Here is a 140,318-nt window from a genome sequence, read left to right on the forward strand (position 1 = left end):
AGAGTCACTGCAAAGCTTCTCCTGCTGCCAGAATCCCTTCTCAGCTCTTACGCCACAGGCAGTGCAGGGATCTGTGTCCCGGCTCTCCCTGATCCTGCCCTTGCACCCAGGATACAGTGGGACCTTGACTTGGTATTGTTCCACAGGTGCGCTGGCTCCAGTAATCCTGTCTCCCCCAGCTTTGGCTCTGCAGGCAGCAACCCCACGATGGTGGCAGGGTTTGACCCATAGCAAACGCAGCCAGGACTCTAGTCCTGATGGCTCTGGGCTCTTTCCCTGCGGTTAAGCAATGGGCAGAGCAGGCCACTGCTCCTCGCCGCTTATCAAACCTAACCCACGGCGCAGCGACAACGTTTTCGCTTGTGCTGGGCAGAAGCAAAGCCCAGCCGGGGCTAGTGCAACCGTTTCCAGCCCAAGGTGGGGTATGTCCCAGGGGGACTCCCCAGAGAGCAGGCGCCAGCATCCTCCATGCCAACCCCTTGGATCTTGCTGCTGGGCTTGGGGTTTTGATCTACACAGGTGCTGCATGGCGCGGCCTGTGGGGGTCCGGCTGCAGAGCAAGCTGGTGAGCAGTTCACCTAAGGGCGCCGTTCTCGCTGATAAGGAGAGACAGCAGCTGGCACCCTGGAAAAAGGCAGTCAGCAAGCGTGGCTGGATGGGGAGCCGCGGCAACGGGTCCCTCACGTGGACTGGGTGGCAGAATGTGTCGGAGAGACACAGTTAGGTGGATGCCACTCAGGCTCTGTTAGTGGCGTGGGGGGATAGGGAAATCCACCCCCCACTGGGCAGGCTCGCTGTGGGGCCACAGTACCTATGGCCCCCAGTATGTGGCACCAGTGCCCACGTGACCCCTGATCACCCAGGCTGACCCTGAGGCGCCTCTGTACCCCCTCCCCTGGGAGGCCAGTAGGACAGTTCCCTCCTCCCCCAACTGCAAGAGCCTCTGAGATCAGTCCCTTCCTAGGAGAAACTGGGATTCTTTCTAGTGTCCAGAAAGAAATCTGCTAAGGTACTGCCCAGGTTACAGCTGATTACCTGGTCACCCGCCCCCTTTAACTCCCAGCCCTCTGGAGGCCTAAAGGCGTCTGGGGGATTGGGGTCTGATTCGCTAATAGGCCGCATGGTTTTTTCTCATGGCGTTACTCCCAGCCCCCCCATATCTCCTCTCCATTCCCCAAAATTCATTCAGCTCTCCAACAGCCCACAGGTCCATAAGCTGCTTACTTTTAGGGCTTACGAAGATTAAAGTAATTTATAGTCAAAGCCACGGGAGCGACGCTTTATATGTTTAAAATGCAAAATATTCAACAGCCGCTTCACCCTGTGGATAAAAATAAGATCATATTTTCCCTTTTCCTCTCCTTGTGTGTCTGTCTCTCTCTCAAAATATTTTTACATCTGCCTCTCTCCTTGTTAATCAGCTCATTTAGCGGAGGTAACAGGAAGATATTTCAGCTGGGAGAGAACGCGTCACAGATTTAAGGACAAATATAAATCCTCTGCATTTAGCTAGCGCCAGTCTCCCTCCCCTGCTGCCCCACCTTGAAAAGTGGGCGCACATGAAGTCGCGTGGCTCCCCGCAACAGCTCTCAGGCCTTCTAGCACCTGATTCCAAGTTACCAGTGTCCTTGGCCTTGGTCTGCTCTGACCTACCTCTGGACCTCCGTCTCCTACTGCAGTACTTCAACGCAATCTCTCCTCGCAGTCTAACCTCTGTCGAGCAAAAGCCTTCTCCGCTGCAGCCCCATGCTGTGTGCATCTGTCTGCTCCAGCAACACTCCCTTCTTGTGCAGAGCAGCCTCTGTCCAGCTCTCGTCCTTTTCGAGGCTCTCTCCCTTGGCTGCTCTGTTACAGCCTCCCTGGTGAACCTCCCTGGGCCTTTTGGATGGTTCTCCACCTCCCAGTGGAACCCAGCAGGGGCCTCCTCAATAGAAATAAAAGGAGAGGCAATCTCTCCACTGAGGGTGGAAGAAGGGAAAAGAAGCAGCTTCACAATAGGCACGGGCTTGAGCCAACGCCCACTGAATGTAGGGTTATGTCTACACTGCAGTCAACGTGCCGCTGGCCCAGGCACCGCGGGCCCAGGTCAGCCGATTCAGGCTCAGGCTAAAAATGGCAGTGTAGACGTTCAGGCTCAGGCTGGAGCCTGTGTTCTCAAATCCCCTAAGGGCTGGATCTCAGAGCCCAGGCTCCCACCCAAGCCTGCGTATCTACACTGCTACATTCAGCCCCTGCAGACCCAGCCCAAGACAATCGACCCGGGCTCTGAGACACGGCGTTGTGGGTTTTTTCTTGCAGTGTAGATGTGGACCCCTAGAACTCCAGGCGAGGTCAGGCCCCGTTGTGCCAGGTACTGAATACACATAGTCCCTGCACCAAAGGGCTTACAATCGAAGATCATGTCTACATTTACCGGTGTTTGCTGGCGTAGCTGTCGGTTACATTCCCTATCTGATACAGGTGTACCGACAACAGCCCTAATATAGATGCATCTCAGTTCATTCAGGGAACTGTTATAAGCTATACTGGTTAAACTGGATCTCTGCTTCTGGTACACACTGTGTCCTCACTTGGGGATTGCCAATTTAGCTCTATCGGAATGGCTCTACCAGCAAACCCATTCTAGTGTAGACAGGGTCTGAGTCCCCACCATTCCTTTGTCTTTCCTAATGGCACTGACTCTTTAAGGGGTTCTGCTCAACAGCCAGAGGGTTCTGCTGCACAACTATCAAGCCGCGCCCAAGGTCACAGGCAGAGCTATGCACAAATTTGTTGACCAAAACGTCTTTTGGTGCCACTGAAATGTTTTGCAAATTCACGTCAGTTCCACCTCGTTCTTCGGTTAGGAACAGCAAGAAGAAGAACAAAAAACGGAAGAAAACAAAATGTTTTTTGGGGGGAGGAGGGAGGTTGGTTCAAAATTGCCTTTACTTGTAGTTTCAAAATTCAAAAATGTTTCAAAATGATCACATTCAAAATCAACCTTCGCCCTGCAGCCATTTTTTTTCCTTTGAAAGTTTTCGTTCCAAAGCAAAATATTTTTTAAAATTATTCTGCAAACTTGCCAGTGAACTGAAAAATCAGTTATTTGTCCAGCCTGAATCATAGAATACCATCACCTCCTCTACCAGGTGCATACGTTGTTGTTATTATCATTATATGATTTGTTTATGGCTGGTGACGGGGGGCGTGTTTTACTGAGTGTTAACTAATGGGGCTTTCACTCAAAAAGGTTGGGAACCGACCTAGACCATCCCTGTTCTTAAACCTCCGATGATGGGGATTCCACAACCTCCCTTGGCAGTCTGGTCCAGAACGTAACTGCCCTTAAAGTGAGGACGTTTCTCCTAACGTCTAACCTGCATCAGCACATTCTGCACATTATTTCCTGTCCTACCTGGAGTGGACATGGAGAACAATTGATCCCCGTCCTCTTTATAACAACCCGTCATCTATTTGAAAACTATCAGGCCCCACCTCAGGCTTCTTTTCTCAAGGCTAAACATGCCCAGGTCCTTAACCTTCCCTCCCAGGTTGGGTTTTCTCAACCTTTTATCCTGTTTGTTGCTGTCCTCTGGACGCTCTCCAGTTTGTCCAGCTGTCCTGGTTGATGGAAACCACAGTCACAGTAGGGTCCAGCAACAGCGTTGCAACTGCTCTTGGCTCCTGGCTTGGCAGCCCAGCAGAAGAAAGGCTTTCAAGGCAGCAAGGGTAAATTAATCCCCAGCTGTGCACCTTGGCATCGGGCAGAGAGTTGGTGTATCTAAGATGCTGACATTTGATCTGAAAAGTTTTCGTTTCCCTGCTGGGCGCAGCTCCAGGGCTTGGCCTATGGTTTGGAAACAGCCCTTTAATATGAAGACAGCCTTTTATCCTGGCTCATCCAGCCACCTGCATTTAAAAGGCACCCATCACTGCAAGATCCAGCTGCCCTATTGGACGCAAAGGTCACAGTCACCCGTCTGAAGATTGAACCTGCGCTCTCCTCCCTTTTCGAAGCTGCTTTCTCGAGTGGGATTTGTCTCAGCGGTGGCTTTTCCATAAGAAATGCTTTCACAGCTTCAGCGATGTTAAGGTGAGTCGGGACCACCTCTCTTCTGACCCCCTGCATCACACAGGCCAGGAAACCTCACCCCGTAATTTCTGGGCCTGCTGCTCCATTACTGGAGAAAGCCCCTGTTTAAAGGATGAGGCTTGAAAATGGCAACACTCCCGTTCACACAGCTCTCTGGCCGCTTTGCAATGCACAGCTGAGGGCAGGCCCTATTAGCCTCCTTGCCGTGCCGGGGGGGGGGGGCGCCAGGATCTGGAGATGATTACACCAAGGCAACACCAGTTCTCACTCAAGGCTAGGCGTGACGTTGAACCGGCTGACTGCGTTTCACATACACTCACTCAGCGCGCACCTCCATACATTTTAGTGTGTGACTTTGAGGGCTACCACGGGAGCAGTGATCATTGGGAAAGGAAGTGTATTTTAGCCTCTACACGCATGGCAAGACCGGCGGGGAGCCATGTGGCTTCCAAAGGGCCGGAAGGCAGAGGGTGCAGTAGCCAATGCAGAAGATGAGGGACAAATGTGCTGGCTACATTTTGAATCTCCCTCGCCTCGTCCTTCTCAGCATTTCTCAAGGGCCAGCACCATTGAATCTAGGGCCTGAGAATCATGATGAGTCTGTTTAAAGGAGGGCCAGACACCTCCGCCCTTCCCTTCTTCTAGGCATAAGCTGTTCTCTGTACAAAGGGGCTTCTGGGCTTCGCTTCAGCTCTGTCACTGGGGGAGCCCTACATGACAGGGTGACGTCTGCATCAGCTCTTTGAACGATAGTGGGCCTGATTCTCATTTGCACCCCGGCCCCTTGACACCCTTCTGACAGCATCCAGGAGCCTTCACGGGGGAGGAAATTACACTGACACTCACTTGAAGGCCCCCATCACACGGCCAGAGAGGTGTAAAGGGGCCCACAAAAAAATGATTATTCTGTCTGGCAGGGAGATCCCTGGGTTGTATAAGACCTTCCATTTGCTTGGCCTCAGGCTCTGTCAGCCGTAGTACAGCTACCACAGCACGGCATGGAGAGAAGGGGTAATACCTGCTCCAGCATGGGCCTGGCCCGTTAAGGTCTCCATAGGGGAGGACCATCTGGATGGGAAGCCAGTGGAGGCTGTGGGTCTCTAGTGTAAATGTACTCCTGGAACTAGCTGCCCCTGCCTATGACCTCTGCCTTCAGTCCCAGCTAGTGAGGGACAGCGTAGATGAAAAGTCAAGGCGATTCCAAACAGAAATCATGTCAAAGCTGTACTGAAATCTCTGGACACCAATGATCTTAGTTATTTTTATATTAGAGCCTCTAAAATTCCTTGCATGTGCCAGGTCTTTGGATTCTGCACCAACATTGCATCTTGAGCCAGGAATGAATGAAATGCATGGGACAAACACCCCACTGGACTCCCACCATCTGCCTGGCCCTGAATCGCCACTTGTCTCTCTGACATCCCCTCTTGGGTGTCTTGCCCTTACCTCATCTGCCCACCCAAGCGCTCTCTCTTCCCACATTCTCCATCACTGTCAACATCATTATCAGCCTTCCAGGACCCCTGGCTTGGAGCCTGGGAGTCATCTTCCATTTGGACTCTTGCCAAAAGGCCATCAGCTCCTTCTCTCTTTCTTCCCCACCCTCCATTGCAAAGACTCTAGTTCTCACTCTGCTTATTTTCTGTCTCAACTATTCCATCCGTTTTCTCTCCAGCCGGCCCATCTCCTATCCCGCCCCCTTCCACCCAGCATGCCACTGCTAAGATCCTCTTTCTTCTCTGCTGCTCTCTCCTTGTATCTTTGCATTGGCTTCCACAGTAAAATTCAAACTTCTCCTCCCCTTCCAAGCTGCTGGTACCATCTCTGTCCTCTCCAATTCCTTGTCTCCCTAACCCGGCTGATCTGCTGCCTGCCCCCCGTTTGTCTTCTTTATTCACTCCTGAATTCTTGCTGTCTTCTGTGCTCTCCCCATATGCTTGGAACAGCCTGCTAAGTGATGTATGCTGCGCTCTCTCCCTTCCCCTCTTCGAACAAACGTCTGAACCTCCATCTGTTCCATGAGAACTTCCAGCTGTAGTGACTGCTCGCTGCTTTCTGCTTCCCCTGTCCTGCTTGTCCCCCCCAGCTCTTGACCTTTTCTGATCCCATTTGCTCCTCTGTTTTAAAGTGCTGCAGTCACTTAAGGTGCTATTTCCATCATCACAGGCAATTCCAATGGATGTGGATCGTGGTGAAGTATGTCACGGTTGCTAGAGAAAGGGATTTTGTAAATTTCACAGGGCTCCCTCGCAATCTGCCTGTCTAATTATTTGGATTTCACTGTTCAGCAAATGCTGCTGGCTCTCATTAGCTCCAATCGAAGAGTCCAACTCATTCTGTCACGTCCTCAGTGCCCGTGCTGCGAACCTCCTCTCAGATCGCGCGTGCCTCTCTGCATTCCCCATGCCTCCACACGTCCCCATGGCATGTGTGGATATTTTTACCGTGATGCACAGAGACATCTGTATTCCCAGCAGGGCACATTCACCTCTCTCTCCCCTAAGGCTCAAAGAAACTAGATAACTATGGAGCGCTCCCCTAGGGGGAAACTCTGTGTGTGTGTGTTTTCCTCTGTGGTCCGGGGCAGCTCTCAGCCACAGGGGCTTTAGGTTGCACATGTTTCCCCATGTGCCTGTTTACATGGCGCCATCCACTGCTGGATGTGTCTGTCCGTGCACGTTTGTGTCACTTGCTGTGCATGTGTATGCCTCGCGTGTGGCATGTCAGCGCAGCGTGAACGCCTGCCCGCTTGGACGTTGTGCTCAGGCTTTGACAGCATGCCAGTGCCCTGCACAGCGCCCCCGGGGCGCGGTTTGCCAAGGGGGCAGGCCAGGAAGCCGCACGAAACCCAAACAGGAAAGCCGGCTGGTTGCAGTGCCGATTACTGTGCATGCTTTTCCTTGTTCAGACAGCTGTTGTAATTAAATGAACGTCTTCGCATGAAAGGGGTGACACTTTGTCTGCACGGGTCAGCGAGGACGCCTCTGGCGCCCGTTAGCATTATCGTGGCATCGCCTTGATGAGGAGCTGTTTGTAAACTGCAAGGTCGCGGTCTTCAGCTTCGTGCCTCCTTGTGTCCAAGTGCACGTGTGTTTCAGGGGTGGTGATGGGGGAGCCACAAGAAGGTGTCTTGGCCTGTTTCCTGACGGTGTGTGTGTGTGACATGGCTTCACCAGAGAAGGCAGGGTGCTTCCTGAGACCCCTGCTCCTTTGTCAGCTGATGTATCCGTGACTCAGGAGCGTTGCTCAGAGGAGCATCGCTGGTGTCCTCTGTGGCACCCTAGAATAAATATTGGCGTGATCATCTCTACGCAGGCTTCCGCCGCCTCGGCTACATTCAACTTTGAGACGTCACAGCCGTAGTGACGATGTCAAACTTGCTTTGTGCTCTACCCTGCCTCCCCACCTCCACCCCAGTCCGCCCACGCGTTGAGGATTGAGGGAAGGTGGCAAGGTTGGTCTGGTACGTACTGCATGGCACACAGGGGCAGCATGGGTGGGAGGATGAGGACATGGTTTTACCAAGCGGACCAACCTGGCTGCAGGCCTGTGAGTTCTCCAGGTCCGGCAGCTCTGCACTGTGGCCTACTTAGCAGCATCAGTGAGTGAGATCTGGGAATCCCGGGCACCTACGTTGGCGGGAGGATCTCCCTGTACAACTCACACCTGTCCTCAATCCTCCGTGCTCACTAATATAGGGGCCCCATGGGGCAGGTGTTGGCTGTCGCCTAAAGGAACCTGGAAACTTACTCACTCCATCAGAGAGGGGAACCATCACCCCTCGCTGACTTTCCCCAGCTCCTTCTCCTCCTCGTTTTCTTTTCTTTTCTGCTCTCCAGTCAATATTTATATTGTGCCTACATGCAACCTGCTCCTTCCCTTGGATCCATTGGTTAACAACCCTGCAGCACACAGAGAATGACAAGTGCCATGGAAAGGCTCAGTCTGATTATTCCTGTTTCACTTTCAATACACAAACAGCTTGTCTTTTCCCACCATTGAGCGCCTCTGTGCCTTTTGGCCATATGTTGTTTGGGGGCGGGAGGAGAACCTCACCCCTGCAAGCTCCCATCTGATCTCATGCCTGCGTTTGGCACTAATTTTTATCTCTTGCCCAGATTCTACCCTACGTTCAGGCTGCTTTGCACGGCACCAAAGCTGGCGTGGCTGCCTGAAGGAAGCTCACCCCAGTGCAGGGTGGCACCAATGCACCAGTTCCTACCACCAGTGTAGGGGGTATGGCTGGATGAAGGGAGCATGGCTAATGCCTTTGTGAACACTGGTGGTCCCTGGCTGCCAGGATCACTGCTTGGGCTGTTGGAAGCTGGCACCAATTAGGGCAGCTTTTAGGCTGCTCTAAATTATGCCAGGGACTAGCCCAATAAACAGCCAGTCCAGGAACAAGGGAGAACAAAGGTGGCTTTACAGCGCTCCAAGCATGTTACTGAGTAACCCCTTAGGATATGTCCACACTGCAAAGTAAGTCCAGGGTTAGTAGAACTCAAGTTAACAGACCCTGAGTGTAACATAGGGCTGGAGCATCTACACTCATTTGTAACCCCAGGTTACGCAGTGTTGAACCCTGGGGCTCCATTGTCTACACTGCACTGTGGACGTCAGTCCAACCACCCACAACCCAGACTTCCTAGCACCTTCCCGCCATGTGGCTACTCTGGCCCTTTCTTTGTGGTGCAGTGTGGGGAAACTTGAGAGTCCAATAAATTTGACTATCCAGAGGACAAAGAAAGTTGACTCATGGGTTGAGGAATTTTTGGTGGACTCCCAGAGCATGAGTCCAGTGGGGCTGCGTGTACAATGCAAAGCAATAGGACTTGAACCCTGGGTCCCAGCATTACTAGGCTCAGACCATCTTCCTCCATAAGGTCCTGGGACCCCATGAGCCCTGTGTTAGTATGATTTCAGAGTGGACGAATAGGAGGTTAGGCTTGACCCTGAGTTGGAACTCTGGGTTAATATTGCAATGTAGATGTACCTGTAGACACAGCTGATGTTCTAGGATCCTATATTTACAGTCACTGTCCTGATCGATCATAAGAAACAGGTAACTCAGGTGTGCAAGTGTGATGTCTCCAGGCAGAGAGGTCTTCTGCTGTATTTTTTTTCAGAGCTGAATTCTCATTCCCTCCTCGCCTGCACACCCCTTTCGAGGACTGAACTCAACTAGCCAGAGTCTTGGGATGTCTAACCATCTCCCCATGGCTTTAAGAGTAAAATGCCCAAAGGAAACTGGGTAGGCATCATCTAATGACTCTTCCTTTTTCCTCCTCTGAACACAGAGTGAAAGCTTTTGAAGATCACATCAACAGTTAAGGCCATGTACTTCCCCACCGGACCTATTGCTATATGTGTGTTGGACAAACGTCTCCTCCCTTTGGAGCAGCTCAGTGGAGTTACACTGGTGTAACTGAGGAGTTACATCGCTGAGGAGACCACGAACCTGCTGAAAAGAGGCCGTGAAGCTTCCAGGGGACTTAGAGAGCCTGACTCCTGCAGGATGCACAAGTGTCTTGGGCTTTGGTTTCTAAATCATATTCTAAAGACAGCTTCTCATTGATGAGATCCAGCATTAACCTTCCTGCTGCTGAAAGACTGCAGACAGAGACACCAAGGTGCATGGCCTTTGAACATGAAGATCTATTTACTTATGTCTCTCATCACCATAGCGTCCGAGCAGCTCCCAGTCCTGAATGAATGAATGACAAAGATCCCTGTAGAAAGAGACCTTGTCATAACTGGTTTAAGTAATCCCCTCAGAGATACCATAAAACAACAGTGAGGAGCAACCCTTCCGTGTCTGAAGAGAAAGACGATGTCTAGTCCTCCCCAAATCTCTCTCCAGTGCCGAGTGAGTGTGAGTTCTTGCTGAGACACGCTCTGATGCAGGGAATCCTGACTGCTCCTCATCGCCTGGGGGAACTAGCTCTCCTCAGACACGTTTACTGACGTGGAGCCTGTGGTATCCTCATCACTGGACACGCACCTGTCAGGGATGCTCTGGGTTTACTTGGCCCTGTCTCAGTGCAGGGGGCTGGACGAGATGACCTCTTGAGGTCCCATCTAGCCCTACGTTTCTCTGAGTGTCTGTGCTGAAACAGCCCCTGAACGCCAGTGTTTTTAGCAGCAAATGCATGAGAAGCAAACGGCTCGGCTCCTAGCCCTGCCTCCTATTCAAATCAGATGTCAAAATGAAGAAAGGATGCTCTTAACTTCTGCCAACATGTGTTAGGGTGGCTTCCATTGGGTGAGGTTTCATCCCCCTCTCCTTATAATCTATGAAGATATGTGATCTAGCATAAGCTAATATAATGGGTCATGCAAGGATTTACATCTAATTGCTACAGGTTAGACTCTCGAGCCCTCGCGGAAGGATGAATCATTCTCACTGGAATATATTTAGTGAATAAGGAAGAGCTTGGCTACCCAGAGAAAAGCGAATGTCAAATTGCCTACCATGGAGAAGCCCAGTCCTCACCCCCGGGGGATTGGCATTCTCGCCCCAGTATCCAGCCTGCCTGCCTTCAGCAAGGAGAGCGTAGGTGGAAGGGTTATGGAAGAAAACGTGTTTACCCCTGGGGGATGGTGGTTCATTGAGCCACTCCCATAGCCCTTCCTGACTGATAGGGTCAGAGGGGGACCCTTTTCTTGTCCTCAGTGGATGCTTGTTGCCATGGCAGTATTCTGATTCAGGGAGGAGCAGGACGGCACTCTCACCCCACAGACACCCTCAGCGCAGAGGGGATTGAAGTGGAGAACACGCTGGCCTGGCCTGGCAGAAAGACGTGAGGTTAAAGCCCCATGTTCCTCTCTCATCTTGATCCTGGCTGCTTCTCGGCCTGCCTAGCAAGACCAGCAGTGAGTAGCAAATGTGGAAGGGCACGCAGCCACTGGGGGATACGCGGAAGATCTTGCCCATACAAGGAAAAGCCCCGATGCTGTTGATTGATCTATTTAGCACCTACATCAATCCGGGCATCTTGTTGTGAGAAAGCTGCAATGAACCTAAAGTTCATTGTTGTGGCCTGGAGGCTTAATTCTGCTTTTTGCCTCCCACTGGTTCCTTTAACATTTTCACCAGAGCTTCATTGCCCACCAATTTCACTTACTGCTTCTTAGGGGTCTCTAGGGCACGTCAGCCCACAGCATCGTACTCCGATGCTTGGATCACTCACCTGGACTAGTGGGTTCAACTCCTGTTCTACGACAAACCTCCTGGGTGAGCCACTCAGGCTCAGACCATCAAAGGTATTCGGGTGCCTCCTCGCCTGCACACCCCTTTCGAGGACTGAACTCAGCTAGCCAGAGTCTTGGGATGTCTAACCATCTCCCCATGGCTTTAAGAGTAAAATGCCCAAAGGAAACGGGGTGGGCATCATCTAATGACTCTTCCTTTTTCCTCCTCTGAGCACAGAGCGAATGCTGCCTGCACACCCACATTGAGTTCAGTGGGCTTTAGGTACCTAAACATCTTTGAGGCGCTGGGCCTCAGCCTCTCTTTGTCTCCGCTCCCCATCTGTAAAATGGGAAGAGCAGTGCCACCCTACCTTGTCGGGAGGATAAAATGCATCGAAGATTGAGACGAGCTCAGATACTGTAGTGATGGGGTTCAGATAAGTACCTAAGAGAGCTAGTTCGGGGCAGCCTCCAGCAGCTCTACACAACTTCTGCACTGGGAAAATTCTCCTCTGTGCCTTTAACAGTACATATATGCATACAGGATGGTGAAGTGGAGCCAAGGGGGGCAGGATCAGCCCTCCAAATGTTATTTACTAATGCAGCCTCATAGCCCCCCTGTGAATAAGTTGTGTTGTGTGAGCTGTTTGGCTTGAACCACAGAAGTATTTGGAATTAATCTGTGCCTGACCTGCAATGTTGTTTGTGTCTGCAAATTGTCCATGGAGTTTTTCTGTGAACTTGCTTGCTCTATCAGGATAGCCAGTCTCCTGGTGTTTCTCCCGCCTCCCTGATTGGTTCAGCCAAGCAGCACAGCTCAGGGGAAGCCACTTTCACTTAGTTTCTCAGACAAGGAGGCTACACTTGAGTTGACTCTTCTGATCCAGCTGGAAAAAAGAAATCAATCCTGACTTCAAGTCTCTGGCTCTAACTACTAGACGATGCTCCCTCTCAGCTGGAATTGAAGGCTTCATATGATGCGTCACTATGTTTAGGTGCCCTAGATTTCTAGTTAGTGTGCTGTGAGCTCGAGTAGGTATTGAGACCCTGACTCAGGAATGGAGTCTGACGTGAATGAACAATGATAGAGAGAGAGGCCAGAATGAAAGTCCCAGATTCAAACACCCCTGAACTGGGGGACAATTCACATCTGGGTCCAGCCTTAGCAATTGGGCTCAGATCTGTGCAAAACAGGAAATGGCAGTGGGATACGTATCTGTGATTAAACCCACTTGAATGCAGACTCTGCCTGCTGCTCTGTATTGCTATGGCGGAATAAAAAGTTCAGCGGGGCTTAGAAATCTTTCCCTAGGAATCTTGACTAATCAAAAATCCCTCTTTCAGGTGTTAGTAAAAACCCAGGGCCAAATACTCAACTCAGTTAAGTCTGGAGACTGCTTGAAGTTGAGCCAAGGTGCAAAGAGGCCCCAGGATCGGGATGGTGGGAAGATATTGGTGATGTACTGTCATCTTTGCCGCTCACCTACCCCCACCCCGTCCGCCTCTGGTCCTACATCAAGCACAACTCAGCTGGAGCTGAGGTGCTAACCCCAAAACGCGGAACTGTTGCTTAAATCTCTCATTCTCATTGGCTGCTAGGGCATCATTAATTAAGCAAGAAGCCCCAACAAGCACAGGCATGTTTCCGGATGATGACAATGCCCAGCAGGTGCCAGGGTAGGCACAGCGAACTGAGAGACTCTTCTGACTGTTACACTGGCTTCGGTGCCACGCCGTTTGCACATAAGAAGAACAGTCAGACCTGGGCATTACAGAGATAGGCATGACATCACCGGCTGTCAGCTAGAAAGCATCAAAGGTCTCCATTGGGTCTAAAGCCACTTCCTAAGGTGGAGTAATGGCTGATCACTCGGGAAATTAACAATAAAGTGAAGTGCTGTTTCTGTAAATGGCCCAATGTAGATTAGATTGTAAGACCTTCAGATCAGGGTCAGTGTCTGGCAATAGGCATATGGGGCCCTGATTCTGAGTGCGAGCACTGCTGAAAGAGAAAAACCCCCCAAAGCCGGTGAAGACGGTTTGCTAAGCATCTCTGGACAGCTGAGAAGGGCGCCTCCTACTGTAAGAAAAGGGGCCTGCTTTTTCAAAAGTCACGTGCTTTGGGGTGCCCAAAGGGAGGTGCCTTAAAGGGACCTGATTTTCAGATACTGTGGCGCAGTCTTCATCTCAAAGCAGCCCCCTTGAAGACCTCTCAACCAGGGAAAACTGAGGCACCAAAAATTATTAATCGCTTAAAAATGTAGAGCGGTTCTCATAATAACAATGATGACTGAATAAAGCTCCAACCCCCTTCTGCCCTTGGATGTACCATTGCCTGATAGTTAATGACTGACCTTCAAATCCCAGATTATTATTCAAGCAAAAAAAAAAATCTTGATTTTTTTAACAGAAAGTTTTGCCTGTAGCTATGGGGGAGGGGGAGAGGGGCGGAGAGTCACTTCCCCTCCCCCGTCATCATGGTCTGTGGAGTCACAGCTGTTCAGTCATTTTAATCTCCAGAGATTGTCTTTAAATGTAGAAATCTAAACGATTTACCACAAAGGGGGATTTCATTATTAAAAATAAAATGATTCTTAATAGTTTGGGGAGAGAAGAAGCGAGGGGCAGGAAGAGCTGTTACCCGCAACGATGCCAGCTGGAAGTGAGGTGCATTTTTTTAAGTGAGGTGCATTTTTTTAACCCGTCCTTAGTTGCAAACTCCCCCGAGCCTGTGATGCTGCGGCTGTTCAAAGATTGAACAGAGGGGTCAGAATCGGATTATTATGCATGAAATCTAAAGGGGGGGGGGGGGAAGAATTACACAGTGAAACCAAAGATCTTGCCTCCTTCTGCCTCCTCCTGACTTACGCGAGCGTTTTAATCGGTATGCGATTTCCAGGACATATTTTTAATGTTACAGTCAGTTAAAGCATCCGGCTTTAATATGGGCCTGATCCAAAACTCCCCGGAGTCAGTAGAAAGCCTAGCATTGACTTCATCTGATCCCCCCCTTGTAATGATGATTTAAGGAAGGTTTCTTTAACTCTAACTCTGCATTTGAAAGGGCTTTTCTGGGAGTCTCACCGCAGAGAGAAGGCAGATGGGGACATAAAGGAAGAGGAAAGTCTAGCTCCGGGAAAACCCACTCTCGGGGGAAAACCCCCAGAGGGACTTTATTTATTCCTGCAAATAACTCGGGCTGTGTCCTTCCCTGAACTGACTGGCGCGTATGTTATTGTGAAGTGCCTAGATTTGGGACAAGGCTCAGCTGTCTGTGTCGATTACATCCCCCCCCCGCAATTCGACCTTGGGAATGTAGCTAGAGCCAAGGCATGTGAGTGTGTGCGGGAGTCCCTGGGATAACGGGCCGTCCGTGTCATTACATTCAGGATGCTGCTGAAACTCCCTTCTGGACAGCGCAACGTCTCCGAAGCCCCTGATGCGTTGTGAAAGTTGCCCTGTTTCCGCCGAAGCAGCAGCCAGTGCACGAAGATTTCGCTGGCTCTGTGAGCCGGCTCCATTGTTTGAAAGGTCCCCCCCCCCCTTCTTTCCAAAGCTAAGCGGAGTGTTGAATCCAGCGTTGCATTGCAGGCGGCACATCGCATCGCCCTTTGTAAACCTTCCTCTCACTTTCTAGCGCGATTCCCCCGGGCTGAGCCGGGTCTGCTCCCAGCTACCGATCCCTGATGACACACGATTCTCCCGAGGGTCTGTCACCGGTCTCAGCAGCTCCTCGGGTTTAGTTTGGTTTACACGAGCCGGTTAACACTTTCCTGACGCCCGTCGTTAGCACGAGGCTGAGGCTGCAAACCGTTGCTCTCAGCTCCAACGCCCCCCCTGTCAGGGGAGGGGAGAAGCGAGGTTAGCAGCTGACACCGATCCCCAGCCTGGATTTGGATGCTGGCTGATGATTTCTTTTGCCCGCTGGTCTCCCACCGGGGTGCCAGGGTCGTGCATCGCCAGCTAGTCTCTCTCCCATTCACACGCGCTGCAGCCAGGGTGGGAAGGGGGGAAAAAAGCCTCTCCGGTGTGAAATCGCTGTCATCCGGCCCAGCTTCCAGCCGCACGGAGCGAGGGGCGGGCGCCGCTTGGACGCAGGAGACCCGGGCTGCAGACGTGTGGGCTGGTGGCGTCACGCTCGCCAGGAAACCATTTAATCCGGTTTCCCAAGGAGGAGCGGGGCGGGGCGGGGCGGGGCGGGGCAGCCAGTGGGCAGAGTTAAGCGGGGCCAGGCGGCGAGCCGAGCTCAGACTAGCCCGGCACGGCGGGGGGCAAGTTCCCCTAGAGAAGGGGGGAGGCCGCGCCCCTCTCCAGCCGGCGCACGGAGCTGTCCGGGCGCCCTGGTGCTGAAGCGCGTCCTTGCGCCCATCCCCGCACCGAGGGGCGCCGGGAGCAGGCAGGCGGCGGCGCACGGAGCTGTCCAGCTGCGGCGTGGGCCCGGGCCCCCGGCTGCAGAGCGGAGCCGCTCCTACATGGCCGGCGGAGCGGGGCCGGTCTGAGCCCGGCCGCCGAGAGACCAGCGCAGCCAGCGCGCCCCAGCCGCGCCGCCGCTCCTCGCTCAGCCTCGCCCCAGCTTCCCGGCCGGCGCCGCGATGGCCTTCATGGTGAAGTCCATGGTGGGGGGGCAGCTGAAGAACCTGACGGGCGGCCTGGGCGGCGAAGACAAGGGGGAAGGCGAGAAATCCCCCGCCGAAGCCCAGGGGATGACGAGGGAGGAGTACGACGAGTACCAGAAGCAGCTGGTGGAGGAGAAGTAAGCGGGCCGGGGCGGGGCGGGGCGGGGGGGTCACTTGGGCGGCGTGCGGGGCTCCCCCTGCCCCGCTCTGCGGCTCATCGCCCCGCGGGAGCCCGGCACCCTCAGCGGAAGGGGGGGGTCTCCTTAAAAAACAAAAGCCGGCTGCGCTTGTCCAGGGGGTTGGTGCCCGCCACCCCGAACAGGTCACCGCCCGGCGCCGAGTCACCCGGGGGCTTTGCTCGTTTGCTTTTTTGCGAAGTGGCTCAGGCACGGGGATATTGTCCAGCCGATCGGGACCGGCCCACCGGGGAGAGACCAGACGGGGATCCGCCAGACCGCCCAGACGGGGATCCCCACCAAATGGAAAGGGACCATGGAGAAGGGGTGTGGGGAGGTGGAAAGTGGTTTAGGACGGTCGCATCCCTTCGCACGCCCAAGGCAGATCGCGCTCCTGGGCTGTGACTAACTTCCGCGCAGGTTCGGGAACCGGAGTGGTTTTTTGAAAGCGTGACTGGCTCAGGTTCGGAGCCAGCTCGGAATGCGAGGTGCAGTTTGAGGAGCTGGCTGGGGGGTCCTTGGTCGGTTGGGTTCGTTTGGTTGTTTCCACCCGGGGCTAACAGATGTCCGCCTGGTCTTTGCCTTTTCAAAGCAACGCCGAGTGGAAGAAGAAATTGAAATCAATACTTTACAATTGTTGCGGAAGGCGGAGAATTTTAGTAATGCAGTTTTAATGAAACCCATAATCTTTTAATCCGCTTTCGCATCCGAGAGATGGGATTGTCTTCTCATCCTGGGCCACATTTCACTAGGGGTGTTTTTGTATGGCTCGCCCCCGAAGTTCGTTTTAGTTTCTCTGGTTCCCGCTTTATTTTTGGTGGGGAGAGGGGAAGGGGAGAATGTTTGTACGTGTTTAAGGAACAGAGCCTTCAGTGTGAAATAGCAGCACACGGGCTCCGCCACAATCTGGTTTCCTCAGCACAATCAGAGCCTTCAAACCTGACAAAAACAAGCGTGGAGAAATAGCCTCCCTCCCACCTTCCTAAATGTTCAAGGTTTAATCTGGTCACCGAATGGGTCCGGTCCCTTTAGCTGCACCCCGTTTGCTTTTCAAAGGCAGACCTGGGCGAACGCAGTGATTGTTACAACTCTTTAAGCGAGGGGATTTACTTTCGTGGCAATGAAATTCGGATGAAGGTAGCTGACTAAAAAGAACTGCAGGATGGCAGGTTGCGAGGATTTCCCCCTGACTTTCCATCCTCCAGTTGGCTGGACATTAAATAAACTAAAGGCAGGAGGTTCCTGACAGGCTGCCCAAAACGGCCGCAACCCCCAGTGGGTTTTATTCCTCCATCTATTTGTTCTTGAATTTAAACCCTGGAGGATGCGGTTTTTCGCCGCGTCTTATGTTCTGATTATATAGATAATGCCCAGGCATGCGTTTGGGAAAGAAACTGGCAGGGAAATCATTCCCCTGAGGATGCTCTGGCCCCCGGTGTGTGGCTGGGGGGGAGAAGGGCTCAGGTGGGGAAAGACTTTCCTGGATGCGAGTTGGAAAGCAGCATCCCCCCCCCCCCCCCCCGGTTAATTCAGACCTGGCCATGTCAGTTTCCCTTCGGTGGCGCGGGAGCTCAGGTAACTGACATGAGTGACCTGCATTGTGGACCCCTACTAAACCGAGCCTTTGTTTTCCACTGTCGTTTCCAGGATGGAAAGGGACGCCCAGTTCGCCCAGCGCAAAGCGGAGAGAGCCACGCTCAGGACCCACTTTAGAGACAAGTACCGGCTCCCCAAGGTAAAGAGCCATGCGCGCTCGCCTCTGTGGCGGTGTCAGGCGCCGCGCAGTCAGGGGAAACTCTCTGGGTGCCGGCCTGTGGCTCCGCCAGGGCATTCGGTCTAACAGCTTGTCTGGGGCTGGTTCACAGCATCGCCCAGTCCTGCCCCGCGCTCCTGGGGGAGCCTGAGCAAAGAGGGGGTCGGAAAGGGACCCAGGGAAAACCCGAGGATTTGATCGCAGGGGATGGATGGTAGTAGATGGGTTTCCTTGAATAAGCCGTGGGTCTAGGCAATTGCTGTGCCTGACTTGATCCTATTTACAGCCAAGGCAGCTGAGACAGGAATGCAAGCCCTCAAAAGCGACTCTACCTCTAGCCAGTTTCCCAGGGAAAGTAATATTTCCACTAAGGCAAGACTCTGCGCTTCTAGTCACACCCTCCATCAGAGTTCCTTTCTATTGCCCTTCTGCTCCCCTCGCCTACCAGCCCAGAGCCACGGTGGGCACTAGGGGGGTAACCCATCAGCTAGAAAAAACGTCTTTGCTGTCACATGTTAGGCACATAGCTGGTAAGCATCACGGGGTGGATGTAGATCCTGGAAGCGGGGCCGTTTTTTCTATATCACACAGTGTTGAAATGGTATTGGGCATCCAATCCGGGGGGGGGGGGGTCAAAAAATCACAAAAAGGGCCACCACTCGGAGAAATACGGTCTAATTTTAACCAAAATTGGCAGAAAGCTTCTAAATGCAATTGATAATGCAACCATGTTCTCAAAATAGTACTGGGTTGGAAAGATTTAGCCCCAGGTGGTGTATTTTTATCATTTTCCCATCCTTTTTTGCCTTCTGTTAAAGCAAAAATCTGTCCTCATACACCAGTAGGAGCTTGTTTGTACCGTGTAATGCATCAAAATATTTGTCTTTATTTGTGGAATGGACTGAGTTGAGAAAAGGTTTTCTGTCTGCTATTTTTCTGAAATTATGCAGATAAGGCCCTATCCACTAATTATAAAACACATATATATATATATGTCTTTGTTACCTGCTCAGCTGGAGACCGAAGTCTGAAGCACACATGGTACAACTGTCATTATTTTTTTACGATCACTGACAGTATCTATAAACTACTTATATAACAGCAATGACTCATGTAAAAGGGCTGTCAAAGTCTTGTTTGTATCATGTGCGTAATAACAAAGTATAACCGTGTACTCTTATGTAACCCCTACGTAGAGCTATGGACCACTGAATGTCTCATGCGACACCCCTTCGAGCTATATTTACTCACAAAAACAGTCGTAGTAACTTGCAGATAGTTCTACTCCTCCTCAGAATCTGTCCAATGTGTTCAATAGTCTGGTGCTGCACTTGTCATTGTCACAGTTGCATCATGCATCGGTGCGCACCAGCTCTTCCCTGTGGCACTTGCGTTGCCTTGTTGCACAGGTCCTCTCACACTGCCCAACGGTGAGGATGGCTTCTGGAGTAGGTGGCAACACGGTCGTTTTAGGAACCAGATGTCCCGTGCTATCCATCACCCAGCCGTTGTTGACAGGGGACACGGAGAAACTGAGCTGTTGCATGATTCCATACGTCTGACTGATAATGTGCATGTTTCAAGTGCTGCCTGAAGGAGGCCGTTGTTGGTGGCAGTTTCTCACTTGTTTTGTTCTTCTTAGCAAACAACTCAGAGCGCACATTATGCATAGATGCCTCCTTCAGCTCACAGTGCAACAACGACACCACTGACACAGTGGCTGCTGACTCTGAAAAAGCAGCAGTTGGGCTGGACTCCAATGACCTACCTTCAAATCTTGCTTGTGATCCTAAACACGGGCTACTTTATTCATCTACTGCTTGGTTCTTCATGAACGCTCTGGTGAGGTCAGGTCTGTCCAGGCTGTGAATTCAAAGTAATGGTCCTAATTTAATAGCCATGTCTCTGTCTGTTGATGGCTTATCTCCTACACCATCGAATCATCTTCGGTGTGTGACCATGGCTGAGTGTTTCTGCTCTTTGCTCTCAAACCTGCTCATACTAGGTAATGGAGCAGGTTTATAGATGACACCAGGCAGTTAGGTTACTGACACACCACAGGTGATATGTCGTGCGTGTTCTTGGGATGGGAAGAAATCGCTTTTTTTTTTTTTTTGCACAAAGCTAAGGGGAAAACTGAGCAGTATTCATCTGGAACATCTCTCACTACCCTGGCCAATGTACAGCTCCCACACCCAATAATCCAGCATCACGAGACTGTCCCTTTGGTGCTGCAAAGTGATGCTGCTGTGCGCCAGCTATGGCATGCCAATAGGTGCAAGAGATACACAAAGGCTGCAGTAGCGTTTCTCTTATAAAGGCAGCCTTTCAAAGTGTTCCAAAGGTCATAGAATCAGATTGGCTTGGAAATGTATATGCTAGGAGAAGGCCTTGGGTACCACATGTGGTGCAAATTTGGGGGCATGGCCAAAGGGTTCCTGGGCTCCAGCTGCCTTCCCTTTCCGACAAATGACCTGTGTTTATTTTTAAAGTGCTGTAAAATGCAAATACAGAGCTGGATTGGCTGGAGAACTGGTATGCCAGGTGACGACCCAGCACAGCGACTGGGGTACAATTCTGGGGTCATTTGGTGAATAGAGCTGCCCCTTCCCCCGACCTGTGTTTATAATGGGGTGAAGTACCCAGGAAACTCCAGCAGAGCTTTAGGGGGCGGGACTACAGACAGCACTGATGCAGCAGGCATGCCGTGCTGAGCTGGGAAGGGAACTGTGAATGTGTGTGCTCAGTACCTGCCGCAGGCCCACAGCCTAGACTTCAGGGGAGCTAAGGGTGAGCACACAATCCACACCACAGGCACACAAAGCTACGTCCCAGTATGAGGCACCTCTGCGATCCCCTGGCTGGTTGCGGCCCAATCCTGGCAGCACCTAAACTCACTTGGTGATGAAGTGCTTGCTCTAAAAGGTCCCTTTGGCCCCTAAGTTTCTGCCACTGAGCATGTGCACTGCTACCTCCCGCTCGGCAGAAGCGGCTTAGATCATGCCTAAGCCCCAGCACCTGTCTCAAACCAGGTGCAGATAGGCATTGCCCTGCCTAGCTTTCCTGTGGGACTCAATCTGGTAGTCATGTTCAGTGGACACCTAACTCCACCCAAGGTGGGGAGAGGGGAGGAGACAGCCTCCCTTATACTGTCTAGCTCCAGGGCTGGGCCACTCCCCCCAAATACGGGAGAGCCGGGGTCAGTTTCCATCCTCTGCCTGACAAGGAGAAGGGATTTGACCAAGGATCTGCCACCTCCCAGATAGAGTCCTGAGAGGAGGCGCAGCTGCCCTCAGAACTTTAGCCCCGGGGTCAGGTACTTACATGGGGTGTGGTAGATTCTAGTTCAATTTCTCTCTCCTTCTGCCTGATGAGAAGGGATTTGACTGAGATCTGCCCTCTCTCAACTGAGAGCCTAATCACTGAATTAAGGGATATTCTGATGTGGGTTCATCTCTTGTTGAAGCTGTTCCACTTTAATTCCATAATTAACTAGGCCACGGAGAGGGTGAGAATCACACTAGAGGCCAGTGGTTTGGGTATTCACCCAGGGTGTGGGAAAGTCTGGTGCAATCCCCTTCTGCCTGATGATAAGTGGGGCCATGAAGTATTCCAAAGTGGGGTTCTCTTGGCCTTTTCTGGTGAAGCTGTTCCACTTTAGCTGGGCAAAATTGCATTAATTGAGCAAAAAGTACAAGTAGCCCTCTGCAGTACTTTAGAGTACTGTTAGAGTACTCACCTGGGATGCTGGAGACCCTCGTTCAACTCCTCCAGCTGGCTGAGAAAGAGAAACAAGTTGAACCATGAGGCTCCCTCAATCTTTCCTGAGCTGGTCCACTTTATTAGAAGAGGATTCCAGCACATGTAGCCCACGGTTAGGGCCCTCAACTAGGTGGTTGAAGACCCTGGTTCATTTCTCCTCCGTGTTTGAGAAGAAAGGATTTAAACAGGGATCTGCCGCCTCAGCTTCCCCCTTTTATTAAATACATATTGGGCCCCAGAAAGTATGTGACTCATTCTTTTGTCCCCCCTGGCTAGGATACCCACCCAGTCAGCAGCTCATCAGACAGCTCCCCAAAAGTTTTGCACTTGGCAGGATCAATGCACATCATCGGCAGAATCCTTATAAAGGTCAATATTGGCTCATGGGCTGCTGGTAGCACAACCATTGGCAGATTTTTCTCCAGCCAAGACAGTGTGTCGCTCTTTTGGGTCTTTCTTAGAGATCCATCCAAGTTGAAGAGGGAAAGTGGAACAGGTGCCAGTTCATACTTCAGCAAGACCTGGCCAACAACAGCTCTGGACTGGGCAATAACTATCAACTTGCTGAACACCTGACAATCAATAGCTATTGCTTGTGCTGTCTGCTTCTTCTTTTGTTCGATTGTCTTGTTGAGTTTACTGAATGATTTGAGATTATGCCTTTCTATGGGATCAAAAAGATCTACCTCACCCCTTCTCAGCTCATCAGTTACAAACTGTGTCATTCTCTCTGCTAGTGCACAACCTTTCTGCAAATTTCAGATGAGACCCCCGCAGCAGACATTGCAATGTTCACAAGTGGCTGGCTGTTGTCTGGGTTCATTCCAGGTTGAGCGCTAAAAGGATGTGTCATTCTTTCAATGCCAAACCTTTCTGATATCTTGGACAACAGTTTCATCTGCAGCTGTGCACTTTGTGGCAGCTTCTTTGTGGAAGTCTGTTGCTGAAGGCTGCATGCCACACATTTGTTTTGTGTCGGCTGTTACAGCTGCCTTAAAATGGGCAGTCAGTTAATACGTGTCACTGCCTTGGCTTTCTGTGCAAAGGTGCTGATGGTTCCCACAATCCTTGTTGAGAGAGAGCTCCATGGCCATGTCATGCCATATACCACTGAAGGGTCTGGCAGTCCGGTACACACGCCATGACTATCAACTAGGACATGATATATAGCTGGCTTCTGCTCCTCCAGAAGTCTGGCTTCCGCTCCAGTTACAATCACCACACTGGAATCATCTCTGCAAATGTCTTAAGCTCCACAGACCTGTTATTGTCTCTCTTTGCTGCTATAATCCATCAGTAGTTGGGAGAAATCCGTTACATAGTTTTCCCAGTAGAGCAATGTATCCAAACAGTGTTTTCCTTGGTTTATGTAAGTGTCCATGAACTGATGGAGTGACTGGGTGCTGTTCGTGAAGTCTGTCAGAGCAGTCTGTGCTTATGCGCTGTCTTCTCTGTGTGCTTTCCCCACATCTTCAAATGCTTCAAGGCATATTTGAGTTTTCGCCAAGATGCGTCTCTTCTCATCTTCTGGGAGATCGTCATTGCTCGTGGCATTGCCGAGTGTCATCTACTTCAAGCAATTCATTGCCTCCTTTATAAGTTTGTCTAATGTCACAGTGATATGCTTTTCCTATTAGAATATGGCTGCTAACAGAAGCACCATAGATGTCTTCTTTCAAACCCACTTTCCTGCAGCACACTGCCTATATCACCCATGAAATTCACTGCACGATGCATGCCTCCCTTCTCAGGGTTGTCATTGTCAAATTTGTTTTGATTCCTCCATTTACTCAACGGTGCTTTGCAGTTGATTGTTTCATCATACACGACACAGGCCCAGTCTTGGCTCATAGAGTGGAATGTAGCCTCAAAATATTTCATCATCATGGTATACGCTGTATTAACATCAGTTGCCAGTGCAAAAATCTTTGGACAGTAGGCAATAGTGATAAAATATAAAATAGCAGATAGAAAAACTTTTTCTCAAAATCATTCCATTCTACAAATAATGACATATTTTGATGTACTACATGGTAGAAACAAGCTCACACTGTCATGTAACCACAGACTTTTGCTTTACCAAAGGCATAAAAGGACAGGAAAGTGCATCAAATATATCACCTGGGGCCAAATATTTCCCAAACTTTCCAAGCCAGTACTATTTTGAGTATATAGTTGCACTATCAATTGTATTTAGAAGCTTTCTGCCAATTTTGCTCACAATTAGACAATGTTTCTTCAAGTAATGGCCCTTTTTGTGATTGTATGAGTTCCTTCGGATTGGATGCCTGATAACGTTTAAACATTACGTGATATAGAAAAACAGCACCACTTCCAGCATCTCCATCTGCCCTGGCGATGACCACCAGATATGCACGTAGATAATAGCAATGACATTTTTCTAGCTGACGGGTTCCCCTAACTCATTAATCAAACCCCTTTTTAAATCTGGCTGGTGGATTATATACTATTCCAACTCTGCTGCCTCTTAAAAACCACAGTGCAACACTCTCATGCCTTCTCTACAGCTCTGCACTGGGAACCCCATGCTGACAATCACCTGCTAACGCCTAGCAGCTAGCAATACCACTGCACTATGTATCCACCTGTCCAGCTGGCCAGAAGAGAGCAGTCCCTTTGAGTGGAAATTAGTAATCGGCTTAAGTGTACGGCTGTTTCTTTCTGGCAGTCTGTTACCGTCACTCACCTTCTCCTGCTCCTAATCGCTTTCTGTCTGCACAGCCCCATTGCACATGTACTCTCAGTTTCACCGCTGCTATCTCAGTATAAATAGTTAATTCAGAGTAATTCCACTGAAGTCAGTCACTGGGGCCTAGATTCTCAAAGGTATTTAGGTGCCTAACTCCCACTGATTTCATTGACCGTGTAGTAACAATATCTTCCTTCAACAGGCATTGTCTCCCCCTCCGTTTCACCTACTCATTCTTAGACTAATTCCTCTTTGGGTACGTCTGCTTCGAGCTGTCTGAATGATTCACTGGGACCAATTTAATCTACTATAATTCAGCCTCCTTCTTTGTTCACGGAATAATGCAAGCGCATCACAGTTTCTTTAATTTACTTCAACAAGAAAAGCTGCTGCTTCTTTTTTTTTTTAATTCTCTGGCTTGCCTGAGAATATTCTAAATTGCCCCTGTGTTGATTTAGTTTTGAAAGGTCAGATCAGTCATTTGATATTGTTTCGGTGTCCTGATTGACTAAGCACACGTGCTTTTCTTATACCCAGGCCAAAATTCATTTTCTTCCAACAACAGTGCCAGGTAAGTGGATTGCTCAGGTGTTTGTTTCTGTAAACACACAAGAGGTGGAAACATGTCCAAAGTGAAGGAACACGTACTAATTCATGAGTCTCTTTGCCTCATGCACCCGGCTCTGATTAGCATCAATATTTGTGTTTGACTGTATAGACAATTTTCTTCCGTGAATCTTTTCTGCATTAGCTACTGATTTTGTCCAGGTGTTGTGCTGACTCTTTCAAAGGCTTCCTGTGGTTCTTCAATATTTTTGTTAATGATCCCAATCTGGTCCTGATTCAGCAGATCACGTAAGCACTTGAGTTAAATTAAGCATATGCTGAAATCCATCATTAATCAGCAAAACATTTAGCCACGTGTTTCAGTCTCTGCCTTCAGTGGGACTGAAGCACATGCTTAAAGCTGAGCAAGTGATTAAGTACAATGCTGAACTGGGGCTCTATTCACTTTCCCTTCCTACCTGTTCTCTCCTTCCTTATCTTTGTCCCAGCGCCTGATTCTGATCTACTCATGCGCTTCTCTTTGATCCATGTGCCCCTTTAGAACGAAACAGACGATAGTCAGATCCAGCTGGCGGGAGGTGATGTGGAGCTCCCAAAAGAGCTGGCCAAGATGATTGAGCAAGACAATGAGGAGGAAGAGGAAAAGGACTCTGTTATTGGCCAGCTGACCAACATCCAGAACCTGGACCTTGATTCCCTGAAGGATAAAGCCCAGGCCACGCTAGAGGACCTGAAGCAGTCAGCTGAAAAGTGTTCCGTTATGTGACCCAGCTGTTTCCCTCAACATAATGCCCCGTTATTAACCATGTAATGTTGGGGTGGTAGGAGGGGTGCAATGGATGGTGGGGGTGGCCAGGATTTATGAAAATTAGCTAGTGGGAACCCAGTGAGCTTGTTACCCTTCCCTGTGTGAGTTGGATACCGTTTCTAAACCCATGCTCCACCTAGATTCTCCGAAACAGACTTATACATCCTGTTCCTCTTATGAAGTGTGTTCCCCAGCGTCAGGAGGCAGCACGGTCCACCCCCAAGCACCCCTCCTGAGGTCAGATCTAAAACTGCCTGTGCCATTGCTCACATGGTTGACCCAGTTTCTCTTCCCATTTTAATCTTTTCGTGCAGAAGGGAGGGAGGCTCTTGATGACCTGTGTTACTGAGGCCAGGCCTGGGAATGGGAGCAAAAACCTCTCTCGAGGAGCAGAGTGGCATGGCTCAACTCCTCTGGCTTCAGTTCCATTTTGGTGAAGGAGATTTGGAGCAAACCTCCTGGAGGTGATGATAGGTATTCACATTGCTTTCCAGGGACACGCCGCCACAGGAAAATCTCCCACAACACCAAGAAATAATATCGCTATTTTGCCCGTATGGCACCTTTTGTGCATCCATCTCAAATCACTTGGCAAAGGCGGGTACAGCTATAGCATTCCCATTTTAGAGAAGGGGAAACTGAGGCACAGCGCCCTTAAGCTACTTGCCCAAGTCTGCGGCAGGGTCAGGAGAAGAGCCCAGACTGGTTGATGCTCAGTCACCTTAGACTACGATTGCCCGTCTGTATCAGAAACACCACTTACTGGAAACGCGTTCAAATGCCATGTCACTTCTCCGATGTGGGACCTACTAAAATTCATATTCCTTGAAGGAGAGAATATAATTCAAGTTTGTGTAATGAGGGGGAAATCTACCTATACATTGTGATGTAACTATGCCACGTTTTTGTCTGACTGTCTACTCCTTCTATATCTTCCTTATTCTATGATTCTGATATAACATATGGAATAAATACCAGGAGATCTCTATGCATTTCTTTCTCACCGGTATCTCCATACTAAAAAATCTGTGGGCCAATCAGGCCATTTTTTCCCCTGTACTGTCAGTGTTCTTTTTGCAGTATCCAAAGATGGATTCAGTGAATTACCATAGGCTGTTAACCCTTTCAAAAAGCACTGAACTCAGTCGAGTCAGATCTGTCTCAGTGATATGTGTGTGTGTGAATCGCTCAGCCTTTTCTCAAGCACTCACATCCTTTCCCACGATTTCTAAAGGCTGCTTTCTCCAGCGAAGGTACACCTGGGAAAGGATTATCTGTCCAGGTGAGTTCCAGAGGTGAGTGCCATTTAAATCTGCAGGCAACTCTGCAACAGAATGATGATGGTAGGAAATTCTTGGCACTTCCAAAGCACCTTCCATTCAAAGTACTTTACAGATGTACCTGTGAGAGAGGTAACTATTATTATCCCTATTTTACAGATAGGGACATTGAGGCAAAGGGCTGTTTGTTAGATTTTAAGGCTCTTTGGGAACATTCTGTTCATTTAGGCCAGGGGTTCTCAAATTTTTTTCCCTGGGACCCTCTTTGAAAATATTTCAGGCTGTGCTGACCCCAAAAAAGCGACAACAACCCCATGCCATGCCGCCCTTACTGCTGCGCTGCTGCTTGGGGCGACACGGCCTTCAGAGCACCCGGCCAGCAGCCGCTGCTCTCGGCCACCCAGCTCTGATGGGCTCTGGCATGTGTGGGGGCTGACAGCTGGTGACTCCCCCCGCCCCCATAATAACCTCGCAACCCCTTGAGGGGTCCCAGTTTGAGACCCACTGATTTAGGCTATGTCTACACTACAGCACCTATGCCGGCATAGCGCCCCCCGGTGAAGACTCTGCCTAAACCAAAGGAAGGCATTTGTCTACCACCTACCTAAATGCTAGCTATGTCAACAGAAGTGCTCCTCCACTGATAGAGTTGCAGCTGCACTGGGGATTTTGTCAGCACAGCTGTATCAGGCAGGGATACGTTTCTGTCATATCACTGCCCGACAAAGCTATGCTGATACAATTTTTAAGTGTACACCAAATTCTAACCCACCATCTAGCATGAGGCTTGAACGACACATAGCTGCGGTGGTCAGGAGCGTGAAGTGAAGCTTCCGCGCCAACTCTAGCAGGGGCAGATCATCTGCAGCAAACAGGGGCACAGTGCAAAAACTAACTGCACCCCCCCTCTCCCCATGACAGAAGCCATGGAGCTGACTCCGCTCCCCTTGCAGTAACAACTGAATGCCATCGCAGAAACAGCTGGCCCTGCCTCACAGCAGCCTAGGGGGGCCTACTGTGGAGGTTATCACCTAGCTGAGAATCGGTGGGTCAGTGTCAGACCCACATTACAGCAGCCTGCCATGGGGGGAGGATCTGCCCACTGATGGCCAAACTCTCTCACTCCCTTCCCCAGCGGCTTCAGGTGCGCAATCTGGGGTGCCGGCATGAAACCCTGCAGAAGAGTGCCCACAAAGCAGCTGTGCGGTCTGACCTCTGGACTCAACCCTCACGAAGGGCCCCAGGGAAGGCAACACAACCTCCTGGGTGTGGCCAGGTCTCTGAGACAGCTGAAAGCATCATTAGAGCCCTCGCAAGGGAGGCAACAGCCACCAGGAAAGCCTAGACAGGTCCCATGCAGACCAGAAGGCAGCTTCGCCATGGTGGAGGAAAACTGAAGCCTCCCCGGGTAACATCAAAGCTGCCTTCCAGCAAGAGCCTCAATAAACTGAGCTAAAAATGGCTGGTTTGATGTGGCTGATTATTGCAAAGGTCAGCAGCAGCAGGACTTTTCTTGAGCATGGGGCTACTGACTGATTGCTCTTCCAAAGGACACTACCACCTTACTTTTCCTTTAGGAGGCATGGATCATCTCTGCATATCTCGGTTAAGTTCCTGCCATTGCATTGGTGTGGTACCCTGTTCACTGTCTGTGGCACACACTAGTTTAGTTCCTGGGGGCTGTAACACTTTGGTCTAATTCTGGTTATTGGACGTGGGGTGGACATGGCTGGATAGCATGGGTGATATACAGGAGATCAGATCAGAAGATCTGGTGTTTCCTTCTGACTTGAAACTTGTGATCTCCACCAACAATCCACTCTGGTTGGTTTGACCAGACAAGAGGGACATACATGCAGCTTGCACGATTCGTTCTCAGATCGTTCCCCAACATACCTAGACCTTCCCTGAGCAAAACTGGCTGGAACTCAACCAGTGAAGAGGTTGCATTTGTCAACGTGGATTTGCCATTGCAGTGTCAGCTACCCTAGTCCAAATCTGAACAACCTTGGCCACAAAACTGAAAACTCCCCTCAAGAAACATTCACACTGTTTCTAAGTGGGGAAGCCTGGACTCCCCAGTTTATCTGTCCACCATCTGGAGTAACACCACCACTTGGACCTTTGTGAACTCGCTAGTGAGGGAAGAGAGCACTTTGCCTCCAAAACAGCCCCACACAGGACTCCCTGTATCCCTGTAAAAAACTCCCTGTGTCTCAACTGATGCTCCCCATGCTACTCTAGCCTCTGCCGCATGCACGTGTCCTGTCACAGGTCCTCTGAACACCAACTAGCCAGATGATCAAAAGGACCTGTGGTAGAGAGGGCCATCAGATGCAGAGAAATCTCTCACAGAGAAAGCTGAAATCAGGCTCGGCGAGTGGACCAGCCCTCTTCCCTGGTGGGAACAAGGGTGAACCCCGATTTCCAACTGGAGGAGAGGATGGTCAGACCATAACAAAGACATAGTCATCACACACCCCCAGGGCCACCCGGAGCCCCTACCCACAATCCCAGCCTCAGAACACGGCATAGAAATTGAACTACTGTCTCACCTGCAGAGTAAGGCCATTTGGAGGAGTAGCCTGGATGAAACGGCCAGGGCTGCAGGCCATTCTTGGCTCATCCTGGGTTGTGCTGTCAGCCTGCCACCGATCATCAGCACTGCATTCAGTGGGGGGAACTGGGAGAAGGAAGTATAACACCACAAATAAAGAATCCATTTGCTGCAGTAAGTGCTGGGATAGGCAGTGACAGGTTGTAGGTTCGGTCTGTGGGAATCAAGAGCAGAGCTGAGCTCCGGTCTTTATTAAAACAGGAACTTCTCATTTTTAAACCACGCCATTTATAAACAGCGAGAGGCTGAGTGAGAAGGATCTCCCTCACATCAAGGGCGGCTGTAGAGCTGAAGTTACTCTGCCATGGGCTTCATCCCCCCTCAGGGCCGTAGAACATCAAGGCAGCCTGCTGTGTCTTATTGCTTATTCATAACAGGCAGCTGGGCAGATTGGCTATATATAGGCAGGAAGAGCAACAGTGTCCTCGCTTTACAGGTCAGTGAAAAATCCCCCTGCGGCTAGTCTCCCCGAAAATGGGGCCTGAAGCTGTCAAGGAAGAAAAGCGAAGGGATTAACTGGCAGCGAATGATTCTTAAACCAAACACTTGGGAGAGCAGACTCTGTAGGGCGTGAAGGCAGAATGATTGTACCGAATGAGCACGGTCCCGAGAACAGTTAAAATATACCGGGCTTGGGAGGACAATGAGAGACCGAACCGTTCCAGAGACAGACGGGTCCTAGCAACAACTTGTTCTATTTAGTCTCTCTTCCACTGTGTCTTATTTTTATTTCTCCAGCTAATTTCAAATCCCAGGTGCTTTATTTCTAAGGGCTCAGAATTGCCAGTGGCTCGGGCAATGCTGATCCTTTATTAAATTAGAGAAAATTACTGAGCAATTTGGGGAAAGTCAACTTTGGCATCAGTGTACACACACACACACACGTACGTGCACGCACACACGCACACACACCCCAAACAGGTCAGATCCTCAGCTAGCATAAACTGACTTGACTTCAATGGAGATCTGCCAATTTACACACACTGAAAATCTAGCCTTGTGCATGTATCTATCTAGTCTCCCTTTTTTTCCTGCCTCCCTTTTCTTTTTCTATTTTAGCCTCTCTGGTTTCTGTTCAGGTTGTTTTCTACCAGTAGCTCTGAAATCTCAGCTCTGCCAAGGCCATGTGATGTTCCTTTGGTTTATTTTAGACGCCAATATGACCTCCAGTCGTGTGAAAAAGAAGCAGTGCGTTATCCTGGCTGGAATGATAATGGGCTAAACATAGGCATGTATAAACTATTACAAGTTCCTGGGCGTCTCTGAGCCTGCACTAGGATACGGAACAGCTTGGGCCATATTCCTTGCTGACACTGCATGTTTTATACATGTCATCCCCACAACAGCAGAACCCAGGAACTCAGAGCTGCTTCCTGTGTTCTCTGAATGACACTGGTCCATTGCTATGTCATGGTATTTCAGAAGCTGTCAGAGCAGCCATAGATTGCATTGCACTGCACCAGCCTCCAATCTGGGACATACTGTCGAAGGATGGCAACAATAATTATGGGACAAATTATCTGCCAGTGTAAATGAGCACGGCCCCGTTAAAGCAATTGGGCTGTAGCAGTGTACACCAGCACGAATACGGCCCAGCATCTCTGGGCTTGCTCAGTGGGTGCTGCTGTTGAAAATCAGGTCACTTATTTTGGTGCCTAAATATGGAGTTCAGCTCCTCGGGTTAGGAAGCCAAGTTGGAAACTGTTGGCCTTTCCCTCGGCATCTTCGGCTGGAAAACAGGGAGAAGCAGATTCACAGCACCTAGCTCAGGCAGATGCTGGGGGAGTAATTAATGTTTGCAAAGTGCTACAGCAGCCATATGTGTTGCTAATTAAAACCCTGGGCTCGGATGCCACAGCGACGAACGCCAGGGTGACCAGCTAGCAAGTGTGAAAAAGCGGGACGGGGGTGGAGGGTAATAGGCGCCTAGATAAGAAAAAGGCCCAAATATCGGGACTGTCCCTATAAAATCAGGACATCTGGTCACCCTAATGGATTCAGCAGAAAGACCTACTAGGCAGACCACTAAGGGTGACCCAGCTAAAATCGCAGTGGGGCATCTGCACAGCACATGCTAGCATGCGCCCGATCTTGATGATGCAATAGAAGGCAGCAGCTCTACGCTATTTGGGATGGGAGTGGGGAATTTCTCTGCTGTTTAGCACTAGATACTCACCAGCTCTCTCTAGTGCCACTTCTTTCCCACTTGCTACAGTCTAATCATGTCATCTGGGCCTTCCGACTCTAGGGACCTCTCCTAAGCGCTCAGGGGTTGCAATCATTGGAAAGACGGATAACTCTTAAAATAGCCCGTCCTTGGACAGGTACCATTGCTGTTATCCCTATATTCACCTTATGACACTTCTACGTCAGTGCAATTCCAGTGAAGTCAATGGGGGTTATACAGGTTTGACTGCAGGCAGGGACTGTCTCTCTGGTCTGTATTTGTACAGCGCCTAGCACAACAGGGTCCTGGTCTGTGACTGTGGCTCCTAAACCCTACGGTAATATAAACAACAAATAATAACAAGTCATTTCCCCCTAAATGCATGTGCCTTTCATAACCTGTAGGGTGCAGCTCTAGGTAGCACAGCTCCTTAAATAAGCCACTAAGATTAGGCTCAAGATTCGTTCGAACGTACATAAACACTGCACAGGCCTTCATGGCAAGTCTGGTCTACATCGGCGCCCATACTGACCCACAATCCGGTTTTAAAAAGGACTCCAGTTCCCTGATTGAGCAACAGCCCCCGTTAAGTCAAGAAACACGAGTTCCACTCGTCAGCATCATCCCCTGCATCTTCCCCTGCATCATCAGGCCTCGGGGCTCACTTGCCAGTTTAAAGACAAGTGGCCCACCCTGTATGAAAGCCCTTTTTTCTTTCACAGCCTCCTCGCTCTAGGTTGGCCCTGGATTTCTTGCCACACAAAAGGATTGGCCATAAAACAGCCTAATATCTTTAAAACAAGTATCACTGGGGATTAAGCCACAGCATCTATTTTCTCTCCACTGTACCATAAACCCCATATAATTCCCTAACCTTTTATTTTAGCTTTTTTGTTTTGTCATCTCAGTCCTGGGCCCCAGCAACTGCTGCTGTCAGGGGAGAAGCATTTCTAGTTGCTCTTCTCTTCTCATCATGTTTATTTCAGTGGAGAGGAAACTAAAAGAGCAAATGTAAAGGGTGATAATTTAGAGAAGGGAAACAAAACTATTCTTCATGTAGGAATATAAGATTTGCCAGACCAGCTCAACTCATGGGTCCATCAAGCCTGCTCTCCTGCTTTTAGCAGTGGCCAATAGCCGATGATTCATATGGAATTAAGTTATGTTTCAATGGTGTCTCACATTGGTTATGTTAAAAAATAGAGCAAGATTGGCTGGGGATAAATATTGGAAAACTGTAGTGAAGGAGGAGATTTTCTGCATATATGGCAGACATGTCTTGTCATTGCAGAGTATTGGGATGCAATCCATAACCAAATATCGCAAATTGTTGGCTATTTATTACCAAATGATGCTTTGGTAATCTTCCTGGGGATTCCTCGTGGAAACGGTCACACAAAAGAAAATGAAGAATTAATCTCGCATCTGCTGGCAGCTGCTCAGTTATTGGAGGCATCTCATTGGAAAAGGAAAAATAGCCTAGCCACTGAGGAATGGTTCAAAAAATACTGGAGGCTGTGGTTATGGAAAAATTCACACACCAATTACATACCCAACAAAATAGACTGAAAACAGATAGATACTTAGAAATTTGGTTACCTTTTATTCAGTACTCAGACAAAATACATTCACCTGCAAAAAAACCCAGCACACCTGTCCAAATTTTCTTCTTATTAACATTTGATAGACATACCTGGCCTGTTAAATAGTGCATATAGAGATTTCACACCATTTAATAAACTCACTAGAAATGACATAGGTGTTGTAAGGATGCTCACTCAGTAATAGAATAAGACCCTGTTAAATAGAAAGATCAGATGATTATAACCCTGTATAAATGTCTCTTTAAATAAAAACTCACTATTGTAAAGATTGTTTTGTTTCTGATATTTACAGGACAAGAGTTTGTAAACTCATTAAAACTTCCTAAATAAATAGATAACCAACCCGTAATGCACCTGGGAAACGTAGTAAATGCTCTGTTTGGGGACAAAAATCATTCCTGACCCCCTGAAAACCAGGATCTGTTATGTTCTCGGTACGTAAACAGAGAAATTAGCTAAAACATAAAATGCTCTTTCGGGAAGGTTGGAGCGTCACTACCCCACTTTATTTCTTGAAACCCAGAATCTTTGCACACAAGCACCAAAAGCAGAGAGAGAAAGCAGGTTGTTCCCTAAGGCAGAGAAGCACAGCTCATGCCTCCTGGCTCTAGGCTGGCTCTGCAGAATAACTGCTGAAAGACTAAGATCACAGGCTTCCCTACAGAGCCCCCTAGGCTGCCAGCAGGACCAGGAAAACCCTTAAAGACTTACAATAATAATTTGCAGTTTTAACCTAGTTTTCAATACACCACAGTATCCTCTCTCTGAAGCACAGGATCAGATTTCGTTTTCCACACAGGGATCTTTAGGATGAGGCTTTAGAAACCCATCTGACTTGTCTGGATGTTAAAGATCCCACCGCATTTTTAATTGGAGTGGGAGATGGTGTTTCTTTTCTTTCCCTGGGCAAAAATTTCCCTCCTTTCACCTGGTGCAACGTACTGGTTGCTCGCTGCTCTCCACTCTAAGGAGGGCTGCATTTCAGTGCTGTATTTTCTAAAGCGCTTTAGGATTATTTAGAATAAAGAGAGATTCCACTCTTGCTAGTGCAGTTATGAAATGATCTAACCCCTCCCACCCCTCTTTTTAAACCCAGCTATATTATTTGACCCTCTGCCCTCCTGTGGCAGAGTAATCCACAGGCTGAAACACAGAGGGATGTCAGTGCACTTGCTCTACATTTATCAGCCGTTTATGTCACCAAACGACCCCCTTCGGTGCCAGCAACAAAACCTGTACATAAAACCTTCTCTTCTCCTGTAATAGGTCACAGGAGAAAAGAAGATGCAGTTAGCTTTGAAATTCATAGGAGGATCAGGATAGCTACTTTACCTAGTGGGACTGATAAAGCCTATGAAAGAGAGCCTCTTAAGGCCAGGATAAGTGTATCCACAGTACAGCGCAGGGTCCCTCCTGCTTTCTATGGGGCTTTAGGGTGGATAATCCAGGCGCTCTATTATTTCATCACCAATAAGTCTGTGGTGCTGACCCTGATGTGATCCTGACTGACAGATGCTGCAGGCAGAAGAGGGGCCTAGCGTGCCCAGCACCTGGGCTGACTCCGGGCTGTCACACCACGGACTGCTCACTTAGTGCAGAAGGCCATGGTTGCTGCACCGCCAGGGTTGGCACCTCATTAGCGTCAGTATGTGCAGTGACATTTTGGAAGCTTTTTTCAGGCCTTGATGCACTCTGACTGAGTGACCCCACAGCACAAGCAGGGATTATAGTCAATTTAGCAGGGCACAGGACAGGATTGCAGGTTCTGAGTAAGGGTAATTGCAGTGCAAGAGGAGAGGAGAGTCGCTAAGTACATACCTGCCACTGATGCCCCAGACAACACGCGACCCTTAGTTTAACAGGCCACCAGGAAGGAAAGAAAATGTCCTGAGGATAACGGCCATTGACTGCCTCTCCCCTTTAAAATGTATCTGGATTCAGATTTAGCCTTCTGTTCCACAGACTGGGTCATCTGCAGAAGATAATGCAAGTATGCTGAAAACAACCCTTTTGGTAGCCTATCCATTGATCAACATAATTCTGTTTCAGACGGCTCCCAGGGCAGCTGTCATGTCTGTGCTAATGATAGACGAGGGGCAGAGAGTGCTAGCGTTAGAAAGCTCTTTAAACCTCAAAATGCAATTATCCACTTAGACTTAAGAAAGTAGCTGTACATCTGTCCAGGAACCCACTTTCGCCATGCAGATGTGGGTCCAAACAGGAGCATCACGCTGGCCAATGATGTAAATTCTAGCCGGGGTAGCAGAGTGAAAAGACAATGGCTAGGTTGACATGGCAATTTTTTGCAAAGAATTCTCTCACGTTTTCTATCTTATCCGTAAACCAAAAGTTACATGATGCCAAAGAGTGATTATGAATTCCAAGGAATGATATGTCATTGGATGAGGCTGAAGTTGATTAATACCATTGTCATTTGATAACAAGAAGTACAGTAGTACGCCAAATGGAACCTGAGTCAGCTGTCAGATGAACCCAGTTTGCCGCCTGGATGGCGCACCCGTGTTTAGCAATGAACTCCTTAAAGAAAAAGAAAAGAAAGAAAAACTACACACACACATCGGTCAATTAGAGTTGTGCTCACTGAAAGGAACTCTACCTTCATAGAGCTACTGTTCTCTGATTGGCTTAGGGAATGGAATGACTGTGTGCTCCAGTCACTCAGAAAGCCCATGTCAATCACACTAGACCAGGGGTAGTCAACAGGCGGACGGCGGGCCAAATCCGGACCACCAGACACTTTTGAGCGGACCACAAAATCTTTTTTATTTACTTATTATCATCATTGTTCTTTTTTAAAATTATTTGTACCCTCTCATTCTATCACAGTGCAACCTCCAGTACATTGTGCTGTGAATTACTGACTGACTGGTTCCCCTTCATTCCTTATTTGCTTAATTGGAGCTATCATCAGTTTCCGCCAATAAAAAAACCCAGAGTATGTTCCGTTTTTAAAAATTCCTTTTCCCGCTGTACGCTCACAGGCTTGTTTACTCTGTTGAAAGCTGTAGTCCTGCCTCCGGCACTTTCGTTGTTTAATGGCACTGTGTTTAAACATGGCAGGGGAAAAAAAAGGAAAGTTGATACCAAACACTGTTCATTTAAAGACGGGCCCAACACTTACTGCTTTATTTTGCCACAATGTCCAAAGGCTCGACCACTATGTTTCATTTATACAGTGGTTTCATTTTATTTTTCACTTAATGCACTAAAAATATAAGCAATGGAGCATATGACTTATGCACAGCATTGCATGTGTTTGTTGAACAGGGCACTTGCAGCGTCAGGCAAAACGATTGTTTCTAATATCTGAAAAGACTGATTCCGATTTACATCGGTCTTGCAAAACCCTACTCACCCCAGCTCTGGGGTCAAGTAAACTATCACTAGCCATTTCATCAGTATTAGAATGGGCAAGTGGATTTTGCACCTAAGCTGCTATATGTTCAAGACTGTACTGCAAAGACAATTTAGAGACACTGAAAGAGGACACCGTCACCTCTGGATTTAAAAATAACCATCCACTTTCGGTTGCTGACATTTACCTTGAGGCAGCAGAAGACAACAAGCCTGTGACAAGGTTCAGTTCGACTGACAAAATGTCTTTATTTGAATGTAGGCTCCGGAGAATTGTTGGAACAACGCACACTGGCTTCTGGCAGTGATACTGGCACACTGGCATCTGATTTGACCACACGGGCAGTAGCTTGTAGCAGCTTCAGAGGGGAGGGCGAGTCTTAATTTGGTGGTGAGCTCCGACGGGTGCCCATGGCTGGCTTCTGGGCATAGAGGGGAAGGGGTTTGAGCAGCATCTTGTGCAGGTTGGACCCCTGCACCACGGCCGGGTTGTTCATGCGATGACACATTGTCCCGGTTATAATGCAGGAAGCATGGGGGCCTTGCACATGCAGCCTCCACATTGCCAGCAACTGACATGGCCTCTTGTCCATTTCCTAAGCATCACTCCCGTCACAGCACAGAGGGGCCAGTCCTTCCTTCAGGGGAGGGACATTGCTGCCCTGATGTCTGCAGAGATAAACCAAAATCTGAGGTTTTTCACAAAGCTCCACTCTAGGAATTATTGTGGGGCAGATCTCTGGCCTGTGTCATAGAGGGGGTCAGACTAGAGGAACACAATGGTCCCTTCTGGCCTTGGAATCCAGGTATCTACGAAGCCTAGCATATCACCTGGTCCAAGCTTGAATTATAGGGAAAAAGATCACAGTAGTTGCAGTTCTTCAAGCGTAGTGCCTGGGTCGTTCCATCCTTTGGGGCTGGGTGTCCTCAACGCTGCAGGGGCTGCATGGTCACCTCTTCTTATGGGCCTACACATTTGGCACAAATATAAAAAGAAGCCACCTTTCACTATCTCACGCTACTGTAATAAACACACGAAGGGAGCGAGGAAGGGGCGTGAAGAGGGTGGATCTGCAGAGGTAAAGCACTCAAAGAATGACACTTCTTGATAAGTAAACTTTCCTTCCGCTTCGGGGGTGCTGCCTCTTGGGAGGATAGCATGCAGTATAACCACCCCCAGAAGAGGACTGACTTTAATTAAACAAAGATTTCAACGCGGCTCTACCAACCTGGAAATCAGGACGAGATGCCATATTCGGAGAGCCGTGCTGCATAACGCTTTGAATGACACTTGCAAATCTCTGCAAGAGACAGGACCTGTCATGTATGCTGCCTTTGATCTAATTGAATGAGTGCTTAGCGTCTAGACCTTCAGAACAGGGACGGTAGCTAATGTACACCATGTCTGAATATGAAATTTCATACATTTGACTGGTTCTGTAACAACCAGACTCACTAAACAGGCCTGATCCTGCAGAGTGAGCAGTAGGAGATTTAAGTGCTTCCTCCGGGCGAGGGGAATCTCAGGTGACACCGTCTATCCCTGCCGGCTCGAGGGGTAAACCCAGCATAAAGAGTGCATCCCCCCTTCTTCTAGGGCCGGCAGAAAGTGTGAGTTCTGCTCTGACGCAGGAATGTCTTGCACACGCAAGAAGCATGCTGCTTACAGGTCACCGCCTTGTGTTTGGAACCCAGCGTCTCCGCCCAAAACAAAGGGAGGATGCACTAACTGGAAGCTGGTCACCCAAACCAGATCAGCGGAGGAAGCGACCCAACCTCGAGGCTGGGCAAGGAGCCCAAGGATACCAGTGCAGAAGTCACACAACAACATGGGGCAGGAACCACTTAACAAGAGTGCTGCGCAAGCTGAAGGAGTGCAGGGAATCATAGAATGGTAGGACTGGCAGGACCCTCGAGAGGTCTTCTGGTTCATTCCCCCGCAACTAAAGGCAAGCCTGAGCATTAAAGATGAGACAATGGATCAAAGCCTACGGTGGCGAAACAGGAGCGGAGCCACGGGAATCTTACTCTTGCACTAAAGACTGCCGAGAACTTATGCCAACATTTCAATGGTCACTACTTCTCATAAGGTTTCACGTGGATGGTGCCAGCAGCACACACACATCCCGGGGCTGGGGATCTGCAGAGGCTGTTCTGAAAGTACTGTACAGCTTTGCCATTGCGTCTTAGCCTGTTAATAAATGGGCTGAAAAGGCAGTGGAGGAATCAGAAGCTCTCCTGCCCAGAGGGTTCCTCTTTCGCTTTGCTCGGTAACTTTTGACTTCGCAAAGGCTTTCAAATGCTCTCCAGAACTCGCGGTGCAGACTTCTTTATCTGAACACACAGACATCTCACGTGTAGTTCCCTCAGCCACTCCACACCTAAGGCATAGGACAAGGCATGTGAATGATTGGTTCGGAACACCAGCACTGGCATCCCACAGTGACACTCTGTACAAAACTATACTGCGCTAACCCGCATTTTAGCAGTCAGAGATCTCACTGGCATTCAGAACTGCTCACGAAAGGAAGGGGTGACCACAAAAGGGACCAGCACGTGATGTCTCAGAGAAAAGCAAAACACCTTCATAATCAGGGCTGGATTAAGGCAAACAGGCCCTAAACACATCCTCATATGGGGCTTTGGTGGCTTTACTTTATCATTATCATGTGACCTGGGGTCAGGGCCTATTTTTCTTAGCGGTTAATCTAGCCCTGCTGATAATGCACCTAGCCAATTATACGTCAGAGAAAGAAATTCTTTCATGACCTCCATAGTGGCAAGCTGAGGGCCCTGATACACGAGGTTTGATTCGCCTTTGTTTAGCCCATTTATACTGGGATTTTTTTGCACCAGTATAGAAACAAAGTGCAATCTCCCCAGTGCAAATGCACCACACTGGTGTGAGATGTGATTCGCGCTGCTTACACAATGGAAAAAAACATACACACTGATCCAAACAACTCCTTGCCTGTGCAATGAAATGAGGAAAAGAAAAAAAATCGGATAATTAATTAGCAATTATTTATATAATGGTTGCACCCAAAGGCCCCAATCTGGAACCGTGTGCCGGGTGCTGTACACACAGAGGTGAAGAGACTTTCCCATCCTTAGTGCGCAGCCTTCCTCTACAATTATAGGAACAAATTTATATTGTTTCTTTGCGTCAATTATAGTTTACTGCCAAACATTTCTCCCATGTCTCCTGAAATGTTGCTTGCTCAGCATTCAGTCGGTGCAGCAGCTCCTGAAAAGCCACGGGCCAGATTCTCAACTGGTGGAAATCAAGGTAGCTCCACTGATACCAAAAGAGCTGTGCCCGCTACCTCTCCCATGCACTCAAACCAAGACAGTGATCCAGTGACATTACTTGGTGTAGCGCGGTCAAAGCCAGTTTATGCCAGGGTACTTCCATTGCCTTTAATACAGCTACACCCATTTACACCAGCTCAGGATCTGCCTCCCAGTCTCTCCGTATTGGTGGATTTAGATTCCACCATCTCAGCTATAATAACCTTTTCGCACACGGTATTGCTAATGTAATTTGTTTCTTCGTCCATTGTGACATGCCACTGCACTCATGCAAGATATTACACAGCTGGAGAGCAGCTGTTTTAAATGTAAGAGAGCAGCTGCTAATGACTTTATTGGTGGGAGGCAAATTATCTCAGGATGGATTTGTGCTTGCAAGTCCTCCTTTCACCTGAATGCCTCTCTCATTTTTCAAGTTCCTCTAAGGCCAGACTGACTCCATGTGAGTTCTGTTTGGGGGACGGGCCGGGTACGCAAAACTGGCTCCTTGAAGTGTAAAGATCCTGTACTTATCCTGCCAAAAATGCATGGAAGTGTGTAACAAAGGCTCAGCTGAGACCAAACACTTAAATACAGCACAGATTGGCCGGGCTTTCCATCTATTTCAGGCCTTGTCTAGATGAGAGATTTGCCCTGATTTCAGCCATCAGCATAGCTCCACTGGTGCAAGCCCCTTGTGCATCTCAGCTGCTGCCATTTAAAAACATCTACCAGCTGTTAGAGCAGGGCTGTCAAAGTTATGTGGCCACAAGGCCCATTTATTTCACTTGGTGGGCCACACTGTAAAAAAAAATGTACTATTAAAGGGGCAGCACAATGGCGCAGCTTTCACTGATTCACTTTCCATAGCCGCTTAATACTCTGGGGGCTGGGAGCGCTTGAGCTGGCAGCCCTCTGGAGGCGGGGCAGGACGGACTGGCGCTGTGGTGCCACGCAGCCAGCAGCATTCCAGGGGCTGGGGGCACTCGGGCCAGCAGTGCTTAGAGTGTGCGGGCCACGAAAATTAATTCTTTGGGCCGCAGCTATGTTTGACACCCCTGTTTTCGAGAAATGTTCCTTCTTTCATTGCAATGTGAGACTCCCCTCATCCAAAATTACACTAACCTAACACCTAGGACATGTAATGTTCAGTCCTGGACCAGCAGCAGATTCCAGATCCAATCTCTCAGCACTTATCAAGGCTACAAGCAGGTACTTTATACAGTCAGAAAGGCAGGAATGTTGGTCTATCATGGTACTTATATGGCCCACATTACTGAGTATCTAAAGCCTTGCAATCTTTAATGTCTTTATCCTTGCAAAACGCCAGTGCTGGTATCCCCATTTTACAGATGGGAAACTGAGGGACAGAGCAGCTAAGTGACTTGCACAAGAGCAGGGAAGTGAAGCCAGGTTTCCCAAGTGCTATGCTGGTCCATCCTTCCTCTTGCTTTCAGGGTCTTTTAACTGTGGTGCTGTAACTCATAAAATATCAGACCTTAACATCCTGCCATCATTATGTGTGGAAAAGCTATTTCAGGTAAAATGTGTTACTCAGAATTGATTCATAGATTCCAAGGCCAGAAAGGAATCACAATAATTATCTAGTCTGTGACTGTGATTATCTAGTCGGACTTGCTGTATACCCCAGAACAGAGAACTGCCCCAAAATAATTCCTAGAGCAGATCTTTTAGAAAAAATCCAATCTTGATTTAAAAATTACAAGTGATGGAGAATCCACCACCACCACCCTTGCTAATTTGTCCAGTAGTTAATGACTCTAACTGTTAAATAATTATACCTTATTTCCTGTCTGAATTTGTCTAGCTTCAACTTCTAGACAATGGATCATATTATACCTTTCTCGGCTAGACTGACGAGCCCGTTAGCACATATGTGTTCCCCATAGAGACACTCATACAATAAATAGATGGAGCTCTTTGAGTCTATCACTAGAAGGCAGGTTTTCTAATCTTTTAATCATTCTCATGGCTCCTCTCTGAACCCTCTCCAATTTAACAACATCCATCTTGAAATGTGGGCACCAGAACCAGACTCAGTATTCCCAGCCGTGGTCCCATCAGTGCCAAATATAGAGGTAAAATAACCTCTCTGCTCCGACTTGTAATTCTCCCATTTATGCATTCCAGGATCGTATTAGCTCTTTTGGCTACAGTGTCACACCACTAGGACCCTCAAATTGAAGCCTGAATTGTTGGACTCACTTTCCTGAAGAAATTTTACCGAAGGTAAACCAGGACTAATAGCAGTAAGAATAATTCTTTATGACATTTCTAGAAGAGTTTTCCTGTAAAATCTATCCAGAATATGTCATGGTTTGGCACTGTAGAAGCCATGAGTCTAAGATGGTTCTGCCACTCACAAGTAAAGTGATCATCCCAAATCAATGCTGATAAAAACCTCCTACCACACCTAAAGGGCAGCTACGTGTTAGAACACAACCTCAAGGAATCATGGTAACAAACACAATGTTAAACGCGGCTTAGCGTTTTGGCATTGTCTTCTGGGAATAAAGATGTTACATGTGTTAACTCCGGCACATTAACAGCAGCTAAAATCCTAGTGTACTTTCATGTTAACTAATTGAGGTAAACCGTAGGCTTTGATGCAAAACTTGACCTTGTCTACACCAAGATTTTAACCCAGTTTGGTAACAGGTTAGAATCACACATTTCTTAGCATTGACCTGGCCTCAGTGTAGATGAGAACTGTCCTAGTTAACATCCTGGCTTGCCAAAGCTTAACCACAACCTGTTGACACAATGTTAAGCACAACAGTCTGGGTCTACACCCTGTGCTAATTTGTGCTGAATGCGTGCTGGTTACCCTGACACAAGGCCGTGTTCACACACAAGGGAATTTTCCAGTGCAGACAAGCCCTCAGGGTGCAGTGTGTGCATCAAAGGAAACTCAACCCCGTCTACACTTTAGTGGCTTGGCAGCATTTCAGAGCCCTTGGAACCCAAGCTGAGTGCGCTCAGAACCTCCCAGGATCAGACCTTTTGTCCTTGCAGATTCTTTAGTTTAATGCATGGGGGGGGGAAGGGGGACACAGAGGTTGTTTCTGGAATCCATCTTCATTCCTCTCTCCTCCCCGCTACACTCCCCAAGGGAAATCAGCTTTGTGTTATTGTGCAGCTGGCAAGAATCCTGGGGGCTGTTGCACCCCCGCCCCCTGAAAGCCCAGAGGGTGGGGAAATCAGGCTCGTTTCCATTTCAATAGCTGGGGGAAATGGAGTGAACTGCACTTCTTTGCAGGCTCTCAAGTGCGCTTTGTAAAGGCAATGGCAGTAAAACAGAGGCCATCTGAAAAAGGCTCCTATTGACAGGCTGCAAGGCGTGAACAATCTTCTCTGCCATAAAGGCACCAGCTCGCTGCATGGCCCACGGGAGACAAAGGGAATGAACCAGTCCAGAAAATGCTATTCACCCCTTTTGCTTGCAGTGATTAAACCCCATAGCCAATCCTCGTCTTCCCCCCTCCCCTCTAAACTCCTGGCCACCGCCAGCCCTTACACACCGGCCCTGCTGCAAACTATCCATGCAACGACTCACTCACACTCTCTTCCCACATCCACAGCAACCCCACCAGACCACCATGGACCTCTCCACGCCCAGAGCTCGCTTTCAGCCCTCTGCTTCTCTATCCCTCACCACAAGCCCAGCCCTGTCGCCCTCTCCACACAGGTCTCAGGCAGCCTGGCCAGGGACATTTCCCCAGACCAGGCACAAAAATCAATTTGCCCGGAGGCAAGCCCAATTGTGCAACATGGCGGTGTAACCCATCTAGTGCCCACCTTGCTGCCTCCATTTACGGTCACCACCATCACGGCCCAACCCACGCAGGCTCAGAGCCTGGTTTATCAGTGCCCCCTGTGGCTTGCACTTATCCTAATGCAGAAGGCTGCGGGCCATTCTGATGTGGCAGCATTATTTGGCACAGGCCTAAACGGCTGCACCAGGTGCAGAGCAGCAACCAACTGAGTCCTCCAAGTCAGCTCTTCTGCCTCCTCACCTGGACAGGCAGCACGGTCCAGAGCTAGCCCGGCCAACCTCGCCACCGTGCCAGAGGCTCCATGTTTGCTCTTCTTGTGGCCTAAAGCCTCACAGCAAAGCCCCCTCTGCCTAACCCACCCCACCTCTGCCATGGGCACTGTGCAAAGGGGACCTGAGCTGATGCCGGCTGCAGAAAGATTAGCCAGCTAGAAATACCCCGAGCAGAAGAGAGCGGTTGGAGGTATGACATGCAAGGCTGTGTATGATTATTAGGATGGGGGAAGGAAGGTGCGAGGGAGTCCGGTTTCTGCACAGACTAGTCAAAGAAACCTCTTCTTGCCCCGTTTTGGGAAAGTCTGGGGGCCGGAGACCAGACCACACTGCTGGCAGCTGTAGAGACTCACTGGAGGCCGGGAGAGCCGAGGGAAGGGGGCGGGGAGATGGCGGGGGCCTTGGGAAGGGGCTGCAACAGGAGGGGAAAGGGAACAATGGGTCTGCAACTGCCTGGAAGATGAATGGAAAAGATTTCCTCCGTCACTGGTACGTGGGGATGTCTCCCCCCTCCCCCCCGCCACCCAGAGGGATGCTGGAAGGGCAGTGTCTTGCACTTTGCACCGGGACCCTGCATCCGTGGAGTGCACCGGACCGGAGGGAACGTGCAACTGGGGCCTGACTGCACTGCACAGTGGGGCCTGGGAGCGTGCAACCGGGCATCTGAGTGCACCGTGCACCGGGACAGGGGCGTGCACCCGGCGATCTGAGTGCACCGTGCACCGGGACAGGGGCGTGCAACCGGCGATCTGAGTGCACCGTGCACCGGGCCGGGGGCGTGCACCCGGCGATCTGACTGCACCGTGCACCCCGACAGGGGCGTGCACCCGGCGCGACTGCACCGTGCACCGGGACAGGGGCGTGCACCCGGCGATCTGACTGCACCGTGCATCGGGACAGCGGGGCGTGCACCCGGCGATCTGACTGCACCGTGCACCGGGACAGCGGGGCGTGCATCCGACGATCTGACTGCACCGTGCACCGGGGCGTGCAACCGGGGACCGGACTGACGTCCGGCACCCACACTACGTGTGACTGGGATCTGACCGCCATTGCCCTAGGACCGGGGCAGCCCGACACCGGACCTGTCCCTCTCCCTGCTGTTGCCGGGTCCTGGGGTAGGAGCGCAGCGCAGGCTGGAGGCGGAGCCGGGCGCTGGAGCGCATGGAGCCCGGGGCGCCGCTCGCTCCATGTGGCAGCTCCCGCCGCTGCTGCTGCTGCTGCTGTGCTGCGGCTGGGGCCGGGCTGGCGGCGGCGGCGTCCCGGGGGAGCCTTGCTGGGAAGCGCTGCTCCGCTGCCAGGACGAGCCGGACTGCGGCTCCGCCTACGGCCAGTCGCAGGCGGCCTGCCAGCCGGTGCTGAGCGGGGCCGGGGAAGGGGAGGCCCCCGGCGGCTGCCCCAGCCACTGCATCGGGGCGCTGGTGCGGCTCAACCGCAGCCGGAGCGGGCCGGCCCTGGAGCGCTGCGAGTGCGGGCCGGACGCGCGCTGCCGCCGGCTGAAGGCGGCCCTCGAGCCCTGCCTGCCCCGGCCCTCCCGCAGCGGCCTGGGCTGCACCGCCGCCCGCTTCCGCTGCCAGCAGGAGCCCGCCTGCCGCGAGCCGCTGGCCGCCTACTTGGCCCGCTGCGGGCAGCTCTTCAACGGGCGCCGCTGCACCGCCGCCTGCCGGGCCGCCATGGGGCAGCTGCTGGCCGCGCCCGGGGGCCCGGCGCTGGAGCGCTGCGTCTGCGACGGCCCCGAGCGGCCCTTCTGCCAGGTGCTGAAGGCCAACATGGGCCGCCTGTGCTCCGGGCCGCCCGCCGAGCCGGGCCCGGACGAGGACTACCGGGACGAGGAGCGGCTGCTGCGGGAAGAGGACGAGGGGCCGGGCGCGGGCGGCGCCTGGGTGGGCTCCGGGGGCCGCTCTCGGAGTCGGGATGCCCTGGCCTGGCGCGCCCTGGCGCTGGGGGCCCTGGCGCTGGGGCTCCGGCTCCTCTCCTGGGCCTAGGCCGGGCTCGGGCCGGCTGGGGCCGGAGCCGGAGCCTGGCCCGGGGCGGGGCGGGGCTGTCTCGGGGGCCGAGCGGGGTGAGCTGCAGCAGGGGGCTCTGTCCCGGTGCAGTGAGTGGAGCAGGGCGGAGCCTCGCCGGTTCCCGGACCGGAGACGGGCCCCGTCTGGAGCCCCTTTTAGAGGAGCCCTGCCCGGCCTTGGGACTCCGCCCGGCTCCTTTGAATTCCGGCTCTCTCCAGTGATTCTCCCGGGCTGAGGGTCCCAGGGGGCTGGAGGCGGGGGGTGGGGGGGAGGAGCGAGCTGCGACCTCTCTCGGGACCCCGGCAACAACATTTCCTCATTCATCGGAGGAGAGATGCGGCGGGTCCCTGCCAGACTGAGTCTGTTCTCTGTGTATTGATCACCCTCAGCTCTGTGCTCCAGCGGGAGAGCCAGGGTGAGGGGCACGGACTCTGGCTCTTGTGTGTGGCACGGACCTGTTCCCCCAGAGGGGAGATCTCCCCTCCAAACACTCAGAGTCTAGAGCTAACGGTAGAAGCCAGGGAATCCCCAAACACCTGGTGGTTACCAGCCATTGAATTGGGGATGGCCCCACACTCTGCCAAGTGTTTGCAAGGGGGCCAGCCCCATCTGTTCGCCACTCAGGAGTCAGGCTCCAAGAGATCACAACTGGCCAAAAAATATTGTGGGATTTAAAAAATTGGGCGTTATTTTTCTTTCCTTTTGGGGTTTTGAGCCTTTCGAAGGTCATGTTTTTACACCCAACCACATGGGCTAGAAATTTCCTTTGTAAAAAAAATGAAAGCGTAGCGTCTCAGGCCATCCCAGATTTAAGAACAGCGCCAAGACTCACAATACAATCATAAGTTGACAATACTGCATCTTGTCAAGTGCGCAGGGCAGAAGATGAGGCCTCTGGAGGCTTGGAGTCTGTTTCCAGCATTTCACTGGGTGACTTCAAGCAAAATTACATAAATCACACACCAATCATGAGAGTGGCTTTCAAGGCCCACTGGCAGTGAAACAGAGTTAGCAGAGGCTGTCTGACACACTTTCCAGACAGTCAGGTTTGCAGTGTCCATGAGACCTGGCCCTCTCTCTGCCTTAATTACCCCATCTGTGAAATGGGTTTAATAATAATAACACTTTCTATCTCACAGAGGTATTGGGAAAATCAACTAAAATAGTTATCTAGTTGATCCCCACTAGTAGCCTATGGTAAACCTGCTCTCCCAGTCTCCTGGTTGCTGGGACGTACAGAGAAGCTGAAAGGCCATCAGTGGTGGGCAGCCCCTGGCCCCTATTTGGCCATCACAGACCTAGGGAAGTAGGTGGAAGAGGGATCCAATAGCTCAGGGTGAATGTGAGCATCCTTTCACAATCCATGCTGAGTGTGTTACTTCTTATTCCCTCCTGCTCCTCTGAGTCCATAGCCTGGGAACGTCTCAAGATAAATTAACTGTAGCAGAATTTTCAAAACCCTGACAATAACTGTGCCATGATCACGCCAAGGCCTGCAGGTCGATGCGGTAATCCTAGTCTCTGGTCCTGTACACCCTCTTGCACACCCACTGGGACGCTACTGCAAAGAGCTGTTTCTTTGTAGCATGCTTCTTGTAGGCCCATCTTTCTTCTGACTTCAGTGTATACAAGTGATAAACTCTCCCATGGCTCACATGCTCTTGTTACTGATGTGCTAGAATGGGGCCATCCAGATACGCCCTCAAGCTTGCCTTGTCAGGGTGCAAGGAGTCTTTGGGCTACACCTAACTACCATATAAGCTCACAATTTTTTTAAACTAAAAAACAAATGCACACCCCACTCATCTATGTAGGCAGTAGAATGATTCCCTTTGACCCTCGCTGGGCTTTGACTTAAGATTTACCTATATTTGTATCATCCTAATTAAAGAAAGAAAACCCTGGTGGGATAAAGCAGCCCTAGGTAAGTCTACACTGCAATAAAAGAACCCATGGCACTGAGTCTCAGAGCCTGGGTCAACTGACTCATTGCAGGGCTCAACTGTGGGGCTAAAAATAGTGTAGACATTTGGACTTAGGGCTGTGCCCGGGCTACCTGCACTCGCAGGGTTTTAGAGCCCAGTCTCCAGCCTGAGTCCAAATGTCTACACAGCAATTTTTAGTCTCTGTGAGCCCAAGACTCTAGAAGATGCCATAGGTCTGAGTAACCCGGTGGTCACTCATGTTCAAGAACCCATCCTGCCCTCCTTTCCGACTGCTCCATCACTTTTAATGTGTGCAAAGCCGCAGATCCTCAAGTGCAAACGGACTTTGGCTAACTGTTGTGAATATGTATATTGCTTGGAGCTTTTTTTCCCTGCACACACATTTTGTACAGAAAGTAGGGGACCAACCTGAGGCTATTTAAGTTGTAAAATAAGCGTAGCCATGTCACTGTAAAATCTTTTAAAAATGTTTTCTAATTCATCTCTAGAAAATGTATTTTGTGCCATTTTTAAAGTGTGTGCTTTTGATAAAAGTTTTTGACAACGTTAAAATATTGGTTTGGGTGTCTTGAATCTCCTTTGGATTCCTGCTGGGGTTGTGGGAGAGGGGAGTGGACACACATTAAATGGAGGTGCTCAACACTGGCTTTTATTTAAGGGTTCCCCCAACAAGGTTATTCTTGGGGGCTGACAGCTGGTGGGGACCCTCCCAGGTCCCAGAGCTGGAGCTGGGTCAGTACTGGGAACGGGCTGCAGGGTTCATAAACCAGACCCTGTGTGAACAGAGCTGCCTGACACCTACAAACTGTAATATCTGGGCTGTGTCCTGCTGAATAAATGATGGTTTTGTGTCCAAGCTGGTCACTGAAGAAAGGAAATGGGGACTGGAGTATTTGGAAAATTATTTAATAAAGGCAACAATAAATTACATTTTCTTTAGACACAGCAGACTTTAAGAAAAGCTCCGAGCAGGATCGGGCCCATTCGCAGAACGCTGCCTCCTGCCAATCGACTACTGACAGTCACATTTCCCCCAACTAAGTTTAAAACAAACATTGCACAGAATCAGAGGAGTTCTCCGAGGTGCTCACTCAGAGACCCAACCTTCTACAAGCAGAACTGAAAGAAAAATCATCAGAATAAGAGCTAAGGTTAAGGTCAGTTCATAGGAACAGATGATCCCCAGTTAAATCCAAAATAATTTGGGGGGGGGGGGGTTCAGAGGTAATTGATATTTATAAGTAAAGATTGTCACAGGGAGGAAAGGATCAGCCACCCCAAATAGGAGTGTCTCGAAGGCTCAAGTCTCTTAAGGATATTCACAGTGATCTCACATCAAGGAGCCCCTAATGGAGCTAGTGTGGTTCTGGTGTAAAATAGGGTTTAAAGTGGCACATCTTTCTTGAGTATGTGACCAGATTAAGTTACACTAAAGTATGAATTCCTTAATGTAGTCAGGACCTAAGATCCTTAGGGGCTCAGTCAGGACTGTGGATCAAAGCAGCTCCAGAAAGACTTGATTAGGGAGGCATTGGTGGTTAGCTAATCCAACATAGCAAATGGGACAGGACTGAGCAATTCAGCACCCGAGTATATGGCCAAGAGAATAAGGCCAAATCCTGATCCCAACCAGCATTCTGTCATGACCTCCAGTGGGACGAGAGTTTGGCCCAGGGGCCTGCAGCATTTCAGACAAATTCAAGGGAATGCAAGAGACGGGCAAAGTTGTCTCAGTATATAGAATGTTATATGTGATTATATTGCATCCTGCAAAGTCGGGGGGGGGGGGGGGCGTGAAGGAGAAAAATGAAGCATAGAGACCTATGAAAGTCGGGGGGTACCATACCAAGTTTTGGGAGGGGCAACTGCCCCCTTTGCCCCACAGCAAATGACACCCCTCGTTTGGCCCACAGTGGACCAGGGAGAATGGCTCTGGGATAGTCCGGGATCTAGAGAAAGAGGCAGAAATAAAGGGCATGAAATGTAGGATAAATTCAAGCTGGCGTATTTGGCAAGAAACAATCCAGTGCACAGATGTAGGACCAATGCTCAGAGATTGGAATGAACCTTTCTGTTCCCCTAGCTTGCTTCACTTCTCCCAGGCCACTTCAAGACAGTATTGCTACAGACCGAGAGGATGCTGGTTAGAGACACAGTATTACAGAAAGAGATTGGTGTGGAAACATGATGAACACAGCGAAAGTCTGCTCAAAGCAGGGAGCTGATGGACTGATTGAGATATTTGATGCAGGAGCAGGGGCTGACTGATCCGTTGATGAAGGCACATCTGCAGTACTGCAGTCAGTACTTGAGCTGGGCAAATAGGGTTTTTGCGGTTTTTTTGTTTTGTTTTTTGTAGTTCACTGGCTATTCTGGCAAATTAACAAAAAAAATTGTTTCAGGGCAAATTAAATTTTGTTTTGACCAAATCAAAACATTTCATTTTGATTTGGACCATTTTAAAATAAAATTAAAACTTGTTGGAACTAAAAGTACTTTCAAATCCATCCCCTCCAATTTTTTTTTTTAAGACCAAACCAATTCAGCAAAATCCACATGAATTCAGCCTTGCCAGATCTGCCTTTTTCACTGAAAAATAGTTTCAGCCAAAAAATGTCGCCCAGCTCTACCACACATCTGGAGTGCTGCACATCTTCGTGCTCTGTACAGTATAGCCCTTCAGCCTCCACTCAGAGATCCATCGCTCACATAAGCATTCAGCCCTCCAGGAACAAACCTGTACCTTCTCAACTGCAGTCAGCTGTTGTTCTGTTGTCCCATCAAGCGTTTTCTAAGTGGCTGGTTAGATTTCCAATCCAATCAGCTAGTCTTAAAACAAACAACTGGTATGTCTATTTAGCAGTCAGATTAGGATCCAATTTTTTTTTTTAAATAGAGCCCTGAATATTTAAGCACTATTTGTAAAAGCTCACCAGATAGATTTCAGTCATGGGGAGATGCTTTGGTGGGGCTTTTACTGGGATTAAAGGTGGATAGTAGAACCATGGGCCTGATCTAAAGCCCAATGAAGTCCTTTGATTTCAGTGGGTTTGGGATCAGGCCTTCTAAATGCTTTTCCTCCGTAGATCTCGAGGGCCCTGATCCTGCTAGGTATTGAGTGTTCTCAGTTCTCACTGATTTCTGGAAAGATATCAAGACTCTCACTGAGGTCCGGAAAGATACCAGGTCTCAGCCTCTTGGGGCCCAAGGGAGGCAAGTTCTATTTTTACATTTCCCCCTCCTTTCTCTTCCCTACGGTGGCAGACACAGAGCCAAGTACTGGCTGCACATTACCAGCCAAACAGGAGACATGATTTTTAAAAAAGGTGTCGCAGACAAAGATTTGTTAGGCGAAAGGAACATGTCTGGCCCAAGGGGAAAAGGAGCACATGGTCTGCAGGGGATGATGGAGAGTTTTCGGGGCACAGGGGGTGGAATCTGCAGGAGTTAAAATTAAGAAAACAATATTTGTCCCCCTTTTTAAACAGTGAAGGAGATTAGAGGGTGGAATAGCCTGTCTGCTGCAGTCATGGAGCCCCTGACTGGAGGGATCGAAGGGTGCTACTGGGGATTAGGCAGAAATACATTAATACCATGCTGCAGCCAAGGGGATGGGACTCAGACACACGCCCCCCAGACCCTTTCCAGCCAGTGAGTGTGGAAGGAGCAGCTGCAGGGAGCAGCTGAGAGGGAATCCTTAAGGAAGGCAGCACTAAAGCTCCCTGCCTTCTGTTATCATGTCCCACACAGTCCCTAAAGGCTGCCATCTCCTACAGCGGCACATCAACACACCCAGTTTGTATGAGCAGCCCTTTAAACTCTAAATCTTGCCACTCTCCCCTAGTTCCTCAGGGAGGGGTCAGTGATGGAGCTAGAGTTATTCCTGGGCATTAAATATTAACCCTCACTTTGCTTAACATCCAATGACAGCACGTACCAATTTTTACAATGATTAGTACATATATACTGTGAGTGTGTATATCTATATAATCGCCTTACAGTGCATACAAATGAAACCCCCTAGATAAACTCGTGCTATGTAAACAACGTGATGCCATGTATATAAACCATCCCTGTGTATGTTTATACACGTACACAAACCGCTATGCGCACACACACAGTTCCTGGCCGGGAAGTCTGAGAAGAAGGCCGGTGCCCAGGAGGTCTGTCTGTCTGTCGCCTGGGTCTGTCCTGATCCCACTCACTGCGTGTCACTGCAGCGTACAAGCTGTGGCACAGGAAACAAAAGGAGGGGAAGAAGATTATTTACTTGGCGTGTAAACCTGGAGTTCTTCAAACTTTTTTTTGTAGGGACCCCCTTTGAAAATATTTCAGGCTGTGACAACTCCCCCCCCCCCCCCCAAAAAAAAGTGATGACCCTCCTCCAGGCCATGCCACCCTTACCAGCATGTGTGGAGGCTAACAGCTCGTGACCCCCCCCCCCCCCCCAATAACCTCACAACACCCTGAAGGGTCACAATCCACAGTTTGAGAACCCCTGTTGTAAACTCTTCATAGAACAAAGAGACGATGCCTGCACAGTGTCGCTGCCCCAATTCTGCCATGACCCCCCCTCCCCCCCCCATTCGGTGCTAACAGTCCCTGTTGGAACACACAGCACCTCGTGCGCTGGGGCCATGATCTGCTACCATGATGCGACAAAATAATAATTACATGGTTGAGACATCCAACTGGGATATTTATTCACTACTGGCCTTCTGGGCTCTATGACAATTATTGCTCATGTTTATTATGGTACTGCCTAGAGACCAACTGAGATCAGGTCCGGCCAGTACTAAACAGTGAATTACAGAACTCACATCTTTTGTACAGGTTGTATGGCTCTGGATTTTAGCGTGGCATCAGAAAACATGCAAGCAAGGAGGTTTTAAAACCAATGTACCACACAGCTTCAGGGCCTTGCTTTATTATTTTCCAGCTTTGCTGATCATGGAAAGATCTGTCTGCAATCAGAAGCTGTTGCCTTTAAAACTTAACCTCCGGCCCAACCTCTTCAGGAAGAACTCTTCTCAGAGCTGCTCTTAAACCCAGATGCACTCCCGGCTAATGTGGGGAAGGGAGCAGAAATTGGCAGAACTGGGATGGGTGAAATTGGACAGCGGGGCACGCTGCACCCCTCTTTTCCTTTCCATTCTGTAGGTGGAGGTGAGCAGAAAGCAGTGGTTGCCACACTGACAGCTGGCCAGCAAGCTACCATCCTACCCCTTGAGACAGTGAATGAACACTTCCCCACTTCCCCCATGACTTGAATGTTCATAAATAAAGTTTTGCATCATTTCAACACATTTCTTTATTAAATCATATCTTGTTCTGGAGGGATTTGCCGAGTACAGATATCGATGGGGGGCAGGTGGTTTCACCAAAGGCAAAAAACATACAGGAACAGAATTCAGTCCTGCATCTCATTGCAGAACCTGGTTTTCAAAGCTTTCCTAATGCAAAGTGCTCCGCGGTTAGCTCTCAGCATAGTGCTGGCATCTGGCTGCTCATAATTGGCGACCAGTCTTTCTGCCTCCACAGCCCAACCCTGGGGAAACCTCTCACGCTTGGCTTCACACACATTATGAAGAACACAGCATGCAGATATCACAGAAGGGAGGTTCTTCTCACTCACGTCCAGCCTAGTGAGGAGACTCCTCCATCTGCCCTTTAAATGCCCAAAAGTACATTCTACAACCATTCTGCAACTGCTTAACCTCTTATTAAAACACTCCTTGTCGCTGTCAAGGTGACGGGTGTATGGCTTCATTAGCCAAGGGAGCAAAGGGTAAGCAAGATCCCCCAGGATCACTATGGGCATTTCCATACCCCCAATTTGAATTTTTTGGTCTGGGAAAAAATGCCCACCTGCATCTTAGAGAACAGCCCCGAGTTACGAAATACACGAGCATCATGCACCTTTCTAGACCACCCCACATAGATGTCAGTGAAACAATTCCTGTGAGCCACAAGCCACTGCAGGACCATGGAGAAGTACCCCTTGCGGTTTATGTACTCGGCTGCTAGGTGGGCAGGTGCTAAGATAGGGATGTGTGTCTCATCAATGGCCCCCCTGCAGTTTGGGAACCCCATCGTGGCAAACCCCTCCACTACGTCCTGTACATTTCCCAAAGTCGCTGTCCTTCGTAGCAGAAGTCTATTGATGGCCCTGCATACTTGAATCACGGCGGTGCCCACTGTAGATTTACCGACTCCAAATTGATTCCCAGCCAAGCAGTAACAGTCGGGGGTTGCCAGCTTCCAGAGAGCGATGGCGACTCTCTTCTCCACCATCAGAGCTTGTCTCAAGCGAGTGTTCACGCGCTTCAGGGACGGGGCCAGCTCCGAGCACAGTTCCAGGAAAGTTGCCTTTCGCATACGAAAGTTTTGCAGCCACTGATCATCATCCCACAGCTGCATAACGATGCGCACCCACCAGTCTGTGCTTGTTTCCCTGCACCAGAACTGGCGGTCCACGGACTGCAGATAACACGTTACGGCCTGCAGCAATCGGGAATTGTTCTGCTCGATGGCTTGTAGCAGGGCAGCCTCGGTGGCATCGCTGTTGTGTGTGCTTCAGCTTCTTGCTCTACTTCGAAAATACTCGATGATAAGCCGCGAAGCATTTGTAACGCTCACAATAATAGTGCAGAGTTGAGCTGGCTCCATGTCTCTGCAGCAATGGCAAGTGCGGGCCATAAAAAAATGGCGCCAAAATACTTTTCCTGTTTGGTTGGGGGGGAAGAAAGGAGGGGGAAGCAGTGTTGCATCATGGGATGATGACACTCGTCCCAATAGCCACCGCGGCTGGTTGCACTGTGGGATAGCTACCCACATCGCACTGATTTGCAATTCGAATTAAAAGTGCTCAGTGTAAACGCAGGAGACCTGCGCAAACAGCACAGTGTAGACACGCTTCTGCAACTTCTAAAAATCGGCTCCTGAAAGTCGACTTAAAGTAAGTCGACTTCGCTCGGCAGTGTAGACATGGCCTCACAGTCAGGAAGGCAATGGTAGATAAGGGCTAGGGAACGACAAGGTTTAGCAGCATCCAATTATTTTTTTTTAAAATGCTAGCCCTTCTGATAGCAAAGTAAACCCAAGTGCTAGCCATTCTGGTGCTGAGTCTGCTGCAGCCAGAGAGCTGGAAAGACAGGGTGTGACAGAGGATGAGCTCTTATTTTCCCTTCCACTCTCACTCTACCTGAATAGCCATCGGTGCGCTACATTGAATAAAGGCCTTTGCAATGAACTAACTTTGCTGTTTCTTCACCCAGCATTGAATGGTGTAGGCTACTACGCTGACAGGAAGAATAACTGCTCTGCCCGAATCTTCATGGTTATTGCTTGTGCAATGCAATTCACCGGTTTTCATAATGATGTAGCTCATTTTCATCCTGGCCCCACTCACCCCATTTCAGAATCCTAAGGGCCTGATCTGATGCCCACTGCTTCAGCAGGTGTTGGATGAGAACCCAGGTCTGCGAGGGCAAAAGGGAGCGCATGTCTAGGGTCGCATGCTCCCAGCCTGGCCAATAGCCATCTTAACTCCTGCTGCATGCCTGCAGCTCCTTTCTGGGCACCGTGGGGATTTGTGAGCAAAGAAAGCTGCAGCCTCACAGAAAGCAGATCTCAGCAGAGACGGCCGGCTTGCTGCTGCCCTTTGCGCTCCCTTCTGCCCTAGAAGATCCAGGGTCTGATCCAACACCACCGGTTGAAGCCAGAACGAAGACCCTCATTTGCTTCAAGGGCCACTGGATCAGGTCCTTAAGATCTTGAAATGAGGCGGGATGTAAATGCTGAGAGTCGGGTTTGGATTGCCACACCTCCTCAATGGGAACAATCCCGGGAAATTCTGCAAGATCGATCCACGCAGGTGAAACCCAAGTTACATGGGGCCCTTCCACTGATCTCAGTGGGCTTCAGATCAGGTCAACAGTACTGTTCCTTTTTTTAAAAAGGGACATCAGCTTTAAATAACAAAACTTCTGTTGGAAATTGGTTTACTTACAATTGTACGTAATATTTTGTTACAAGTGACAGTCACATTAAAACAAGGCTCAGCAGAATTCGATTTTATTTTTTTGATAATTTTGACAGATATTTCTTTTAAGGAACTTTTAAACATTTTTATCTATTTAAAATGTTCACAGATGCACAAAATTATGGGGTTTAAGGTTTTTGTTTTGTTTTGTTTTGTTTTTTTTAACTTTTATCAATTTAAATTGTCAAAGCTGTGGGAAATTACGGGGGAGGTCAGACAGTCACTACTGAATGATGTTGAGATTCAAAAAGCTAAAGCTTTATAACTGTCAAAACACAAATTGTCAACATCATGTTAAAATATACAAAGTAAATATCCTGGAATCAAACTACTTTCTCAAGCAGCATTTTTTTTTTATTACTTTGCCTATCTGTAAACGTCTATTATTATCAAAGGAAATATATTTTTGGTTTGTGTGTATATGGTAAAATCAACGTATTTCAACATTTACCAATAAAATCTAACCCTTCCAAGAATACTTAGAGCAATTAGAAAGAAATATTATTCTCTTTTTTCTTTGCTTTGTGCATTTGTCAGCACACTGTAAATAGTCAATGTCCCTCTTTATCCTGGTTCATCAGACAAATTTCTCTGTTTATGTGGGTCTCACATTGAGATGGGAGGGGAAAAAACCATAAATTGGGGCGTGTGATTATTAATCAATCACAAAATTTGGCAGTGGCGACTAAGGGCAAGACCTGAAACCACAAAAAAAAAACCCAACCCCAAACAACCTGATAAGGATTTCAAACTGACAGCGCTCCTGTCAGAAGTAGATTTTTAAGGGTGGTAAAAGGAAACAGCACAGCAGCCCTGCAGCCTGAAGTCCTCTGTTTATCTACAGAACAGGCATCTCACAGGCAGTGCAATCTTCCTTCCATGTGGTACTGCACATATGAGTACTGCATGCAAGTACCATGCAGCTCCAAGGGGCTCACCGGAATCAGTCAGTTCCAGAGGGGTAGCCGTGTTAGTCTGTATACAGCAAAAATGACGAAACATCTGACCAAGTGGGTTGCAGCCCACGAAAGCTTATGCCTGCAGAAATTAAATTTGCTAGAATCATTCAGGTTTCTTACCATTCAATTCTTATTAAGGCTGCCAATGAGGCAGCTACAGCCAATCGCAATGCCAGCCTCCTGTAATACAGAGACCTATCTGCTAAGGACAGGACTAGACTCCACTTACTTCAGGGTATGTAACCAGACACCCATCGAGGGAAAAGGCTTTTGGTCACTTCACAACTGGCTTGAAGATCAAGTGATTTTGAGCTTTAATGATCAAGGAGGCAGAGAAAGGCTCCATATTTTATACCAATCCTGGGGCTGTCTAGCGTTCCCCCCGCCCGGTTCTCTGCTTTTCTCTCTCCACACTGCAGGTCAGATACGTGCACAAATCCATCCATACCAACGAAACTAGGCAGTAGAAGAGACTCCTACACTTCAGCATCATTTTTACCAGCTGCCCGAGCAGCACCGCCGTCCCGAGTTTGCTAAGCAGATGCAGCCAGGGAGAAGGGAGGTTTTTTGCACGGATTATCCGACAGAAAGGTGGACGGTCACTTGGCGTCAGTATGCCTGACAGGCAGGACTATCCCCACGCTTGCTGAAAGAAAAGCCCAGTTTCTGGCACCATGCCCACGGCAGAGCAGTAATGCTGGATTCCTGCGGTTACCCTGTTCGACTCCACGGTGCTGAAGAGCTTATTGCGGGGAAGATGGAGGATTACAATAATCATCATCATCATAAAATGCACCCTCAAGGCCTCCAGGAAGGATTTTTTATGTCCAATGTGATGGTCTGAGCCCTTCATTTCCTGCCATGCTAACCTCATAATGTAAAAATCAAATCCCCACTCCCCGTCTGCTCACATGTGAGAGGAGAGCTGGCCGCACAGAGCCTGCAGCCGAAAAACTACTCTGCTCGCAAGCTCCATTAGCCCCTGACCTCCTTCCTCCATCAGCGTATCAGGAAGGAGAGATGGAAGGAGAAAGGGACGGAGGTAAAGGGAGAGGGAAAATGCACTTCCGTCCATTCAGCTTTAAATGCACACACCACGTCCCCACGTTCTAGCTGCTGATGACGCGGGGATCGAGAGATGGGGGCGCACAGAAAGGCTACAGCCCGCATTTGGAAGCCCAGCCTCCCATTTTGCAGGTGCAAATGGGGGTGCAAAGACCCGGCAGCCACAAACACCGTCACTTGAGCATCGCCAGAGTCACTAATGGTTTTGGGTGCCAGACTGGATGCACTTGAACGGGATCAAATTTTCAGATGTGCTTAGCACTTCCTGAAAATCCCTTTCAAGGTATCTCAAGTCTGGTGCCCCAAAAAAATCACTTGTCCCTCTGAAAATCCTGGCCTTTGCTCGTGGCTTCAGATCGGGTAACAGACATCTAAGAGACCTTCACTGACAGTCAAGTCCCTGGTCAGATGGACAAGGTGCCATGCTCCTCACTGCACATACTGCAAGGGCAACAGCTGGACCCTGTCATTTATATAATGCCTTTCCTTGGCAAAGGAACGCAAAGCACTTCACAGACCATATATGTACAATTTACCATTAAGTGCAGCCACTTCTGGGGTGGACAGCAGCAACCAACTAGCACATAACACACTGCACAGTAGCTGGGAGGGGACGTTTTGGCAAGACAACGTCCTTCGTTGTAAACAGCAGGCCAAGGATTCATCTGGTGTCATTAACACCTACAGAGACTTAGACTAGGCTGCAGGCACAGACAGGCCCTGGAAAATAGACAAAAAGCAAGCAGCACGAGGGTGTGACACCAGCAGAGTCAAATCACACGAGGGCTTGCACTTGCTTCTTCCTCTTACAGGGGTCGGGCTGGGAAAGTAAGCGGTGGCACTCGCCCAAGCTCGGCTCACTCACCACTGAAGGAAAATGCCACTCGCAGCAGATTGTGCAGGTCCTCCACCTATGATCCTCCCCCTCTCGCGGCTGCTGTGGGCAGCAGAGGAATAGTTAACGTGGACACGTAAAATGGCCTTTGGCCGCAGAGTCAACATCCCACAGAAAGGAAGGGGAGCAAGTCACACCTCTCAGAGCCATTGTTTCAGGCTGCCTGGGCGTAGGTTGCTACACCCATTTACACACAGTGCACATGACGAAGGTTTACACTCATAAGGACTAGAGACTGGTTTGGTTTTTTTAATGGCTGGTTAGATTTTGGAGCCCATGATGACAACCGGCAGATTTATAAGCGGCTCATTGAGCCACTGAGAGCTGGCCAAGCAAGGGAGTCCAGGGACCACACATCCCTGTTTTGATGTAAGAGTTAGCAGGGCTATGGACCGTAGCAGGGGGAAGAAGCCCATGATCTCAGGCCTTGGCAGAAGAAGTGAGGAGAGAACTGACCTGTCTGTGCCTGGACCCTGCTGCCCAGCTGGGATCTTACAGATGTGTGGGGGGAGGGAGTACTGAACATATTTCAGTTCACCCTTTAGCAATCAAAAACATAAATAATTTTAAAAGGGTGCAGAGAAGTGTTTGGCACAGAGCATGGCTACCAACGTACCACCCTGGCAGCACGAGGAGAGAGCCAACTGGACAGGAAAGGGTTAAATCCGCTTGACACCCAGCCATCCCTTCTGGGCTACTCCCTGGGCTGAAGGCGAGCTCTCCCTCTGCTGTGCCAGGCTGTCACTCATCTCCCTCGCCACAGCCCCCCCTTCCCCACAGCCTGGGACAAAAGATCTCGAGGGTGGGGGGGGGGACGCTAGGTTTGCTGCCCACGTGATTGCACAGAGCAGGCAGCAGCACCCACGGGAAGGGGGTAGGGGTAAGCCGGGGAGAGCAAGTCCATTGGCAGCGGACAGAGGATGCCTCCTACTGGCTCTCCCCGCTGCATCCTGGCAGGGAGAACAAAGCTCTCGTTTTCCAGCTGAGCTGATCACACAGATTTGCTGGACTCCAAGTGCTGAAAAACCTGGACGATGGGCCAGGCCGTGAGGCGTCCGATCAGCCAGCACAGAGCCACTCACCGGGATAGCCATCGCCAGAACCTGATCCTCTTGAGAGCACCCTGCTCCCCACCATCCCAGTCCCAACACATCACCTGGGCAAGGAGAGGCACTGAACCATCCGTGCCCCTCAGCTCCTGCCACAGCCCTGTTAGATCTGGGCCATGCCCAGGGGCCGGCGCAGGCAGGCTCCCTTCCCTATGGTCCTTTCCAACGGGCCCCTCACATGGAGACAAGTGCCACGTGCCAGTTTCAGTTCAAAGGGCTGCCTCTCGGGGCTCCTCTGAACACCTGCCCACCCGCCCCCCTCCCGCCGTCCCGCCGCCTCACAGGACAAAGAGAGAAGGCATGCCCCTGTGATCTGTCAAGCAGACCAGAGGGTTGCAGGACTGACAGACAGACAGACAGACCCCTGCCCCTCATGTTCCAAATCTGTTGAAGAAGAAATAAAAGGATCCCCACAGCAGCCTCCTGCCCCCACGGGAAGCTAACTGCCTCTGGGACAGAGAAATGGTCCCGTCCGGCAGCTTATTCCAACTAACCAGCCAAGCTCAAAGGGGACGGGGATTAGCGGCTACCTGTCGATTCTCCCACGCTGCAAAGAGAAGACACAAAGGCCTCAGTCTACCCTACTTAAATGGGGAGGGTACGATCGCTCCCCCTCCCCCATCAAACCATCCCAAGTTCAGAGGGAGACAAGCACAAAGACCTTTGCTCTACCCCATCCCCGAGCACAGGGGTGCCCGTCCTACCCCACTGAACAGAGGTGAGAGCCGTAGCCCCTTCCCCCCCCTCTGATCCCACGCAGCAAAGAGCAGGGAGACACCTAGGTTCCAGCCTCGTCTCCGTTCCTGGCTCTGGGTATTCCTGCTTCCCCCTGTTCCAACCCAACGATCCCAGGATGGGGTTTTGAAAAGCGACAATGCGCCTCAGGAGCCGGGGGGTAGGGGGGTGACAAGACACATGCTCTTATCTCACTTTGGGGCTACTGAAAAAATCCAGCCACTCTTCGCCACCCGTGGCTGGTTGTCCTGATTAATGGCGGCATGAGGGAGGCACAGCGTTTTAGAGGCGGGTACGAATGACAGGTCTCTTTCCCACAGAGCGCAGAGTCTAGATGAGACATAACACAACGAAGGAGGAGCCATGGGAAGGGGCAAGGGAACGGCTGGGGACGCGCCGTTTGCTACGTAGGCATCTTGTGCATCAGGCGAGACCAATACAGGGAGCTGAATTGCTTAAGCAGAGTTAAGATACTTGGATATTGGTAGGTGATGTAGGAACGGGGAGGGTGGGGTGAGGGGCTGTGGGGGGGGGAAGGTCAGCACTGAAGCGGTGTCTGGAGGAGGGAGGCTGCAGAAATCCAGGAGACTATTCCCGGCACGGGGGTGGTGTGAGAGGACGTGCGGGGTCATCTGGGGAGAAGGAGATGGCGGGAGCAGAAAGGTGAGGAGTTGGCCAAGCAGAAGGTGGGAGCAGGGGTGGTGGGAGATCAGACATTGGCAGGAGAAGCGTGCAGGATTCAATGGCGACGCAGCCCAGAGCAAGGACTCTGGGGGTGACGGATGCAGGACCGAACAGAGGAGCAGAGGCATTTTTAGAAGCTGTCAGTGGGGAGATGGCAATTGATGGCACGAGAACAGATGGGAGCCGGGTCACTCAGGGATGGAGCATCGGGGGGACAGGAGGGGACCAGGGACGGAGCCAGAGGGGACACTGATGGACAGCAGGACATGAGGCCTCAGAGAAAGAGACACTGAAGGAGCATCTGGAGAGTCCACAGACCCGTCCAGGAGCTCAGGGAGAACCGCAGCAGCGGGGCAGCAGGGGCAGGAGCCGGACTGTGGAGGGGGCAGGAGACAGCTGGGAGGGGGACCCAGCGGGTTCGAGGAGGAGGAGAGCAGGCAGTAGCTGGAGATTAGCGGCAGGAGGGTTGCAGGACTGTCCGGGATCATTCGGAAACAGAAGGGAGACGAGAGAGAGGTGAAGACGGTGGGCGGGTGTCAGCCAGTAGCGGGAGTGCATGCAGCCAAGGCCCCAGCTGGGGTCAGGAGACAGTGAAGGGCAGAGGGGCTTAGCCAGGGAGAGAGCGGAGGAGGAAGTTCACACGGGCCCGGCTCTGTCTCCTGAGAGGTTCCCCGGGGTGGGAGGCAGAGCGGAGGGAAGGGACACGAGGGGACAGAGAGCAGCAGGCGGCCGGTGGAGCTGAAGGAGACACAGCCAGGCGGAGAAGGGGGGCAGTAGGAGCTGAGAGCAGGGGCGGTGGGGAGGGCCTAGCAGCACTGCGTGGTGCGGGGGGGGGTGACGGTGGGTGGGGAAGGAACAGTGCTACCGCGGGGAGCTGGCGGTGACTAGAAGCAGGGCCCAGCGAGGGGCGGAGAGGCCAGGGCTGGGGAAGGCGCGAACATCACACTCACTGCTCCGGACGGACTCTGACAGCATCTCCTTGCCCATGGATCGCGCCTCCCTCATCTGGAACACAGAGGGGCCGTCTCGTCACATGCTGCAGCCAGTCACTGTCTAATCCCGATTCCTCAGTTTACCCCCCCCTCCCCAGCAGGGTGCCTCAACCCCCTCCCAACCCCCCGCATCTCACCCAGGCCATTCTCTTATGTCCCCACATGTCCACCCATCCTCCCGCACCCCCCGGCCCTGCCGTACCTTGATCTGTTCTTTCAGGTACTCTGCCCGGCCCATCAGCGTCTGAACCTGCCGGCGAGACACAAGCACTCACTCATCCGCTCTCAGCCGTCTCCGCAGCGTGACCCGGCGTCACAGCTCAGCAGGAGGCAGCAGCTAAAGGATGCCAGCTCAGGAGTGGGGAAAGGCTGGCTTGGCAGCCTAGTGGCAGGGCCACTTCGAGGCAGGGAGCTTGGTTTGGTTCCCTGGGAGAAGGCAACATGTTCCGCCTCAACAGAGTGCTGGGTCCAACCCTCCCAGCCAGGAGGGTCCCCCATAATTAGGGGAGGAATTGGGCGGGGAGACAGTTGGGATCCAGGAGACTCCACCAGTAGCTTGGAGGATCACCATGGGAGTGCAGCTGGGAGGTAGAGAGTCAGAGTTAAGGCGGCTGATGCAGGCGACAGCACTGTCTAGTGGTTAGGGCACCAGCCTGGCACATGAGAGGCCTGGCTTCTAGTCCTACCTTGACTGTACACTACCTCTGCGACTGCCTCCTGCCTCAGTTTCCCCATTCGTAAGATGGCATGGCACGTACTGTGTAAGTACTATTACAGGCCAGGCTTTTTTATTTGAAGACAACAACAAAAACCATCCTGCAACCCCTCGTGTCCCACAGTCTTTTGCAGCTGCCACGGTCTGCGGGATTTAGGTCACAGGAAGAAACCCAGGAAGGCGACCGAGGGCTGCTGCTGTGCTGTGCCGGGGGGGGGGGGGGTGGTTTCTCCCTGTCTCTCCACTCCCCAAAGCGGAGGCGAGATGGGGCCTCTGGGGCCGTTCTAGAACTGAGCAGCAGGTCGGAGGGGCTGGAGGCAGCAGCCTGACGTGAGCTCTTCCTTCTGTCTCCTGCCCAGGTTCCCGCTGGATCTTCCTGATCCAGGGATATTGCTGCTTTCTCTCCTCCTGCGCTGTGATCCCCTGAACTCTGCCTGCAACCCCACACCTGGCTTACACCCCACCCGCCTGTCCCGGGGGGTGGCTCAGAGAAGGACTGGCCCGGACAATCTAGCATTCCCCAGGACTTTGCCTGGAGTAATGAAATGTCTGCGACTCTCCTTGGCCAGTGGGGAGGGGCTCTCTGGACCTGGCCGTGGGTCATCCCATCAGCCCCGCAGGAAGGAACGGAGATCAACGGCCCGCCCCACCCCGCTCAGGCAAATGCTAAAATCCCCCTTGGGCTGCTCCTCAGGGACGGCAGGTGAAGGGACCGACCCGAAGACGTACCTCAGCGTGAAGCAGCTCCCGTCTCCTGCCCACAGGCTCTGCTGGAGAGAGAGGAGGCAGCGTTAGTCTCCAGCGCGGCACAGAGCAGCGGCGTATACGGTCTCTGTGGCTAAGCAAGATTCCAGCAGCGCCAGCTTGAATCCCACTGCAGGCTGTAACTCACCAGCTAACATAAGCAGCAACTCCCCCAGACTCTGCTGGTAGAGATCAAGTGTGTCGGAGTCATCCTGGCCCTCCTCCTCCTGGAACAGAGACCTCAGGAGGTTACAGGCAAGCTCACGGACACTGCATAACATCGGTGAGGACAGGCAGGATAGAAGGCACATACGATGACAGCCCCTAGTTCTTGTCTAGCACTTTTCAGCAGAAGATCTCAAAGCACTTTACAAAGGGAGGGCTGTATCATTATCCCTATTTCACAGATGGGGAAACTGAGGCATGGGGCGGTGATGCAAGTTGCCCAAGGTCACCTAGCAGGCCAGTGGCAAAGCCAGGAATAGAATCCAGGTCTCCCATGTCCTGGAGAGAGAAATGCTCAGATGGACAGAGATATGAGCACAGGCCATTCACTTCTATGAGCATGTGTGAAGGATGACGCCTGGAATGTTTCATGGCTATTATATGTCCATTTGTGTGTTTATTTTATGATTACAAAGGGTTAACTTAGGCACGTGTTAGGCAGGACAGCAGACAGACATGTCTGACAGCCTCCATTCCCCTGACACTTAAAGGGACAATGCAGGTGTTAATCCCTTTGAAGTTTGCCTCTGACCATGCTGAATTCAACAGACTGGTAGAGGGGAAGGGGAAATCCAGATGGGAAACCAAAACAAAAAACTTTGGAGTGGATAAAAACTGAGCCCCTGGAGCATAGGGAGGCGAGACAGGGCTATGGGGAAGCAGACTGAACCCCCGTCTTAGAAATGGGGATGTCTGGGGAAGCTAAGCCTACCTAAGCCTTAGCTAAGACAGATATGCACATAAACAATTTGCTTTCCTTTCTCTTGCTCTCCCTTGTTCCTGCTGAGATTAAACAATACTTTGTTTTGAAGAGGCTGTTCTGAGGCTCTGTATTCACCACCGGCCTCAGCTCCTGAAGGGAAGTCCTACAGGTCGCCAAATCCAGTTGGGTTGTTTTAGCAATCCCGGCTGATACACGGGGGACTGTAGCTGAGACCTGGTGTGAATGGGAGAATCATGGGATTTGACCCCAGCCCCGATGTGGGCAAGACGACTGACACAGGCAGGGGGTGCACTCAGCCAGAATGAGAGATCAAAGGTGCAGTGAGCCCTGAACCGTGACACCATGTAACAAAATGGCCAGGTACACATGGTGCCCACAGGTCAGTAGTGATCGGCAGAGCCCTGCATGGATACACGTGTCCATCTGCAACCGATTCACATCTGCAGGGATAAACTTTTATCTGACCGCAATCCGCCTTCCCTCTTTTAGACTTACCCGCACCTGCCATCAGCTGAGCCCCTGCCACCCCGAACAACTGATGAGCCCCGCCCCCTAACAGCCGATCAGCCCCGCCCTCCCACCTAACAGCCGATCAGCTGTTCGCAGCACCCCTGGCTGGTATTTGCTTCAGCCCTGCCCTAGAAGTCACAGATGTCCCGACCTCTGTGACCATCCCACCACGATCGACAAAAAAATGGTCCACAGACAGATATAAAACGGATTTGCAGAGCTCTAGCCATCAGACCTGAGATCTTCAGCATCAAGTATCACGTCTCTGCTCCTCGAACGAAAGGAGAGTTTCTATAACAGCGAGTAAGGACCAGGCTGCTGCATATGCTTGGGAAGCCACTAGAGGGAGAAATCTCTTTCACACTCAACGCATTACAACGACATCTCTGTGATGAAATGGAGATATTCTTAATGTTTTCTCTGAATACTGTGCGCCCGCCCCAGTTTCCCTGATGGGTTACTCATGTATTTTGGCGATGGGCCAAGGTATGCAGTCATTGCAGAGGCCACTTAGCTGCACATACACAGACAATGGCCAGGACCTCTCTTCCCTTGGGCCAACCAGCTGGGACAGGTTGCAACAGGCTGCGACAGGCAGAAAAAAGGAGAGGTGACCACCTAGCCCGGGAAAGAGACAAAAGACTGGGAAGGGGCAAAGGGATGTGTCAGGCTGGCAGCAGAAAGGGTCAGTTCCCTGTGGGGGATCCCTGGGAGCAGAGCCCAAGAATGGGGCTCTAGATCTTCCCCAGAGGGTCCTTGCTGTAACTTTCTGATTCATCTGCTAACAAAGTCTATTCTAGCCTGTGTTCCTGAGAACTAATAAACCCTTCTGATCTCCACGCTGGCTGTCAATCACTTCTGACTGCAAGGCGAAGTGCATGGCCCCTTTGAGGACTCATAAGGGCTCCCCAGGGGGACTCACGGCGGAGCAGCGGTGCTGAACGCTGCAAGGCCAGATTCGGAAGACGGCTGCACTGGTGCGAGGGGCCCTGGTGAGAGACCCACTCCATGGGAGTCCTGTCTGGCTTCACTCCGAGTGGTTCCACAGCACCGTGCCTGTGGGACTCCGTCACAATCTCCGATCGAATGGGAGCTCTGGAGTCAAATAATTAACTGGATGGTCTCAGCTTTCGTTCTCTCTCCAGTCCAGAAGAATAATGGATACAAATCAGTCTGTGTGGCAAGATTTAGTTCTTACAGGTTCAGATGGCTGTCATCTGGCATGCACCTATCATGGAAGCTGAGACACAAACCTGGCCCCTGCACTTCTCTTTCTGCCCCTCTCCCAAATTTAGCTGCGTTGAAATTTTGCAAAGGGTTCTCTGTTTGAGGTCAACACAGAACTGTTGCTGCATTAAGGTTGGAGCATAAGTCTCTTGAGTGGCGACTGATTCCTCCACCCACCATATAACCAACCAGCAACTCTGGCAGAGGGCCCATGGATGGCTTTTAAAGTGTAGCTTACATTGTGTTTGACATGAAAGAATAGCTGGCAGCAAGATGAGGGGCTGAAAGAGGATCTGCAGGCAAGATGGCAAGTTTGTGGCTCTCAAAGTTGATCTAATGCATCAGTTGATCAATACATCAAAGTTGATCTAATACATTGGTTGTCCCAAGACATGGAAGTTGCCTTTTTGTGGACACTGTTGTGACTCCTACAAGAGGAAGTGATGTATGGGTGATGTCACAGGAAAGGAATATTCCCTACTGGCTGGAGGACTGGGCATTAGAACCCTTGGGTTCTTTTCCCAACTCTGCCTCTGATTCACTAGGTTACCCTGGGCAAGTTTTCACCACCCTGTGTCTTAGTTTCTCCATCTGTAAATACAGACACTTTGTCAAATGCGGCATACATTATTTTACTCAAATCCTTAAAGAATCCATCTAAGGCCCTCACTGATTTGGGATCTCAGTCCCCACTAATTCCTTCCAAGCGGTGACCTTCTTGCCCAAGATGGTTTCGAGCTTTGCCCCTATCCGTGTAGAGATCTTAACTCTGTCTCTAGCCTCCCCAGCTGCCAATGTATCAAGTGGTTAAGGAGGGACAGCAATTATCCTGGCACTGTGCTGCTTTCCAGAGCAACAATCTCCATCCCTTAACCCAGTGGTTCCCAGCCTGTGGCCTGCGGGGTCTTTCAGAGTAGCTCGCGGCTCCCCTCCCGCAGGCTGCAGAAGGGAGTACCCAGGTGGAAAGCATTGCCGGTGCAGGCTCCTAGCTGCAGCCAAGGGGACAGGAGATCAGCGCTCTCCTCCCGCTGGCTGTAGCAGGTAGCATGGCAAAGTGCTCTGCCTGGGTCCCTGGGTCTCTGCTGAAGCCAGAGGGAGGGGAGCACTGATCTCCTGTCCCCCTGGCTGCAGAAGGGAGCCAGTGCCTAGGGACCCAGGTGGAGTGCACAGTTTCCCTGCTGCAGCCAGGGGGACAGGAAATCCTCCTCGCTGAACTCCTTCCCTCTGGCTGCAGTGGTGGGGGGAACGGGGAGGGCGGCTGGTGGAGACCGGTGGCCCTTCAGGGTTGTAAAAATTATATTTTTGGCCCTCGAGTCAAAAAGGTTGGGAACCACTGCCTTAACCCCTGGGACTCACCTTAGCGATGGCTGCAGACGCCAACTCCAGCGCGGCATACAGGCGGGGCTTGTCCCTGGACATCTCTGTAACGAGATGTTCCAAGAAAGGGTGAGGCCCCAGAGAAGCACAGGCCCCAAGGGCTGGCAGAGGAAATACCCGGCCAAGGGTGGGAAACTAGGATTTACTACTATTACCAGGGGGAACTGAGCAGCCCTCTCTCCTATGTGCTCCAGGCTTCCCTGCAAGCCCCACCCTCCCAGCTGGAGTCAGCATTCTCTCCCCCTTTTAAGCCCCACCCCATGCGCTCAGGTCACATGGCACAACCTAGCCAGGATTCCAAGCCAAGTCCAGCTGTTTTGGGCCCATCCCTGGGGGGTGGAAGGAAGGTTTTGCCCATCCAAGGCGTTACCTTTGAGGATGCCCCTGGCGGGGCTGCCCTGCTGCAGGAGGGTTTTATTGTTGGACGTCACCAGTGTCTTTAGCTCCTCTGCGCGGGAGATGTATTGACCCACCTAAGGAGAGGAGAAGGAAGGCGCTCACCAAGTCTTCGAGGTGCCCTGGCTGGTTCCAAGGGCTTGGCACCGACAGCTGGGAGCTCTGGGTCTCACAGGAAGGGGGGTGGAGGAGAATGGAGGCAACAGGAGACCCCAGACACAGGATCCCCCAAATGTGCCCACAGATAAGGCTGGGCCCACCGCGCTGTTGGCCAATCCTCACGTCTCACGCTCACATAATTCCCAATCATCCAGCCCGGCCAACTCTCCCCATCCATCCCTGGATGCTCCCTCTAACCTTTATACTAGCTCTCAGCCTTCTGCTGCCTGAACTCCCATCTCACCTACCACCCGGCCCGTCTCACCCATCCAGCCTGGCAGATCTAACTCGCCAAGGGAATTATTCAGCCCTCATCGCCAGGGGATCTGAGCATCTCACAATCTTTAGTGTATTTATCCTCACACACCTGTGGGAGGGAGGGCAGTGCTCTTGTCCCCACTCTGCAGCAAAGAGCAGCTCAGTGACTTGTCCAAGGTCAGACAGAGGGACTCGAACCCTGGTCTCCCAAGTCATTGGCTAGCACCCTAACCATTAAACCAACTCTGCCGTAGCATGGTCTGTCACTGACCTTTGACCTGATTGCTTCCTTCCTGCGAGCATCAGTTTCATCTGCAGAAGATAAGATGGGGGAGGAGTTCACACCGACCGCGCCAACCCCAGCCTAGAGATCAGAGTCTCCCCAAGGTCTATTGACCCTCAGAACATGAACCGCTCCTCCATGCAGAACACGTAGGAGTCAGAGAGCCCAGCCAACACCCTGGCCTTTTCTGGCCTGCAGGGAGCTCCCTTAGTTAAGGTGATTTCCAGGCCAGGATTGTGTGTTGGGGGCGGGATCCACACACTAATTACTCCCATCTGCTTCCAGCTCCCTCCCCAACCTCCCAAATAAGAGTTTTAGCAACCCTCAGATCCCCACGCTTCCCTTGGGAAACCATCCCAGGCCGGCGGGCCTGTCCCAACCAGAGCGGGAGCAGGAAGAGGGGGCGATGATAAAGGCCCCAGAGGAGAAGGGATTCAAGTGGGGAAATCAGCTTTACAGTGAAGCTAGTTGCACTGGTGACAACATCCAACAGGCGAGCCCCTGTCGCCAGCGACTGCTGTGGGCTGCGTCCCCACGGGGCCCTGTATCGTTCCGATCAGCCACGGGGAACAAGAGGCAGAAGGGAGAGAAACTGGTTGAGTCACTCACAGTGCAGGGCAGGGACAAAATACTCCAGGGCCTTGCAGTAGAGGGAGAGCGCAGCCGAGGGGTCTCCCTGCTGATCCTTCTTCACAGCTTCCACTACCAGGGCGGTCTGGCACAGAGAAGAAGGCAGCGGAGGGGGTTAGAGAGGAGGGCAAGGCACGGATCTGTACAGCATCCGTAGAGAGATCAGGTTCCGCTCTGGTATACACCAGATCTACTGCCCTGCGGCCTCCCCTCTCAGCGGTGCCCCGTGTCAGTGCCTACCAGATCCAGCGGGGTTCCCCTCAGAGCGGGGCTCCCGAGGGGTCTCTCAGCGTCAATCAGACTCACCGCTTTGCTCACGCTCTCCGCGCTGGGCATGTGCTCCATGTCTACGAAGGGGTGGGCGAAGAACTCCTCAAAAGGGATGCGCTGCAGAGGGTCCCTCTCCAGGAGGCGCTGCAGGAGATCCCGGCACTCCTGGGAAAGCCGGGGCCGGCTGGGCAGCTGGGGGTCAGAGCCAGACAACAGGCAGCTGTACACGGCCAGCTTCAGGGAGCCAGGGTCACTCTGCAGACCCCGCTGCGCTTGTACAGTGGGGACTGGAGGCCCTCTAGATCTCCCAGCCACTCCTCCCCTGCCTACCCCGCCGATCACTTCACATGCCTGGACGCGGCTCTCCAAGGTTACCAGTGTCTCGGACATCAGAGGCAGGGCACAGATTGGGGCATGACAACTCTGCAATGCACAAGCTGTGGCAGTGCCTGGGTCCCCAAAGCCCAGGTCTAAGGGTGGCCCCCCTGCTCTCCGGCAGGGCCTCTGGAGCCATCAACAATTGAGGGGGTGACAAGGGACACTCCTGCCCTCCAACCGCAGGGGCGCAGCTGGCTGGCTGAATGGCACCGCCAGCCTGGGGCCAAGCAGCGGCGCACTGTGTCCTGTTGGGCTGGCCCCAGTGACCGTACAGCCCCTCTATGGCCTTTTAGTTATACAGACGTGGTGCTGCTTCAGCTCAAGCCTGCCTGGTGTTCCAGGGGAGTCCAAGCAGAATACACCTGCTGTGGGGCTAAGCTGGCCCGGTGCCATCCCGAGTCTAGCTGCTGAAGGACTGGGCAGGAAGAAGTATGTGAAATTATCATCACCCCTCATTAAATATACAGGACAGAAGCTCTCAGATTAGTGGGAGCCGCAGGAAGATGAGACGATATTGTCTCCATGCTGACGTGGCTGGCTACCATGATCACAGCCATGTGCACCGCCTGTAGGATCCATTTACCTCCCGTGGGGACCTCTGCTCTGCCTGTAACAGATCTGTTCTCTCCGATAAAGCCCTTGGGTTGCCCTCTGGCAGAGCCAGTCAGGTCTCTCTACCCGCAGGGTCACAGGCTGAGGACAGGAGTTAGACCGTCTGTTTTTTAAACAGGTGATCTCTTTGAGCAGCAAAGAAAGGGTAGGCAGGGCCATCACGATGTGTGTGCAACTGATCACACCAGGCTCAGGCCAGGGCATTCAGCCTGCTCAAACTCCAAGACAGAGGTGAACACCGCATGGTCTGACTGAGGCAGCAGCCTGCGAGATCTCTCTCTGAAAGCGACACTCACCGTTGTCAACTCTCACGATATTTGGGTTTTTTCATAAAGCCCCAGCTCCTGGAGCTGGATGATTATGGGAGAATCTCAGCTTTCATTTTATTAAAAAAAAAAAAAAATCTAGTCCTTTGGTGGTGGAGGAAAAAAAGCTTGAAACAACAGTCCCTTAACACAGTCACCAACACCAGAGGAGAAACAAAAAGAACACAGCATTTATTGTTTTTAAAAATCTCTTGATTTTTCAAGCCAATCTCACTATTTCTCGGGTCCTGACGTGTGATTTCTGAACACTCGGAGTTGGTGGAACTTGACGCTGTCAAGCCAAAAATGTGCAGTTTGTTCAAATTGCCTGATCTGGGTTACACGCAACACCCAAGAATATTCAAACAGAGGATTTTGTCACTCCTCACTTGCCCTGATTGTGCTGCCTTTGACCTTTCCCTCTGCTCAGCCAATGCAAGGAGATCAGTTGCTTCCACTTTTGTTTAGAGTCAGCTTCAGTTTTGTTCCTAATCAGTTTCACTTTCAGGTTCCCAGACACTGTGAACCTGGCCTTGCAAATCCCCCCCAGGAATGATTGCTGGTTTTTAAAACTCTCTTTCCCTTGGAATTATTTTTTAACTTAATGGAAATATTTCTACTGCTCTTAGATTTGGTAGAAAATTTTCAGGGTTTAAAAAAAACAAAACAAAAAAAAACCCTCACAAAATCTGACCAAATTTGACCCAACAGTATCCCTTTCTGGTCATTGCATTCCCTGTATCAATTGTTTCTGAGGTTTTCCCATGTGTCTGGGACATCTCTTCAGCATCATCTCCACCCAGTGTCTCCCACTTCTAGAGTCTTATGTGACTGGTTTGCTCTTCTCCTTCACCTGCCCCCTTTCCACCCCAAAGTCCTCCCTCTCTGTCTCAGGATTGGAACGCAGGCCAAGATCTTAGAGCCACGGAGCAGCAACCTACGGAGCAAATCCAGATCAGCAAGGGTTGTGCATAGCCCAGGGTGGACACACTTGCCTTCTGTGCCAGCTCCTCAGTGAAAACAGAGTTGGCTTTGCCGACCCTGATTGGGTCAGATATGTTAGAATAGTCACTGCTGCAGGTGCTGAATCAGTGGTTCCTGTGTGCCAGTTTTACCTATGCAAGTTGAGATATCACCAGCCCCCACTCCCGACAAATCCTGGCTGCCACTGTTACCTCGATCACCCGGTTGCTGCGGATTTTCTCCTCCAGCTCAACAAATGATTTGGAGAAAAAAGGCGGCCTCCCAAACAGCGCCTCTGGGGAGGTGGAAAGAAACACCATGGGTTAGTCATGAGAGAAGTGGCTGCTGCCTTATTCAGAGAGACAGAGCACATATAGCTCCGACTTGTGATCATCTTACGAAAGGGATGGGGAGAGGAGGAAATCACTGCAAGTTCTGAAGATCCCAAAGGCTGTTTCTCATGGTAAAAATTGGAGGAGATCTCACAATGACCATCTGGTTAAGGCACGAGACTGGTCTCAAGAGACCTAGCTTGAGTTCCTGGTTCTACCACAGACTCCCTCCTGTGTGAGCTTGGGCAAGTTATTTAGGCCAGATCCTCTAAGGTCTTTGTATCTCTTAGGTTCCTAACGTCCATTGAAATCAATGAAAACCTCCAAGGATCTGGGCCTTTGTCTGTGTCTCAGCTCCCTGTGTGTAGTACAGGAGTAATCGTACTTCCCTATCTCCCAGGGGCAAAATTCGTAAGTGTTTGTGAGACAAACACTCGCTCAGTTGAGGGGACCATAGAAACAGCTAAATAAAGAGTGACCCCAAATCAAGGACAAGACGTCTGTTTGAGTGAGATTTTCAACTCAGTCCCACTGACCCAAGAGATCCAGACCTTAGGGAGATTATCCAGACTGAAACTTCAGATCTCCTGGGGTTTGCCCAGCACTGAGTACAGGGTATGTAATGGCAACGCTAGGAGATCCATGGCTCCTCCAGGTGCTGCTGTAACATACAGGCACCCAGATGGCAACAGCTGAAGTATCTCACCTCTGCAAACAGACTGACTCCTTCACCACCACCCCCCTCGAGGCAGGGGGACCCACCGTAAAGAATGACCCCCATGGACCACAGGTCCACACGGGCATCATACTGCCGGCGGCACACCATCTCGGGAGCCATGTAGAGGGGGGATCCCCGGAGCACGTGCTTCTCGTCCCATGGAGACATGTACTGAGCAAACCCAAAATCTGCAGCGAGCAGAAAGAACAGAGAGGGGGACAGCCAAGGAGACACAAGAGGCCACATTAGAACAAGCTCACTAGGGACAAGATGGCTGGCTCAAGGGATTGGTAATGGGATATGGAGCCTTTCACCCAGTTCAAATCCAGCCCAGGCCCAGAGTGGCTGAAGTTATTACCACCCAGTGGCCTGTGTGGAACGAGTTGGCAGGTCTCAGTCCAGTGACGCAGGACAGTCACCACTGGGCACCTTACTGCTGAAGATTTCAAGGGCCGGATGGTGCGTGAGGAAGCCAACACGCTGCCACCCATACTTTGTGGACAGTGGTCTCGGCAGAACCCACAAAGGGGTTTTTCCTTTATCGGAGCAGGAAGCCGAGGGCTCTGCCACATTCCCCAGGGAGACCCAGAGACCGCCCTTCCCCTTAAATCCACCCACCCCATCCTCAAGGCTCCATGACAGCCATCAGCTAAGATGGCGCCAGACTCCATCAGCTGGAGAGTGACAGGAGGCAGGTCCCTTTTCCCCACTCCTCCCCGCCATTCCAGGGAGCGAGGTCTGGGACACTGACGCAAACCCAGCTGCCCCCCCTCCCGGCCTCTGCCTACACGCTGACCTGCCAGCTTGAGATGAGGATTCTCCAGGGAGCTGAGGAGAATATTCTGAGGTTTCAGGTCCAGGTGGGAGATATTCCGGTCATGAAGGAACTTCAGGGCACATGCTGGTTGGACAAACAGACCCAGTCTGAGATGGGCGGGACATCGGGGCATCATCTCCAGGCCGATCTGCTGCTCTCCCCCTACCTCCAAGACTCCACTTCCTTCAACAGCACCACCCGAGCAGCCACTCCCGCTCCTACTTACCCTGCTTGCCCTCCCCCACCCTGAACCAAACGCTCCTCACTTCCCTGGTGTATGAAGGACCCCAGGGCATTGGTCACAAGAGTAGGGGCGCTCGCTCGGGAGCCCTGCCCAAATTCCAGCTGGGGCAATTCTAATCAGTTCCAAAAAAAAAGCTGCTGCACTTAGGAAGCGGTGAAAGTAGCATGCAATTACCCGCCAAGCACTAGGGCTGGTGGGAGGGGAGAGGTCAGGGGTCCCCTCACCAAGCTGCTGCAGAAAGAGCCGCGCCACTTTCTCTGGGAGTATCTTCCGCGTCCGGATGAAATGGGACAGATCCCCCCCAGCGCAGAACTCCATGATCAGGTAAATGTTGTCACTGTCCCACTGCAAGACACAGGGAGTCCATCACCCTGGGGTCTCTTGCACCCAAACGTGACACAACAGGGGAAAACTGACCTGTAACTCCTAGGTGGGGGAGCCAGACATTGACTTGCCTGACGCCTGCTTCTCCACAGCTGCAGGCCTGGCTTACACCCCATGGAAGCCAGTGGGGTTGCATTGGGCTGAATATGTGGCCCAACCACAAGCATTGCCCAGGTGCCTCCTGCCAACCAGTCCAAGGAGGCGGAAAGGCAGCTGGCTGCAGAGGCCCCTTGCTCCAACACTTCAGTCACACCCCCACCCAATAAACCTCCGAGCTAGCCCTCCGAGCCCTCAGAAGGCTGGAGAGACCCGCTAGCCAGCCCTCCGCAACCCCTGCCCTTCCTACGAAACCCCAGCCAGCCCTGGCACTGCTGCTCTTCACCTGGAAGTCCTTCAGCTCCACAATGTGCGGGTGGCGGATAGTCTTCAGGATCTCTATCTCCGTTAGCAAGTTCTCCACCGATGCCCGGTTCAGGGTCTTCTTGTTCACGCACTTGATGGCCACCACTTCCCGGGTGTTCTTCTGGAAAGGGAATAGAAACCAGGCAGGTCTAGTTGGGATCAACATCCAGAAACTTCCCACAGGGTCTTGAGATACAGAGAACATTCATCCAGATACCGCTAGCAAACACCTGCCTTGGACTAGTGCCCTGAATGATCTCAGCCTTGACCCCAGGCCGTTGTTGGGTGGGAGGCTGGTTTCACTATATAACTGCCCCATGCAGTGACGGACTGGGACTAAAAATCGGCCCTGGCATTTAAAGCATACTGGCCAGGGCGCTGCTGGGCCCACATGATGGGAGAGGGGTGGGGGGAAGGGGCAGGGCCGGGGGAGGGAGCGGCTCCCACACTCCGCCAGGCCCAGCTGGAGGGCCTGATGAAAGGCTCCCGTGGCGGGCTGACCGGCCCACCAGCCCTTGAGTGCTTTGCCAGAACTGCCAGATGGCCAGTCCACCCGTGGCCCCATGGCAATAACAGCATCCACGCCTCTGGGGCACTCGGTCTGGGCCCCCAAGGATCCTCTCATACACTAGGCATGTGCAATGGTGGTATTCTTTGAGGATGGATGGTCCAGTGGTCTGGGCATTAGCTGGAGACCAGGGTTCAAATCCCCGTTCCACCACAGGCTTCCTGCATGACCTGGGGTAAGTCACTCAGGGTACATCAACACCGCATTGAAGACCCAGCTTGTGGGCTCGGTGTTTTCAAGCCCACACTTGAGCATCCACACTGCCCTGTAAACCTAGGTTTACAATCACTGCACCCGGGTCTCACAGCCACACTAAGATGTCCGCCATGCTGCACGACACAGACCTTCTGATTCAGGTCTGCAGCTTGAGCTGTGCCCAGAATGACATGGCTTGGACCTGAGTCACAGTGGGACTCACGGGCTCTGACCCACCGCCCTAGCAGGAGGTTGGACCCGGGCTCTGAGCACCTGCTGACTTGAGTCCGACTGATGCGTGTGGGGCTTGGGCTCAAGCCTGAGGCAGAGCCCAAGATTAATGTGCAGTGTAGACATAACCTTAGTGGCCCCATCTGTACAATTGGCATAATAGCACTGCCCTACCCCACAGGGGTACATTGAGTAAATACACCAGAGAGCGCTCAGATACTGTGGAAATGGGGGCCCATTCCTATCAAAGCGATTCAGTCCCACATCGGTCATCCATACCTCCTGAGTCAATCATACCACATGACACCTGCATAACCCAAAGGAGCCCCCCCCGGCTCAACCATCCCGCAGCAACCACTAATGGTGCAGTGCTGGGGGGGGAGAGGCAGGGAGGGATGGTGGAGAAGAGGCAGGGTTCAAGACACTGCCTGGCCGAGAAAAACAGCCTCCAAGAATGGGGCATGAGGGGGCTCTTGACCCCAACTGGAAACAAGCGGGGGGGGCAAAATGGAAACCCCTCCCCCCAGGGTAACAGGAGCGTGAGACACGCCCGGCTGGCGTCCCCTTAAGGGCAGCGAGAGGGTGCTTGGCATCACCCAGAATAACCTGTCCCGCCATCGCCCCGGCCAGACAAAGGGCAACGCGGACGATAAGGACACGCAGGGGAGCATCGCCGTACCCACTTCACAGATGGGGAGACTGAGGCGTGGGGAGGCGGCCCTGCCCCAGCGATGGGACAGCGCCCCCGGGCCCTGCCAGGGGAGGAGCTGGGCCCGAGGCCCACCCCTCGCTCAGCCCCCCGGGGAGACAGCCGCACCCTCTGCACGGGGCCTATTTAAAGCCCCCCCGCCCCATATCCTCCCGCCCAGCGCCCCCCCGGCAGGCGGTGCCCGCAGCCCCCTGACCTTCCTGTAGGCTTTGTAAACAGTGGCGTAGGTGCCGCTGCCCAGCCGCTCGGTCAGGAGGAACTCCGCCAGGCGGGGCGGGGCCCAGCCAGCCCCAGCCATCCCGGCCCCGATCCGGCCCCGGGCCCCTCCCGGCGGGACTGGACTGGAGTGGAGCGCAGCGCGCACCGCCCGGGCGCTCAGCTGTTCCAGGCCATGCACCAGCCCACTCACTTCCGGGTTCTCTTAAAGGGACCCGCCGCCGCGGAAGAGAGCCAGGCTGCCCGGGAGCCCTCCGCTCCGCCCCGCTCCCAGCGCCGCCGGCAGGGGCTGCCAGGGGACACGGGACCCCTCCCCAATGAGCAGGGGCCCTGCAGCGCCCTCTGGCGCTGGCCTGAAATCGCCCCGCTGGCAGGTGGGACTAGCCCCCCAGCCATCCTCACAGGCCTGGGGTCAGGCCCCCGGCACGGGGCAGCTTGCAGGAGCAGGCACGGTAGGCCCAATTTACGCACGTGCTGGGCATCTTTACTCCTGCCTTGAAGTCAGTGGGGTGGAAGGTTTATGTGTAACCTGCATCAGTGTCGGCAGGTGTGAGTGAGGCTGACTGGACAAAGGGCTGGCCCTGCCCACTGTGAGGTGGACAGGAGAAGGACCTCTCTGGGTCATCGCTTGCCGTTACAGTGAGTTTAGGTGTTATTTGTAACAGCAGCAGGTAGAACATCCACAGACAGGTGGTGTTTACACTGGCAGTGTCCCTTTAAGAGTTTTAAATGGACTGATACAGATTCAGAAACCTGACCTTGATGTAGTTAAATATGTTAGATGCCAACCTGGGGCCCTACGTGCATGGTTCATCTTTGTAAAAAAAAATCATGAATTTTTCAATCACAGTCCCATTTCTATGTCTACAGTATCTTGTAAACACCACATCACCAGCCTCTTTCCTAAAGCCCCACATCCACACCCTAGATCTAAAACTAACACGTGTCCTTAGATTAGAGCGAGAGGAAGTGTGTCTTTGGGAGTGTACTGGGAGCAGGCAGCGACGGGGCCTTAGGCAACAAGGAGGGACTCTGCTGAAATATTTTTGCGATATTAACTAACCAGTATTTCCCCCATTGTTGCTTTAGTGCTTGCCCAGCTCTCATCACCCCCACTAACTGCAAATTACCATTGCTAGTGACCGTACTAGCAAGTGGTAAGATTATTCATGTCCAACTCATTTAAAAGCCAGGAAGTGTCAGCTTACTCGAGTTAGACTAACACAACACCCAAGACATAGCACTGCAATGAACCAGGTGGGGCTGTGGTGCATGAAAGCAATCAGAGCTGGTACCCTTGGCAAAGACGGCATAAAATGCATTGAGCCACGGTATTTGCTCCTTTCTCTCAGCACCCACCTGAGCCTCTGTGCTGTCAGCCTTTCCTTCAAAGAGGTGCCATCTTTTCTACTCAGTAATATGGGGGCAGGGAAGCACCTTCCAATCTCACACATGCCCCACATACTTTGCAACCATGCTTCAAAGGAGTTTTAAGGATTGTGGAGCATCTCTGAGCTTCAAGGACATCCACGGCTCACAACTGAGCTGAGACAGACATAAGCTTGAGACCCACTCTTCTGGAGTGGTCTTTTGGCAAATGATCAGAAGGATCCCAGGACATGGCAGCCATGCCTCTGTAAGGAACAACACCTCAAGCTGTCTGACCTCTGTTCACTCTTACTTCCTCTTGAAGGCATGAGGACTGCAGCATGAAAGGATTCCTCCCCTCCCTCTGGTCAATCTCCTCTGTGCTAGCATAGGACTTCAGTTGCTAACGTATGGAATGGAATGGACGATCACCACAGGTTTAAAACAGCAGATTCACACAAAGGTTGGGGGTTAGGGTTATTGTTTTTTATTTAAGCACAAAAGTTTGACTTAACATATACATTTTTACATGAAAAGATTAGAGGGGGAAATACATCAGAAAGGGGGAATTTTAAAGTCTCATTTTTCCATCGTCATGTACATTCAAAAAAGTGAGAGGCAAGACGAAACCTCACCAGATGCACTGGATCAGCTTAAACAGACATGGTCTCTTATGCTGGAAGGAGAGGTATTAATGATGACCCCCATCACTATTTCCATATAACAAACTGAGATCAGAACCACAGTGGAAATCAACCCCTCCCTTGTTGACATGAAGGTATCAAGCACTTTGCTCCTCCCAGTCTTTCCCCTGCCCTTCACCTTCCTCAGAGAGGCCACAAACCAAATGGGACCCGGCCCTAAATCTGGGAAGGTTTAATTAGCTATGTTTTGATTGGTTAACCAGATCAAATATGGATGCAAGCAAAGCAAGGGCCCTAATTCCATAGCAGACCCTCACCCGCAACTCAACTCCACTCAATCCCTCTGAAGAAAGGGGCAATATTCTCAATGGACTGGGTGTCACGGGCTCCAATGACAGACAGAAGAGAGCAAACATCCGAGGGTGCTGGTGGCTGGGGTTTTTCTCCTTTCTAGATGGACTAAATAATTACTTTTAATACACTTAAGACCAGGAGCGTCCAGATGCACTCAGCAAGCCCTGAAGCGTTTCTGTAGCCTATGAAGAATGAGGCATCAAGCCTGAGTCTGGGGAGGAGTTTCTGCATTGCATATCCACACCAATGCCATGTGTGTTCATCATCATCATCATCCGTTATAAACAATTTGCAAGTGATCACACCATTCTTTTCAGGGATTTTGCCCCCTCTTGCCCAGAGTTCCTGGATTTCTTCAGTGCATAGGAGCGCTCATACTTTTTCTCTCCCAATCCCCTTTCAGCCTGCTGTTGGAAAAGTGACACCCTCCCTTTCTCCCCCTCCCACTTTTTCCCATGAGAAGAGGGGCTCACAAGACCAGGATTCTAAAGATTCAACAGCCAACAAGAGAGGGAAGGGATAAAGCAGCTGGTGAAGAGCAGGTACTTTTTGTCCACTGCAAAAGTCACAAATCTAAAGAAAGAGCAGATTCCTCCCTCCCTTCCCAGTCTCATGGGCTTTCAGGAGGGCACCTCAGGAGCTAACCAGTCGCTCAAGGTCAAACAGGAAACTTCATCACCAAAAAACAGATACATGGACTCCCATCAAAATCCAGCAACACGTGATCCCCATCAACACCGATGTGCAATCTTAAGCGAGGCAGAGTGCGGCAGGAGGTGGTGGTTATCTCCTGAGGAGAGGCATGCAGTCCAGATAAGGTGGCACGTGCTTCCAGGAAGAGCCCTGAGCAGTAGAGAGGGTTTTGCATAGACAGAGTTTTCAAAAAGGAACGTGCTTCACAGCAAGACTCATCTCCCTTGATAAACATACGAATTCCCCCTGGAGAAAGTCCGCTCACCCCCTAGAATCACAAGCTCCATGGGATGAACCTCTCAATGTGAAGAGCAAGCTGGGCAGGGAAGAGGAAGGACCAGCTGCAAGCGAATGTAGTGTTCTGAACCCAGCAACATACTCACCAGGGACTGTGCAGGCTGTATAAAGACTGGAGCACTTCCTCTCAAAGCTGGTTTGGTGGCTCAGTTTGCTTCCCATGTTCTCAGTCTCCCCCTCCGCATCCTAAACCCCACGCGACACCCCCCCCCAACCCTACAGGCTCCCCCATGAAGCTGCTGTCGTCTCAAATGCTGTGACAGTGGATCTGGTGAGGTATAGAGATTATCCCCATCGCCCCGAGATTTAAGGCTATATTGAAGGCTGCACTTTGATGGATTAACCCTCCATGTTTCCCCTTGGGGGCTACAGGAATAAGATTCCATAGTACAATCTTGGGTAGGACCCTCACCCCAAGGTGAGAAAAAATAGAAGCGGGAGAGAGTTTTGCATCACAATAGGCTGGCAAAGAGCAGTTTCCCAACAGCACCCTTTATGCCATATGTTAACCGGACCCTGTGGGAGCCTTGCAGTAAGAGGTCAAGAACTAATTAGCATAGAAGTTTAAAACAAAGGGCAGATTCCTCCCTTATTATTTACACACACCTCCCGTAAGTTGCAAAATAAATCCTTCAGAGCAAAACCCAATGGAAGAGCTAATAAAAAGTGAAGAAGATTCCTGTCTCTATCACAGGAGCATGGGGAAGCAGGAGAGGTAGTAAAAAACATTGAACATGTCCTGGATAAGGAGAGAGATATTTGATTTATGAGAATATTTCCCTATCCCCTACCCCAAAGCAAGGAAAGAACTAGTCGCCATAAATGCAGATGAGCTGGAGCTAGAGAGACCTCTTCTCATCTCCACAGCCGGCGTCATGGAGTTAGCATGGTGCCCATAGAAAGTGCATCTTAAGATCAGGTTGTGATGAAAAGAAGGAGACGCAGTGGAGGTACTCATGGAAAGGGTTAGTTTCCTCGGAAAGCACCCTGGGCAGCTGAAGACGCGGCACCGGCAGCTGCATTCTGGACGTTCCTGTTGGTTAGGATGCCTTGAGAGAACTCTTCCTGGGCCCTTTGGAAACTGGCTCCTGTCCGCCGATACAGAGAGTGCACCTGAGAAAGGAGAGAGAATCTGTCAGCCTAAGGACTCTCCCCCTCGCCCCAGCACCATCTCTCTTAGGGATTCCCCATGACCTCAGACAGCTGACTGGAACCTTGGGACAGCATACAGGAAGCTAGCAAATTCCTCTCCTCCTAGTTCCATAGCTAGCTAGCCTCACAGGCATGGAGAAGGGATGCCACTAACAATAAGAGGGGCTGTCAGCCAAATCACATCCAGCCCAAGCTGTGGAAGATTTACGAGAAAGAGATTCATTACAAGTGGTGAGCACTCAACTCAGTGGAGGATGAATAACCAGGGACTTCCATGCAAGTAAAGGATGGAGTGCAAGCCTAACACTGTCACACAAGAGACCTGGGTATCAGGGTACTTGGTGTCACAGAGACCAACATCATCCCAGGAATCGGATTTAAGACTCAAGGAGGAAGTGACTAAGGAATTCACTCCTTCCCCCCCCTCCAAGAATCCCCAGATATCAAATCCGTTGCCTTTGATATCTGGCAAACATCCATCCAGATTCTGCAGGAGGAAGCCAGGTGGGACGTGTCGGGAGCAGAGCTAGGACAGCAGGAGGTAGATGTGTTTGCCAGGTGGCAGCTGTAGAGGGAGGGAACTGGTTTGTGGCTGCAGGAGGCAGAACATGGCCTAGTTTAAATGAGCAACACCATCTGGTGGTGATGATTTTGAAGTATTTGGTACAGGAACATAAGAATTGCTTTCCCAGATCAGCCCAGTGTTTCATCTAATCCAGTGTCCCATCTCCAAAACTGGCCAGGACCAGATGCTTCAGGGGAAGGTCAAAGAAGCTTCTTGATGGATAACTATGGAATAATGTGCCCATAGCTTCTTCCTAACCCATCAGTTAACAAGTGGCTTATTTCCTGAAGCAGGAAGATTCACACCCCTTATATATTTCATCTTATCTAGGGTAACTGTGGATGTTCTCATGAGCCATCTAAGTGTTTGATCCTTTTCAAAATTCTACTTAGCGCTTGGTCTCACTGAGATCTTGGGACAGTGAACAGATCAATTATGTGCTGGATAAAAGCGTGATCAGAGAGATGTGATTTCTGTTCTCTGTAGCCCACTTACTATTTCGTCTGCCTCTGCCACCTTCCCTCTGTAGACGACCTAGCTCCTATCTTTTCACTCACTCTCGGTATGGAAGTTGCTTGCATAGCTGTAATCTTTTCCATCACCCACCCATGTTATGCAGAGCCAACACATTATTGCAGGCAAGGCTGTACCATCGATCTCATTCACAGAGTGGCAGGATTCTGCCGATTTTGGGGTTTTTCCCTATGCTTTATGCATCAGGACAGCACTTCCTTGCCTGACTGCCACCGCGCACTGAGCAGACCCTCAGTGACACATCCAAATGAAACCCAAGCTCTTTCGCAAGTGGTTACAATTAATCACACCCACTATGTCGGAGAGCAATTCGTGTTATTCCTGCCAGTTCTCATTACCCTGCATTTGCCAATACTGAATTTCATCGGCCATCATCCTGCCCCGTCTCCTAGTGTGTCTGTATCCCTTTGAACTTCCTCATGGTCTGTTCTAGTTTCAATTGACCTAAATGGCATCTGCAAATCTTGCCACCTCACTGCTCCTCTGCTTTTCTAGATATCAAATGTTGGCCTTGTGGGGCCAACCAACCCCGATAACCTTTTGCCGTATAGAAAACAGACCATCTATTCCACCTTCTTTGTTTCCGGTCTCTCAGCTAGTTTTTCATCCACAGGATTACTTAAATTTCCTTCACAGCTTCTTATGAGGGATTTGATGCAAATCCAGAAGGAGGAACTGGCACCTCTTCACAAACTTGCTACTTTCATCCTTCCTTTGAAGCTAAGCTGGTTACTAGCCACAAAACTCTAGAAGAGATTAGGGTTCAATACCGGGAAACCCTTTGCATATGGCAGTGTACTTCCCCTAGGACTCTGGATCTAACTGGAACCAGCTCTTGTCATTCAGTAACTTACCTGCTTTAGGAGGATGAGCGAGAGGACAGCACACAGCGTGAAGAATGCAGCCACCACCATCATGATTATGGACACAGCCCAGCTTGTCCCGGTCTCCTCCAAAGCTGCAATCCAACCACTGTAACAAAGAGTGCTCATCAGAGGAAGAGTACCAGGTACACACAGGGACAAGAGAGGCAGACAAGGTTCTGGGAAAGCACTAGATTGCTTAGGTTATTTGATGACATGAAGATTGAGGGACCACAGAGAGGGCATGCAGCCAAGCAGAGCTGCTGCAGGAATGTCAGACCACAGGAAAAACTCCTTACTGACTTCAGTCTCATGCAGGAAGTTACCCAAACCATTCCAGCTGCTGGACTAGCTATGAGAAGGATCAGTGAGGTGTCTTTCCCATTTCCTTCTCAAAGTGCACTATGTCTACACAACAGTGTAAGCCTAGGGTTAGTAGGATGTGTCAGCTGACCCGTGTCAGGAAACCCTGGGTTTGAGTGTCTACACTGCAGTTTATCTCTAGATTGAGGATTTTCTGATGTATGCTGAAACCTAGGGCTGTGGCGTCCACACTGCAGTGCACAGACCCAAGTCAAAATAACCCTATCCCAGGGTTCCTAGCCTTGCCCTCTGCCCCCATGTTGACACTCTAGCCCTAGGAACATGGTGCACTGTGGGAAAACTTTACTCCCTGCACCCCCCTCTCCTGCCCAGTGCTATTGATGGGATCAGCTGCACATGAGTATGTAAACTGCATAATTAGCACCTCTGGTGTCTGTCTCAGCAGAATGACAGCAGTCTGAGAGGGTTTTATACTGAACAACCCTCTAACCTGAGAACTGGGCTCTCCACCTCGAGGCTGAGTCACATGGGCAGGAAACCGCTCATGTGCAGCTGTTCTGAGGATAATTAGAACATCAGTCACCCGGGCTGTCAAACTATTAACATGAAACTTTGCAATTCTTAATTTTTAAAATGGGCTGTTCAATGAAGGTAGTTTTGTTTGCTTGGGTTTTTTTTTTTTTTTTTTAATTTATTTTTGTCTGTTTTCCTCACTCCCCAGAGTCTGGCTGCTGCCAGCTATGAAACAGTGAAGGGCACCCCCAGGGTTTGGGGCCCAGTGTGCTTCAGTACTCTTTCCCGCCCGGAGATCCCTTAAACCTGCCCCTGCTGCAACCAGGAGGCAGGGATAAGGGATCCCCGAAAGGCTGCAGGGAAGTTTTGGGGCTGGCTCCCACTCAAAGCCCTCACTGTGCACGCTGCATACGCAGCCCAAAGAGGGCAGTGGGGGCCTGGGAGCCCGGGATAGAGAGAGGAGCAGGACCAAGCAGCTGCCCTGCAGGGAGGGGGGAGCAGCCGAGCTTTCTGCTCAGCACAGCCAGGGCGGGATGACCCCCAACATCCTGGGAGCCACCTCCTGCCTGTCAGCTTTGCTCCCTGCTCCAGGCAAGCTCCAAGCAGCAGTGAGGAGGAGCCAGAGCAGGAACGGAGGGAGCACACTCAGCCAGGCAGTAGTGGAGCTCCCGGCTGCTATGTTCCCAGCTATCTGCAGCGCTGCTCCGTGGCCACTGGGAACTCTGGGATACACCCAGAGGGTTTCCGGGACCCGAGTCAAGCTGGGGCCGTGAGCACCCAGGAAAGCAATAGGGCTGAGAGGCTAAGTCCCAGCTTAACATAGGCTTGGACCCTCTGGCCCTGCAGAGTTCTGGGAGCCTAGGTCCAAGCCCTAGATTAGCACAATTGGTATTTGGATGCAAGAGGGGTTAGGTGTGAGCTCAGGTTTGCGCTGCTGTGTAGACATACCCTAAAAGTTAACCCAATATATGAATCACAGAAGTGGTTGCTAGCTGGAGATCCCACAGGAATGGGAAAAAGCACCATGGACTTGGGAAAGGAGAAGACTCACTGGGCCAAGATCACAGAAAGGAACAAAATCCAACTCCAAATAGTTAACATTATGGGACTTGAGGCCCAGAATGCAGCTGGGGCACTTGTTTCTAGCAATTCTGAGCCACTCATTTTCAGAAGCAGCCTCTCTCTGACACTTGCACAGAGCATTATGCTAACCCTGCCTGGCTGAGAGATCCTCTGAAATATGGTTATAGTCCCCACACCATTCTGGCTCTGCTGTCATGCATTAATCAAAGCACTTGGGACCTTCATAAACACCTTTATTGACAAAGCATTCCCGTAAAATTCTACTCGCTGGTTTATCATCACAGGAAAGAGCAGGCAAGTAGATTTTGAGCCTGGGCCAGTATTTTCATTAGAGTTTTGCAAGGCTGGGGAAATATTTGTGGGGAGTGGAAGAAACAAAGAAAATAGGATGAAAGAGCACAGTGTAAGAGCTGACTCTTAGGAGATGCCAGTTGCTAAGATTAATTCCTAGAGATCCTCAGGGCTACATCCCTGATAAAGTGCAACGGACTAGGACTACCAAGATGTTTAGCTAGAATCCAGAGTTATCTATCTGGACAAAAGTCCTCCTCTCACCATTGGAAAAGTGCTTTTAATTTCAGTTGCTAAGTAAATTGTGTCATCTTTTGGCGACTGAGAAGAGATCAGAGAGAAGGAAGTATTTGATGTGTTTCATTAGCCATGTATTTTCCACTCTATTCTAACTACCCCTAAACACAAATCACACAATTTAGCCAACAATTAAAATACTGTCTGTTTGGGAGTGGCTCTCCTACAGATCAGTGTGCTCTTGGGAACCAGAGTGCTCTCCAAAGTTAGTCTAAAAATGGAACTCTGACTGTGACAGGGTCAAAGAACCAGGAGAGGGAGGGGGTTCAAGGATTGCTTTGCCCAGAAGCCCTTCTGCAGGCTGTGGGCAAAAATAGACTGTGGTTTCACCGCAGTTGTTACCAGAAGGCATCCCCAGAACCAAACTCCCAGCCCTGAGCTTTTCGCTATTCTTTTCATGCATAATGTGAAGAATAGTGAATAAAAAAAAGCTAGAATTAAAAAAGAAAAAAAAAAGCTTCTCTCTCCATTTAATTTGCAGCCAACACATTAATAAACTCTGCTCTCATTTTACGTGGGATCAGAACTGCTGAAAGATGGATTCTGGTACCCAGTCTTTAGATTATTAGCACGTACTGATCTATAGAACAACACCTCCACCAGAGAAAGCTATGTGGGGTCTTCCAGGATACCCAGACAAGATCTCCGCTGAAGATGTGGTACCAAATAGGCATAGAAAGACATTCAGAAATAAAGAGAAAGCAGGAGGCAGCACAAGAAGGAGTGGTTGGGAACTGTCAGGCAATATTAGCAGAGGAAATACATGCCTCTGATGCGACTAGAAAAGGAAGCGACAAGGAGAAATGCACTGCAGCTGAACTCCGCGGAAGCCATGCACCAAGAGAGAAATGGAAGAGAACAGACAACTTTAAGGGGAAAAAAAAGCACAAAACAAACTCTTCAGACAACTGCCATCCTGTTGAAAAGGTGCCCGTTCAGGGCCGCACTACACACACTATAAGTCATGCTTACCTGTCGCCCCAGCCAGGAATGCCAACTGCCTGGATGATGTAGATTGCAATCTGGCAGAAAAAGACGAAGAAGAACACAAAGAAGCTGAAGGAGCTGTCAGACCTGCAAGGGGAGAAACTGGGTAAGTGAAATCTAGGAATTACAAAAAAGCATTTTGTAAATAAAAGGGAAATAATTGTAATGAACCCTCCTCCAGTTGAAGATTGCATGAGGGGTTGGGATTGCAGCACCAAGAGGAAGCCATGCAGCAAGAGAATTAACAAACACAGTGGCTGCAACATGCACGAACTTGTTCTGAATGGAACGTATGATGATAAAGCCCACTTCCTTAATACTTATCATACAACCAGGATGTTTAACTGGACTACTATTTTCAAGAATTTTCTGAACACAAATAGTAACCATGACCAAATAATTAGTGGTGTTTGGACACTGGAGATATATTAATATCTCATTGACAAGCATTTCCCACTTACTTTAGGTTTCTACTGTCTTTAATATGGCATATCTAGCAGCAGTCACATGATCTTTCACTACATCCATCTAGATAGGCTTGTAGATTTCAAGGCCCAAAAGGACCATCATGATTATCCAGTCTAACCTCATCACCATGAACACAAGATCAGTCTCGTACCCCCAACATCCAGTCTGTAGGGAAGGTTTTGGCCTATCTAATATCCCGAAGAAAATCCCCCAGGCAAACATACTATGATCTGATTAAGCTGCACTTCTTCCCAGTAACGGCTATATGCTGGTTAAACTGGAAAATGGTACTTGCCTGAAAGCCTTGTAGATGGGTCGATACCAACAGAGGAAAGCACAAGGAGTGAACAAAACAAACCACAGGATTGAGAGACCAAAGTCTACTCCTCTCTCTGATTTGACTGTGAACCATGCCAGGCAAGCAAGCAGGTTTAGAAGCAGGGTGACCGAGTGAACTGTTCAGGATGGAAGAAAGAAGGGAAACATATTAGCAAACTCTCGGAAAACCCACAAAATGCCAAAGCATCGTTGACCTCTCATGGAATGCTATGCACAACGTTCTCTGTAGAAACTAGGTAGCACGTGAGCCATGTTTTCAGCATTTCCCTTCCCTAACAAGGGCCATCTGCACGGAAAGGTGGATCTTACTTTAAGAGTTCCATCTGATACTGCTCCTATTCACTCCAGCCTAAAGTCTTAATTCTTCTTAGGACACCATAACTGGCTGCTGGGGATGTGATTACAACATCCCACACAGGATTACTACTTTAGGTGGAAACTAGACAGAGGCTGATAAACAGCAACTGGGGAGCATGGCTTGGGTATCCTGATGCATTATAGTTAAACAAAACCATCATCCTTTCAGATCCATGGATTTGATTGTCCAGAAGGGACCATTATGATTATCTAGTCCTCCATAACACAGGCCATCAAATTTCACCTAGAAACTCCTGCATTGAGCCAAATAACTTGGGGCTGAACTAGAATCTTTTTTAGATCTGTCTTTAAAAAGCAGAGGACCAGGATTTTACAGCTACAAAAGACACCTGTAGATGAGTGCAGTATCAGTAGCTACTATGGAAGAGTCAACATTTGATAGAGAGCTTCCTGAGAAAGAGCCATCCCAATTTCTCCTTCCATCCCAACTCTATTTCCCCAACTGTCCCAGTTACAGGCTGTTACTCACGCATCCACAAGTAATAGAGCATCTTGCATGTTCGCTGGTAATCGGCTGGGATGTCTGCAGAGAAGTCCTGATAGAAACACGGCTTGATTGGACACTTCTTGGGTAAGGGTGGCCAATTGTTCTGTCTTGCTGTAAAATGAAAAAAAGGAGAGATCCTTCAGAGTTCCTTGCTTTGACAGACTCACTAAAGCACAACTATTCACAAGCAGGCAGACTAATAATCAATATATATTAAAACTGGACCCTGGGAAAAGGATGCAGCAAGCAGGCCACAGCTAGAAATGTGATTTGAATAGTCTGTGCCTTGGAAGAGAAGCTGCATCTGGAGCTTCACTCATAGATGGCTAAGCACTGCTAGGAATCTGACACCAATGAAACGGGTCAAGTGTTGTTTGAGAGGCCTCTGATAGGAAAACTCATCAGCTCAGCAGACAAGAGCTCACAAGAGGGTTGGGCTGAGACTTTGGAACAAACTCCTGCAGGGACTAAGGACCATCACAAACCTCACCATCTCCTGCTCTAAGAGCGACGTGTGCGACTTTGAACTGCCTTTTCTAACACACACAGCAGGCAGCGCGCACACAAAAACCTACTGAAACTAAAACCCTACAATACACTGCACACGCAATTCTCATCCTTTGGGAAGGATGAAAGAAAGCATGAGCCACGCGTGACAGACTGTGCTTTGTGTGAGACTAGAAGGTACTCAGATGAGAGGGTGGTATAAGAACCTATATAAAATTACATCAAAAAACTCCAGTAAAAGAACACTAAGGATGCAAAGTCAAACACTTGAGCTAGGAAATGCCAGAATTATGGTTGCTTGTGCAACCTTAATTTGGCCTCCTCATGTGTATGTATTACCATAGTCATTCATTACATGAATTACACACACAGTTTTTGATCCATAGAACCCCTGCCTCATTCAGTGAATAGGTATTAAATATTACTTTGTATTGTCCTCATTAAATGTGTGGCTGTCACACTAATTTATGTACACAACACTCCTGTGAGAAAAGGCAGTGGCATTATTTCCATTTTACAGTTTGGAAAATGAGGCAGACACACTAAGGCCGAAGTTGTCAAAAGTGTCCAATAATTTAGGGTGCTTAATGTGAGACACCTAGGGCCCGATTTCCCAGAGTACTTAGCATTAGATAGCACTCTTTATTAGAGCCAACAGAATCATTGAGACTTTCGGTTCAGTGGCCGCACCAAAAACAAGCAAAAAATAAAAAAAAATAAGTTTCTAACCAAGACTGAATTTTTTGTTTTTTCTTGACACAAGAGAAAACTTTTAAAAACCCAGTTTTGATTTGAAAATGTCATTTCAAAACAACATTTCAAAACAAACCATTTTGACTGCTCCAAGTTTTTTTCTTCAGGGTTTGGGACTGTTTTTTTGGCCAAAACTATTCACTGAATTTGCAAATAGCTTTGGTGCCCTGAAAAATGTATTTTTCAATGAATTTACTACTCACTGAAAAATTTTCACCCAGCTCGACAGTGTGTGTCCAAAGCACAATTCCAACTGGTTTCAGTTGCAGTTGCGAGCGCTCAGCACGTCTATATATCTGGCTCTAAGTGTCTCATCCAGGAAGTTGAGGAACACACAATTAGTGGCCAACTGTACAAAGCTTGTTTTAAGTCACTTAACTAGCATCACACAGGAACTTTGTGGCAGAGGTGGGATAGAACACCACCATGGAGAAATAGATTGTATTTCCTTATCAATGAGACCATCTATCTCTTGCTGGAATCCTCTGCCTCATTCACCACATGTATGCAGTGTAGTTGTAGTCGGTCCCAGGATATTGGAAAGAGAAGGTGGGTGAGGTTATATCTTTTATTGGACCAACTTCTGTTGGTGAGAGAGACAAGCTTTCAAGGCAACTACCCTGCCAAATTTCAAGTCCCTGCTCCAAAGCATGGAGCAACAGAACTTCATAACAAGACAGTTGGCAAGACTATTTTAACAAGGCATTTTCCCCCAAACCTCATCCTCAGAAGTCGCTGAATCATTTTAGCTGAAACTTTCCAAAAAAATTCAGTCTGGGGCATGCACCCAACATGGAGAATTTCAGCCTGAACAATGAATGTCTGGCAAAGTTACAAAGCAACTGCAAACAGAGTCTTATAACGCAAAGTGTCGGGCAACCTTAACTATGGATGACACCACAAGCTCCACCTATAATAAAACAGCTGCTGACAGGTGAGTGCCTGAGAACATCACCATGTGTAGGAGACAAATGGGAAAGGAGATAAAAGGGGTCACATGGTCTAATGTATGTATGAGACTGAGATAGGCAGCATTACCCATGTGTCATTATACAAAAAAATGAAGCAGAGACCAATTTGTTCAAGATCACGCAGGAAGTGGTCTCCTGAATCCCAGCCTTAAGCTTTTATCACTCCCCCTCTCATGTGGGATGCCACAGAACTACACTAAAATGATGTGTGTAAGTTCTCATTGCTGTGACATTTAGACATTTCTCATGCAGACTCAGCCCCAGCAAGCACAATATAACAGGATCCAATATCCTGCAGAATGCAAATGGCGGGGGAACTCTTGTACACGTGAGCTTAGATGAGTGTGACAGCATGGATACTTAGACAGGGGGAAAAAACACTACTCACGGTTAAAGCTTGCTGCATTATCCTGCAACTCCCGCTCCTTCCTCTCCAGCTCCGCTGCTTTCCTCTCCAACTCCTCCTGCTGCTGAAGGAGTCCAGCCTGGGCTGCTGAGGCTACGGTCTACATGGAAAGTCACCAAAAAACAATCAGAACCAAAGAGACATTCAGTGGTGAAAGGGTCCCTTCCTAATGGAAGAGGGGGATGCATACACACGAATGGGTGTTTCAGCAACATTCAGAAGGCTGAGGACACCTCAGAAATAGAACGTTCATGGTTGGTCTGAGACATCCTTCAACGTTCTGCCAACGTTCGTGGTAGGATGTTAGAAACAGATTTCAACAGAATCCGCCAGCAGCTCCCTTCTCATAGTCACCCTCGAGGAAGGGATTGGCGATGACAAAGTGGGAATTTTCTGGAACATTTGTATGGATCCTATATGTGCCTCAGTTTCCCTCTATACTTTGCATTGCTACCCAATGGGGACAAAAGGGTTAACAATGCTCCTGGAACAGCACAGGAAACACAGGCATGTGAGCCACCTCACTGTCAGGGTGGAATGAAGAGAGTCGTTATCGAACGGTTTGAGGCCGACACAGATCAACAAGGGGTCTAGAGAGAGAATTCAAACTCCAGTGACTCATGCATGGCCTTGCCTGGAGAACAAAGGACTGGGACGTGACCAGCAAGGAATACAGTGTGGGGTTCTGGTTATTCTCCTGCGACTGACTATGCAGGTCAGGGACAGAGAGAAAGCCTGAAACAGATCTCACTACCAGAGCTTGGCTGGTGAATGGTCTTGGCTTTAACCTTTATTTCTCTGTGTTAACCTATGGACTTCCAGTGCTGGGTTCCAGCTGACTAACAACCCCTACACTGTGCTTTGAAAACGCTGTCTGGGTGTCACTGCCAGCACTGGCTGGGGTAGATTAGTCCCTGAAGCATGGACAAACATCTATGCGTCTATTTCAATTGGACTCGCTGGGCAGAGCCCATGGTAGGAGGGCTGGAGCCTAGGCATTCAGTCTAGGAGGCAGTGAGACTGCATGGCCTCCCCTCAAGGAAGGAAGGGGATCCCTTGGGGGTCTGCCATGCTCAAGGGGTTCCTCCAAGAGACTGTTTAAAAGTCCTATGGGATCTGTGACACTGATTCCATAGCTTCTCTGGCAAGTTATTCTACTGCGCAGCAAGCCTCATTGCTAGAGTCCTTTGAGCAACTCCCTCCACATTCTCCTCCTCATTTGAGGCCATTACTTTTTGTTGTCCTCAATTAACCTCTGAAAATGTCAGCATGCCCCAAGGGTTTTGTGTTAATACTTTGGTAGGTGCCTGGGGGCCAATATCCAGTTTTCCTTTAGCTGCTCTAGTTTAGCTGTTATGCTTTCTTCCTGGGTGTCCTAGAGGTTTTCAGCCCTGGGTTTTGGATTTAAATTCAGCCCAAGCCAGTTATGACCAAATCCCTTTCCCCTGAAATCCATTGTGACCTCTGAAATGTGTTGCTGGAGACTGGATGGAGACAAGCACTGTCACCACGACGACCCCCCTTCCCCAGCTGACACTCAGCAGAGAGGTCAAGGGCTGAATGAACCATGAAGATATTCTCTCCCTTCAAGGGGCATATTGGTGGGGAAAGCTTGCACTGCTGCCCCCTGTGCTCTGGACAACTAGAGGGCTTCAGAGGTGCTAATCTAGGACCTTTCACCAGAACTAAGATAATTTGAACAAAAAGCAAGATAAGAACTCCCTCTTTCCAAGGGTCTCTCTCATTTCCTATTTTGGATCCTTTCCAAATTAGCACCCATTTGTTTCAAGAGCCAGGAGCCCAAGTCTGCTCAGGATGTAATAGGGAACTAACAGCTAGGAGGTGAGGGGTAAAAGCAAAGCTGAAGGGGTCTTTACAATGCAGGGGAATAGACACTAGGCTTCCGGCAACTATAGACACTAGACAGGCAACCTTCCAGCCTGGGACAGGAAATTTTGGAGGTCCAAGAAAAAGGCCATGAAGCCCCCTCTCTTCTCTGTACTTTGCCTACCTTCCCCTGGATCTCTTTTATCTTGTTGCTATTCTGAGAACTGAAATCTTCTCCTAGCAGCCTCTGTCTCTCTGAATTCTTGCTTGCTGAGATGAAGCTGAACGGCTGGTACTTGCTGGCCTGTCTAAGCAGCAGCTGCAACACACAACTGCACTGTGTCCACACTCACAGAACCGAGTGTGTCTGTTCCTCCCTGAAACTAAGCTAACACCAGTAACAAGTTATAAGTGCGAGAAGGCCAAACAGAACGGGGAAAATGCAGTCAGTTTTGGTAGCAGAGGGAAAGACAGGAGGACTTTACATTGTCTACTACTCTGAATTATTTTTAAGACATTAAATATTCCCCACTGCAACGCCAATCAACATAGTAAATGCAAATGAGGGTGGGGCCGGTCAGCTGCAGCCTCCCACATCCCACCCAAATGACTCCTGTTCTGACCTCCAATCCCTCTAGAAAAGCCTTGATTGATGGCCTGTAAGACGCAGAGAGGCTCATTTGTATTCCAACAGCTTTGCCTAGTGGCAGTCATGGCAGGAGCTGTCCATACATTCAGCAGAAAGGGGGTGGCTGGGGTACACTACCTGAGGAGTGGGTTCCACAGATGGCTGTAGGACAGCAGGCTGCGAAGGGCCAACGGGCTGCGTCGTTGGACCTGTCTGAGCTCCATTTGTCTAGATGAAGAGAGTGACACAGCAAATGAGCATTACACAGAGTACTTCCATTGGCTGAACAGCAAGTGTCTTCAAGGAGGCATGTGCCAAACTAGAGGTCAGGTCTGGAGTCCCAGGAACACCAGGGACCATCCTGCGTAAGTGTCTTTATTTTATGTTTCTGAAATATCTGTCAGCTCCTCATCACCCTGCACAAGATACGGAGAATGACATTATGGGTAACATCATATGCCAGAGAAGAGACCAATGGTGCTTTGCTTTATTGTTTGAACAGTAACTATTGGTTTTCCCTGGCTTCCCACTTGCCCGCAACAGTACTGGAGCTGGTCCCTGCTGCTCCTAACCACCCAGCTAGCACTGATATCACAGCAGTAATCCCTCTCCCAGCAGAGAAACTGAGCCTGACACTTATGTCCCCTGGCATGAGACGACTTCTGCTCCACACTTAGGGATTGCCAACCTTGCCTTGACTTCACAGCCAAAGCAATAAGTGCAGAATTCCTGCAGGGAGATCACCAGTGCTCTGATCTTGGGGTCTCATGAGAAGTGTATTGTGCATGTAACAGGTCACTGTCCACTGGGGACACATCTATGAATGGCTCATTCATTTTATAGTCTCCTCTAGCAAGGGACCCAGTTGCCTGGTACAACAGGTGTGTAGATATTTGGTGTAATCACATGAGCCACATACCAGCCGGGAGTTCTCAGAGAAGGGATTGAATTCATCTAAGCCACCTTGGTTAGCATGTGCCAGCTGCGTCACAGAGGGATCCTGAAAGAGAAAGGGGAAGGGCATTTAAGACAATGGCAGGAGTTAAAGGGAAAAAAAGACAGCCTCTAGACAACCTACCCTGCATGTCCACACCACACAAGCAGGTAGATAGGTATGCATGCCCTACCCCCGGTCTGCTGTGCTTTTTAATGCATTTTCTTTCCCCACCCCAACTGGCTTTTTCCTTGGAAAAAGTCCACTCCCACATGCCGAACACAGTAACCAATATTTACTATGGACCAATGACATCCTAGGGTCTGGATTTCATTTGCCTTGAAGTCTGAAGAGGAAAGAATCCAGCCGATCTGCACTCATACTACATTCAAGCTGAACTAGCAACTCAGGATAGTGGATTGGTGTTTATTTTATTCAGTGTGGGGCTTCAGTCAAAGATACCCACTTCAAACTACTCCTGGTCCCTCAGCCTTCACAGCAGGGGGGGAATCTGAACTGTTCTCCCAGTATGCAAGCAGAAGCCCCAACAAGCCAGGAAGCTACCTCTCCTGTCTGTCACTCATTCCAGATCCTTGCCCAAAAGTCTCTCACTTCTGCAGGAACTTACCTAGAGAGCATAGGGTGGTGCCTGCTGTTCGTAGAGATCTTCTGATCAATGTGATCATTGGGATAGTTTTCCTTACATTTGTTAAGCTAAACAAAACCAATGGCTGATCAGAACTTCAGAAAGCCATACCACTTTGTAAACACTTTGTAAACTAGGTAAAAACACTGACAGTGAAACTGAGGCACAGAGAGATTAATCTCCCCAAATCAAAGAGTCTTCAGCACAGCTGGAAGTAGGACCCAGATTTCCTCTCATCCCTGAACTTTACCCACTAGACAACAGCTACAACAGCCTTTTGTAAAGCTGAAGAAATTGGTAGTCCATCCTGGACAAGAGTCTCTATCAAGGGCAGCAGAGATCAGCTGAACAGGTTGTCAGAAATCAGCTCAACAGGTTGTCAGGTAGCTGACAGACATCAGCTACTACAAACTGCTTACATGCAGCCCTCTGGACTACCAAACTATAACCCTAAGCAGCCATTCTGACAAGGCAAAAAAGCAAGAATGAGGCTATGGTTTCAGGTTAACTGATCACACACGATCATGTTTGTAGGAACATCAGTTTCTCCTTCCGCCACTCAGTGCCAGTCTCCTTTTGGTCCCTCCCAATAATCTTACTGCTATGAAAAGCCTCCCTGCATCTCTTCCAAAGACAACGGTCTTCCTCGCTCTGTTGTGTTATCTCTTATGTGCCTTGTGATACAGTTTGTACGAAAGGAAGTATACAAAGTAAAGCTGTATTTTGCTAAAGGTTCTCCCTTGAATAGCCAGACATTGGCTGCTGCTGCTGATCCTGAAGCATTCTGTCTCCCAAAGGTAGAATGAGGTACAGTTGCTTCTCTGTTGCAGTCATTTGCAAACTGAACAGCCATGTAATTTTACCTTTGGAGCTCTGCTTAAGCAAGATGCTTTCTCTTCTCCAGCAGTCTATGTATCTATCAGCTGAAGCCATTTTATTTTTTGTTGTTAATGAGGCAAAAGGTAATTGCTAGGCTGGGCAGGGGAGGAGGAGAGAGAATTCAGATACATAAAGGTTGGCCAAGTTTCTGGTTTGGTAAGCATCAGAGCTGTAAACCCAGGGAAAGCCAACTGGCTTGTCTCAAACATATTGTAGATAGGTCCCTTGGCTTCTAGTACAGCTTTCTGATCAAGTGTATATAGAAAGCTCTGTTTAATGAGTAACTTTAGACGTCCCCTAGAGATTAGACACTCCCTGACTAACTAACTGGTTACACAAGTTTATGAATCACTCCAGGATGAAGTCTCAGAAACAGGTTGCATTCACCAGGCAGAGCAGGGTTGCAAAAGCTTTCCAGGGAACTTATATATACCCGTAATTCTGCAGGCAGAGGATGCCCAGAACAAAGGGTGCAAGTTCTACCTCAATCACTTCATCCATAGGGTGAAGCACATGTACACCTCTGGAATAAAAGCACCAGTTTAACCAGATGCGCTGACAATCCACCGTCACTAGATTTAACTACAGATGCCCTGAGAACTGGAGGGGTAGGGGGAAGGAAGGCCCCTACATCATCAATTTCTGCAGAATTTAGCCTTTTTAAAAAAATCAAAGTTTCAATTCCAATTCCTTTTGTAACCCTAAGAAAACCTTCCACGCATGAGCTCTGACAGTAGTCTTCCTGAGTGCGTGGACAGGTAGTCCTACTCTCTGCGTCTGTTCATGGCTTTCCCAAGTAGCAAAGTGAAGCTAACAACATCCTAGTCAGCTTGTCTTTCCTTTCCAGCTTGTCTTTCCTTTCCACATCACACAAAACTCAACAACCCTCTTAAAACCTGCAAGAGCACTGTCCTTTTCCTATCAGAGACATGGATTCTTGTCTAGACTAGAACTTAGGTGCGACATGAGCATGTGTTAGCTCCCCCATACTTTAGCTTGATCAGTTTTGCACATTTTTAAGGCAACATGTCTTGTCTACACTAGATGTTTAAAATATGTTAGTTAGAACATGGAAGCTACCATGAGCTAACAGCATGTTTTGTCAGCTACCATCTGCTAACGGCTAACACAAACCAGATATAAGGTCTAGCATATGGCTACCACATCAAGAACAAATAATAAGTTTTTAGGAGTATAGGGTAGGTAAGGCTGTCCAAAGAACCTGAGTTATCCAACTGGAAAAAGCTTCCTATTCTTCAGAAGCCATATTTGGGCAGTAAAAAGTGTTGGGTGTCCTGTTCCACAGCCATGTAGAACAGCAAAGGCTGGAGTGCGGCAAAGAAAACTGAGCTGCCTTGGGATAGATTAGGAGTTGCAGTAAAAAGCTACAGTTTTGATCACTTGCTGCAGCAAAACAGTTTGCTTCCATTTTGAGAGAGAGGCGACCTCTAATATTATTTTATAGCCTTTTAAAAGTGCAAACTTAGTTGTGGCTGCAAGGGCCAACCAGTTTACTTTGCAGATCAGATTTATCAGCTATAGACATGAAGACTTTACAGTTTCTTTCAAATCGGCCAAGTGTCTGGAACACATCTAGCCACCCTGTCAGGTTTTAGGAGGAAAAAAAGCTATCAGGCAGAAAGTAACACTGAAGGCCTGGCTCATAGGAGCCTGAAGCACATGGCACAGTGGAGCTTGTTAGAAGTAGGAGATATTTAAACCAGGGGTTCCCAAACAGTGGTAGCGGAGCTTGATGTTTTATCAATTCACTTGACAACATTTTTTTAAGGTGGCATGTGAAGCAATAAAGTTGGGGAGCTGCTGAGTTAGACAAACACTTTTGAGAAATCATAAGCTATCTCTAGGTTTCACATCCGAAAGATGGAATGCTTGGTAGTTTGCAGAAAGTACAAGAATTTCAGAACGTCAGTCCTTTGAAGCAAGAGTAAAATCTTTTCATTCCCTACATGCTGCTCATATGAAACACAGGGAAGCAGTAATGTCACTTTGCTCTGTAGAATGCAACGAAGAGATTCACAGATTTACTATCTTCTTTCGCTTCCCTTATACTGTCAAACAGGATTTTAGTTCTTGACGTTTTAAATTACGCTGCAGTTTGCAAGCCCAAAATGGCCTTGATTTTGGATCAAACACTAACACCACAGATTAAAAAGCTTTTAGAGAATCAGCTGCAAAAACTGTGTGTTTGTTTTAAGAGCAAGCATCTCAAATACACCCAAACTAGGTTTATTAGTATGCTAGCTGATGGATCCACAAACTTCTGTGGCTGAGCAAGAATAGGAGCACATCAGATTTGGGCAGGACAGGGCACCTTGTACTCTCTCGTGATAAAACTTGGAGTATCTGGGTCAGCTAATAGAATCACAAAGCTAATAAAACAGCTTTAGGAGCTGTGTAGATCAAGGCAGAAGAGCTCTCATCCCAACTAGCTGGCTTGAACGTACAGCAGTTAACATAGGCTGTTCTGACAGTGCGTAAGCCCAAGCAAGTACAGGCAAAATCCTCTTCATGCTGTTATAGAACGTCGCATTAGCCACAATCTTGCTTATTCTGTATCTCAAAAGATTATACCCCATTTTAAGACATTTGAATTTATTTTGACTGTAATTTAAATGTTACTCTTTATGCCCCTAAAGATAATGGAGACTTCAAGTTCTTATCTATACTTGTGATGCAAACATGAGTTTTGGTATTCTGGAGCTATCTGCCATGTTACGGTCCCAGGATATTAGACAGACAAGGTGGGTGAGGTAATAACTTCTACTGGACCAACTTCTGTTGGTGAAAGAGACAAGTTTCGAGCTACACAGAATGCAGACCTGAAATCGAGCTCCATGTAGCTCCAAAGCTTCTCTCTTTCATCAACAGAAGCTAGTCCAATAAGAGATATTACCTGACTCACCTTGTCTCTCTAGAGTTTATAGAGTTATTCAGGCATTAGAGTTTTTACTTGAAATTGAAATAAATTACACAATCTTTCTTCTGAGTCCAGACTACTGGTGGCAGAGGCATTTTAATGTATATTAAAGCAATGCAAAACTGAACATAAAACCAAGTGATAATCAGTTTAGTTAACAGAGAATGTGAATGAGAAACCCTGACACAACAGTCCAAAACAGAACATGCAGAATGCAAAGAAATGCCCTTAGACAACTACAACAACAACTGTGAGGATAATCTGTACCGTTTCTTTAAATCTGTAGCATGAAATCATACTGGATGAGGTCTGGGGAAAGTTGCAGGCAGACGTTTCAGAAAAGCTTAAGTGATAATGCTATTTTTCTTATTCCAATAAAGCTCTTTGTTCAGTGTTAGAAGAAAGTGACTTAATTCTTTGCTACTGTCACACTATAATATTTCATTTTAATTTACTTAATGATACCCCAGACCTAAAATAAGGATGAGCACATTTTCTTGTCAGACAATCAAATTTGAAGTCTTAGCTGCTCGTGGACAAGTGATCAGAATCTTTTCTTAGCATGTCCAGAATAGTTCATATTATACTCATCACATAAAACAGAACCCTACCCCAAAGGAGCCTCACAGTGGATGAATAAGAATCCTATTGGAAAAACAGACAATGTAAGTTATCATTGACTGCAAGGAGAGAAGGAACGTTAGAAACCGAAGTTATTTGGTAGGAATGGAAAGCATTCCTTTGGCACACACCCAGCACACATGCACACCTCTGACTTCCTACTCTAACCTGCTTTACGTGGATTATTAAAAAAATTAGAAGTTTGCCATCCTAGCATCACCTGGTTCTAGATTATATCTGATCTTTTTGTTTGGAGGAGAAACTCAAGTACGTCAGGTCAATGACTCTGTGACAGCATTATGATGCACAAACCAACAGAGTAGGTACATGCCCCCAGTATGCAAACGGACAATACCAATATTTTCAGGCCACTAAATGTGCCCAATAAAGGTGATTAAAAAAAGAAATCATGATCCACTTCTAGTTCTCAAACACATACAAGCCAATATTTCTGTTTTTACTTGGGTATGCACAAGATATTTCTGGGTCCTAACCCCCTTGGGTTTATAATGAACTCAAAATCTTTTGTTATTAAGATTTTAATTATTACTGGCTCACCAGATTTCAATATCACAAAAGCTGTCCATGAAATAAGAGGATATGCCCCAAGAAGCAGCTTTCTGTTATGTCTTGATATCTTTATTACATGTCAGAAAAGTAAAGAAATGTTCCTATAAACAGATCTCTGAAATGTAATGTGTTAACAGTCATCTTCACATCTATAGCCATATAACTTAGGATCAACTGGCTGTTTTTGGAGCCATCCACCTACTCTCTAGCTAAATAAATGAAGGTTTCAAGGCAGCGCACACAGACATCAACTCAGTATAAAAAGAATCCAGGCAGCATTTAGAGTGTGTGCAAAATCCCAGAGCACCTCAGAAAGAAGTCCTTCTTCTTAGGTTCAAAGAACCTTTGCCAAGACAACCAAATCTCTGTTAGTAGAGTGTGTGTTTAACTCTGTATGCTGAGTAGTACTGCTAGAGAAGGAGCAATACAGCACATGGACAGAACATTGCACAAGTCTACAAAGAATGTGAAACATAGCAACAGTTTCTAGATCACTCTGCCACTGTACAGCAACGCAACTATCTGACAGGAATATTTAACACACCTATAACTTCTCCTCGTACTTGCAATCCAGTGTTGCTAGAGCTTCCTGTACACTTTATCACAGTAACTGACACCATGTCATTTATACCCAGAGAGATTTTAGTGTCTCATTCACTTGTCAGAATACATTCTGCAGAAAGAAAGAGTATGTTTTTTGAACCAAGAGCATTGCATGCACATTTACCACAAGAATACGCACATAGAGCAGGCAATCCTGTCACAATATGAGCCTCTACATCCTAATACTCTTCCACTGCTGACTCCCATTCACTTGCATGCACATTCTCAATGAGCTTGATTCTCCTCTCATTCATACTGCTGCATACACTCCAATGTAGAACTGGTTACAGTAAGTGGAGAACATGGCAAAAGGTATTCATGACGGAGCTTGGCCAGCTATTTTCACAATATAGTAGGTGACAGCAAGCATAATTGAATGGGAGGCAGCAGGCACTGGCCAGGACAGACAACATATTATCCTGGATAATTACCTGGATATTATCCTGATAAGTGGAAATAGCTGCTCAAAAAGATTGGGAACCACTAGCCCTTGAAATACAAAGTGACAGGGATCTTTCCTAAAAGGGGCCACAGGTCACAGCCACACTTGAAATATAGTGTTCTTAATGAAGACTATTTCCCAAGATAAGCTTCAAGAAGGTAAAAGAGGAAGGACTATCTTGTGGTTAAATACACTGGACCTGAATTCAGCTCCCAGCTTTCCCACAGACTTCCTGCATAACCCTGGGCAAGTTGCTTAATTCTCTGTAAAACAGGGGTAACACTACTACTTTTCTCCACGCTTTGTCTGTCTGGTCTATTTAGCTTGCAAACTCTTTGGAATAGAGAACACTCTGATATATATGTAACACCACCCAGCACAATGGGAGCTCTCCTCTCAGCCAGGGCCTCCAGGCACTACAGTAATACAAATAATATACATTCTCCCAGATTAATTTAGATTAGCAGTTCTCAAATGGTTTGCCCATCTGTACTTGTATACCTAGTTCTCCCCTTCCGTATATGGCTGCAACCCCCAGAAAAGCCAGCAGGATTTGCACCTGGGAACCCAGCCAGAAACAGGAGCCCTTTGCTATCCCAGTCAATGCCTCCTATCTCCCAATCAACTGGGCATGCCCTAGCCCAGCAAGACATTGTTGCTTCCGAGCCCCCCCGCAGACTGGAGGGCTGCAGGGAGGGTGGCCCTGAGTTGCACGGCGGGTGATGGGCATGGCACCATCGGAGGAGGGGGAGGGAGCTAGACCCCGCGGACTGTACCGCCTGAAGGGGGGAGCCCACACGCAGCACACTCAGCAAGCCGGTTGGGGGGCTACGGGCAGGGTGGGGCACAGGCCTGGGGCTCTCCCCAGGACACGCGCGACGGGCAGAGCAGGTGAGTCACAGCCGGAGGGGGCGCTAAAGAGGGGAGTCCAGGACAGCTTTGGGGGGAGCCCCCACTTCCAGACGTGGGGCGCTAGGCCCCACCTTCCCCAAGGCGGGTCGACCCAGCCCCTCATCCCTGGGACTCCTCCCGTCCCGGGCCTGGCACAGCCCCACAGGCTCGGTTCGGGGGGCCCCCTTACTCCCCTCGTCAGTCCCGCCCCCTCGCCCCTGATTGGGCGGCGCGGGTCAGCGCGGCCCCACCACTGGCAGGCGGCCCCCCCACTCAGCGCCACGTCCCGGGGGGCGGGGCAGGGGACGGGAGCCGCCCGGCTCGGACGCGCTCCTGTCCCGCCTACCTGGAAGGGGTTCACGTCCACCGGGTCGGCGAACGGGTTGGTGTCGAAAGCCGACATGGCAGGGTCCGTACCTGCGCCGCCTGCGCCGCCCGCCCCACTCACTCGCTTCCGGCTCCCTCCCTAGGAAGGGAACGGGACACTTCCGGGAGCGAGACTGCGCGTGCGTACCCCTTACGAAACCGGAAGGGGGTGTGTGAGACCTAGTGTCTATCACGTGACAAACAGACTGTGACCTCACGGGTTGGGTGAACCCCGGCGCATGCGCCGCGAGGAACAATCGCGGGCGTTGCCCGTTGTAACGTCTGACGCGGTGCCGGAGTGTGCGCGTGCGCGTGCTCCCTCGGGGGCAGGGCTGCGCAGTGCATGATGAAGGAAAAGGGCGGGCAGCCCGCGTGGGGGGGGCAGTGAACGTGCCACGTGGCTACAGGGTGGGGGCGGGGTTAAATTAAATGGTGGGCTGTGTTGAAAATTGCTGGTGCAGCCGGGCGCGGGTCGGGAGCCGGGGCTCGGGTTGCTAATGGACGGGGGCAGGGCGCTGCGCAGCTGGGGGGAGGCAGGGTTGCATATAACTGTGGAAGGGGAATGCACCCAAGGTAACTATAGAGGGACCGCGCCCCACAGGCTGCCCGGGTGCGGGGGTGCTGCACGCAGGGGCGGAACGAGGGAGAAGGGCTGGGCCCGCTCGGCCCGTGCACAGAGGAGGGGGTTTTCGTGCACTCCCGCCCCCACGTGCCACGGCGCGCGCTGCCAAACGCGAATAATCCCGGTGGGGGCAGGGCCCGGGCTCGGGGGTCCCGCGTGGGCCCATGACACCGCTCTGTCGTCCCCCGGCGGCTGCTCGGGTTCAGGCAGGCGGGGCGGGGTGGGGAACTACCGCTCCCAGCGTGCCCGGGCCGGGAAGGGGCGGGGCGCGGCGGACGGGTTGCTCGTTCCGGTGCCGCTCCCCCTCGGCTTGGGCTGGGTGGGGGAAGCAGCGGGGCGGGACCCAGGCGGAGCCATGGCGGAGCTGAGAGGTGAGCGCCGGCCAGAGCGGAGCGGCCGAGCCGGGTCCTTCCCACAGGGGTGGCAAGCGCCGGGCGGGCCCCAGGGTGCGGGGCGGGGCGGGCGGCTGCATGGGAGAGCTGGGCTAGAAAGAACCGGCCCCCGCTGGTCAGACACCTTCCCCCTCCCGCCCCAGGGATGCGCCTTCGCGCAGTGACCGGGCCGGGGAGCAGCAGCAGCCGGCTCCCCGCAGAGCGAGCACATGGCCCCTTGCGCCGGCAGGGAATCCAGGCTCCTAGGCCAGGCGTCCCTGGGTTCTGTGGGGGCGGGGCTGGGGCAGGGCGCCTGGGTTCTGTGGGGGCGGGGCTGGGAGGGAGAAGGCTGCGAGGCAGGAGTCAGACCCCTTCTCCCCCAACCAGCAGAACCCAGGAAAGGCAGGGGGATGGGACGCCTGGGTTCTCTTTCTGTCTCTGGAAGGGGAGTGGGGGCTATTGGTTTGGGGGGAGGGGCTGATAGCCAGGACTTTCTGAGCCCTGCTGATTTCCACCTGTGATTTGGTCTAGCATCTCCTCCATGCTTCAGTTTCTGTGTGGAAAATGGATTCTCCTTGGCCACACCTTACTGTGATCCCAAAAGAGAGAGACTGACTCTGTAACTCGCTGGTTAGGGCACCCACCTGGGAGGTGGGAGATCCTAGGTTCAGTCCCCCTGCTCCAATCACAGATTTGAACAGGAGAGACTGAGGAAGCCCCCTGACCTCAGGGTATCCCATAGCTCAGTGCTTAAAGCACTCCTGACCTGAGAGGTGGGCGATGTCCGTTCATCTCCTTTCTTGTCAGCAAGTTTGACTAGTTTAGGTGGGGGCCCTCTGACTAGTTTAGGTGGGGCCTGGCCTAGCATGCTGGCTTTCACAGATCACGTTCTAAAGCATCTGTCTCTCCCCATTCCTTGTAGAGGCGCCTAGGTGCCCAACAGCTTTGTCCATCACAGTGTCATTCCTGCAGTTTTCTAGGGTGCCACGACAATGAGCGTTGCAACCTCTGAGTTCCTTTGTCGATCTGACCCTCTCTATCCAGGTTCTCATGTGGCCCCCGTCAACATAATACATGAGAGCTAAAGGGCTTGGGTTGGTTTTTTTAATGAAAGTTTAAATTCTGAGGAAATCAATGGCTCTGCTTACTCCACTCTTCTTGTCCTTGTCCACTTGTTAGGGAAAGTTTCCTGCTTAGCACTGGCAAGTAGAGTTTTCGAGGCGTACCAGCAATGCCCCACCCTGTGTGTGCACTCTGCGAATCTAAGGCCTAGTCTACACTGATGGGGAAATTCAGCGGCAGTCGATGGGAGATACGCAAGCTACATAGAGTAGCTTGCATATCTCCCATCAACTTCCTAACTTCTACTTACTGCGGCGTCTTCACTTCATTGCGCTGACAGGAAATGCACTCCCGTCGGTGCAGCATTACTCTTTTTCCGGGGGTGGATTTATTGAATCGACTTCCAGAACGATTGAGCGGGTCTTCACTTCTGCTCAGTTCATCCCGAAGAAGCTATCTGACAGTGGCGAATATGCCGCTGTCAGTGAAGATCTACCCTAAGAAGGCAGGTTCAGCCAGGCCTGCAGAGTCCACTTAGGACTCTGAAGGTCAAAGATTCTGCCATCAGCAACGTGACTGATGCATGAGGAGTGGAAGCTAACTCATTTTCCCATCACTGTATGGGCTGTGCAAGAGTAATGGGAGTAAACACACATTTTTGTCTGGATCAGCAGCTGTGACTCAGACGAAGAGGAGGCAGATTTGTGGTGTGAGAGGATGCCGTATTGACCTAGTAATGCTTTAAACCACATTGGGGAGGAGGTTTAATCAGTTTTGGACCTGGAGTCTCTTGGAGTAGTTGAATGACTTATGCTGGGGTACAGATCTTTCACCATGATTTGTTGCTCTAAATCAGGGGTGTCAAACATCCGGCCCATGAACCTTTTTGATCTGGCCCACGTCCGGCCAGTTTTTTTGAGACATGCTGCTGCCCCAAGTGAGGGCATTGGCACTTAAGGAGATGTCTCTGTCTACGTCCTTGCCGGCTTAAGAGTCCGTGAAATGTCTTAAAGCGTCGATGCTGGAGGCAGAGCAATCCCTTAAAGCAGCAAAATGATAGAGGGCTATAAAATCATGAATGGTGTGGAGTAAATGAATAAGGAGGTGTTATTTTCCGCTTCACATAAGACACAATCCAGGGGTCACCCAATGAAATTAACACGCAGCAGGTTGAAAACAAACAAAAGGAAGTACTTCTTCACACAACACACAGTCAACCTGTGGAACTTGTGGCTGGGGATGTTGTGAAGGCCGAAAGTATAACTGGGTTGAAAAAAGAATTAGGTAAATTCATGGAGGGATAGGACCATCAGTGACTATTAGCCAGATGGCCAAAGATTTAATCCCATGCTCTGGCATCCCTAACATTACTTCTGACTGCCAGAAGCTGGGACTATTCAGATGAGAGGAGGTGGACTGCTGTGTTCTGTTCTGTTCTGTTCATTCCCTCTGAAGCATCTGCCACTGGCTACTGTCGGAAGAAAGGACACTGCGCTAGATGAACCATTGGTCTGAGATACTATAGCCGTCCTTATGAGTTGAGCTGGAGAAGCTGTAGAACTGTGCCATTAGCGTGTGTTTGATGCTCCAAGGAGCATGTGCTCTAAATAAGAGACCCAGGACAATTCAGACATGGTCTCTCAACTTATTCAGATCCTAAGCACTTCTGGGACCTTCAGGGGCTCCTGTCATACAAATGATGATGATTATCCCTCATTGTCTCTGGTGAATTTTGTTCAAAAGTCTTAATGGAAGAAATGAGTTTTCAGGAGGGGGAATTGGTGGGGTATAGGGCAGAAGAAGGCTGTTGTGAATGTGAGGAGCAGGACGGCAGGAAGCATGAGGTGGGGTGTGGGAGAAGACACGGAGGGCAGTTAGGGGTCAGGATAAGTTGTGCAGAGACCTGGAGACCACGAGCTTGAATTTGAGGGAAGAAGAATGGGGACAGGTTGGGATAGGGAGTTGATCTGAGCAGCAGCATTTTGGAGGGAGGCAGCTTCCCTGAGAAGAAGGTTGCAGTGATGGAGGCGAGAAGTAGTCCAAGTGTGGACAGGAATTTGAGCAGGAGGAGCCGAGCGGATGGGATTTGGCGATGCCAGGCCATTTCATGAGCCAGTGATTTTTGTCTGTCGTGTCCTCGGCTAACCTTTTGTTTTTGTGGTTTGCCTAGTGTTTCCCCTCTCCTGCGTTGTGCAGAAGTATGCCTGGGGGAAGATCGGCCTGGACAGTGAAGTGGCCAAGCTGCTGGCTAGCAGTGATCCGCTGGCACAAATAGATCCAGACAAGCCATATGCTGAGGTAAGCCCACAGCTCCCTCCCCTGGTCCTTCTGTGGCACAGGTTTTGCTGAGACCCCAGAGTCGGCCACTTTCCCTCTCCTGTCTCCACCATTGTGACTGAGACCAAAAGTCGGCTTCTTCCTTTGGAACGGTGCAGCTGTTGTGAACAGGAATAGCATCTGCAGCAGCACCAGCACCAGCAAGTTTGCAGTCCCCAAAGGGCTTTTGATCCTCATGTTTCAGGGCATAAGCAGATCACCAGCTGAGGTCAGGCAGGAATTTGAATCCCTTTCCCTTGCACTTCACTGCAATGCAATGCTGACAGTGTCTGCAAAGGGGAAGTGGGGGCGGGGGTGGTGTTGCATATCTGCTGCTGCTGAAGGCAGGGTACTGGACTGGATGGAGTAGTGATCTGCTCCAGTAATGGTAATTCTTGTGTTTCGAAGGGTACTGAGGAAAAGCGGGGGGAAAGGCGAGAGGAGGCAGAGGAAGATCAGACCTCTGTATGCTTTTAGCTGGGAGATGAGGAAATAATTACAGGTGGGTGGATGGGAGAGACAAGCACTTAGAAGCTAAGGAGTGATGCTGATACTCATTCAGTCTGAACTGCAATGGGAAGCGAAAGCTGAGAGAACTCAAGTATAGACAATCCTACCTCCTTTCCTCTGCATTAACCTGTCTGTCTGTCCTGTCTTCTAAGCCTGTTGAGAACCATGCTGGAGATGCTAATGGCTTTGTCCTCTGTCTCTCCCTTTCTGCCCCACAAATGCCTGTTCTAGCTCTGGATGGGAACCCACCCCAGAGGTGATGCTGTTATTCTGGATAATCGAATTCCCCAGAAGACCTTAGGACAGTGGATAGCAGATAATCCTGAATGCCTGGGGTCCAAAGTCAAGGAGACCTTCCAGGGCCAGCTGCCTTTCCTATTCAAAGTGCTGTCAGTGAACACAGCCCTGTCCATCCAGGCCCATCCCAACAAGGTAAGAAGCTGTTCTGAACCCCCATGGGTGAGTGTGAAGCTGGGTCCTTATGGGCAGCTTCTCTGCAGATGTGCCTGATGTAAGCTGTGCTGCTGAGCTGTGGCCACGCTCATGGCATGACGCTCAGGGCTGCACCACATTCATGGTCCCTTAGCCGCTGGGTTCTGGAACAGTTGCAGATGCTGCCAGCACCTGCTATCGTACTCCATGCCCAGAGGTTGCTAGGTGCAGTATAACTCAGAGTCACACACAGCTCAGGAGAGGAGGTGTTTGTAACTTTGAAACGTTTGTAGCTCTGAACAGAATGGAAGGGTTCTTTCAAAAGTTTACAACTGAACATTTGAAACTTTACCGGGCAGAAGCAAAATGCTGCTTTTAACCATCTTCATTTAAATGAAACAAGCACAAAACAGTTTCCTTACTTGATCAAATCTTTTTTTTTTTTTTTTTAAACTTTCCCTTTATTTTTAGCAGTTGACGTTTAACACAGTATTGTGACTGTACTTGCATTTTTGGGGGTTTCTGCTGCTGCGCTGCCTGATTCTGGTTCCAAATGAGGTGTGGGATTGGTCGGCCAGTGGGTACCTCTGAGGTTCTACTGTACCGAGCAGAGCATAACTAAAGACAGACCTGCCCCGAAGCCAGTGCAGATACAAAAACAATCCCACCCGTCAGCTTGCACTAACTCACTGTCACTGGGGTGACAATTGCCTTGCATCTCATCTGGATGAGTGCTGTGGTGGCCGAGGGGAAGAACACTGCACAGCTTCTAGCCCTTCAGAAGGGGCCCTGCCGTGTCGTCTTCAGATAATATTGCATTTTGACCATGCTGAACTCAGAGCATGCAGCAGGTGCTCTCCTGAGCAGACAGGCCCTATATTATAATAGGTCATTCAATAAAATGCTTTCACTGCTTCTCCTGAGGTGTCTGTGCTGAGGAATACCGAATGTCTGTAGCCCTCACTCAGTGTAGGGACACGTACAGCACCATGCACAGGAATGAGAACTAAGTGTGTGTTGCGTCCTCTGCCCCGTATAGAGTCTACACTACAGGCTGCAGTTGAACAGCGCCCATCCATTCAGCATCAGTCTTCTGTGAGCTTCCGCCTGTCAGGCCACCTAATGCCAGTCCAGTGGGTCGAGCAGTAAGCCTGATCTGGCGGTGCTCCTATACGCTCTGCTGCGTTGTACGACTGTGCATTGTAGTAGCTTAATGCAGCTCAATCGCCGTGCACGTTCTGTTCGAGAGGCTTTAAAAACAAGGCAACGATTCTGTTGGTCATGAACTTTTTTGTTAAAGGCTCTTGGTACAAAACCTAATTGTTGGGTTTGAATCAGCTGCTCAGTGCCAAGGCCAGATCTGACAGCTTGCTTGGAAGCTGTGCGAGGAGCTGTCGTATTGCTCCAGTAATAAGAAGAGGGCATTAGGGCAATGAAACGTTCCTTTTTGGGTCGAGGCTCGAACATGAGCACTGAAATGTTTGTTCTCCACCTTTTCATGGGGAGAAAATAACGCTGAATGAAGCACAGGAGAACTACTACGCTGTCTTGGTCAAAGTGTGCAGCTGGACCTCTCGCAGAGGGCCGTGAAGTGCTCTGATCTCTGCAACTGGTTTCATGCTGCTTTTTGGTATCGGATGGCAATTAAAAACGCAGAAAGGATCACTTGACGGGAAGCCTTTAGCACAGAAGCCAGAGCCATTGCCTACTGCTGAGAGAACCCTCTGTTCAGCATGGTGATGAGTGCACAATGGAATAAACCAAGCGGACATAAACCCAGATCTTGCTAACATGCGCTTGTACCCCAGGTCTCCTTGGTGCTGGCATGGAAACCTCCAGTTGCTGGGTCCGCTGACTGCACTTGCATCAGCAGAGTCCTGGGTTTCAAACTTGCAGTCACTGTCCTGATGTGCCCCGGTGGTGGCCGCAGCAGTGGGCAGAGAAAGTTCCTGTGATGGAGGACGTAGATGGGGGATTCAGCAGGAATGTTTATCTAGCTGGGCATTTGGACTGAAACCTGGCTCGTGGCTAGCTGGAACCCCTCTCTGGGAAGCCAGGAGGGTGGTGCAGTGAGGGAGCCCAGGGAGTAAGAATTCTTACAGGGCTGAGTCACCCTGACCCCCTGGCAGGATTAACTCTCCTTGCTGAATCCATTTGATTAGTGCTGATGGCGTAGCCCCAGCCTCATGGGATCTCTCCCCCACACCGCAGCCTCCCAGCGCGTGAGCTGCTGATGTGAGATCTGGCTGTTGAGAGAGGCTTGCCTGGGCTCTGACTCTGTTTGTCCTCTTCTCCCCTGTCTAGGAGCTGGCAGGGAAGCTTCACGACCAGTTTCCTGAGCACTACCCAGATGCCAATCACAAGCCAGAGATGGCCATCGCGCTGACCCCCTTCCAGGGCATGTGCGGCTTTCGGCCGGTGGAGGAAATTGTGGCTTTTCTCCAGAGTAAGCAGCAGGTGGTGCTGTTGGCTGGGGATGTGCTGGGCAGGGCAGGAGAGGGGAGCGAAGGAGATTCCAAGCTTGGGCTGTAGGATTTAGTGACAACATCTGGGAAGGAGGAAAGGTCCAATGCAAGAGGGGAACTGGGCACTTGTAGGGTTAATAAGATCCCTTTCACTGTATCCCTGCAGACCCTCCTCCAGCTGGGCCAGGCACATTGTCCGCCAGCCTTGGCAGTGTGGCTCCAAGCACCTTCCAGCGCATAAGGCCGTGTGCAGTGCTCCCAGCACCACCGGCCCCAGAGGCCAGGCTTAGAGCTGCACGGAGCCCCAGGGTTGCGTTCCCTTTCTGTGGCCAGCTCTGCTGCTGCCGTGCTCCGTGACCACCAGCTAGACACTTCTCCTGCCTGTTTCCCATCTCTAAGGGGGGCTATGAGGTTTGATACTCGCTGCTTTGGAGACCTGCGGCTCAGAGGTGCTGGAGAAGGGGACGTGGTGCTGGGGGGCGGGGTCAGTCTGAGCGGGTGGGTGTGCGCCTGCTATCGGCTCGTGACCAGCGTCTGGGCTCGTTGCAGACGTTCCCGAGTTCCGGTCGCTGATTGGCAACGTGGCAGCGGAGCAGCTGGAGCGCAGCGTGTGCAACGACCCCCGGGGAGTGTCTGCCGCGCTGCGAGTCTGCTTCACGAGGATGATGAAGAGCGAAAAGAAGGTCTTTGTGGAGCAGCTGAACATGCTGGTGAAGAGGATTTCCCAGGAAGGTTTGTTCTTTGCCTGCCTATGACCTCCAAGGGTGTGACCAGGAGAGCCCCACGTTCCTGGGGGAGGTCGGGGCTGTGGCTGTCTCCTCTTCCTGTTGGCCCACGGGGAGGAGTGTCCCTTGGAGCCGGGAGTACTCAAAGGCTGTCTGCTGGGTTGCTGGCATGGATCCTTGCCACACACTGGCCTTAGCAGTGCCCTGGGGGGTGAAGGGGCAGGGAGCTGCGATGGATCTTTGGGAGCAGGTGGGCATCTAGGAGTGGGTAGGAGGGGGCAGCAGTTTGTGTAGCCATTGCCCGGCTCTCAGGGCTTTTAACAACACCCTGCTAGATCCAGCCAGCCTCCCCAGCGAGGTGGGTGATGGGTTGGATGTAAGAACTGGGTTCCTTAGGGGGTGGAGCGGGCGTGGCACACGGGACAGAGTGCACGTTTCACTGCTAGCTCCTCCCCGTCTCTTCACACCCTCCGTCCCACAGCGCAGTCCCCTCAGGGGCGGGGAGTAGCTCCTGCGGGAGAGAACAGGTCGCTCGCAGTCTCTCTCCACCACCATTGGCTGTTGGGTTCAGTGACGGCTTGGGGCGGGGTGGGTGGCCTGGGATATACAGGAGCTCAGGCTAGGTGATCTGGTGGTTCCTGGTACTCTGACTCGAGGATCCTGCTGTCCCCAGGGAGCTGCCAGCCAGCCCTCCCCTAGAGCAGAGCCAGAGGACATTGGAGCCTGTGTCTCTGGAAGTGGATGGATGTGGGTGAGGCTCGTGTGACTAAGGAAGTCTGACTGGTAACCCGACCCAGGCAGGTTGGACCCCTCATTGGCCACCTGTCCTCACTCATCCCATCTCTGGGGGTCTAAGAGAGACTCAGACACAGAGCTGGAACTGCCCAGGCCTGCTCTGCCCTCCAGCGGGACCCCAAAGCTGCCGGCTCCTGCCCACAGGGCTGGCATCACTACGCTGCCCCAGCCCACAGGGTGTAAGCAAAGCAGGGGCTCGCGCCATAGGGACAACGGTGGGGGACTGCTGCTAACCTGGCTTTGCCCTTGGACTCTGCCTGCCACAGCTGCTGCGGGGAAGGACACCTCGGGGAGCAGTGGGGAGCTGTTATTGCAGCTGCACTCGCAGTTCCCGGGAGACATCGGCTGCTTTGCTGTTTACTTCCTGAACCTGGTGAGGCTGCAGCCGGGGGAGTCCATGTTCCTGGGAGCCAACGAGCCGCATGCCTACCTCTGTGGCGGTGAGTGAGAGAGTCGATGAGACAGCAACGAATAATTGTACTTGAGGCTCCGCTAATCCCTGGATAGTGGCTCCTGTAGTGGGATGGGCATTTTGTAACCCTGGCTGGTGTCAGGTGATTGGCCGCGGGTCATGCTTCACCTCTTATGCTGATCTGATCTCCAGGTGGGGTCAGAGGGTGCTTTGAGGGGGAGGGGCAGGGGTCGCACCTTATCTCAAGCACCCAGCCGTGGGCATTGTGGGACATGGGATACCAAATGTGGGTCTCCGTGGCCTTTTCCAGTGTGATCGCCAGTAAGTCACCCAGAGAGGATGGATTGAAAGGCTGCCACTCAGATAATTCGTTGTGATGTGTTGAGGAGGGACGTGTTTCAGGCTCAAGATTAGCACCTGCTCCCTTACCACATAGATACCTAGCTTGGCATTGACGGCAGCTGTTGGAGAGGGGCGGGGAGAAAGTGTTCTCTTACTCAGTGTGTCTAAGATGATGGGATGGCCCGTTTCCCTGAGCCAGGCATCCCTAGGGAAGGGATAGGGTTTTCCTGGTGCCTGCTGGAGCTGAGTTCAAAGGGTCCCCAGGAGATGCTCTCTGATCAGGAGGGTTACATCTTGCACTGACACTGAGCTCCTTGCTACCCAGACTGCATCGAGTGCATGGCATGCTCCGACAACACCGTGCGAGCTGGCCTGACACCCAAATTCATTGACGTGCTCACCCTGTGTGAAATGCTGAACTATACACCAGCACCCAGCAGCTCCAAAGTCTTTGCTCCCACACAGAGCCGCTTGGATCCATGTGTCTACCTCTACGACCCGCCTGTGCCAGACTTTACCGTCATAAAAATAGAGGTGAGTGGGACCATGGAACAGCAGAATAATGTGGTGGGGAAGGGGCGGAGGGGGTCTAGTAGCAGTACGAGACAGACTGCCACATCTCCTCCTCCAGCGACGCAAACAGAGACAGTCTGGGTATCACTGGACCAGGTTAACTGGCATCTGCCCCGCCTGCTCCCCGAGTGTCCCATGTCCCCCAGGAAGCTTTGCCTTCCCTTCCTCTGGCTCCTACTCCATTTCTCCCCTCCCCCATTCTGCTGCTGTGGCAAGTGCTGGCACATTTCCATTTGCTTTGAATTCAGGGGTGGGGGGGAGACATCCACCCACCTCTGTCCTGGGTCACGTGTTATCAGCTCTTCTTCCTGGGCCTGAAAGCTGTAGCCAGAGGGGGAAGCCAAGCCTGACTGTGTGAGAAGCGGCAGGATGTGCTAAACATAGCTAGCAGTTCTCTTCGCTCTGTGCAGTAGCTAGCTAGGGTGCCATGCAGAGCTGAGACCTGGGGGTGGGTTTAGCTAGGCCTCGTGCTCGCAGTTGAGGGGTGACAATGAGCAGCGCAACTGTCAGTTTTCCCCTCTTGCTGCTCTGCTGCCCCTTTCGTTCATTTGTCTCCCTTCCTCCCCTGATGCTGTCTCAGGTGCACAAGCACCTCTGCACCATCTTCGGCTGCTCACCTCTCAGCAGGGCAGGGGTGAAGGAGGTAGAGACTGACTCTAACATCTGGAGCTGAGCCACTCTGAGTTATGCTGTGATCTCCCAGGGCCTCTGGGATTGATGGGCTGCTGTGAGCAGGGGTGGGTTTCAGAGTGAAGTCACTGTGCCATGGGTCGTCTGAGCTATGGGTACGAGTGCCTCTTGCATCCTCGGGGAGGCAGAAACTTGGCTAGGAATTGGAGCCAGACGTCCTGTTCCCATGGTGAATGTATTTCCATTGCAGATTCCCTCCTCGATTAAGCTGTACCTTGTCTCAGCCATCGACTCTGCCAGTATCCTGCTGGTGATCCAAGGCACGGCCGTGGGCACCTCCACCGCTGCTATGTCTGAGATGACCCTGCGCCGAGGCTCAGTGCTCTTCATCTCTGCCAACGAGAGTGTCTCCCTGCACCTGTCCTCACTGGATGGAATGCTGCTCTTCCGAGCCTGCTGCCTCCTCTAAGCTGGGACATGTGGCTCCGACCTTGCTGTGACTCCACTTAGAATAGATAGAAACTGGCCTGTGCAAACTAGACTTGCACATGGTGGGTTAGCTTGAAACTTGCCCACAAACCACTGTGTCAAAACCCAAAGCAGCAGGGTCCTAATCGGTAGAAACAGCAACTCCAACTCCCATCCCCCGGATTGCCCCTCTCCAGCTCCCAGCATTAAATGAAGTGCTGGGAGGGAGAGCCATTACCTCCTCCCACCCCCTGTACATAGCATTGTAGTGGCAGCTGCCCCCATAGCTGCTCCCAGTGGCCATGGAGGGCAGCAGCTGAATTTCCCTGGCATGGTGCATCCTGCGATGCCAGCAGAGCATTACCTGTGCTGTATAAGATGTGACCTCTGTTCCTGTAGCTCTCGAGTGGACTCTGGAGCTGTAGCTGGAGGTTGGTGGGGAGCATGGGTGGGATGTGTACGGTAACAAGGTGCATGGATACTGTTAGGACAGCTGCAGAAGGGACTCTTACCACAACTGGAAAGCACAGTACTGCAAGGAAACACAAGTGATTTCCTGCTCAAGAGATGCTGTGCCAGCCTGCCCCAGGGGAAGCTCTAGAATAAGGTTGTGCTGGGAGTAGAATATTCCCCAGCCCTAGGCAGATTCCCGTGCTGTGCAGCGGAGAGGGATGCACAGATGAACTCTGCTGAAAGATTCCATCTCACGGGCCCTTGATTATCTCGTTGTCTCCTACTGATATGCTGTATTTGAAGTGGGTGCTGGGTGTAATGGAGGACTCAGGTGCTCTCACTCAAATCTGTCCTAAGCAGTTCCTGCACCAGATAAGCTGAAGTTGGGGATTGCCTCTGGTTTGTTGAAGTCTCCTCTGTGCATGTCAGCCTGCCACCCATTAGCATTAGTGAGACCCTGTCATGCACAGCCAGTGCATCCTCCCTCCCTTGTGTGCACAATTTACTGAGCACTCTCACCTTTGGGCTTAAAGCTGTAGTTTGGAGTTGGGTATTAGCCACTCCCCAGCTGCTCTTCGGAAGGCTGCAGCACCTGGCCCTTCCAGTTATTCCAGTGCATGCAGATGCAAATTAGACATTTCTTCTGGGAGTTGAGTCAGGCTCATAGCAGGCCTGGAGTGATCAAATGTGCTTCTGGCAATTAAAGGGAAAGGGGCATGCAAGATCAGCCAGACTCTTCAATCATGCCTTTCTCCCCCCCTGACAACAGAACTGCCTTGGCCTGAAACTTCCTAACAACAAAAGGGGAGGAGGCTACATTCTGCCACAGCAAGGCACGTTCCTGAAAGCAAGACAGCAGAAGGGATGAACTGTGCACTTTTAAGACCGGTAAGGGCCTAGCCTGCCCTGAAACAGACATCTCAGAGAATAGTTGGCTGCAGAGACTGTGGTGTCTGGCTAGGGGGTAGAGCAATGGTCAGCATCAGAGCTCCTGGGTTTTATTCCTGCTTCTGCCTTACCATGAGATTGTCAGCAAGTCACTTAACCTCTACTTCCATTTCCTCCCTCCCTCCCTCCCTTGTAAAATGAGAATAACTGACCTACTTCACAGGGATGTTGTGAGGCTGAATGTTTGAAGTGCTTGGAGAGCCTCAGATGAAATGTGCTATATGAGTAAAGTATCATCCTTGCCCTCTGCTGGGCCATGTAGAAACAGTCTAGCTGTGACCCTTTTCTCAGCCCTCACTAACTGCTGCATGGGGACTATGCAGGAGCTAGTGCAGAAGGGGAAAGCTTGAAGGGTGATTATTTCAGTTGGTGGCACCCCAGAGGTTGCTCATGTCAGATTTCATTGTATTGGTTAGCCATGACTCCCATGTTCACACACTAGAGCTACCAGTTATATAGGGCCAAGGTTTCTACAGCCAGTCACCCTGTCCCAGCAAGACTGTGATACTACCAAGCCTGCTGCTATTTCAGTGTGCCTACAGCAATAGCGATTACCTGCGTGTAAGAGGGGCAGCTGGTTGGTATGAACTGGCTGGCTTACCCTTTCTGGTGCCCATTGATGTCATTTTTGGTGGGAAGCAACCAGGTGTCATTCCACAGCACCAACCCTTGGTGCTAATGTTAAGCATAGCTTAGGCTTGAATTTGTTCACATCTTAATGGCACTCCCATCATGTAAACTTGAACTGCCTTTGGCCCTGGTGTGGTGACTAGGTCAGGCAGCAGCAGTGACACCAGTATTAAAGAATTCACTTCAGTTTTCCAACCCCAGAATGACCTGCTGAGAACACATCGGCTGCAGCACTAAATTCAGAGCGGGCTGGTGCTATGATAACTCCACCAATGGGAATTTAATTCTTGCTCTCTTACCTGCTCCTGTTGCTTATTTCAATCTTTTAGCCATGGAGACCTAGCCCATGCTCCCTCTCTTCAGTTCCTTGGTGAGGGGAGGGATTTCATCTATTGGTGAATCTACATTACAGGGATAAGTACTTTCTCTTAATGCCTTAGGACCCAGTCAGTTACATGGCACCTAACACCACTCTAGGGAAATGATGCCCCCTTTGTTTGGCTTTAAAGAAAAATTCCTATTTTGATCAAATATTTTAGGCACCGCCTCTGTTGAGAGAGGAATGCAGTGTGTGTTGTACAACAAAGCTGATTACTTGTTAATTGACTTGATTCATTCTGGGTGGTGGACCAGCTGCTTTTCAGGGGAGGGCACAGGCACGGGAAAAGAAAGCTGAATGCGTTACACACGAAGTGAACCCAAGAAGAAGCTATCCTGAGGCATAAGCTGTATTTATGAACCAGTGGTGAGTGAGACTTTTCTTCCAGCACACCTGACTGTGCTAGTTTGACTTGTCTACCATGTGCTGCTCTAACGAGCTATAAATCCATTTAGCAGGGTGGCATGGGTGGGGCAGCAGTGACACCCTTGCAGTGTGGTTTGTCAACAACTAGGGTATGGTATATTCATGGACTGGAATGCTGTAACATCATAAAAAGGAGCAAATAAAGAGTCACTGCAGAAGACAAGCCCTGGGTGCAGCCTGCACTTTATTTCAAAATGGGTACTAGGAAGAAGCCAGACTGTGCCTGCAACCCCTGGCAGGAGGAGGGCATGCCCTCACCAAGACCAAAGCTCTGAGCCGTCCCCCATCCACCACCTTCATGCCAGTCATAAATAGTTCTCATGAGACCTAAGCCTGGCTGAATTCTGTCCAGTTCTCCATTAAAAGTCAACCAGGAATCCCTTCAATTGCACCATGAACTGTGAGACTACTCCCAGCTATAGCAAGACCACACCACTTGTGTAACGTAAGATCATGTTTAATATAAACAAACACTTCCCTTGAGCAGGAATCTATAAAACTTTGTCAGATGGTTCTCTGTGCAATACTTAAGACATTCGATTTCTTTAGAAGCTGATTGTCCTCTGCGTATCACAGCAGGATTGATTTAAGGCAGCTTTTTGACCTCATGCCAGATAGACTCCCTCAGCTTCTGTCCCACACCCACACACACAATGACCTGCTCATAACTTAACCTAGAGGTTCTGAACTAAAGGCTGCTTCATGTCCACAACTCCTTTGTATTGTCTTGACAGTTGAACAAGCACCATTAAAGCATGTTTGACCTAGACCAGAACTGAGATTAACTTTTAGCTAAAACAGCTCACTGCAATTGACCGGGAAAGTCTACCTTCTACAGCAAAAGGATCTGTAATTCAGGCCCTGAGATTTAGCAGGAAAGGGCACAGCATTCTGTTCCAACTCCCTTTCTAAACAACTGAAAGGCAAGTAGGAGATTAAGCACAGAACAGTTCCACCCACCCACACCTTTCAGGCCACTGTCCTAATGTGAGTGAACCTGTGCTGATGGGGAAGTGGATCTCCATAGCCCTAAGTACAATAGCAAGGCAGCCCAGTTGGTGTGCCCTAGCATTAGAAGTTCCATGAAATCACACTGTTACAAGTTCTCTAAGTTCCTTTATTCAACTGTGGGGATCAGGAAAGTGTGCCACTGAAAGCAGCCAGAGCCAGCCAGCTTCTGGGCCCAGCGTGTACAGGTACTTACCGAGCAAACCTCTCCTTAAGGAGCAGATGTAAACAGAATGGGCTCAATTGTACTGGTCTGGGACCAGCCAACTGAAAAAAGGTCACAAGGGGAGACAACTCAAGACACTTCACATATACATTTAATCAGCTTCAATCTGTCAGAGACAGAAAGAGCCTCAGCAACAGATTGTTGACATGTGCCATCCAAGATTTTCACATCAAGGCATCCTGTCCTTGAGGCCCCTATTACAGGCAGGAGTCATTCTAGCACTGCAGGGCATTGAGATCTGTCACCCAAGCCCACATGCCCTCTAGGGTGCAGTATTAGTGTCAGACTATGCTCAGTCTCCAAGCTCTACAGTGACCAAAAGGCAACAGTAACATGGAAATTGTTCCCTCCTTTGACCCTGACACCACATTCCAGACAAGAATGTGGAATCACTGCACACTGCTGAATACTAATGAAGACACGGTAGGAGGGGCAGGGCTAGAACAGCAGTGGTGCAGAGACTACACCCCAGAGCTCAAAGCCTCCGTCAGTCAGAGAATATCTAACCAGCAGAAAAAACCAACATTTGAATATAAACCAAACAGTCCTTCAAGGGTTGCCATAGCATCATCATCTCTACATAAACCAGATCACTACAAGGAATTACTGTTAGTGTGCACAGTAAACCGATGTCAGGGAAGTCACAGTTTTGGTTGCTCCTCTTGTCCAGGAGGGCAAAGAATTAACAATGGAACTGAAACTAACTAATGCTGAGCATTGTGGGAAGAGGATCAGAATCTTCAAGCTACTTAGATGCAGGTTGTTTTTTAAAAAAGAGTAAACTTCCTTCATTTTTAGGACAAAGACCAAATCCCTCTTTATGAATTTTGTCCTCTTAAAGTCATTTCATTGTATCATAAAGCTCTAAGAAATCACATCGGCACAATGGATATTTCAGGACTGTTTCAACCACCCACCAACCCTGGAATTGGCCCACAAAAAAAAGAAAAAAACAGGACGGGAAGCAATTGTATGCCATGATGCACAGATTCATAGTGAGCAGCACAAGACTCTGTCCTGATTTTGTATTTTTGTAACTAAAAAGTTAGCAGCCAAATTCACACTAAGATCTCTCACTTCTAAATTCAGACCTTCCATGGCAGAGTAACCCCAGAGTAAAATCTGCTGTAATGACCTAGTCAGAAGTACTTAAAACTCACAAGTTAGTAATGGAAATTGACACGCCTTGCAGAGATGTTAGCAGTGCTTCTATATAATGCCATGTGCCACTGGTCCAGTCAGACAACCTGAAACCAGTCACCTGATTAATCACATCAGATACATGGAAAGTAGAGTGCTCGCAGAAGGGGGCATGGCAATCTTTAGCCGACACAGCCTCTGAATCTCTCAAACAAAGCAGCTCAAGGCTCTGCCCACACCTGCCTTAACCTTCATCTCTCCCACACCCAGTCACAGTGCCGTGCTCGCCTCAGTACTCAAAAGGAGCAGCAAGCTTTGGTTTCGATCACTATGTGTAGACTTCGTTCAAACCAAACCCAGCAGCAATTACCGATGTCATTACACACATGACTAACTAGACATTTATTAGGCAGTCCTCCTCCTCCATTAACCTCTGCTGTCCCCAGAGGAATTCCAGCTCCACTAGCCTACCTCAGCCTCTCTGTCCTGGGGGCCCAGTGTTCAAGCCAGGACTAGTGAATACACTGAAGAAACTAAATAAAAAATGCAGATGGTTTGTTAGGTCACCTCCACAGAAGGGGGATTAAAGGCCAGGGCCTGAAGTTGCTTATGGGATATACCCATAAAGTGTAGTGCCTGGGCAGCAATGCTACCAACCAAGATCTCATAGCAGCTCTAATCACCTTGAAAGTCCCTGGACAAGGAGGGGGGAGGGGGGATTGTTTAAAAAAGACAGCTAACACTTTAGTTAAATAACAAAAACAGCCAGTTAAAGAGATGAACTCCAAAGAATGAAATCAAATCATTTGAGATCCCGGAGGACTAACAAAACGTGGGCAAATGCAATCAAAGCATTCAAGAGCCTTTCAAGTGGCTTATTTCAACATGGAAATACAAATTCCTTCTCTGTTCACCTGCGAGATCACGAGTTCAGAGTCTGAAGTATTCTCTGTAAGGACATGACTACCACTGAAGACAGCACCAAACCCTGAACACCAGCCTCGGCAGATTAGGAAGAGGAAAGATTGTTTGCAAACACCCAAATGCATTCATTTGCAGTTCTCCAGCTCTCTAAATTAGAGAGTTTGTTATGTTACTGACTTGAGACCTTAACTGTTCTCTTTACAAACAGCTTTGGAGTTCTCCTTTAGGAGTGAGAATACCCACACGTTCTCTGTTCTCCCTCCTCCCCCAGCCAGCATGAAGCATCTTTCTATGCTCCATCACTGCACGAGGTGACCAGTTGCATCCAGGCAACCTGAATATCTACACATAATGTCTATGTATCACTCTATGTAACAAAAGTAGCTTTGGGATAATCAAATGTTGCTGCGCAACTCGAACAGGTGCCAATAGTGCAGCAATGGCAGCATCCAGTTCTCCACTCACTGAGCGTGTTTCAGTTTCTGCCAAAGTTCAGTGCTGAATGCAGTTGCCTCTCTCAGGCATCCTAATGTCCTAAGAAACAAGGTAGAAAGTGCTGGTCCTTGATAGGTAGCAGCTGCTGAGCAGTGCCTACAGGATTGTGCAGGAGAGAGACTCCCCGAAGCAACAGGGACAAGGTGAGGAGGCAACGGGTTTTGGGGGAATGAGATCTAGGTCCTCGTCATCCGGGATCTCATCTAGGTGGTACCCATCCTTCAGCAGCTGACGGCTCAGATCCTGGTTCACCTGCTGAGTGGGAGACAGAAGAGATAAGAACTCCTGAAGCAAGTCAGCTTATTGGGAACTCTGAAGCCCTCCACTGCTCCAACTCCAACAAAAAGATGCTATCTGATGTCTATCATACTGTCTCATGGTCGGGGTTGTAATTTGCAAGTTAATTTCATTTGCATTCTTATGATAGTCCCCCTTCCCCCTCATGAGCCAAGCAATCAAGGTGAGCCTGGTTAGAAGTGTGAGAAGAGGAAAGGGTTGATTTAAACTGAAAGGAACTTTTAAAACTAAGATCAAGTTGTAGGAAAAATACTGATTTAAACTAGAAGAGCCCCAACTTTCCTGATCACCAGCTCCAAGACAGCAGTTTCACAGAGGAAGCAACACCAGCTGAGCAGAGAAGGTGCACACTGGAGGACAGCACTTTAACTCCTGGACTACAGAAACTGATGAACACCACGCAGATCAGTTCTGAGGTTGCTCTCAAAGTCCTTTACAAAACTAAGCTTGGGACAAACTGCTTCAGGGTCTGGAAAGAGACAGGGTTTACATACCCAGGCCTAATAGGAATTTTTAACAGTATCAAATAAAACTGTGGTTGATTTTTTTTTTTTTTTTTTTTTAGGGGGGGAAGGAAAGTAGAATTAAGCATCCCCTTGCAGCTTTGGACATCTGAACAGCATTATGCTGTGGCAAGAGAATCAGATATTTGAAAATGACCAGTCTAGTTAACTGTCTAAGCTCAGTGAAGTGCAGAAACAGCATTAGAGGAGTAAAGTAAACTACACTCCACATACTGAACTCTTTGCCATCAAGTACGTGGCAACTGGACAAAGGGGATAGTTGGGGTAGGGCAGGATGAGAATGGATCCATGTGAATCATAAGGGGTTGGGAGATATAGCAAGAAAACACCCTGGACTTGCCTCCGCAGAGGAGTAACCGGAAGAACATCTTGATTCCAGCTCCCCATCACTAAGAAAAGAATGCAACAGTTAGGGTAAGCAAGAGAATGTGTGATGTGAACTGACTGCTGCATCAAGCTCAGTCAGAGGGCTGTACATGAGTCTGGGAGAGCATGCGCCCCGACCTCCCCACCCCCCACTACCTGAGCAAACAGACAAGGGAATCTTTGAAATGAGGGAGCCGAGGGCAGCTCCTGGGGATTGAGGGGAGAATGGCTTTGTACATTTGCACTGCTAATGAGCATCTCAGCAGGGCCCTCAGCGTCAGCATAATCCTGCTAGGGGAGCAGAGCTGCATCACCCTCTCTAACTGGTGCCCGCATGAGTCTAGATTACAGGGCAGCAAGGGATCAATCTCAAAATGGGAATGGGATTTGCAACTCAGTCTGTTACCATGTCCAGATCCCTAGGGTCTGTACTGCTGGGGGCAAGCAGATCAGTCTCGAAGGTGACAAGTCAGACACTTTCCTTTACTCTACAGCCCCAGGTCAGCTCCCTTGACAAAAATGGACTTCTCCCCCTTTAGAAAACAATCTCCATATAAATAGAGGCTGGTGTAGCTAAGCCAGTTAGTTATGTGTGTCTTGAACAAAGTTTTGCTATGCAGTGGGCTCAGATCCACCAACTGGGCATCATTTAGTACCCCTGGGTACACCTACCTCAGGGCACCAAGCTGACGCACACAAAGCTCTCACCTGTCTGAATCAAGGGACACCAGGTTCTCATCTGCTGTCTGGCTGAGTGCCGCATAGCCCTTGTTAAATTTCACTGACCTGGAGAGAGGTGCACAAATGAGCCTGCAATGGACATCTAAATGGGGAAATGTGATCACAAATCTGACTGTCTGCTAGGCCAAGAGCACAGAATAGGAGGTATGGCAGTGGACACTAGAGATGTCCTCTCACCTTACTGCCTAGGTGTTGCTAATCTGAAGGAGGAAGACTCTCACCAGCCACTAAATGCCATGCCAGCTGGAAATTAACTCCATCTCCAACCCAAGGTGCTGCAATAAGTTTAGCTGATTAACTCCTCAAAGCCAGACTATCCCCCAGACTGAGAGGAGAAATATGTACCTTGTTAAAAGGATTTAGTGTTTGTGAATGTGCTGGATTGACAGCGCTAGTGCAGCATTTCCCAACCTTTTCAGGTTAGCAAGCCCTTACCCAAAGTCAGTTTTCCTGGCCCCTTGCTTTTACACTCTTATTTTTACAATACATGTATCAATGCTAACAATGATAAGCCTATATAATTTGTGTGTGTTTCAAGAGATCAACAGGAAATACTTGACCTTGAAGGGTAAGGGTATGCAGGGAGTGGGGGAAGTGACACTTTCTTTGCTTAGATTGTAATCATGTTTTCAATACTTTGTGACCCCTCTGGTTGCTTATTGTGACCCAACCCACCAGCTGAGTTGTTTTAGAATGATGTCCCCTGTTAAGCCGCAGAACAGTTACACCATGGGCAACAGTGCCACAAGCTTCCTTACGCTGCCCCTGGCCAACGAGCCTCATCCCTGACCTGGAGGGACCACTTCTACAAGCAAGAAGGCAGTTCAGCCTCTATGGTCCAGTCAGTCGTTTGCCTCTTAACTGAGGCTGTCACAACAAGGGGAGGGAAGGGAGGAGGTAGCACGCAATTAGTGAGAGGAGTGATCACTAGTTTGTGATGTGGACACACAGTGGGAACTGACCTGAGACACTAACTCATTTCATACATGCTGCTAACCTAAATCAGTCACTACACACCTGGGCTGTATTAGAATAAGTGACTTAGAGATGAAAGGCCCCATATCCTGCTCCTAAACCTCTGAGCCAGCCAGTCTCTCAAATATGCATTTGAAAATACATCTTGTCAACCGTCAAAAGAAATAGGCTCAAACCTCTTTGCTGCTGGCTTTGGTTGATGTAGAACGGTTGCCCCCAGCATGCCTTTCCTCCGCAGCACCGCCTTTGCCATTTCTCGATGCTTCTCTGAAACCCAAATAAGGATACTTACAACCCTGAACCCAGCTGACCTGTACTCCTGGGGCAAGTTGTCATAAGTCATCGCTAACAAGAGCGCAGCTGCTTTACAATGCCTTTCACGTGCAATATATGGTACAGAAACTCAGTTCCAACACGTCTATTCTTATCACTTTGATTGAAAGAGGCAGTTGATTTTGTTAGCCATGGAGTCAGACTGCACACTGCAGTGTCTTCCATTTGTTTAATTTAAAAGCCCCCTCCACCAGTCACATGTGCTTTAGTGCCAAACAATCTTAAGCACACAATCTGTTGACTAATGCCAACATTAGAAGCATCTCAACCACCATTAATCTACATGTCACCCTAAAAAATATCCACCACCGCTGCAAACACCTGGGGAAGCAGATTCGCCTTCAGGACTTAATATAAAGCCTTACAGAGCATCTGGCCAGGATGGGTGAGTGGTGGTGAAACAGGTTCCAGAGTCCAGAGCCCTCCAACAAGCACTCCCCATCTCCAATCTCCACATGTTCGAGTCTAGGGATGTCAGCAAAAGCACCTCAAGCTGACTTCTATTGCCAGTGCAGTATACAGGGCTCAGCTAGCCAGGACCCAACCTGTGTAAGGTTTTGCTGATCAGAGGCAATACCCTGAACTGCAGTCAAAAACCAAACAAGGAGCAGAGTCTGGAGAATTAGTGTGATGAGCTCCCTGCAGCTCAAGCTGCCCAGCAATCAGGCAGTAACATTCTCCACCATCTGTAACTCCTCAGTGCAGTTATCTAGCCTGGAAGTTACAAAGGGCAACCCTACAAGAGCCACATCATAGAGAAATGGTGTCAGTCACCTAGCCAGGTGGATATGAAAAGCACTTTTGGCCACAGATGTTTCTGGATTTTTAGGTGGCAATCAGGGGTTCAAAGCCCCCAGATTTGAAAGCCTTATGGTCAAATGGTGGGTAAAGCGATCAGTCATGTAGCCTAGGCCATCACCATAAGAGTTTCAAAATGCTTCCCCTATATTAAGGGCAGTCAAGTCCAGCTTTGATTTTATCTTAGGGGAAGTCTTGAGCTATTCTGTCCCATTCAAAATTATGATCCCTTCCTTATGAATCCAATAGCAATACCCTGGAGCCAGTCATGACAGAATCATGCAGTACCACTTGCCTAGAGCACGATAAAGGATGGAAGTTCTCTTTGTTTTAATACAATGATTTAGTGCCAGAAGTTTTGATCAAATTAAACAGAAGATCTAGTAGACTGTTTTTTATAAAGGGAAAGATCTAGGCTTTAACTTCTGATTTAAGGAGAATATTCTTTAGATGGAAAAAATTATGACCAAGCAGTGCAATGCATAACATGAACTCCCTCCTCCTCAGTGCAAGGTTTACAGCGTGAGGGGTCCATCAGTCTCTGCAGTGGGCCACTCATGTGCTTTTCTTTAAGCCATATTTTGAGCTAATATTGGGATGGGGAAAGGAGCCACACTGAGAGGTCTGGAGACAGAAAGCTTCATTCACAAAACAGGCATGGGACAGCCAGTGTCCTTCTGCCAGGCTGTCTACTAAAGACTGTCACCTGCCCTAGCACAACCACCTCCAAGGGAGGTAAGGGGAGTTTCAGACTCCATGACCCATTTCAGTCCCTGGCCTCTCTGCTGAAGCTGTCAATAACCATAGCAACTGCAATGGTAGAAAACCACAAAACGTCTACTAAGACCTGGATTAATTTCCAATTCATCTAATTTCACACAGGCTACCAGATGGTACAATTTACAGTTACTACTAACCTGGGCTGGAGTTGAACCATTAACTGGAGGTGAAATGCTCCATAACCCCCCCACCTCCCCGACTCCCAGATGGGATCTTACAAGGGAGATGGGGACTCCGTGGCAGCACAGGCCATCACTTACGCAGTTTGGCATGAATGGAGGGAGCTTTGGTCATGATGTACGGGCCCCTTTTTTCCACTGCATCAATCTCATTTGTCCTCTTGTTCTCCATCTGAGCCCGCTGGAGAGAAAACAAGTAAGAGCAGAGCCAGCCAACAAGCATCACTATGATACAAAGACAGTCAGTGAGACGCTGGCCAAGGTGTCTGCAGCTGTTTTCAGTATTTCTAGGGTACCCATCGCTGTAATAATATACTCAATCATCACAGTAACCTCCCGCCACAGCAATTCAAGACAGCTGAAAGGGGGAACCCTTACTCCCATCCAGATCCTGGGCTTGCTGTGGAACTGGAAAGATGGGAGAAGAGTGGGAACAGGGAGAAAGCCCATTCATAAATGAGGTTTTTGGAAGGTTTAATGTTAAATTAAAGACTACTTATATGGCTGTGATAAGAAGCTTCCCTGTAAATTTGTCTTCAACAAAAAAATATAGAAAAAGATTTCACAATTGCACAGTTCCCAAACCAACCATTCAAAAATATTTTTTTTTAAAAAAATCTAATGATTTTTAAGCCAATTTAGTGGTTGGGTTTTTTAGCCATTTTAAAGCATATCCCTACACTGATAAGAAAACTAAGCTTGTAGATCACTTTAAAAAAAAAAGAGAGAGATTATCATTTAATCACATGACTCCTGGACCAGGGCCTTAAGGAAAAAAACCCCAAATATTGTGAGATTTATTACAAAAATCATGAGTTAGCAACAAAAGGAAAAACTCTGCAAATAAAACAATAAAAAGGAAGTAGAGAGACACTTGGAAAGGTAACACTTATAAATCAGGCAATGCAGATGATAAGGTATCCTAGCGTACTAACGGAATAACAAGGTGGAGTGAGGAGTTTTGGCAGGGAGATACATCGAGACTTAGTGCTCACTGTGGTTTGTTATGCTAACTCCGAACACGCACGTGAGTGTCTCTGCCTAGGAGCGGGCTCGGAGAGAGACTGACGTTACCAAAGAGATGCTGCTGGATAATACTGACGGTTATTTACATTTGTGACGCGTCTCCCCAGTTTCATCCATGTCAATGTTCCGGTTTTGGTAATTACTGGGGGGGAATCAGACTAATTGTTCAATCGCAGTAGCGGCGAAAGGAGCCGCAGCGCGGCGGACGGGACGGGGAGGGGAAGGGAGGGCAGGGGACACCCCGGCGGGCGGCTCAGCGAGGTCCGACACTGGCCGAGCCCCGCTCCCGAGGGGACACGCCCCGCCGGACGCTCAGATCAAAACCCGGCCGGCGGCTGCCCGGGCCCGGAGAGGCGGGCGGAGGCGGGCGCGGGCGCCCCCACCGGGGAGACAGGAGCCCGGGACGCCCGCGAGCGAGGGACCCAGGCGGCTGCCCTGGGCGCGGCCGGAGGCGGAGGGTTTCTCGGGCCGGGCCAGGGGCAGGTGGTGAGGAGCGGCCCGGCCCGGGGAGGGCAGCGGAGCCCCAGCGCTGCGAACAGCGCGCCAGCCGGGGAGGGCCGCCCCGTGCGGTCGGTCGGTCAGGGCGGTGGTGGGGGAGGCCCCCGGCCGGACGCTCCCGTCAGGGCCCCCGGCGCCTCCTCACCATCCCGGCCCCGGCTCCGGGCTGGGCCGCGGGCGGCCGTCTCGCGCCACCGCCTCCATCCCCCGTCGCCATGGTCGCTGGCGGAGCGAGCCCCACCCCCTCGTTTGCATATTCACCTCATGAATAATTAACCCGCCGCCACCTCCCCTGATCTCATTGACGTAGGGTTCTGAAAGCGAGGCGGCCCCATCCGCTTGCACGCCTGAGTCCCGCCCTCCCCCACTCAAACCAATGCCTATTGGCTGCTGTGGGGTAAACAAGCCAATCCCAGATGATCAATCTCTTTCATCCGGAAATAGAGAGGCAACGTCCTCGCCCTAAACCCTCTCGAAAGCAAGGGGTGGGGAAAGACTAACACAACGACCTTCTATCCTCCTGGTGCTGTCTCTATAGTATGTCGCCCACGGGCGGGACAAGCGCGCTCCCTCCCGCGAGGCAGCAGGTGGCGCTGCTTCCCCAGTCCCCACCCCCCCCAGCCCGGAGCTGCACGCGGACATGTGCGCTGGGGATGAGAGCACGTGGCAGGATGGGCGGGGGAGGAGCCTTGCTGCTGCTTGGGGGCCCCGAGCGCAGCCGGGAAGTGCTGGGGCCGCCCGTGTGGTGCACACGTGGGTGGGGGCGGGGATGCATTCTGCACTAGGAGCTGCGTGGGCCGGGCCCTAACTGCAGAAGGGAGTGTGGTTAGCAGGGGGTGCTGGGCTGAGCGTCACAGCGGTTTATGGGCACAGCACCGAGGGGCCAGCACTTGCTGAGGGGCCAGCTCCTCGCAGCTTCTCTTCTGCAGTGCTGCCCTGCCCTGCCCTTCAGTCGCTAGCCAGCGGGGGCAGGCCGGGACTTTTAACACGAACAGCAGGCAGAGCCGGTCCTTCTCATACATTATAAAGTAGCACCAAGAAAGGGGGGAGGAGAAGAGTCCTCTAAGGGTGGCAGATCTCCATTGCACTACTCCAGCCTTCTCTCGGGGCACCACCCGCTCCTGGGCTACAGATACAGTCCGGCCCCTTCCCCCCCGCCACACACACACACTCTTCTAGGTTTCTCCCACAACACCCCACCACTTACATAGAAGGGAAGGAACCGCATCCATTCAGTCTGTGCTGGTCGTCTTAGTATAGTGCAAATCCCGAACAGCCCCCTCTCCTGCAGAGTTGGGCTTCCTTAAGGAACAGCCTAGGCTTCTCAGCCCATTTCCAGAAAGGTAGCCGGGGGAGGAAAGGAGAGAGACAATGGCTGACTGACTAGAGGAGAGCAGAGCTGCAAAAAGCCTACAGAAAGCTCAGAGTAGCATAAAAAACAATCGCATGCCCAAAGGGACAGTAACCTTATTGCAAGGAACAAGGAAAAGACGTTTCAACTCATGAAATGTGTCATAAGAAGTTTGAGATGTATGGGAAGAAAGACGTGATAGGCTAAAAGAGGCTGAATAAAGATGTAAAGAGATCTCATTTGTCTTCTCTAGGAAACCTGGTTAAACAGGATTGAAGAAGTTGTTAGCTGACAATGTTGATCATGACCAGAGGGAGTCTTTCCCCACCCTTCACACCAGTACTTCATTAGATTTCTGCAATAATGGATAAGTATTTTAATATTTTCTTTGCTATGAAAACTGCCATTAACAGACAGATGCATTTGTGTCTGACAGCTGAAAGGGTGGATTTTTATTTAACTAGCCCATGGTTCTGTTTCACACAATGGCTGAAGTGCCACTGAATGTGCATGATACCTAGTGGGCTTTGGCTGGTTAGGCTTTATAGCACCAAGGAAATTTACCCATGGTGCAATTTCCCAAGTGAATGCTGACAGAAGTTACATGCTCCTATAAACTCAAGCTCAGCTATGATACATTTTAAAAGAACCTACCAAAATGGACAGTCCATAATGCAGACAATTTTAACCTTAATCCTCTGAGGAAGGCTGGGGATCAGAAGGTTTGAAAGAAGGCTACTCAATTGTAGAAGTAAATAGGAGCAACATACAAACCCTTGTATGCCTGAGAGATCCTGAAACAAAGGCAAGGGTAGGATCTGTTTGTATATTACTTTTTTTTTTTTTTATCTCCTCTGCAACAAATGCTTTCCAAGAACATTACATCACATCTTAATTTTAGTCATGTTACTGTAGATCCCATTCCTCCTAAAATGAACAATGCCTTATAAAGCATTAATAAATGCCACACTTGTAATACTGTTTCACACAAGGATTTATTCTCTCTGAGAATCTGTGTATTAAAGACAGAACTTCTAGATCCCATTAGCTGGACAGACAGGACAGTGTTTGAAACAGATCCTGATACATATTTAATCCCTTACCTCATTGTGAGACCAGCCAGGGAGCTTGTGCCATGGTGGGCATCTCTTAAAAGCTGAGACTATAAACACTGAACAGATGTGGTTTTGAGGGGTCTGGAGCACATTTTTCTTCTGATTTTCAGCTTGGTCACTTCCCAAATAATAAAAACAGGCCCCATCTCTTTCTCTTAACACACCATTCACTTGCTCTTTTGCAAGGCTGCCTCACCCTACAAGCGGTGTAGTTCTTTGAGGTGGTGTCTCAGTTTAGATCCCAGTGTAGGATGGGATGCACACCAGATCAGATTTTTTAATAAACATTACCTATGCCCTCTTGTGGCTGAAGTGGCCATGACCCTTCTTAAGTTCCCTCACCATTCAAAGACCATGGTAGTAGCTGAGGACTCCAAAAGCAGGGATGGAGGGTAGGTGATGGGATCCACTCTGACCATCTTGAACCAGTTACCATGGGGTAACTGTTCTCTCTTCTTACACCATGGGTCGGTGTGGATCCTAGTGAAGGTAACTAGCAAGCAGTATTCCCTCAGGATGGTGGGAATGAGGAGTTCCAGCTGCATTAGTTTAACTGTGATTGTAGTACTAGTCTCCCAAACTTGGCATCTGATTTAGCCACTAAGTACAAGGTACAGTGCTTGACATAGGTCAGTGGGTTACTCTACATCATCGCTGATCAGATCTCCTATTGGTGCTTTTTTGGAGCAGGGGGAAGATGTCGCTGGTGTCGAGAGCCAGGATGTGCTGTAGGAGAGGTACATCAGTCAACTGGTAGCACAGTGAGATCCAAATGGATAACAATGTAAGTTCCTTGTGAAGAGGTATCTTGACCTTTAGAACACCCACCTCTGGTTATAAACAACAGGGCAACAGCCTGAACAGCTTGGTCCTGTCAATATAATAATGAGCTCCCCAACTTGTCCCTGAGGTATCCATAATTAGTGTCTCTTTTGGGGAGGGGACTAAAAGGGTACCCCCCTTTCCATACATTTGTAGGATCCAACCTACACCAGTTCTGCAATGACATACTGTGGCATGAAATCTTCCCCTTTGATGTCTCACTGGAGAACAGACCAACCAGAGCCAAAGCTGAAGGTGCTGCAGCGAAGTCTGATGGATGTCTCCTGGAATATCATCATTTCCATGATGGGTACTCTGGCTATCTGCCCTAAAAATATGGGGTAAGTCCACCGTTTCTGTTAGGGCTGATATTTGTTTGGCTTCCTACAGGGGGTTGGTGCATAAATCCCCACTGATTACAGGGTGGCCCTTGAGTTTAAGGAACATAATGCTTCATCAGTTGCTGAAGAGCTCCATCTCCACAAAAGACAGGTCTTGTGCAGTGTCCTGGATCTCTTTTGGCATTCCTCGTGATCACAGCTGTAGCCATCAACTTCATGGCTGTGTTGGAGGCATACACGACTGCCTGTAAAGCTGCTCTAGCCATCAGCTGTCCTTTGATTATTTCAGTTTCTCAATCGTGTTCTGTAGTTCTTTTGATAGGAAGGGAATCACCGTCTCCCACATCAGGAATTTTATTTGACAAACACCTGGTAGTGTGCCCAAACAGGTCTAGAATTTGAGGGTCCCAATCTTTGCACATGGCTTTTGTCAATCTAGACGTTTTCTGCACTGCTGAAGTTACTACAATGATCCTAAGTTTGGGTGGAAATAAAAGTGCTTGAAAGTTTTATGGGGGGCACCTAAAAGCACATCTCCACCCCTTTAGATGTGAACTAAATTATAGCTGGGGGTTGCCAGCACCCCTTAGCTGGCTCTCGTATGTCACGAGTGGGGAAAGCAATCCTGGCCAGGGTTGATGTGGTGAGGATGTAAAAGAGTTTGTGACTTCTTTGTATGATCATTGTTTCTGTATTTACATTTCCTCTCTGTAAGCTACAAGATTCTGAAAGACTTTAAAGTCAACCACTGGGGCAGGGGCCTTATCAGATGATAATGATCACTCTTTTGGTTTAGATTAGGGCACTGCTGTTCTTCCATTGCTCCCAGCTCCTGGCTGCTGGTGTCAGGCTCCAGCATCAGGGGTGTGGCTCATTATGCCTCCAAAGAGCATGGTCGTCTCTTCCTGGACCTACAGAAAGGGGATTTGGTGCAGGACACCTGAGATTACAGTCTACAATACGGCATGGGCAGCATGCTATATAGCTACTGGCCCAGTTGAAGCTGATGAGCCCAAAGCCACCTGTACCTTTTTTTAACTAGTACCTATGACAGGAATCTAGAGCACTAGCTCTAGGATCTCTCAGAAAGTAGAGACACATCCCTACTCAAGACAGGGGAGAAGGCATAAACCAGCAATGGTGAAGAGTAATGCTCTTCAAACCTTCACCTTGCTGCCATGGGCAGTAAGAAGGAGCTATGGGAGGGTTGCAGCAGCAGGTGCACAAGGCATTTGCTCAGCTCCAGACACTGCTATTAAAAAAAAAAACCCCAATCTTGTGCACGTGAGGCAAATGCACATCTATACTGACACATTCTCAAAGAACTGGGATTCTAATCCTCTTCAAATTACCTTTCACCCCAAAAGGGCTCTCACTCCTCTGGTGCTAACAGGGCCACTTCCCTAGTTTACAGCTAATAGCACACACACACACAGGGATACGTTTCCTGTGTTAAAATACTAGTACGTTTACACTTCCCAACAATACTGGACTTCTCATTCTCAAAACCAGAATAGGATTCAAATCAGTGTCTTTCATTTCGGGTATGTGAATATAACTTTCTACCTAGGAACTCTGCATTCTTGCTGGATGGATTCAGAGTGGGTTACACAGTTAATAGCATGTTGGCTCTATCCAAAGTATATTTTCACTACTCACTTTGCTCCTAGGAAATTTCATTTTCTGTTTTTCCTTTCCAATATCACCACACAGGCAACAAGGACCAAGCTCAGTTCAAACCAGTTTCTCCTTTATTAGGTCCAACTTCACATTACATACATTGGGACGCAATAAAGACAGAAGTTATTTCAAATAAGGTAATATTTTAACATCTGTGTCTCCAGGTGACTGTGTACAATCAGGGAGCATTAATAAAATGCATGTGCAGCCCATCTGGAAGAGAACAGATTAAGGGATTTGTTTAAAAGGATTAGTTTAAGCAGGCCAATACTTCCACACCATTTTAGATGGTCTCAGGTAGTTTCAGACCGTATGGTGTTCTTCCCACCCCTCAATCAACACATTGCCAAGTTTAACAAACAGTCCAATTCTTCAGGCCCAGAAAAGCACCACCAGCAACCCAGCAGCACCACTCCACCCAAGGAAAAAAAGAAAGCAGTAGAAACTCAGTGTTTACCCCCCTTAAAACAGGCCAATTTATTGATGTTAAAAATGAGTGAAAACAACACGTTTGAGACACTAAGATGACATGTATCTGTAATGTTAACCATCTTCTTCAATACAACACCCTGTTTTCCCGAGAGTGAGGCCCATTTCTAACAAACCGATGCGCATCAGTTGCATCATCACTGAAAGTTGTGTTGTGCTTCATTCTGGTCTACCTTACTGTTATCACTAGTTACATTCAGTGTCTGGAGCTCATTTGCTATTGTGACAGATACCCACTGGCCAGCTGAAGGCCTTTTCTGACCAAGCTGTCAGCCAGTGATGCAGCAACATAAACATTAGCTCATGTTCGATAATGGTCAACTTTTATTACTTTAAAACTGGATTTAGATCCCCATTCAGATTGTATCTGAATGTGAGGACAGATACCAGTTTTCAAGTTTAACTGTAAAAGCAGATCCAGTCACTGTTACAGCACTGACAGCACCTTCTCTCTGTCCCCCCTTGGATTTCAAGCCTTAGCAATTTGGATCTGACCCTGCAGGCACTACTCTTGAAACTGCTGAAACTAACAGGAGTTCTGCCCACAGAGCACTTAAGCCCTAGCTACACTAGGTAATTGAACAGTTAGCTAGGTTGTAAGCCAAGGGTTCCCCATGCCAGTGCTGTGCTTTTTAAACAGCTGAAGGGCACAGTGCTATTTTCAGCACTGGGTGGGGCCTGTTCACGCTTTGTGAAAGGCACAGAGGACTTATCCCTTCTGCACCTACAGCTCCAATATTGCTGATAATTGTTGCCAGCAATGAAACCACTTCCCAACACAGGGAGGCACTAGTGTCCTGTTCCATCTTCTGTTTAAAAGGGTTGGATAGACAAAGGTTAAAAAGTTAAGATTAGCGTAGTTTCATATGGGATGATCCTTCCATTTGGAGGGAAAGCGCTTCTTGCAAAGATTGCTGGGAAACAAAGTCTTACATATTTCCAAGCAAATATGGTAACAGCGTGTTGTCAAGACAACAGACTCAAAGCTGCAACACTGAAAGGAAATGATGATTCTTTAAAGACTAGTAATTGTGACAACCAAACAAACATCTAGAACACTGAATATTGCCTTTCCACACATACACTCCCTCCAAGGAGCAGAAATACATTCTTAAAGCCTATTTTAAAAGGTTATGTCATTGTATTTTTTAAAAAGAAGAGAAAAAAGTTCAGTTCAAATGAACAGCTTCAGATTTTAGTAGTAGTACAACTAGGTGATCAAAACTCAACACATGAAAATATGTTTCTCTCCAAGTATCTTCTATCTTCTTGCTGTTTAGACAAATGCGTTTGATAGGCCCTCTTACTTTTATTACAGCAGTGGTCCCCAAACTGTGGGGTACACCCCCAGAGGGGCGTGGAAGAACGTTCGAGGGGGAGGCAGGGGCACAGCAGAGCCCTGGCCAGCCCTCACAGCGGATGGATAGCTATCCAGCCTTGCTCTCCCCCCACCTCTGCTCCATCCCCAACTGTGGCCCCCAGTTCCGGCGCTGCTCCTGACTGCGGCTCCCAGAAGGGGTGCAGACTCGGTAAAGGGGCCGCAACCAAAAAAGTTTGGGGGCCACTGTATTAGAGACACAACTTAAAGTTTTCCATTTAGGCTTGGGTCTAGACTCCCCTGGATTTAAAAAGAAATCTCTCTCAGCATTCCCCACCTTTCATTTTTAGAACACATTAATTAGAAACTCTGGGGAAAATATTTCAGTAACTGAACGTTACAATGGTTTCTGTTCCAAAATCCTCTTTTCTACTTACTAAACCATACTCAGATTATTCTGCCATACCAGTCTCTCACCCATACCCCCTTTGGTTTCTTTTCACAGAACACATTACAATTAGGAATCAGACTCTAGACACCCTCATTCTGTATATTAACTAAAAAGAGAACCTGAACTCTTCACTGAGCATAGCCTTCCTGTAGACATTACTGAATTGCTTTTCATTGTCAGGCACTACAAGTCCCAAGAGTCTTACCCATGAAATGTGTGAAATGAAATGTGGATTCCACCACCCTTCTCTTTAGGGGCTCCTTATAGCCAAGTATGCCCTTAAAAGGAGCTTTAGGGCTGCATAGTTCCATCTCAGAGTTCTAGGAAGATATGGTACCCCTTACCAATTAAGGGTATGCTTTGTCCAGGCCCAGTTCCTCTGGAGTGGAGATTCCCAATTCATCCAAAGTTGGTCTAAGTTCCTGGATAACATAAGGGTAGATTTCCTTGTGAGGACCTGCCTTGTCCTAATTAGAAGAGAAGAAAATTAATTCAATAGCAAAGAGATGGCCCAGCAAAATCAAGGTCACATTGTATGCCAGACCATGCCTACCTGTGACTGAGAACCACATACTCACAACAATAAGTTGTGATCTACAGCTTGAACCACTATTGCTAATGATAAAGTTGTTTGTCCCCAGTAAGATGGAAGGGTAACATTCTAGCACTGATTAAGAACAGTAGGTCAGCTGAGCCTCCATAGAATATCTACACTAAAGTCTACTAATCACAGTCTGTACTTATCTGGCTGGAGTCCAGCACGAAGAGGTAGTCTCAGAACAATAGCTAATTTCATTCATTTACTGCAGGATTTTTCAAGTGTTCCTAATGTAGACTTTTCATCCCAAACACAGTTATGTGGACTACCCTCCCCCATTTACTATCATGCAGGTCACTTCATTGCCTACTAATGAAACATGGAAGTTGCTTACATAGAAAATAAATGGGTGGGGCAGGATTTTCAGAAGCACAGAACTCCCATCAACTTCAATGGAAGCAGAGTTAGGCCAGAGCTCTGCAGACCAGTTTGAGGACTGTTTATTTAGTGCTCTTTTTTGCCAAAGCAATGGATACACTAACATCTAAACAAGTCCAAAAAAAGGGTCAGTTTGGAAACATAAAAGTCTAATTTCATTGATGTCTGTTCAGGGATTAAGGAGAAGTCACCCCCTACAAACGCCTTTCAAAAAAGGTTTTAGGGGTGGTGGTGGGAGGGTTATAAACTAATCTCAGGCCCTTACATTTCCCCTAAACAAATATTTTCAAGAACCATCTCAGTGACCAGTCATTCTGGCACAGAGGGAGGAAAGCAAAAAAGACCAGGTGCGGGAAAGAGACAATAAGTTCAGTGCATGGCCATCTTTGTTAAATTCCATGATAAAATGCCACAGTTGAACAGAGCTGTTTGATTTTCACAGCCATGCTGTTTATATTCGTGAATTTTATAAGTATGTCTCAGATGATTTGGTGATAGGCAAGGTCTCAGGGAGGTTTCCCTTACAAGATATGTCCAGTATAGACACTTCTGAAAGTCAGGCCCCACCAGCACACGATTTTCCCACAAGTTTGCCTGGTGAAGAAGAAGGTACATGTTCCTTTTCTTATATTCTACAGTACGGGTTGCAGAGTCTCACCTCTTTAGTCTGTTCTCCTCTAAAGAGGAGAATTAATAGAAGGAAAGAAAGTAGTACAGCAGTATCCAGTGCATTTAAACCTGTGATCCTTTACAAGAAGGATTTTCTGTTGGTACTTACACAGCAACAATTTAAAACAGATTTTAATCGTGATCTTAGTTAAACTACTGGTTCCAGTACCATCAGGAAACTGAGGATTTCCCCAGCTTATGGCAGTGAAAAAGCAACATGGGAACCTAGGAGACTCATGTCCATTTTAAAGCCTTTTCAGCAGCACGGAGGCACAAGCAGCAGCATTTTCAGCATACCCCAAGTCACCATTACACTGACCTTTACAGCTTCTAAGATGCGGACCGCAGTTGCAAAGTCATTTAACCGTCTGCATGCTCTCAAAGCAGCATCGACGATTTTCGGTTCTGGAACCAGATCGTAGCTAACCAGCGTGTTTATGCCTGTCAGAATGAGAAGACAAGAATGACAGCCTGAGAACATCCCAGTTATTTAAGAGGTAAAAAAGGGGGTTAGAACCTGTTGGGAGAGTTTTTCAAAGTTCAGCTAAAAAAGCTGCCTGGGTCCCCTCTCTCATCCACTTCTCTCCCACCTCCATGATATTTCTAACATGTCTATCACCATGATAACCAAGCACCATAAGAATCAATTTCAATTTTCTCTCTCCCACATTCCAGACTACTTCTCCCCATCCCCTATCTGTTTCTCTTTCACTCTTTACTCTTCTCTTGCGTTGCTGTCTGATGTTGGTCATGAGATCTTATTATCTGCAAAAGCTTTAATAAAAAAGGTGGGTTTCATTAAGCCATTGAGCACCAGTTTCATCCATGATCCTAAAAGGAGTCAGATTACATACCTTGATATGTCATTCTGCTTTCAGTTACAGAACTATTACATTTAAACCAAACCACCTCAATTACACTCATACAAACGCACTGAAGGAAAAATTTTACCCATGTCTCTGTTCCACCTCTTTCCTTTTTAACTTCTAAACAAAGAGCACGATTCCTCGTCTTTCGCTCTTGCAAGTCAACTCTGCATGTTTAGGAGCACAGGTTTATAAGCCTTAGTTTTAGGTTCCGTAACAGTAGACATCATTAAAAAACTTCAGGGCTCAGACCAATGGCTAACGTCAACTAGAAGAGCTATTATACAGGTTTCCAGTAAGTAATGTCCATTCTTAAGCTATATAATCAACCTCTAAAAGTTACTGCATTTGTATCGTTATTCACATTCATTAAGCAATAGCTAAACCCAGTTACTTTTTCCAAGGAACCGTTTACTCAGGGAAGTGACTTAATTATCAGCCACTGGGGAAAAAATTCTCAAATTTAACTGGATTCTTTAAAATCCAAGTGCAAAACTGTAGTTAATGTGTTAATCTAAGCCGGTATTGCACTTGGACTACACAGTAACACTCCTCCATCATCTCAGGGGTCTGCCACAAAGAGGCAAGAAAGTAAGGCCTTTCTGTACTAGCATCGTGTTTATTAGAGTCAGTTTGTACATACTAGAATAAGTGAATTCCAGGTCTACTACATCACTGACCATCTTAAGAGTGCTGAAACAAAGCAATCAAAACGAAGTAGCAAGTCACACGGATTGCACTTGGATTACACAAGTAACGCCACTCTCTAATCTCAGGTGTTTACCTCCTAGAAAAGGCAAGACCCTATCACCCTATGCCCTTGGTTAGCACTGACTAAGTTATGGCCACCACTCTTGAGGTTCCTGGGTTCTTTTAACTCCTTCACAGATGTCTAAACATTACAGTAAGTGTAGTAGTTTATGCCATTCAAGGTAGTTTATAAAACATACACACAGTATAGTTCAATATTATGGAAGTGAATTTTAGGAGGATTTCTGAGCTCCCTGCCTACAGCACAGCACATCTGCCTTGCTATAGCATACGCTTTTACTTTCAAACCTAGCTGTAATGTTCAGTAGCCACAATATTTCAAAGCAGTTTATGTTTCCCCACATTAATGTAGCCATCACTACTTCAGTATCAGGCATTCCTTCCTTCCCTTTTAGCATACCTTTCCTTAGCTCCCAGTCATCAATATCTGGTTTGTTGAAGTATGTTACCCAACGAGCATCAAATTCTTCATCAGACTCTTGTGTCCCATGAGAGTAGCAACGAGCAGGCAACACAGCTGTGTGAGGAAGGAATAGGAAAGGGTTGACGTGAAAATAGGAAATTTAGTTAAAAAATGTAAGCAAAGAGACCCCAGCTAGGAATTCACTTAGGGTATATCTACACAGCAACTAGACACCCGCAGCTGACCCGTTCTAGCCGACAGACTCGTGGGGCTGTTTCATTGCCGTGTAGACTTCTGGGTCTGGGCTGAAGTCTGGGCTGCAGGGTGGGAAGGTCCCAAAGTTTAGACTTCTGGGTTCAGGCTGGAGTCCACACAGCAATGAAACAGCTCCGCAGCCCAAGCCAGCTGGCCTGGTAGAGCAGTCCAGCCAAAAAACAGAGTCAGCATTAAGGAAACTCTATTTACAGTACCTAGCTGACAACACTGTCAGCATCATCTATGACCTCACAAGGATATTTGCAAGATAACACTATAACAATTTATGCTCCAAATGAAATTGTTGGATAGGAGAAAGTAAACTCAACTCTTCCTGCCACCTAAGGGTTTGTCTACATGTGGAAACTGACCAGAATAGCTATTCCACAACAGCTCCCTGTTTAGACACTTACTTCAGAATAAAAGCTTCTACCCAGGGAGCTACTGCAGAAAAGCTATTATGCTTTAAGTTTACACTGTACTTTATTCTGGAATGATTTCCCCATGTAGGCAAGCCCTACAATTGCTAAATAGTTGGTTTTGCAATCTAAGGGAGGAAATGTTTTCTAGTTTCTAAATCCTATTTCTAACAGTAAGAAACACTGGGAGAGGAGGACGGTTGGATGACTCACAGGAAGGAGTAGCAGGATACAGACAAGTCTGGGTCATCAGGCTAAATAGTGGACAAAAGCTTATTTTCAATTCATGGCTGTTCTGTAGCCTGTGTAAAGTGACTTGATGGCATTTGTACAGTGCCTTCATGTACAAGTGTCCAGTCCCCAAAACACCTTTGCTGTCTCCAGGAGCACCCTGGAGGCAGAACTATACTCTTATCTCAGGAACAGATTAGTGAAGCCTTTGTGGGGGAAACTTACATTATTACTACCATAGCTATTCAATCAGTCAGCACAGAATTTCAGTCACTGCAGTTGTCATCCAGCACTAAGTTTACATTGAAACTTGAGTATCTGACAGTTTCTTAAAAACATTCATTTAAATTTAATAAAAGTGGGCAGGATTCTAAGAGGAATACAGTTAACATGGTTGTAATCTAGTTTCCTCTCCTAGTGCTGTTATTTATCACAAGGGTCTTTCTGAACACTAACCAAGGGATGAACAAGAAGCCACTGCAAACAGCAACTAACAGCTATTGGACTAGCTGCTGTACAAAATGTCAGTGAGGTCTGTACCCTCATGAGTAAGTGCTTCCCCAGCTGCCCCATTCTCAGAATATA

The 140,318-nt window shown here is 49.6% G+C and overlaps 7 protein-coding genes across 14 annotated transcripts in view; 3 read left to right on the forward strand and 4 right to left on the reverse strand.

Annotated features, from left to right (window-relative positions):
• The first annotated feature begins 15,498 nt into the window (after positions 1–15,498).
• On the forward strand, positions 15,499–26,650 carry CPLX3 (complexin 3). Its single transcript, XM_067534650.1, has 3 exons — positions 15,499–16,019; positions 17,706–17,793; positions 25,392–26,650. Exons 1-3 carry the CDS (start codon positions 15,859–15,861, stop codon positions 25,614–25,616), a joined length of 474 nt encoding a protein of 157 aa, XP_067390751.1. The 5' UTR covers positions 15,499–15,858; the 3' UTR covers positions 25,617–26,650.
• Positions 26,651–45,000: 18,350 nt separating this feature from the next.
• On the forward strand, positions 45,001–46,205 carry LOC137144370 (growth arrest-specific protein 1-like). The gene has a single exon (XM_067534634.1). The coding sequence runs from the start codon at positions 45,252–45,254 to the stop codon at positions 46,044–46,046; it is 795 nt and encodes a 264-aa protein (XP_067390735.1). The 5' UTR covers positions 45,001–45,251; the 3' UTR covers positions 46,047–46,205.
• Positions 46,206–48,903: 2,698 nt separating this feature from the next.
• ULK3 (unc-51 like kinase 3) lies at positions 48,904–77,197 on the reverse strand. 4 transcript variants are annotated; one of them, XM_067534631.1, is made up of 17 exons: positions 77,069–77,197; positions 75,150–75,290; positions 74,608–74,728; positions 74,119–74,223; positions 73,367–73,510; positions 72,485–72,567; positions 70,051–70,206; positions 69,724–69,829; positions 69,103–69,143; positions 68,389–68,491; positions 67,998–68,062; positions 64,104–64,182; positions 63,941–63,981; positions 62,699–62,746; positions 62,455–62,509; positions 61,016–61,150; positions 48,904–52,241 (listed from the first exon to the last, which is right to left on the reverse strand). In XM_067534631.1, the coding sequence occupies exons 1-16, from the start codon at positions 77,168–77,170 to the stop codon at positions 61,023–61,025; spliced, it is 1,518 nt and encodes a 505-aa protein (XP_067390732.1). In that variant the 5' UTR covers positions 77,171–77,197; the 3' UTR covers positions 48,904–52,241; positions 61,016–61,022. The 4 variants fall into 4 exon arrangements, with proteins under 4 accessions (XP_067390732.1, XP_067390734.1, XP_067390733.1 ...); XM_067534632.1 differs by lacking the exon at positions 48,904–52,241 and adding an exon at positions 60,539–60,632 and having other exon boundaries at positions 63,941–63,978; XM_067534629.1 differs by lacking the exon at positions 48,904–52,241 and adding an exon at positions 60,539–60,632.
• Positions 77,198–78,920: 1,723 nt separating this feature from the next.
• SCAMP2 (secretory carrier membrane protein 2) lies at positions 78,921–102,821 on the reverse strand. Of its 2 annotated transcripts, XM_067534649.1 has the most exons (10): positions 102,688–102,821; positions 94,737–94,817; positions 93,956–94,045; positions 93,365–93,508; positions 91,345–91,462; positions 88,708–88,836; positions 87,817–87,976; positions 87,039–87,140; positions 83,550–83,667; positions 78,921–81,557 (listed from the first exon to the last, which is right to left on the reverse strand). In XM_067534649.1, exons 1-10 carry the CDS (start codon positions 102,742–102,744, stop codon positions 81,411–81,413), a joined length of 1,146 nt encoding a protein of 381 aa, XP_067390750.1. In that variant the 5' UTR covers positions 102,745–102,821; the 3' UTR covers positions 78,921–81,410. The 2 variants fall into 2 exon arrangements, with proteins under 2 accessions (XP_067390750.1, XP_067390749.1); XM_067534648.1 differs by lacking the exon at positions 93,365–93,508.
• A 366-nt stretch (positions 102,822–103,187) lies between these two features.
• MPI (mannose phosphate isomerase) lies at positions 103,188–115,595 on the forward strand. 3 transcript variants are annotated; one of them, XM_067534795.1, is made up of 8 exons: positions 103,188–103,280; positions 106,933–107,060; positions 107,820–108,020; positions 110,325–110,466; positions 111,035–111,217; positions 112,272–112,445; positions 113,085–113,293; positions 114,213–115,595. In XM_067534795.1, the coding sequence occupies exons 1-8, from the start codon at positions 103,205–103,207 to the stop codon at positions 114,429–114,431; spliced, it is 1,332 nt and encodes a 443-aa protein (XP_067390896.1). In that variant the 5' UTR covers positions 103,188–103,204; the 3' UTR covers positions 114,432–115,595. The 3 variants fall into 3 exon arrangements, with proteins under 3 accessions (XP_067390896.1, XP_067390897.1, XP_067390898.1); XM_067534796.1 differs by having other exon boundaries at positions 103,219–103,700; XM_067534797.1 differs by lacking the exon at positions 103,188–103,280 and adding an exon at positions 103,286–103,416.
• Positions 115,596–117,232: 1,637 nt separating this feature from the next.
• FAM219B (family with sequence similarity 219 member B) lies at positions 117,233–127,832 on the reverse strand. 2 transcript variants are annotated; one of them, XM_067534799.1, is made up of 6 exons: positions 127,722–127,832; positions 126,134–126,233; positions 124,139–124,229; positions 122,955–123,032; positions 122,221–122,269; positions 117,233–121,311 (listed from the first exon to the last, which is right to left on the reverse strand). In XM_067534799.1, the coding sequence occupies exons 1-6, from the start codon at positions 127,791–127,793 to the stop codon at positions 121,156–121,158; spliced, it is 546 nt and encodes a 181-aa protein (XP_067390900.1). In that variant the 5' UTR covers positions 127,794–127,832; the 3' UTR covers positions 117,233–121,155. The 2 variants fall into 2 exon arrangements, with proteins under 2 accessions (XP_067390900.1, XP_067390899.1); XM_067534798.1 differs by having other exon boundaries at positions 117,233–121,314.
• Positions 127,833–132,934: 5,102 nt separating this feature from the next.
• The window catches only part of COX5A (cytochrome c oxidase subunit 5A), an 11,960-nt gene continuing 4,576 nt past the window's right edge, over positions 132,935–140,318 (reverse strand). Inside the window, exons 2-5 of the mRNA XM_067534643.1 lie at positions 138,826–138,942; positions 137,108–137,229; positions 135,488–135,610; positions 132,935–133,098 (exon numbers count right to left, since the gene is read on the reverse strand). Coding sequence (XP_067390744.1) covers positions 135,491–135,610; positions 137,108–137,229; positions 138,826–138,942 — 359 coding nt within the window. The 3' untranslated portion in view covers positions 132,935–133,098; positions 135,488–135,490. The remainder of the gene's footprint in view (positions 133,099–135,487; positions 135,611–137,107; positions 137,230–138,825; positions 138,943–140,318) is intronic.

The sequence above is a fragment of the Emydura macquarii genome, unplaced genomic scaffold, assembly GCF_026122565.2.
Source record: "Emydura macquarii macquarii isolate MOO-44397 ecotype Brisbane River unplaced genomic scaffold, CSIRO-AGI_Emac_v2 contig_3451, whole genome shotgun sequence".
Lineage (NCBI taxonomy): Eukaryota > Metazoa > Chordata > Testudines > Chelidae > Emydura > Emydura macquarii.

Bases quoted from the DNA above. Each gene is read 5' to 3' on its own strand.
- CPLX3 (XM_067534650.1), top strand. From the start codon at position 15,859: ATGGCCTTCATGGTGAAGTCCATGGTGGGGGGGCAGCTGAAGAACCTG. The intron at 16,020-17,705 runs GTAAGCGGGCCG...TGTCGTTTCCAG, and splicing joins AAGCAGCTGGTGGAGGAGAA to GATGGAAAGGGACGCCCAGT. The intron at 17,794-25,391 runs GTAAAGAGCCAT...GTGCCCCTTTAG, and splicing joins ACAAGTACCGGCTCCCCAAG to AACGAAACAGACGATAGTCA.
- FAM219B (XM_067534798.1), bottom strand. From the start codon at position 127,793: ATGGCGACGGGGGATGGAGGCGGTGGCGCGAGACGGCCGCCCGCGGCC. The intron at 124,230-126,133 runs GTAAGTGATGGC...TTTGGGTTTCAG, and splicing joins CTCCATTCATGCCAAACTGC to AGAAGCATCGAGAAATGGCA. The intron at 122,270-122,954 runs GTGAGAGCTTTG...TTCTTTTCTTAG, and splicing joins GTGTCCCTTGATTCAGACAG to TGATGGGGAGCTGGAATCAA.
- LOC137144370 (XM_067534634.1), top strand. From the start codon at position 45,252: ATGTGGCAGCTCCCGCCGCTGCTGCTGCTGCTGCTGTGCTGCGGCTGG.
- SCAMP2 (XM_067534649.1), bottom strand. From the start codon at position 102,744: ATGTCGGCTTTCGACACCAACCCGTTCGCCGACCCGGTGGACGTGAAC. The intron at 94,818-102,687 runs GTAGGCGGGACA...TTTCTCTTTCAG, and splicing joins TGGACGTGAACCCCTTCCAG to GATCCCTCTGTGACGCAGCT. The intron at 91,463-93,364 runs GTACAGAGAAGA...CTTTCCATGTAG, and splicing joins TCCAGGGGAAGGTAGGCAAA to ACCGTAGCCTCAGCAGCCCA.
- ULK3 (XM_067534631.1), bottom strand. From the start codon at position 77,170: ATGGCTGGGGCTGGCTGGGCCCCGCCCCGCCTGGCGGAGTTCCTCCTG. The intron at 68,492-69,102 runs GTCAGTGACAGA...TCCTCTCCTTAG, and splicing joins AGGAAGCAATCAGGTCAAAG to GTGGGTCAATACATCTCCCG. The intron at 61,151-62,454 runs GTGAGTGTGATG...TGTCTCATCTAG, and splicing joins GTCAGAGTCCGTCCGGAGCA to ACTCTGCGCTCTGTGGGAAA.
- MPI (XM_067534795.1), top strand. From the start codon at position 103,205: ATGGACGGGGGCAGGGCGCTGCGCAGCTGGGGGGAGGCAGGGTTGCAT. The intron at 107,061-107,819 runs GTAAGCCCACAG...TGCCTGTTCTAG, and splicing joins CAGACAAGCCATATGCTGAG to CTCTGGATGGGAACCCACCC. The intron at 111,218-112,271 runs GTTTGTTCTTTG...TGCCTGCCACAG, and splicing joins GAAGAGGATTTCCCAGGAAG to CTGCTGCGGGGAAGGACACC.